Raw genomic sequence first — 144,179 nt, 5'->3', positions numbered from 1 at the left:
TGGAAAATATTAGAGGGTTGAGACTTAGAAATCTCTGTATTGTCATGTTGCACCACCACAACCATTTCATAGTCACCATTAGGAGAAGTAACATGGCTATCTTGAAAGGAATTAAAATGGTCCCAAAAGGCATTAGTTAGAGTTAAAGTTTCTGAATCTGGAGTCTCTACATGAGTTGTTAGGCGTTCCAGAAGATGTAAATGACATCCAAAGGCTTGAAAGTCATGTAGCCCATCAAGAACTCTTCTTGAATTATCCAGCTCACGAGAGCTTGCTATTACAACCTCCCTTGGTAGAGAAGAAGTCGACTTGACAAGCCACTAGATGAGCCTAACTTTTGAATTTGGGCTTTTGATGGGCTTGTTTTTTGACCTCCTTTTTTCTTGGGCAAGGAAATACCAGATGTCATATCTTTCCCATGTGTCGATTGTAGACACTCAATTTCATCCAGGGGCAAACAAACAACAAGATAGGACATCAGAGGGCCTAAAAACCTAAATTAACTATTTTAGTGGCTCGGAACGGGCCGTTCCAAAATCGAAACAGGCCGTTCCCAAGTCTGGAACGGGTCGTTCTCGGATCAGAACGGGTCATTCTAAACCAATCAAAGGGCCTAAAATTTGTACCCCGGAACGGGCCGTTCTCACTTCAGAACGGGCCATTCTGGTTCCCTAGAATGGGCCGTTCTGATTTTAGAACGGGCCGTTCTAGGGTACGAAAATGCTACATAACGTTCGGATTCGAAACGGGCCGTTCCGAGTCCAAAACGGGTCGTTCCGGCCCACGTCTGATGCCTATAAATAAGAAATCTTGGGCACAGTTCAAGGGACCCCAAAAATTTCGTCCAGCACTCCTTAGAGCTCGAAATTTCTCTCTTTTTCTCTCTCTCTCTCCTATTGTATTTCTTGAATATTGTGAGGCAATTGTAATGCGAAAGGTTGCCACAAAGCACCTAAAATCTCAGGTTGCCACAAAGCACCTAAAATCTCCTTATTTTGAAGATCCAATAGAGCTCATTCAAGAGGTATTTCAGTTAATTTCTTTCTCTTTGTTTTTATTTCTTATCTATAATAATTATTGTTATAATAAAAATAATCATGTAGACATTTTAGAGTTAACTGTATTATTTAAATTTCAAGTATGTAAATAATTATTAATAAAGGGGATCTAATATTTAATTTATTTTTTCTTATCACGTTAACTTCATCATAGGGTACCGATTGAAGACGTTGTAGGGGTGCTTAATACCTTCCCTACACGTAACCGACCCCCGAACCCAATTCTGGTTATCAAGGTCATTATTGGATCTTTAAAAACCTTTTCTTTTTTCAATGTTTTGAGTAAAATATTGGTGGCGACTCCATGAACCTATTTTCAAAACCATTGATTAAGGATTAGTCTGGCGTCCGGGCATTCCTTAATTGATGAGATTTTCAAAAGGATGTCTAAACCATAGGTCGCAAGATCGGAAATTTTCGGGTTGCGATAGATGGCGACTCCACTGGGGACGTTTTAAGAGGGTCAGACCGATTTAATTGATGAAGTTAATAAAATAAAAATAATAATTTAAATATTTTTCCCCTTTACTTTATTTGCTTTATTTGTTTGGCTTTAATATCTATTTGCTTGTTTAAATTATGCACTTTTTGAGATAAAAATTGTACACAATCCTTTGCACATAACAGTTCCCCCTACACCTGGGGGCATGAGGGTAATAAACATAGGGAGTGATTGACGTACAACCGGCCCAAATTTGGCCTTGGAGCCTGCGAGCCTTGTCGGAAATCACACTCTAGGTGATAACCGGTTACTCTAGCCCGAAATACTGCGACAGACCTTAGAGTTTGCCAGGTGACGGCGACAGAGATACTGGGTTCCTATAATTGGGGCACCTTGGGGGCCTTAAGACCAGTGAGATTAGAACTGTCCTATACAATGCACTTTTCTTGCAGGGACCACAGACCAAGGATTTAAATGTGACTATTCGCAGGTGTACATTTGTTTGAGCATATGTGTGTTGCATTTGTGGTGTTCTCTTTTTGTTCATTTCAAATGGATAAGAATTATAAACGAATAGATATTAATAAAAAATATGATAAAAATTTAACTCCCTTCGATATACCTAAACCTCAAAGCATCATATAGGATAGTTTATTCATAAAAAATAACAAATAAAAATATAGCAAAAGAAATCATGCATCATAACCCTTAGCCAAAAACATGATAAAATTTAGACAGAAAATAAATATATCATGCATCTCCTAGGATAGTACATTAGCATACAATTATTAGAAATGGAAGGCACATATAATAATATGCAAAGAATGTTCTCTAAACAAAAATCAATGAGAATGATATCCGTTGAATTCTCATATGTCTTTGCAACCTATTTTACGTTTCATATAGATAACACGCCTTCCTTGTTGTCGCCACCGGCCCAAACGGGCCTCGGCGGTCGCGAAGACGGTCGAGCTCGCTTTTATTTTAGTTTTGAAAATGTATTGGATTATTAGAAAGACTTGTTCTCAAACTGAGACCTTGTCGATCTTATCCAATTTATTTATTAAATGTCTCACCAATCCATATTAATCCCAAGCGGGACCCTCTATGGATTAGTGGTTTTCGCAAAAGGAGGGTTCGTGGAGTCGCCACCAATGTTTTACTCAAAACATTGGAAAAAGGGATAAGGCAATTGAATTTATAAATCAACTTTGGCCATTACAACCAGAGTTGGGTAAGGGAGTCGGTTACGCGTGGGGAAGGTGTTAGCACCCCACAGCGCCCCTTTCGGGTTCCCTATGACAGATTATTTCTAAAATAATAGCGTAAAATTACTAAATTACCCCTATTTATTATAAGCGATTATAAATTAACTATCTACATGATGACAGTTTAAATATGCACACAGAAAGCAGTAAAAGGAAGGATTTAAGAAGAAACCTCTTGAAGCGTGCTTTTATATACTGAGTAAGACTGGGAAGCTTTTTGGCGTTCCCTCGCTCTACAAGCTCGCTCGCTCCTTCCTAAAAACTTTTGACTATGGAAATCCGGAGGATTTCCCTTCGACTAGGTTCGAATCTCCAAGCTAAGTGCTCGGAATTCCGGAACTTCGTCGGATCGACTCCCAGAGAGATTTCTAGGGCAGAACACTGCTCAAAAACCCCAGAATACTCAAGGAGGGAGTCAAAACTGAGTGAAAAAGTGTGGAATGACGTCCAATTGACGTCATATTTATAGGGAATAGGCGCAATACGGCCTACAGAAGCAATACGGCCGTATTGAAATTTTTGAACTTCAATACGGTCGTATTGAGTTCAATACGGCCGTATTGAAATTCAGAAATTTCAATGCGCCCGTATTGAGTTCACTGCGGCTGTATTGAAGCTTCAATACGGCCGTATTGATTTCAGTACGGCCGTATTGAAGTTTCAGAAACTTCAATACGCCGTATTGAGTTCACTGCGGCCGTATTGAAGCTTCAATACGGCCGTATTAAGTTCAGTACGGCCGTATTGGGCTTCATTCCCTCCACTTCCTTATTTTTGAGCTATTCTAAGACCTCTAGACCTACAGAGAACCCTCCTAGGGCCTTCCAGGAGTCCTTCTGGCTGATCTTCCTTCAGTCTTCGAGAGTCTTCAAGCTTTATTTCCGACCCGGACAATTTTAGGGGTCTACACTTGTAAATAATAAATAAGAATAAAAAGGGAAATCTAATTTGTGCGTGTTAGCCGGATAATGAAAATTACTGTAATCAAATGCGAACCTGACACATCAAATCGGGGAATACTTATCAGTAATTGGGGGCATCACACGCCCAAATCGACGATTCAAACAGCGAGACTTTCCCATGACGAAATGACAATTGTCGGGATAGGAGGAATGATCAAGAATGGACGAATCCTTGCTTCTAGGGAATTACAAGACAAAATCCAATTGAAGAATAAGGACATTGCGCGATAAAAACCCGCTAGAATGAAAACCCGTAAAGGGCGTCCTAGGCAAAAATTAGGGTAAAAAATAAAAGAATCAAAATCCCGATAGGATACGTCCTATGCAAAAGTTAGGGATATATAAAAATGTCTATCTGAGTTGAAATCGAAAGGTGTCTCGAGTATTCCCTTCGAAAGCAAGAATTCATAAAGATTTCACTCTTAGTTCGAAACACTAACGTCCAAGCAAGTGGAACAATTTTTTTGAAATTATCAAATCATCCATGACTTTCTAGGGGGCAACCTTCGTTATCTCTCTGTGTATGAATCACGAACTCGGGGCATGCCCGGACCTTCGAGCTTTGTTAAAAGGGCACGTGTAAATTGAAAGTACTGTTTTAAATGCCATAACACTCTTTCGTTTCTCTTCTCCCTCTAAATATCTACTCTAGGCCTCATCCATCAACCCTTAACAAACAAAATGTATTTGCAACAAAGATGTTACTCAATAATAGCATGGAAAGGATAACAAAGGAACTGTTCTTACCGAAAATCTACTGTAGAGATGATCCTCCGAGTAAGATTGGTTAGCCTCCTTCGCTGGTACGCTTGATGTTCCAAGATGAGGGTGGTACCTGCAGAAGAGACTCCGATGCCAAAATTAGGGTTTGTATGAGTATGAGTCTCATATAAGTAATGCACGTACCTTAGTGTGAGTTAGGGTTGCGTTGGGCCTTGGGCCTAAGATAAGATATGATGTGATTAGATAACGGATCTCATCTGGAGCGAGATCCCCTGAGATCGGCTATGATCTATTTAAGTGCCAAGCTGACGTCGTGCAATGTGTATCCGAGGTCATTCTCCGCTGCAATGTCGAGCTCGAGCTCGGCGTGGCGGTACGAATAGTACATTAGCCCCCCGAGCTCCGAAGACCGTAGGTCGAGGAGTTTAAGACCGAGCTCGTTAGGGAGTAGTGACCTTTCGCGCATGCCTGCTTGTTGAGGTGCCATGCGTCATAGCTAGTCATTTCCCGAAAACGTGCAAGTGGCGCGTTTATGAGGATGACGGTTATGCAATGATGGTTTCCAATTAATGTGTCGTCAGATGTGCCATTTGGCTGACACGTGCCGTGACCGTTTTCAATTTGGGGAGAAACCCTTTTCTTTCTCTCTCCCGCGTCTCTTCTTATTCATTTTACTTTCTTCCGCTCTTTGGCTTCTCGAGTACGATAATTCTTGATAGAAAAGGTTAGGAGGAGTGATTGATGACTTCTCCTTAGCTCTCCTTTTGCACGGATCTTCTTCAAGGAGAAAGGACCACGAAATGATGAACCAAAGAAGGAGGAAGTATCACGGATGGAAGAGGCTTAAGCCTTGGATGGAAGCATCCAAGCTTAAGGTGCAAGGGAAAGCTCACTTCAAAGAGGAGGAAAACCTAGTAGGATTCCTAAGGTGAAGCTTTCTCTCATGGTGACTCTTGAACGAAATTTGGCTGAATAAGCTCTCAAATTTCATTATTCCCAAAAGTGAATACAATAGGTGAAGGAATAACTTAAGTAGCAACCAATTTTGCACATTTTTGGGCGCCTAACTCAAAGGTGACATGTGGCGCCCAAAATTTGAATTCAAATTTGAAATTTGAATTCAACTTTTGGCTCCCATGTGTTACTCCGAAATTTTAGGTACCTAATGTGCATCTAGGTCTGATTTGAGAGTCATTTAGGGTTAATTTGAGTGTCACATGTTCAGCCACCAATGGTGCAAAACATGTGACTCAAATGTAACTTAAATGGCTTCCAAATTAAACCTAGTTTAACCTAATTAGCCTACTTTAGTATTCCTTGTATTTTCCTATTCTAATGACCTAAATACATTGGTCCAACAATTACAATGGAAAGGAAAAATTACAAGAATGAAAATGAGCCCAATATTGGGTACCAAAAGCCCAAAGGCCCATGAAGCCCAAAACTAGGCCCAACAAGCCTAAAACCTAAAATGCTACTCTATGTGGTCCAAAATACAAGACCAAAATATATGATACCTATACTAACATGATGTATACAAAACATATGAAAATAGCTATAACAAAATATGGCCCATGAAAAGTTCAACTTGGGCCTTCCCTGGCCCATTAGGCCCATTGGGCCCTGACTGGCCCAAACCTTCATGTCTAGCCAACTCCTCTTGGCTCCTTCAATGTGTCACCCCTTGCCTTCCTAGGCATGATTCCATCATCCCCTCCCTCTTGAAAAGGATTTATCCTCAAATCACGAGGATCCATGGGAGAAAAATCATCACCTACATGCACAACAAACCATGTATAAGAGGTGACATGTTCATGAAAAGAAAATGGAATGTGGATCCTAAGAGGAGTCCTTCTATCTAGCCTAAGAAAGAAAAATAAACTATCAAAATTAGACTCCCTAAAAGTAAAAATAGGATTCTCTTCTAAATATAACCTAGAATGAAATCCTAAAAATGTAATGACACTATGGTTAAGACAATGAAAAGAGTGATTCTTAAAAACTACAACATCTTGCCTAAAGTACCCTAAATGGTAACCTAGGCTTTTCCTAAAATATAAAGAAACAAATACTAGAAAACGTCCTAAACAATTTTGAATCATATTGTTTGGTAGATAAAATGTCTTGGAAAATCTTGAAAACTCATATAAACTATTTTTGTCTTGTAGGGACTGTAGACCCCTAAAATTGTCCGGGTCGGAAATAAGACTCGAAGACTCTCAAAGATCAAAGGAAAGTCAGCCAGAAGGACTCCCAGAAGACCATAGGATGACTATCTGTAGGTTTAGAGGTCTTAGAGTAGCCAAAAATAAGAAAGTGGGAGGTTTGGAGCTCAATACGGCCTCCTTGGAGTTCAGTACGGCCGTACTGCACATTTTGTACTACAATACGGCCGTACTGAAACCAATACGGCCGTATTGAAGTTTCTGTATTTCAATACGGCCGTACTGAATTCAATACGGCCGTATTGAAGTACAAAAACTCAATACGGGCCGTATTGAACCCAGGGGCCGTACTGCGCCTCATCCCTATAAAGAGGACGTCATTTGGACGTCATTCCACACTTTTCCACACAGTTTTGACTCTCTCCTTGAGTATTCTGGGGTTTTTGAGCAGTGTTCTGCCCTAGAAATCGCTCTGAGAGTCAATCCGACGAAGTTCTTGAGTCACGAGCCATTTGCTTGAGTCTCGAACTTAGTCGAAGGGAAATCTTTTGGATTTCCATAGTAAAAATTATTTTTTAGGAAGGAGCGAGCGAGCTTGTAGAGGGAGGGAGTGCCAAAAAGCCTCCTAGACTTCATTGATATATAAAAAGCACGCTTCAAGAGGTTTCTTTTCTAAAAATCCCTTCTTTTACCGCTTTCTGATTGTTGCATATTTAAATTCGTCATCATGTAGATATTTAATATATAATCGTTTATAATAAATAGGGGTAATTTAGTAATTTTACGCTATTATTTAATAAATAATCCGTCATAGGGAACCCTAATGGGGCGTTGTGGGGGTGCTAACACCTTCCCCGCACGTAACCGACTCCCTTACCCGACTCTGGTTGTAATGACCAAGGTTGATTTATGAAATCAATTGCCTTATCCCTTTTTCCAATGTTTTGAGTAAAACGTTGGTGGCGACTCCAAGAACCCTACCTTTTGCGAAAACCACTAATCCATAGAGGGTCCCGCTTGGGATTAATATGGATTGGTGAATCATTTAATAAAATTGGTAGCTCGACAAGGTCTCAGTTTGAGAATAAGTCGTTCTATCAATCCATCATTTTTCAAAATTTAAAACGAGTCCAACCATCGTCGCGATTGCCAAGGTCCGTTTCGGCGGGTGGCGACAGATGGCGACTCCACTGGGGAAGCCTCGAGAGTCAGTCCCATTTAGTGATGGATTATTTCTAAAATAATAGTTTAAAATTACTTCATTACCCCTCGCTTGTATGATAATATGTTTTATCTATTTGGCTTTAAATAACTGTTGTATGTTTAAATTCTCGCAATTGTTTGGAATACAAACTGTACACGAACCTTTGCACACAACAGTTCCCTCTATACCCGGGGGCATGAGTGGAAAGCCATAGGGAGTGGATGTTAGTACGGCCGGTTGTCGAATGGGTCTATAGGTGCCCGTAGACCGTTGTCGGAAAACATCACTCAAGGTGATAACCATGAACTCAAGTCCGATAGTGCGTTGGAACTTTCCATCGACTTACGACGAGAGGAATTGGGTCCCTATAATGGGGGCACCTTGGGGGCCTCAGACCAGTGAGAACAGTTAGAACCTCCTTGAATATGCACTTTTCTGCAGGATACCCCTACCTCGTGATTCGCTCGTGACTGTTCGTGGATGAGTGAATTGTTTGTGCATTGATTATGTGAAATTGTTTGAGCATACATTGCATTTCTTTAAACATACAACATCCCTTTTTAAAATAAGAATAAATAGAAATAAGAATCTTCCATTACATGGTGTTAACATCTACCTTCATCACATTCATATAGGTAGTTTCCCTTTTCACCCAAAAAAATACAAAAAAAATACCCAAAGAAAAATAAAGGAAATATATTATTTACCCAAGCCAAGCAATATCATGCATCATCTTAGGAATATCCCAAAAACATGATAATGCTTAGTTCAATAAACACTATGCATGCATATTCACCGCCATCATCTCATACCATGCATTTTATTGTAGATCATGGAGGGATCTAGGGGAATGCAAGGGCAATTGAAGAAAGTGGACTTCTTATTGTACCGTGCCGAGAGGTTGGATCACCTCTGTTCCTTGATGCCACGAGAGGCTTGTGTGGAGTTTGAAAAATCTTATGGACGAGTTCTCGATTTGATGAAGATTTGTGTGGATCCAGCTTTTCTGAGAGCCTTGGTCCATTTTTGGAGTCTCGATCTGCATTGTTTCGAGTTCCCCCAGTTTGACTTAGTTCCTACTCTCGAGGAGTATGAGCTCATGCTACGATGGCCCAAATCAGCAGGGGTCTATATCTTCCATGGAAATCATGTGGCCGTAGAGAGGGTCGCAACTCAAGTCAAACTGCCATCACGATCATCCGCTTTAGTGGGGAACGGCAGTATCAGGGGTTGGAAGCTTGCTATGATTGAAGACCACCTTTCTTCCTTGGCTGGTGAGGGAGATTTGTTAGCTTTCAACAAGACTCTAGCGTTAGCCGTGTTTGGGACGATCCTATTCCCCTTTCACGCTAACACAGTGGACCATGCTGCTATGGACGCCTTCTTCGCTTGGGACGTACATTTGAAGAGTCCCGTGCCTGCCATTCTTGCTGACACCTTGCTTTCTGTCAACCTATCTCAGCAGAAGCAAGGGAAAACTATCCGATGCTGCACCTCCTTGTTGTATGTGTGGGGCATCACACACTTCTATGCCTCTAGTCACATGGGGGCCTTGCCCGATCCATTGAGGAGTTTTTCAAAGATCCCCGTACGCCGCCGCTATGCTTCCGAATGGAAGGAGGAGATGGAACAGTGGAGTATTGAGCACTTCACGTGGGTTTGTCCTTGGTTCCGTCCAAGTAATGTATTGACGAAATGCGGTAGTTATCCAAGCATACCATTGATGGGTCTCAGAGGTTGCATAGCTTATTCACCAAGATTGGTTATGAGGCAACTCATGAGGACTCAAATTGTTCCTACTAAAGAGGAGCTTGGAGGGTTGTGTTTCTCCTTTGATTCCGAGCATCAGAGGGATATGCACGCTGTCATTAGAGTGTGGGAGAAGCCAATCTATGAGGGAGATCGAGAGCTTGGAAAACCTCGGGTATCCGCCTCTACCGACTACGAGATATGGAGGAGCGAGAGAGGGGTGTCCCAACCATCCACCTCTTGCGCAACCACAACTACAAGGAGGTTAATACAAGAACAAGTCGACGCCTTGACCAAGAAACTGGAAATCATGGGAGCTCAGATGAGAGTTCTTGAAGAGAAAAATGAAGAATCCAGTTTCATCATTGATGGTCTACAAAGGCAATGCAAGAAGAAAGATCACGAGATAGAGCGGCTCAAGGATGAGTGTGCTAACCTCAATGAGGAGGCTACTCGGGCATCCAAAATGCCAAAGGTTGAACCGAGTAGTCAACTCCTAGAAGTCAACACAAAGATAGCACACCTTGAAGTCGAGCATGCAAGGCAGGCACAGTTGATCAAGGACATGCAAGACGATCTGCTCTTGACTCGATCCGACGCACAACAATGGCGGGAAGTTGCTCAACAACAAACTGCAAGCCTTTCCGATTTCCGCAAAAAGGAAAGAGAGGGACTAGCACAGATGGCTAGACTCCGGGAGGAGAAGGATCGAGCCGAAGACGAACTTAATGAACTGCAGGCCATGATCAACTACCATAATCAAAAGGCGAAGGACGCTCAAAAGATCAGTGATGATATGAGCCAAGCAGTCTATACGCAAGTCGAAGCAATGGCCCGCCATATAGAGGAAGCCGAAGATGAATGGAGAAGAAAAATGAACCCGCCTGTGGGTTTTTATCGGCTTTTCTCATATTGTAAAAAATTGCTTCAAAGCATTGTATGATAAGTTGTACACTTTCTATGATCAATGAAATCAAGTTTTTGATTTATGAAATCTCTCAATTGCCTTTGCATTTCATAGTCATTCATTTGCATACATCTCTCCAAGTAATTTAATAATAAACATTAATAAAAAGAAAGAATTAATCGATGCGTATAATCAAAGAGTGGATCGCACGCCATTTGTTATCAAATGCAAACCAACAACTGCGCCAAGCGAGCACACGACAACTTCGTTGTTGGTAATCAAGACGAACAAAGGGGAAGGTCCGACACCATTAAGGATCACTACTCCAAGGCCTTTTCCCTATGAATCAAATAAGGCTGTGCCATGGATATATGACATCCATTTTTCTGCCAACAGCGATTTCTCTAACATCGCTGGACTTGGGGGCATGACTAGGAGTGGCAGGATCTACACTCCCAATGATCTTCATGATAAAAGCTCCCAAGAATAAAGGAAAGGAAAATAAAGAATCCGAGGAGGAAAATCTAGAGACCGCCTTCCAAGCATTGGAAAGTGCCAATGTTGAAACGTTTCCCCAAGAAATGAAGAAGGTAGCCTACATGCTTACCAAGAATGGATACTTGCCCGGACAAGGACTTGGCAAGGATTCCCAAGGGACTCCAGAGCTACCCATTATCAAAGATAATCCGGGGAAACAAGGGTTAGGATACAACCCTAATAAAGATCAAAGGACGAAGAGGAACCAAGATCCTTCTCGACGTTCTTTAAGCCAGATCTTTAGGAAGGCCGGTTCACAAGCGTCAAGGCCGGTCGTCGTCATCAAGTGCTCTTCTCCTTCCAATAGGGATGTATAGACCTGATGACTATTAGAGATTACTCCTCGGGGACAGCCCGACCCCCGAGCCTCGATAGGGCACATGTTTCCATTATGATTATAATAAAATCATCCTTATTTCATTTCTTATTGCTTCTTTTCTCGCTTACAATAAATTTCTAGGCCGCATTATTTAACCTTGTTTGAATAAGCATGAATGAGGTTAAAATTGTCTTAATAACAATAAACCCGCATCATTTTTATGTGGAAGTGTGTGTGACAACTTGGAGCACTTTCCCTTGGCCTCGACAAGTGCCATCACGGATAAAAAGAAATCTTTTAAAATAAAAGAAAGCTCGGCAGGAAACCCAAAAAGGGGGCTGCGCAAAAATAAGAGCAAAAGACCCGCTAGGAATCCCACGAAAAGGGTGACCTAGGAAAAAGTTAGGGTTGCAAAAATGAACAAAAACAAAAGTCCGCTAAAACGCCACAAAAGGGTGTTTTAGGCAAAAATAAGGACAATCAAAAAAACAAAAGAAATCCATGATGGTACCATGAGCCGAATTCAAAAAAGAAAGGTTCAAGGGGAGCTATCTAAGTTGTCAAAATCACATCGTCAATAAACAAGATTTTATTAACTTCATAAGTGTTTAATCAAACAAGCCTAAACACATAAGCCTACCTTGGCCAGCCATTCTTACAAAAACCATTTTTCAAAATAAAAATAAAACCCCTCTAAAACACAAACTTTCGAAAAATATCCTTCCCTTCTTTTCTCTCTTGTCCCAAACGATTTTAGGATAATCTAGTGGAAACATGGAGATATAGTGGTCAATAGGAGGGTTGACATGTCTTCTAAAGGAATGGAAGAATCACTGGGTTGATGACGCCCATCTTGATATAACACACATCATTCCTCGGTTATGTAAATCAGCAGCGCACAGCCCGTCTGGAGGAATGGCAAAACTCAAACAGAGAAACGCATCGGTTAATTCTTTTGAAAAATGAATCAAATAGAATTAGGTGCATCATACCGCATACATGCATACAGATGATAGGTGTAATGGAAGATCACTTATTCTCTGTTTATTTAAAAAAAAAAAAATCAAATCAAATCTCAGAAACAACAAATGCGCCCGTATCATGTTCAGTACACCCGTACTAAAAACGGGGTTATGAACAAATTTTCAACTCAATACGGGCGTACCGAAATGAATACGGCAGCATTGGCCATAACATCCACATCAATACGGGCGTATTAAATTCAATATGGCCCGTATTGGCCCATTCTCATTCATCACAACATCTTCATTCCTCTGCATACTTCATCTGTGAGTGTGTTTGAGATCCCTCCAACAGAAAAAGCCAAAAATGACAAAAAAGGCAAAAATACAGAAAAAGCCAAAAATCAACGAAAAAAGGCAAAATTCAGAAAATCCAACAAATATACAGAATAACTGAGCCTGGAGAGGCTTGCCGAAATAATACTCCCACAGAATAATTGAGCCTGGAGAGGCTTGCCGAAATAATACTCTCACAGAATAACTGAGCCTGGAGAGGCTTGCCGAAATAATACTCTCTCAGAATAATTGAGCCTGGAGAGGCTTGCCGAAACAATACTCCCTCTTAGAATAATTGAGCCTGGAGAGGCTCGCCGAAATAATACTCTCTCAGAATAACTGAGCCTGGAGAGGCTCGCAGAAATAATACTCCCCAGAGAAACCTCAGCTTAAGCTCATGGAACAAATCCCCAGCGAGAGCTATCAAAGCAAGATCGTCAAAATCCCCAATGGAAGCGCGATCATCCAAGCAAAATATTCAGTCAAAGGACTTGAAACTTCCTCAGTGGAAGATAGCTCTCTGACTCAAGCACTGAGTGAGGCTAAGCCTGCAGAGGCTTCCTAAATAATACTCTGGGATACATAAGATCCCCAAATCCCCAGTCGCCTACTCAAGAGGCACCCCTACAAAAGGAGAAAAATAAAAAATATCAATAAATATTCCCCAAGCGGAATTCGGCATCCAGCCAAACACCGAACATCAAGATGATTTGCCTAACAGAAGAGGCCAGTCAAGAATTGAACGACAGAATCCCCCAGCGGATAACAGCCTACACAGAGGCTACAAAAATCAGAAAATCAAAAGAGACACCCGAATAAGGACAACCGGGATACTCCACTTACGTCAAAAGAACGTCAGCCAAACATAAGGCATCGCTCAACTCAGAGAGAGAGCATCTGTGTCTACACCCCAAGGAGTCAGAAATTCCCCATGGGTACCAACTAAGCAATGCAAGTTGGGGCACAAAAACCTATGAATGACTGCACATCTCCTAGACGGATCCCTGCGTTATCCAGCCCTCAGCGGCACAAAATCAGAAAAACAAACCGTCGAAGCAGCATTGTGGACTGTGGAGACAAACTTATCTCAAAACCCTGGAGAGGGCAAACTCAACTGCCTCATGTTGAGAGGCAGGGCCTGGAGAGGCGATACTCAACTGCCTCATGTTGAGAGGCAGGGCCTGGAGAGGCGATACTCAACTGCCTCATGTTGAGAGGCAGGGCCTGGAGAAGCGATACTCAACTGCCTCATGTTGAGAGGCAGGGCCTGGAGAGGCGATACTCAACTGCCTCATGTTGAGAGGCAGGGCCTGGAGAGGCGATACTCAACTGCCGAATGTTGAGAGGCAGGGCCTGGAGAGGCGGTACTCAGCTACCGAGGTTGTCAGAAACACTGAGGTATGCATGAGCCTGGAGAGGCGACGACTAATACTCAACCTGGAGAGGCTACTCAACAATTTTCCACCGGAAGACGCTACAAGTCAGAAGGATGGCACATCACCCGGACAATTGGGTCAACTCCTTTACTTGTCAGCCGGTACACCAAAAGGCCGTCCGACTAAGTAAAGGGGGGGCAGCTGTAGACCCCTAAAATTGTCCGGGTCGGAAATAAGACTTGAAGACTCTCAAAGATCAAAGGAAAGTCAGCCAGAAGGACTCCCAGAAGACCATAGGATGACTATCTGTAGGTTTAGAGGTCTTAGAGTAGCCAAAAATAAGAAACTGGGAGGTTTGGAGCTCAATACGGCCTCCTTGGAGTTCAGTACGGCCGTACTGCACATTTTGTACTACAATACGGCCGTACTGAAACCAATACGGCCGTATTGAAGTTTCTATATTTCAATACGGCCGTACTGAATTCAATACGGCCGTATAGAAGTACAAAAACTCAATACGGGCCGTATTGAACCCAGGGGCCGTACTGCGCCTCATCCCTATAAATAGGACGTCATTTGGACGTCATTCCACACTTTTCCACACAGTTTTGACTCTCTCCTTGAGTATTCTGGGGTTTTTGAGCAGTGTTCTGCCCTAGAAATCGCTCTGAGAGTCAATCCGACGAAGTTCTTGAGTCACGAGCCATTTGCTTGAGTCTCGAACTTAGTCGAAGGGAAATCTTTTGGATTTCCATAGTAAAAATTATTTTTTAGGAAGGAGCGAGCGAGCTTGTAGAGGGAGGGAGTGCCAAAAAGCCTCCTAGACTTCATTGATATATAAAAAGCACGCTTCAAGAGGTTTCTTTTCTAAAAATCCCTTCTTTTACCGCTTTCTGATTGTTGCATATTTAAATTCGTCATCATGTAGATATTTAATATATAATCGTTTATAATAAATAGGGGTAATTTAGTAATTTTACGCTATTATTTAATAAATAATCCGTCATAGGGAACCCTAATGGGGCGTTGTGGGGGTGCTAACACCTTCCCCGCACGTAACCGACTCCCTTACCCGACTCTGGTTGTAATGACCAAGGTTGATTTATGAAATCAATTGCCTTATCCCTTTTTCCAATGTTTTGAGTAAAACGTTGGTGGCGACTCCAAGAACCCTACCTTTTGCGAAAACCACTAATCCATGGAGGGTCCCGCTTGGGATTAACATGGATTAGTGAACCATTTTAATAAAATTGTTAGTTCGACAAGGTCTCAGTTTGAGAATAAGTCGTTCTAACAATCCACCACTTTTCAAAACATTAAAACGAGTCCGACCATCGTCGCGAATGCCAAGGTCCGTTTCGGCGGGTGGCGACAGGGAAGGGTGCAAATTAAGTTTAAATAAAGATGAACTTCCCATAAGATCAAAAATAGAATATGAAATATGACAAGATGTATCTATCAAACAATATTTTCCAAAATTTGGGTGCATTATTAGAACAACTAAGGTAGAAGGAGTCCTAAAGAGAGGAAGGCTATCTTCCTTGGGCACCTCCAAGGAAGTAGCACAAGAAGTAGATCTAAGTGTAGTCCACTCCTTCTTCACTACATTTTGAAGTTGACATTCATTTTTCTTTAAAATATTTTGTTTTAGAATCTCCACTTCATGACTAGTGGTAGCATAAGGGTAAGAGTTAAGGTCTTGATGTATGAAGAGAGTATTTTGCAAATGGTTTATAGAACAACTCTCTTCACTCACAAGTCCTTTAGAGGAGATATTTTTCTCCTTACTCTTCCCTAAGAGAAATGCCTTTTTTCTTTCTTTTGCTCTTGTTTTTCTCAATTTTTCTTTCGCTAAAAGTTTTTCTTGCTTTTGTTTAAGAATTTGAATTTCTTCCTCTAAAATTGCAAGTCGTGCTTTTCTTTCAAGTTTTTCTTTTTCTCTTGTTAACACTTCTTGCTTTGTCCAAAGTGTTAGTGATTTAAGCTCTTGAGTAGGATGTGAAAAACTTTTTGGGGAGCTTAAGTCCCTACCACTTGAGGAATGTTTTCTCATAATTAAACAAAAAGAGTTTTCCAAAATAAGTTTTCAAAAATTCCTAAAGAAAAGTTGGCTAAAGATTACTAGCTAAATGTGGTTCTAAACAACACTAAGCCTTTGGAACTTAGAGATTGTTTCCCTTAAACATCCACAAGCAAGCATATAGAAAACTTGACAATTAAACACATTGAATTTAAAGGTTTAAAAACAAGACAAAATGTTAAGCAAACTAGTTAAGTTTCAAGAATTTTTAAAATGCAATGCAAAAAGAAAATATTTTTGGTCTTTTCTAGGAACAAAAATAACACTTGGAAGTCTAAGTGTACAAATTGCACTATCAAGGGAGGTGAGCTACTAAGAGCCACTTAATAACCAAGCCTTTTTCAAGTGGAAATCACTAAACTCCTTTGTGGTATTTTCAATTCCACAAAAATTTTCACAAAGATTTTTATGCTTTTCACAATTTGTTTGTTTTTGAGACTAAACTAAACGTGAACAAATAAAACTACACAATTCTAGACGAATTAGGGCAGCAAAGTAAATACAATTAAGAACAAGAAACTTAAAAGAAGCAAGGATAAGTAGCTAGTCGAAAAACCCTAAGTGGAAGCTTGAAACATATGAAATTTCCAAGCCACTTCCACTAGTACTATACGTGAGTAGGCTATCAAGGATTTAGATATACCTGACCAGCTTCTTAATACTCCCTCCAAGCTTTACAAATTGGTTTAAAATACAAGAGATTTTGCAAAAATTTAAACTATCCTAGAAAGCATTAAATGGCGGCTTTAGTGACCAATGCTAGTGACGGATTTGTTGACCAAATTTTCTAACACTTGTTTAAGTGTTTTAATCCGTCACTAACACTCCAATAAGGAAGCTCCTGGACCTGCAAAATAAACACAACAAAAGAGGTTAATGGAGGCTCCTCACAAGGTGAAAGGAATGGTCACTCAAGTGAAGGGAATTTAGGAAAAGCTAGGTCACTAAATTAGGTCAAAATTTTGTAGTCTTACTGTCCAAACTTTTCCTACTCTTTGTTGAGCAATGCTTGATCCTTAAGCAAGGATTTGAGGCCACTTCCAGCACAGGGAATTTAATTAAAGAAAACAAGACAAGCAATAAAAGCACAATTTGAAAAGCTTATACCAAAAATGAAGAGTAATATGTATATATGACAAGACTCAAAGAGGTTCAACAAGTAAAACTAAAAAATAAGACTCCAAAATAAGCTAGCACTCAGTTAGGAAGGTTCCTAGATAGGTACTAGAGTAGATGAACAAAACAAAAAAAAATTTGGAAGCAATTGGATAAGTATAGCACAAATAGTAGTCAAAACAATAACAAGGAATCAAGTGAATTTTCAGATTGTACACCTCTCGGCTTTTTCCTTTTAATTTGCTTTATATAATTTTTTTTTATTCTTTCTTTTTCTAACTTCAAATTAAGATTCCAGAGAAGGTATTTGCCTTTTTTTTCAAATTTTTCTATGATTCCAAGCTATAGAAACCGAGACTACAAGTTAGCCAAAAATTCAAGTGAAAATGATGAAACTAGTGCACTAGTCTTTAGGTTTTGTGTTTGGATTCTTTTGTACACTTTTTTTTAAATCTTTTGAAACACTTTAGGCTCTGTATTTCCTCTGTTTTCCAGCCTTTATACACCTTTTTTTTTTTTAAAGTTTGAATCCACAAGAAAAGTGCACTAGAAGTAGGTTAAACACTTGAAATTTTAGGTAACAAAATTTTTTCTTGATATTTTTCAATGGAAAGTGATTTGAAAACTTAAGTACACAATGGAAACCTAACTCTAAAGAAATTTGCTAGAACTAATAGCAAATTATGAACACAATAAGGTAAAAGAAAAAGCACATATAGGTAGGCAACAATGAGAGCAAACCGAGAGCAAAATGTAGACACACAAATCAAAATAAAACTAGGTTAAACATGCTATTCAAGGAATTTGCAACATATAAGGACTAAACATGAACTTCTAAGACAAAAAAAAGATTCAAAAACAAAATCTAATGCATATGCATGAGTTCCAATCACGGACACATACAAGGAATGGAGAGACTCAAAATAAAATCAAAAGAGCACAAGAAAATAGTTCCTAAACATGTTGATTGTGGAAGAAATTCAAAAACAATCAACAATGGATCTATGAGCACAAGAACATCAACAATATAGATCCGAAAATTGAAACTCAAATTAAGACAAATACAAGAACACAAACACGGACACAAAAAAGTTGAGACAACTTATCTCCTTGAAGAACCTTGCTCTTGATACCAAAATTGATAGAAAAGGTTAGGAGGAGTGATTGATGACTTCTCCTTAGCTCTCCTTTTGCACGGATCTTTTTCAAGGATAAAGGACCACGAAATGATGAACCAAAGAAGGAGGAAGTATCACGGATGGAAGAGGCTTAAGCCTTGGATGGAAGCATCCAAGCTTAAGGTGCAAGGGAAAGCTCACTTCAAAGAGGAGGAAAACCTAGTAGGATTCCTAAGGTGAAGCTTTCTCTCATGGTGACTCTTGAACGAAATTTGGCTGAATAAGCTCTCAAATTTCATTATTCTCAAAAGTGAATACAATAGGTGAAGGAATAGCTTAAGTAGCAACCGGTTTTGCACATTTTTGGGCGCCTAACTCAAAGGTGACATGTGGCGCCCAAAATTTGAATTCAAATTTGAAATTTGAATTCAAATTTTGGCTCCCATGTGTTACTCCGAAATTTTAGGTACCTAATGTGCATCTAGGTCTGATTTGAGAGTCATTTAGGGTTAATTTGAGTGTCACGTGTTCAGCCACCAATGGTGCAAAACATGTGACTCAAATGTAACTTAAATGGCTTCCAAATTAAACCTAGTTTAACCTAATTAGCCTACTTTAGTATTCCTTGTATTTTCCTATTCTAATGACCTAAATACATTGGTCCAACAATTACAATGGAAAGGAAAAATTACAACAATGAAAATGAGCCCAATATTGGGTACCAAAAGCCCAAAGGCCCATGAAGCCAAAAACTAGGCCCAACAAGCCTAAAACCTAAAATGCTACTCTATGTGGTCCAAAATACAAGACCAAAATATATGATACCTATACTAACATGATGTATACAAAACATATGAAAATAGCTATAACAAAATATGGCCCATGAAAAGTTCAACATGGGCCTTCCCAAGCCCATCAGGCCCATTGGGCCCTGACTAGCCTAAACCTTCATGTCTAGCCAACTCCTCTTGGCTCCTTCAATGTGTCACCCCTTGCCTTCCTAGGCATGATTCCATCAGTTCTCTTTGCTTCCTTGCTTCCGTTCGTTCTCCGTCTCCATTTTCACAGTCCCCGTCATCGTTTTCGGTAACCCAGTCATTGTTAGGGTTATTTTCTGAGGAAGAGTACCAGGTACTTTCTTTCTGCAGTTTTCTTTTTCTTTCTTCCCCACTCTTCTTTGGGTCTTTCTTGTCGTCTTTATGGCTGGAGGGAGTGGTGCTAGTTCCTCCGCGCCTGCCAAGGGCAAGGCACGGGGTAAGGCGGCGGCTGCCGGAGCGGCCACCGCCGCGAAAAAGAAGGAGGTGGCTCCGCCATCGGACCTCGTTCCAGGCATTCCTGGGTACGACTGGGTTCGGCGCGAGATGGCAGAGGCCCAAAGCGTTTTCCGGTCCTTTCGTGAAGTCAATGCGGTTTTGAGATCGCTTAGAATCTGTGACCCTTCTATGTCCCGAATGATCCGTCTTAAACTGTGTCAGGCCGGAGAGGGCGTGTATATGGGGAAGTCCACTGACTCTCCCCATTTCTATATGTATCATTGTTTTTTTAGGGATTTAGGTGTCTTCCTTCCCTTCACCCAATTTGAGTGTGATTTTTTGAATTTTGTCAACTCGGCCCCTTGCCAGTTGCACCCCAATAGTTGGGGTTTTTTGAGGGCTTTTCAAGTCCTCTGTTCAGTGCTAGGGGTAGAGGTGTCCCTTCCCGTCTTTCTTCATTTTTATAAGTTGAAGATAGGCGTTCCGCCTTATGGCATACTGTCCCTGAGCGGGAGTAGGGATGGGGGTTTGTTTACCCTCTACGCCCACTCATACAAGAATTTCAAGCAAGAATTTTTCCGGGTCGCTCTTGTGGGTGTCGACCCATTGGAGGATGGGGCGTTTTACTTCGGCGGGCTGCCGAAGTTCCCTTTCTATTGGTGCTCCAAACCGTCCAGGTTTCATGGGGTTGGCCAATTGAAACTGACGGCTTCGGAGGCGGCCGCCGTTGAGAATCTTACAGCGCTTCCTCGTCCACTAGATTGCAAGCTCGTTCTGTCGCTTACGAACTCAGCATACAGGGAGAGGGGCCTGGAGAGTGAGTATTTCGCCCTCTTTTTAGATTATTAGGGTTTGTGAAAATCCTTTTTCTGATGTGCTTCGGTATGTTGTGTTTGTAGGCATAATGGGCAAGAATAAGTGGCGCGAGCTGAAGCACCGCTACAACGTGACCGAGCTCGAGGTCCCTGAGCCTCCAGAGGAGGAGGTTTCCCCCCTGAAGGTTAACCGAAAAAGAAAGAGGGGCGATAAAGAGGTCGGGGGGACCTCTGCCCCTCGCGAAATGGAGGAGGTGACCTCCAAGGCTGCAGATGCCGATGCAGTCGATTTCACTGGGAGCCCTCCGCCTGGGGAGGTTCCCCAAGTGGCTGTTGCAGGGACTTCTGAGCAAGTTGTTCCCTCTGCCGAGGTAGGTGTTTTGTGCATTAATTTATTTTCTATGTTGATTTGGCTTGGTTTGCTGAGGTGTTGTCTCTCTTTGCAGGCTGGGGTAGCTGCCGAGGTGGAGGTCCTGGTTGCTGAGCAGGTCGCCCAGGCTGCCAAGGTGAGTACCTCGCTTTTCGTTTTTCCCTCTATCTTGTATGTTAGATTCTTGTTTCTTGACATGAGGTCAGTTTTTGCAGGAAGGGGGCGCTGTCGAGACCCCGGTGCCTCCGAGGTCGGAGGTGCCAGACGTGGACCCCCTTATTGCCGAGCGGGGGACGCCGGCTTCTTCTTCTGTTACCGCTCGCGACAAGGGGCCAAGTTCTGAGGTCCCTCCGGCTACGCCTGTGGCCTCTGCACCATCGTCAGAGCCGTCACAGGGGGCTTCCTGGAGCCGATATATTGCTCACTGGTTCGGGAAGGATCGCTCTGATGTGCGCCTGGACCATGTGAGCGCCTCGGCCGACATTGTGGAGCGCTGGGGTGACCGCCGAGAGGTTCTTCCCCGAGGGCACGCTGAGCTCGGAGGATCAAGGGATGATCGAGGAGGTCGGGCCTGTGGAAGGCTTTGACGCTGCTCAAGTCTTTCTTTAGAGGACTATGGCTATTGTGGACCACTGGAAGCACAAGTGGTCCAAGCAGCAGGAGGGCCTGGCCAGGTTGAAGGGCCGAGTTAAGCCCTTGAAGGAAGAAGCCAAGGCCCTAAGAGAGGGGAGCAATGCTTTGAAGGACGAGAACCGGGCCTTGGGAGGTGCTCTCGGGGAGGCTAAGTTGTGTAACGAAGCCAAGCTTCAAGCTACTTGGATGGAGGTGGAAAGGCTTCGGAAGTCTCTGGAGATTTCCCTACGGTCAAACGAGACCTATGCTACTCAGGTTCGCGACTTGCAGGAGCTCTCCAGTTCCTCCCGAGCTTGTATGCGTGCCTTAGAGGATGAGGTCACTGCGTAGAAGGCTGAGCTGGTGGCGGCGGCCGAGAAACGTCTATATGACGAGGTGGTTCTTAGCGGCCAAGTGGAGGAGAATGCCGCTTTGAGGGTGGACCTCGCGAAGCTGGAGGAGGCCAAAGCGGGGATGGAGAGGAAACTAGAGGAGACCGAGCACTCTGTTGTGGTAGAGCATAAGAGGGGTTTCTTCAAGGCCGCTCGCCAGGCCAGGCTTCTTGCACCGGGGTTTGACTTCTCCGCTATGCATGGGGAGAAGGTCGTCCGCTTTGGGAAGCTGGTAAGGGAGGATGATGTCGAGGACAGCTCCAGCGAGAATGCCTCTGCGTAGGCCAATTTTGTAATGGCTTAGCCAAATTTTTTTTATCTTTCTGTTTCGAATTCGAGTGTAGAACTCTGGAAATGTCACTTGTATATATGTATTTTTGTCTTGTTGTTGCGTTTGCTTTTGCGTTTAAGCCTAATTTTTCTTTTTTGCACGTTTTGAGAGGTATGCCCGGTGTCTGTTGTATCTTTGTGATGGTTCGAACTCGACCTCTGATTTTTTGTTAACTAATTCTTGTGAGGGTTCAAATTTGACCTTAAGTCGATCATGCCGAGGTCCTCAGAAATTGGGGTAAAATGATTTTATTAAGGTTCGAAGTCGACCTTGGATAAGAGTATTGAGGTTCGTATTCGACCTCAAACTATAGTTGGATGAACTTTAACGAGGTTCGGACTCGACCTCGGGTATGCGTGCTTAAAGTTCGTACTCAACCTTAAATTGGAGTAAAATGATTTTATTAAGGTTCGAACTCGACCTTGGATAAGAGTATTGAGGTTCGTATTCGACCTCAAACTATAGTTGGATGAACTTTAACAAGGTTCAGACTCGACCTCGAATAAGCGTGCTTAAGGTTCGTACTCGACCTTAAATTGGAGCAAAATGATTTTATTAAGGTTCGAACTCGACCTTGGATAAGAGTATTGAGGTTCGTATTCGACCTCAAACTATAGTTGGATGAACTTTAACGAGGTTCGGACTCGACCTCGGGTATGCGTGCTTAAAGTTCGTACTCGACCTTAAATTGGAGTAAAATGATTTTATTAAGGTTCGAACTCGACCTTGGATAAGAGTATTGAGGTTCGTATTCGACCTCAAACTATAGTTGGATGAACTTTAACGAGGTTCGGACTCGACCTCGGATAAGCGTGCTTAAGGTTCGTAATCGACCTTAAATTGGAGCAAAATGATTTTATTAAGGTTCGAACTCGACCTTGGATAAGAGTATTGAGGTTCGTATTCGACCTCAAACTATAGTTGGATGAACTTTAACGAGGTTCGGACTCGACCTCGGATAAGCGTGCTTAAGGTTCGTACTCGACCTTAAATTGGAGCAAAATGATTTTATTAAGGTTCGAACTCGACCTTGGATAAGAGTATTGAGGTTCGTATTCGACCTCAAACTATAGTTGGATGAACTTTAACGAGGTTCGGACTCGACCTTGGGTATGCGTGCTTAAAGTTCGTACTCGACCTTAAATTGGAGTAAAATGATTTTATTAAGGTTCGAACTCGACCTTGGATAAGAGTATTGAGGTTCGTATTCGACCTCAAACTATAGTTGGATGAACTTTAACGAGGTTCGGACTCGACCTCGGATAAGCGTGCTTAAGGTTCGTACTCGACCTTAAATTGGAGCAAAATGATTTTATTAAGGTTCGAACTCGACCTTGGATAAGAGTATTGAGGTTCGTATTCAACCTCAAACTATAGTTGGATGAACTTTAACGAGGTTCGGACTCGACCTCGGATAAGCGTGCTTAAGGTTCGTACTCGACCTTAAATTGGAGCAAAATGATTTTTATTAAGGTTCGAACTCGACCCTAGATAAGAGTATTGAGGTTCGTATTCGACCTCAAACTATAGTTGGACGAACTTTAACGAGGTTCAGACTCGACCTCGGAAAATCGTGCTTAAGGTTCGTACTCGACCTTAAATTGGAGCAAAATGATTTTATTAAGGTTCGAACTCGACCCTGGATAAGAGTATTGAGGTTCGTATTCGACCTCAAACTATAGTTAGATGAACTTTAACGAGGTTTGGACTCGACCTCGGATAAGCGTGCTTAAGGTTCGTACTCGACCTTAAATTGGAGCAAAATGATTTTATTAAGGTTCGAACTCGACCCTGGATAAGAGTATTGAGGTTCGTATTCGACCTCAAACTTTAACGAGGTTCGGACTCGACCTCGATAAAAACATAAAATAAGAATATAGATTGAACAGAATGAGTCATTTTATTGATTATGTCCGTGTGCCTCGTTAAAAACCCTCTTAGTCAAAACAAAGACTGAGGCGGGAAAAGAGTGCACAACTCGTTCATACAAAATTAGTTGAAATGGAACTTAAGGTGCGTAGCGTTCCGAGTTCGCGGCATTGGCTCTTCGCCGTGTTCTTGTAGTCGGGGAGCTCCGATTTCTTGATCTCTGTCTCCGGGCTTGCTAGCGGGGCTCGGTCTTTCACTACAGGGATCGGTCCTCGGGCCAAGGTCAGTGGCCTCCTTGCGGGTGATGTGAGCTACGGTGGGGGGATCTCCTTTGCTTTGCTTGCTGGACGAGGAGATCTTTAGACTTTCGGCGTAGCACTGCCGGGCCGTCTTTTGATTTGCTTTGACGGAGATGATTTTACCGTTGCTTCCTGGGAACTTCTTGGTGAGGTGCGGAGTGGACACCACTGCCCCAAGCTGGTTCAATGTCGGCCTCCCAATGATGATGTTATAGGAGGTGTTGGCCTCCACAAGGAGGTATCAAACCATGATTCTCCTTGTATCCAGGGAACTTCCGAAGGTGGTCAGTAGGTCCACGTATCCTCGAGTGTGCACTTGCTCTCCTGCGAAACCGACTAGGGGCTCTGTGTGAGGTTGGATGAAAGAATGAGGGACGTCTAACCTAAGGAACGTCGGCCAGTACAGGACGTCGGCTGAACTCCCTTGGTCAATGAGTGTCTTCTGCACCTCCCAGTTGGCTACTTCTATGATGATGACCATGGGATCATCTTGGTTAGGGCTGACGCCTGCGTAGTCCTCGTCAGAGAAAGAGATCGGCGGTGAGCTCTAGTGCAAAGCCGAGGTGGTAAAGTGGACGCAATTGATGTTCTGCAGGTGTCTCCTCCGGGCTGAGCTGCTGGCGCCTCCCCCAGCGAAACCACCTGCAATTGTGTTGATTACTCCCTGTAAGGGAGCTGACCCTGTTTCCTAGCTTATCTCGGCTTGTACTGCGCCGCTGGCATTTTGTTGGGAGCCCGAGGGTTGGTCCGTGCGAGCTCCCGAACCACGACCTCTACCCCGTCCTCGTCCACCATAGCCCCCTCGGTGACCCTGCTGTCGCTGGACGTACTGGCCGAGGTGACCTGCCTGGATGAGCTCTTCGATACGGTCTCGGAGCGTGCGGCACTCCTCCGTGGTGTGATCGTGGTTCCTGTGGTACCGACAGTGTTTGGACTTGTCGGCACTGTTGGGAGTGTGACCTGGTGGTGGAAGGGTGAGAAGGTTGCTGTTGCTGGCTTCCTCCAGGATGTGGACTCTGGGTGCGTTCAGGGGAGTGTAGAAGTCATATCTCCCCCCTCTGTTTGCCCTAGTCGACTTCTTGAACTGGCTGTCGTTATTGACTTTGATTTTATCCTTGTGCCCCTGTTCTAGCTTCGCTGGTCCTTTTTCGCGAACCTGGTCACGGAAAGCGGAGTGTTTCTCCATCTGGATGTAGCCCGCCGCGCGAGCGCGAAGCTCGTCCATGTCGCGAGGAGACTCACGACATAGGCTGTCAACGAATGGTCCGGGCTTGAGTGCCATAAGCATGGCATGCAAGGCGACCTTGGGGTTCAGATTTCTGATCTTAACCGAGGTGGCGGCAAATCACTCCATGAATGCCCAGAGTGGTTCATCGTCGTTTTGCCTAAGACTGGCCAGGGCGGCTGAAGTGACATGGTGAGATCGGCTCATCGCATACTGTGCTGTGAACCTTCTGACTAGGGTGCCGAAACTATCAATGGACTCGGCAGGCAGCTGGGTATACTAGTTGAGCGCGGCCCCCTTGAGCGAGGTTAGAAAAACCCTACACAAGATAGTGTCATTGTTAGTGTAGAGGTTTACCTGCGTCGTATACAGGTCGATGTGCTCATCTGGGTCTGTCGTGCCATCATAGCAATCGAGGTGGGGAGGCTTCCACCCATGAGGGAGTGGTGTCTCCATGATGCCATCCATAAAAGGGTGGCGGCGGAAGGTTGTCTGATCCCTTGGGACGTGAGTAGGGGCCTTGCTAACTTCATGGGTCGACTTGTGCGTCGGTGCATGAGACCGATGCGTGGCAGGTCGTTGAGTCGGTGCCCTAGTCGCGGTCCGGGGTTGAGAGACTGAGTGCTCCTCCTCCTCATTGTGGTTGCTCGTATGAGGAGGATGATCAGAGTGTCACCGAGGGAGTTGGGCGCGAATCAGCTTGTTTTCCGCGCGTAGCGCCGCTAGGTCAGCCTCATTAGCGGTCTGCATTGCGGCTAGGTCGGTTTCGTGCTTGGCGCGCATGTTCTGCAGATCGGCGTCATGTTGTTGCCGCATCTGTTCGACCTGATCGATCAGCCTCCTCAATGTTGCTTCGCTATCCATGGCAGATGGATGATCTAGGTCGTCTGTTGCACGTCTGCTATGGCTTCTGGTGCAAACCATAAGCGTGGCCGATAAGAGCTGTCTTGATCGGCCCCACGGTGGGCGCCAAATGTTCTTACCGAAAATCTGCTGTAGAGATGATCCTCCGAGTAAGATTGGTGAGCCTCATTCGCTGGTACGCTTGATGTTCCAAGATGGGGGTGGTACCTGCAAAAGAGACTCCGATGCCAAAATTAGGGTTTGTATGAGTATGAGTCTCGTATAAGTAATGCACGTACCTTAGTGTGAGTTAGGGTTGCGTTGGGCCTTGGGCCTAAGATAAGATATGATGTGATTAGATAACGGATCTCATCTGGAGCGAGATCCCTTGAGATCGGTTATGATCTATTTAAGTGCCGAGCTGACGTCGTGCAATGCGCATCCGAGGTCATTCTCCGCTGCAATGCCGAGCTCGAGCTCGGCGTGGTGGTACGGATAGTACAGGAACAATCAAGAATTCAAACATGACTAGGGTTTGATAAAATAAAGACATGACTAGGGTTTGATAAAATAAAGACATCCCATACCTCATGAGTGCTGCAAGAAAAATGAAGGCCCGGGTAGGAAACCCAATAAGGGGGCTGCGCAAAAGTTAGGGCAAGATCTGTTAGGCAACCCATAAGTAAAAATGGGTAACCTAGGCAAAAGAAAAGATCAAAAGAAAAATGTCCGCTAGGGAACACATCTCAAGTGACCTAGGCAAAAGTTAGGACGTTAAAGCAGCAACCTGAGTTGAAAACTAAAAGGCGGGTCAGAGGAATCATCCAATTAGAGTATGACCCCAAGTCATCACTTCACTTTCCAAAAAGGCTAAACACAATGATAGCTTCTTTGTAGCAAATATGCTTTGTTTAATAGCCATAAACACTAAAGCCCACCTTGGCCAGCCATTCTTCTAAAAACCCCTTTTGAAAAAAAAATCCCTTCTAACAACTGTTTGAAAAAATACAAACATCCATTTTCTTCTTTTCTCTTGACCCTTATGGCATTAAAAAGGTACCGAAAAGATATACGGAAAATGTACAGTGAATACTCACAGAGGGAAGACTAAGATGTCCTCAAACAGAGGTTAGAGACACTTGATTACACATTGACTAGATAATCAAGGAACTACTTAAACCTTAGGTGTAAAGGAGTATATCCCTACAATGATAAAAATGACATGGATAAAAAGGAATCGTCATCATTAACCTTAACGCGTACAGGTTAATTTCCCAACATAAAAATTTGCATTTTTTAGGAACAAACACATGAGCATAAATTGCATAGCATGCATATGAGGTAGGGGCATATGGAAGGGCGTTACACGAAAAATAATAATAATAATAAAATCACTTCTGTCTTGCATTTTCATTGCATCCATGCATCCATGCATTCTGCTTGCTATGGGTCAGAAGGGGTCATCAGAACGAAGCACAAGCTAAATAGCCAACCATGAACCGAGCAGTGGCAAACGACAACCCCAAGTGATTCTATGTGCCCACTAAGCAAAGACATATCAACAGTGGAATAAAATGGAATCAACCAAATAAGCAAACCCATAAGCATGAAGAGGCCGTCGAGCCCTACTCCTCAACCGAATGATGGAAGATTCATGAAAATGCCAAGACCAGGAATGTTTTCCTACCAAAGCCAGGATTGGCTTCCAAAATAATACTCATCAATAAAGATTCAGCAAATAACGTCATCATGGGATGGTATCCCTCCACCAATGATGACAATAAAAAAAAAAGCAAAAACAACATGAGAAAAAGGCAAGCTTCGTAAATGTTGAAAAAAGCCGAAGCATTTTAAAAAAAATAATAGCAAAACAAGGCAAGTTTCAAACATGAAAGAGCCGAAGCTAAACAAAAATAAAATTCAAAAAAATCTACCAAAAGTAGACGCCTGGAGAGGCATCACAATACTCACGTGGCAAGGGCAACACTGGAATCCCTGCCAGCCATCCACTTCTCTGCCCACCAACATAGGGGCACAACAAACATCTTATGCCCATCCACCTAGGGGCAGTCTTTCATTCCACAACCATCAATCAAAAATCAAACAATCAATCATCAATGAATCAAATACTCAACATTTACTCCTTTGCCCACCATCACAAGGGCACCACCTACCAGCAATCCTCGTCTTCATCAGACGTCCTCCCAAAGAAAAGGGGCAATCACATCATCATCATCAGCAGGCAGCCTGGAGAGGCCAGGCATAATAATACTCATCATTTACTCCTTTGCCCACCATCACAAGGGCACCACCTACCAGCAATCCTCGTCTTCGTCAAACGTCTTCACAAAGAAAAGGGGCAATCACATCATCATCATCAGCAAGCGGCCTGGAGAGGCTGGCACAACAATACTTACAATGTCAGCAGGCGGCCTGGAGAGGCCGACACAATAATACTCACAATGTCAGCAGGTGGCCTGGAGAGGCCGGCATAATAATACTCACAATATCAGCAGGTGGCCTGGAGAGGCCGGCACAACAATACTCACAACATCAGCAGGTGACTTGGGGAGGCCGGCACAACAATACTCACAACATCAGCAGGCAGCCTGGAGAGGCCGACACAACAATACTCACAATGTCAGCAGGCAACCTGGAGAAGCCGGCACAATAATACTCACAATATCAGCAGGTGGCCTGGAGAGGCCGACACAACAATATTCACAACATCAGCAAGCGGCCTGGGGAGGACGACACAACAATACTCAACATCAGCAGGTTGAAGAACCGAATCTCCACCTCACTATCATAAGAGAAACAATGGAGCTTCTACTCGAAGACTGGAGATCAAGTGTACAATTTTTCAACCTTGTTATCCAATAGAGTACGCAATCAATGCTCAACTGCTCTAAAGGGTGAGGATACAAGCAAATACACTTGTCCAAGGGAAGCAACATAGAAGCATCAACACAGAGATGAGAAGAAGACCCGGACGAAATGTCTACGTCTTTATTTTCCTTTGGAAAAGCAACACAGCTATTCCAAAGGACAAGTAAAGAGGGGCAGCTGTAGACACCCAATTTCGTCCGGGGGCAAACAAGCAACAAGATAGGACATCAGAGGGCCCAAAAGCCTAAATTAACTTTTTTAGTGGCTCGGAACGGGCCGTTCCAAAATCGAAACGGGCCGTTCTCAAGTTTGGAACGGGCCATTCTCAGATCAGAACGGGCTATTCTAAACCAATCAAAGGGCCTAAAATTTGTACCCCGGAACGAGCCGTTCTCACTTCAGAACGGGCCATTCTGGTTCCCCGGAACGGGCCGTTCTGATTTCAGAATGGGCCGCTCTAGGGTATGAAAATGCTACATAACGTTCAAATTCGGAACGGGCCGTTCCGAGTCCAGAACGGGTCGTTCCGGCCCACGTCTGATGCCTATAAATAAGAAATCTCAGGCACAGGACCCCAAAAATTTCGTTCAGCACTCCTTAGAGCTCGAAATTTCTCTCTTTTTCTCTCTCTCTCCTATTGTATTTCTTGAATATTGTGAGACAATTGTAGTGCGAAAGGTTGCCACAAAGCACCTAAAATCTCAGGTTGCCACAAAGCACCTAAAATCTCCCTATTTTGAAGATCCAATAGAGCGCATTCAAGAGGTATTTCAGTTAATTTATTTCTCTTTGTTTTTATTTTTTATCTATAATAATTATAGTTATAATAAAAATAATCATGTAGACATTTTAGAGTTAACTGTATTATTTAAATTTCAAGTATGTAAATAATTATTAATAAAGGGGATCTAATATTTAATTTATTATTTCTTATCACGTTAACTTCATCATAGGGTACCGATTGAGGGCGTTGTAGGAGTGCTTAATATCTTCCCTACACGTAACTGACCCCGAACCCAATTCTGGTTATCAAGGCCATTATTGGATCTTTAAAAACCTTTTCTTTTTTCCAATGTTTTGAGTAAAATATTGGTGGCGACTCCATGAACCTATTTTCAAAATCACTGATTAAGGATTAGTCTGGCGTCCGAGCATTCCTTAATTGATGAGATTTTCAAAAGGATGTCTAAACCATAGGTCGCAAGATCAGAAATTTTCGGGTTGCGACATCGATTAAGGATTTTTCCCTCCTAAGGTATTACGGATTTTATTTTGGGCCTTTGGAGATTTCATGTCATGAATAATATGCATGGGTTGCACGTGGGCCGTATCATGCAACGTCACTATCTAAGGCAAGAAGCCATTATTAGATTCTTGGTGACCCGAATTAGGGATCACATCAAAGTCGTTACTATGGGTAGTTATCCTGATATTTGATATTGAATCATTAGAATCATACCCATTTGGTCTTTTAGGGTGAATAGGATTACAATTGGATTTCCTTCCTTTTTTCACCAACATCCACAACCCATAATGCTCTGCCTATTCCAGAGCAGAAGTTGCTACAACTGGAGCTTTTGTTTTGGGCCCATCTGAATTAGGGTTGACTTTCGAATGCCTTGCCATTGGTGTACCTCCCAAAACGCTACCATCAACCTACATGCCTCCTCCAACAACGTTTGAAGTGGGGATTGAAGGATCACCACAAACATCTTGACAATGTCCATATTTTCCACACCTGAAAGTAGATGGAGTGAAGCCCTTCATACTCCAACTTAATGACATGCCCCATAACATTAATCATTGAAACCAGTTTCTGTCCAAGATTAACTTCAACATAAGTTCTAGCAATTTTTCCTCGAGAGTGTATCAAGGTTAAACGGTCAATCTTAAGCATGGAGCCTAGCTTGTTCCCAACCTACCATAGGAAGTGGTCGTTATATAACTCAATGGGTAATCCTGGTATGTGAATCCAGGTAGCAACCTTTCGAGCTTGAGAAGACGTAATTGTAAAAAAGGGACTCCAATGTTGCACCATAATGTAGTGGTTAGCAATCATCTAGGGCCCTTCATATAAAGCATGGCGATAGTCTTCTTCTGAAAATTGAACTAAAATATATTCGTTTGGCATATCAATAATGCGAATAGAACCAATCTTAACCTAGTCACGATTGATCTTAGCTTTTAAGGCCTTGAACAAAACCTTTTTTCCCTAGTACGTTGATAACTAAGGCATTTTTCCAAAGGTTGCACCATTCTTGAAATGTTTCCTGGATAACATTGATTGTAGGACAGGGGTCCAACTCTACATCCATACCATTCAAGGAAACATTATCCTCGTTGATAATCTCCTGAAACTTATCCATCTCTTTTAAGAGACTATTATAATCATTAAAGAATCGTCCACCTCCCATTGAAAAAATACTCTCAGCATAAGAGCGTTTAGCACCAGATAGCCCTGGATCAGTATCTGAATGATCAACCATAGTAGCATCGACCTCTCCATCAGCAGATTTTGTCTTTACTTTTTTGGTGTAGCATTGACTCGAAATTTCTTCCTCTAAGATAGAAACCTTAGTAGAGCTCTCCATTCTCAAATTTAACTTTAGAAAATATTTTTACTTAGACACTACTAAAAAAATTCTATTTCTCTCCAAAGGATATTAGATAACATGTCTTTCACTATTCTTATACTCCACAATTTTTATAAGAAAATTTAGAAAACATACTAGGATCCATTACACAATACAAAAGTTTTAATAAGTTGTTTACCCTTCTCTTACTTCCTTTAAAAGGTCTCTATAATGGTATGGAAACCTCCTATGGTTTGTTTCTTAGCAATTCTAAGTTTTCATAATTTCCTCCATGAAAACAAGTTTTATGAAGAAGTAAAAAGAACCTTTTGAGAGAGTAAGGAAGAAAGAAGTTACATTAGTTTGTAAAACTAACTTAACTTCCATAACTTTCTTTAACTTTCGTTTTTCAAATTCAAATTCTTTAATGCCAAAATTATCTTTTAATGAAGCGAGAAGGGGAAGGAGAATTAATTTTAATAATTTTAAAATAATCTCCAATGACTCTTAATATATTTTAAGTCTAACAACCATTACATTAAACATCTTTTTATTAGAATTCATTTTTAAATACATAAGTCAACATTATATTAAATAATCTAACACTTTTGAATTCAAACACTAATAAAATTTGATAGTTTTCATATTGGTGAATATCATGTTATTAATTTTATGTCTTAAATAAATAAATAAAATTATTTTAAAATCATGTCACAAAATTAAAAAAAAAAATCATTTTTAAGAGGAACAAATTTATCAAAATATAATAGATAAATGACTAAAATAAATATTTTGACAAATAAAAGATCAAAATAAATTTAAATAATAAAATAAAGAATCAAATATAATTTAGCTTAATTTAAACATATAAAACATATTTTAGATTTATAATAAATATTTTATATTATACCACAATATTATAATTAAATTAGATAAGAATTAAAAAGAATTCCTAAAACTACTCACGTTAAAAAAAATCTTAAGAAAAATTCTTGTACACATTCATTCATGTTTAACCAGTATTACTATTTTTCACATATTAAATATTTATTATATATATATATATATATATATATATATATATTAAATTTTATGATAAATAAAATATATAAATATATATTATATTTGAATATATAAATTATATCTAAAATTTATATAAATAAATAATTTTAAATATGTAAATTATATTTAAAAATAAATAATTTATATTATAGCATAATATTATTTATATTAATTGATAATTTATTTTAAAAATATTAAAAATTTAATTCATAAATAACTATTATAAATAAAAATCTAATTTTATACACGGTTTATATTTTATACACAAGGATGGCTATAAAGGGTGGATTAATAATTTATGAATTTATAAGTATTTAACAATAATTAATATTTTAAAAGTAAAATTAACTACATCTATAAATGCAATATTAACTATGCGAGAATTTCTCGAAAGATATATATATTATCAAAAAAATAAAATATTAAATTCTGTCGCATTAACTTCTTTATTTTCACCCTCGAGGTGTTTTTTTTTTTTTTTTTTTTTTATTTATAAAAACCCTGGAGGTTGATGCTTGATACACACGTACACAATAATTCCTTGTTATCACACAACCTCATATTACACTGCTGATTTCTTAGTTCATTCATTCACTCTCCAAAGAAACCGTCGATTCGAGAATGGGCAACGACGGCATGCCGGCGGCGGTGGCGGCGCTTGAGCTCACTGACGCCTTCAGCTGGTGGCACGACATCGACAACTCTCCGCTGTGGCAGGATCGTATCTTTTACACACTCGCCGTGCTCTACGGTGTCGTGGCCACAGTAGCTTTGGTATCGTCGCGTAGTTTCAAATTAGGGTTTTATTTTTGTTTATTCCTTTTTTTTTATAATTATTATTTTATTGGATTTTAGGTTCAACTGTTTCGGATACAATTGAGAGTACCGGAGTATGGTTGGACCACGCAGAAGGTCTTTCACTTTCTCAATTTTTTGGTGAACGGGGGTTTGTATTCTTCAAACTTCTTTTCCTGTTTTTTTGAAATGGTTTTTTAGTGTAACAATTTGTTAAGGGTGTATGCACACATTTTTTTTTTTTTTTTTTTGCAGTTCGGTGTTTAGTTTTCATCTTCTTTCGAAACGTACAGAGGTTGAAGCCAGAGGTATAGGGAATGGAATAAACATTTAATTTGAATTATTTTCTTAAATAGTATTAATTATTTATTATTTTTTAGTTACAGGATATGGTTACACTCGTATATATACTCATTCACACTGCATTTGTGTGTATAGATTGTTCAACACATCCTGATTGACGTGCCAAGTCTTGCTTTCTTTACAACATATGCCCTTTTGGTTCTGTTCTGGGCTGAGATTTATTACCAGGCAAGTTTGATTTGTGGTGCATTTGCTTCCCTGTGGTTGGTTTGCCTCTAGTGATTTTCTTCTTCCATGGCATTGTGTTTCGCTGTTTGGTCTTGATGGGCTGAATGCTGCCTCGGTTTTAAATGTTTTTGCAGGCACGTGCTGTATCGACTGATGGACTGAAACCAAGTTTCTATACAATTAATATTGTGGTTTATGTTGTTCAGGTGAAAATTCTTGCTCAATTTTCAACTTTTGGTAACCCACGACTGTAGGTTGGTGGAATATATTTTGTTGTTTTAAAGTCATGATGTTGCGCGAGTCTGTTTCCATATTTTCATTTGTATTTCCTTGCATAGAAGTGGGAGAAAAATCATGGGTATGATATGAGATATAAGAAAACTATGTCATACATATACAAAATAGTCAAAAGTATAGAAATTCTTAAATTAGAAATTTCTTTAGAAAAATATTCTGGCTGTAGAATGCTCGACAACCCTGGAAATAATGCTGGAGAAGGATGGGTGGGTGTTGTTCATCCAGACTCTGGATGCATGAGAGGGTCGCATGGTGGGAAGTGGGAACACTAGAAAAAGATAGGGATTTTCCTTCAGTTCTTAAAAGGGGACACAAATCAAAAATTTTCCTGGCAAACGCCCCCATGGATGATGCCATCACAGGGTTAAAAATGGTTTCTGAAATTCATCACAGTTCTAGTTCTAGTGCCAGTGTGTGTGCAGGATGCCACTATTTTGTTCACAATTATGGCTGTGATGGCTGCTACTGAAAACCACTCTACTATTCGAATCCTGTAGCAGCCTATGGCCACTTTTCTACACTGCACTGCTATAGTTCATTGTTGACTACGCTTCTTAGTATATGTAGAATCTATAATCAGAAGAGTTTTAACTACAATCAAACTGCCTGACAATTGCACTCTAGTAATATGTTAGATACTGTAAAGATATGAAGAACCTTTAACTATTGCATAAGTTTGTATGTGCAATTTTGAAATCTGGACATAATCAAACGGCAAGTGGAAATATTGGAGTGTTCTATGCAATTTGGATGCAATTGCATTGAATTAAATGCCTTGAGTCTTGACCCTAGAGTGATATGGAGTAGTTTGGTACTTTTGCTCTAAAGTGAAGGTGTTTCCATGATTGGATGGTTCAAGATAATATTATTTCATTAGACAGTCAGACACTGATCTTATTGTTATAACTTAATGGGAATTTTAGCTTGATAGTTAACTTAATGTTAAAAGTGATTAATACGAGATGTTTCCATTTTGAGGATTCAAACATCTTATATTTTAAGTTTATGGAGAACTTGAAATTACCTTCACAATTCATAATATGCATCTTACATTCTGTTTTCATGTTCTATCAAATTTAAAATAAATAACTTTTTTAAAGGACCTGATGACAGTTGACAACAAGTTCATGCCTTTGTTTCCTCATATTATTTTCATTTAAATATATTAACTAATAGCCTGATCCTAGTGATGCTACTGCTTTAAAAGCAGAACTGTAATTTCCATTTTTTACTCCCTATTTGTTAAAGCTAAATCACTCCTCAATTAACTTGTGATGCGTATGCCCCTGTGATCACATTGGGGGACTTAAATCTACTGAAAGTCACATTGTTTATAAAGTCTGTATATCTTGTGTCATTAGTTTTTTTATATGCATTGCAAGGTTCAGATGGCTGTTACTTTCATGTTGACTAGTTGAGTTTTTTGAATATGACCTATCTTGTTTTTTGGTTTAATATTTATCAGATTGCTTTATGGCTAATATTGTGGTGGAAACCCGTCAGTGCACTGCTCGTTCTGTCTAAGATGTTCTTTGCAGGTTTGTCAATGACTCTATGCTGGAGATTTGGTTTGTCTTTTTTAATTGATTGTGGCTTTTATTAGTTTTTGCTAATGCATATTATATATATGTTGCAATAGGTGTCTCTTTGTTTGCAGCCCTTGGCTTTCTTCTCTACGGTGGAAGGTAATTGTCTGTATTCATATCCAACTACTTTGATATAATTTTGCATGAAACTATTGCATTTAGTTACAAGATGGAACCCATTGTGTTGGGATTTTATTTCTGAAGAGAAATATGAAGTAGAATAACAACTCCTTGCATTAACAGAAATGGAAATTATTTCTGCACTAATGAAATTCAAATGGTGCTAGGACATGATGGGCTTCGGGGGACATACTTTGTAGATTGGTATCCATCTGTATTGAGATCAGGGCAATCTTGTAATGAAATTTCTGTTGTAATTCTCAGTAGAAGCTAAAATTGAACAATTGGTCCTGGTTTTGTGAGGTGGTAGGATATATGGTTGTAAGCAATATCTCCAAGGAGAAGGATAAAAGTGATACAATTGTGGCCTTTGATAGTCCTAATTGTGAGATGACATATTTGTAATATGATGTGTTATTTTGATTGATGTGGTGCTAAGAATATTAAATTTCATAATAAATACTTCTAGTTGTGGATTGTTTTTTGTTTTTGCTGTAGTCCTGCTATATTGACAGATATATTACTGGTATAACATGTTTGCCTTATTGACACATATATTTCTGAGTTCTGAGTTTCTTGTGCAATGCTTAATGTCTTATTAAACATGTCTATAAGACTTGTTATGTCCAGAAAACCAAAGCTACAACATTAACAAGTTAAACAACATCTAAAGTCTGTCTACTTTAGGTGTCAGTTACGTGGATCAAATGATGCCATTGTGGTCAATGAAAACCAAGTCTTTAGAAAGACTGTTTAGATCTGTCCTTTTTAATGGGATCATGTTAGGATTCTGGTAAACCAGTATCCTAACAGATCACCAAAAGTTTTACTCCATGTTAATCTATCTCTAATTAGTGGACTGTCCTCCATCGGACCAGCTTATATGATTCGGGCTACCAATGCTTTTCTCATATTGCTAACCATCTTAGTTGTGATTCTGTCATTTTCCTAAAGGGGTGTCATTCCTCCTTTTCCTTTCAGAGTTATCAAATATACTAAAGCAGAATCAAGTGAGAACAAATTTTGTTTGTTTTTCATCCCCTTGGGTGGCGCAGGAGGGGGGGGGGGGGGTATATTGGCCTTCAAATTGTTTTTATCCCTAATCCCAATGAAAAACTTTAGAATATATGTTAAGTTCAGTTGTATCTAAATAAGAAAACAGATATAATCTGAAAATGTGGCAAGCAGTATGGACAATTTTTAGCCAAACTTGAAATTTATTGAAACTGGGACAGGTAATTCTTTTGAAAATAAACACGAAACCAGCTTAATAGGTCCGGGGATGATTTTTGTCTTTAGTTAGTCATAGTCAGTCAGGTCCGGTGCTAGTGGTGATAATGGAAAGGGTTATTGTCAAATGTAGTGAAAAATTGTTTTTGATTTTTTAAACTAAACCAAAACTACAATTTTTTTTTCTTTCTTGGTTTTTCTTAGAATAGTGGATTAAGCCTAACTCAACTCTACAAAATCGGCTTGTAAGGTGAGGGTTGCTCTCCACTTATATACTATTTAATTGCCTAATCTCTAGTCGATGTGGGACTTGGGTTTTTCCCAATACACCCCCCTCACGTCCAACACTATTGGGCTTGGTACGTGGATAAATGGTGGGTGGCCCTTTTTAATGATCTAGGATTGGCGGGACTTGGGTTTTTCCCAATACACCCCCTCATGCCTATGAGACATGCATCAATGGTGGGTAGCCCATTTTTAAAGTGGATCTAAATGGCTCTGATACCATCTTAGAATAGTGGATTAAGCCTAACTCAACCCTACAAAATCGGCTTGTAAGGTGAGGGTTGCTCTCCACTTATATACTATTTAATTGCCTAATCTCTAGTCGATGTGGGACTTGGGTTTTTCCCAATACACCCCCCTCACGTCCAACACTATTGGGCTTGGTACGTGGATAAATGGTGGGTGGCCCTTTTTAATGATCTAAGATTTGCGGGACTTGGGTTTTTCCCAATAGTTTTGAAGATGACTGTAAAAGTTTTTTGAAATTGAGTTAAAAACCATTTTAGCTCCAGTTTTGCCAAACATGTTTTCTCTTCAAAATTAAATTTGAAAACCAAAAACTTGCAACCATCCCAATTGGGGCCTAAGATTTTGAAAATTTCAAACTACTTTATTTGGTTTTACATGTGATACAAGTAAAGTTTTCAAAATTTGAGCTATGTTGCTGCATTAGATTCACAAGACTACGGAGGGAATTTTGGTTTTCATGGAATTTTGGTCTTGAATGGTAAATAAATTATGGCATTTCCCTTTACTTGCTACTTACTGATCGGACCTGATTCTAATCGAAACCAATTCCCTGATCAATGCTATTTGCAAGTTCATTTTTAGAGGCATATTTCCTTTATACTATTGGTTTTTGATTCCATTTGTTTGCATTATGACTTATCAGGAAGTTAGTGTTTGGCCTAGCTGATTGATTCTATTTTATTTTCTTCATTTTTATAGAGACATTTTTTAGCTTTATATTTCTAGGCTTTTGGGGCTAGCTATATCAGTTTTCTTCTCTGTTTACTAGTTTAACTTATCTTGCTGTGTCTGTGTCTTGTTCTCAAACAAAATTTCCTTTTATAAATAGGAGAATTTTAAGGGGGTTGTGAGAGCGAGATGCTAAATCCAGCACTTTTAACTTATATTTTTAATTTGAAAATTTTAATGTTGTCAATGTACTTGTATTTTACATACCCATCTGTATTACCTTCTTACTTCTCTGGCTCTGTCTCCTTTCTGACTATGTTTTACAGACTGTTCTTAATGCTACAACGCTTTCCTGTTGAATCTAAAGGGCGACGTAAGAAGCTGCAAGAGGTATGCAATTTGATGATTTAATGTCTAAATTCCATCAATTATTTCTTTCCTCCCTCAATTTGAGGTTGTGTTTGGCCTAGCTTATCTTGGGCTTCTCTTTCTAAAATAAGCTAGGGCAAACATAATTTTTTAAAAAGGAGCTTTTAACTTTTAAAGCACTTTTTTTAAAAGGAAGAAAACTATAGAAAAAAGGATTCTTCAAAAAGACTAGTTTTAGGAGCTTTTAGCTTCTACTTCTCGTTCTTAATTCCAAACCCCAAGGTCCAAGGACACCCTCCCAAAAGAATTTAACTGAATAATGTTTAAGCTTAAAAAATTGTGGAATTACTAAAGAGCTTTAACTTTAAATTTAAACTTCTTATTTTTAACTTAAACTTCAAAGTAGCCTTTAAGTTTAAGAAACTCAATTAAATGCTATCTTAATCTATGTTAAAGTTATTAGGCTTAGCTAAGCTAAAAGGAATAGAGAGCAATGGAATACTCTATAAGATTATATTGGTATTGTCATTTGTGTAAAAATACCATACATGAATTAAAACAGTGATCCTATCTGTGCTAATAATCTGGTCAATTAACTAGTGTAGCATTACTAATATAAATTGAAGCCCACTAATATAATAAAAATAGTGGTCCTATTTTGGGAATGATTCTATTCGGTATCCCAATTGCTTATCTGCAGTCCCCATTAACAACTTACCCTCTTCTTTAACTTACCCTCTCCTAAAGAATTTACATTAAATTTATTCTTAAATAATTATATTATTGTTTATCTTTTCACATCCTAGTTGATATTAATTTTTCTTATACTCCAAAACACTTCACTCTGAAAAAAAATGAATCCAAATACAATGCAAAAGCTCATAGCCTATAGTATGAAATGTATTAATATAATTAAATAATTAAATAATTAAATTACCTAAATTTAGAAATACAATGCAAAAGCTCACCGCTGAGTGTTCCTTGGTATAAAAGTCACCACTGCAAAGATTGTTGGTGGTAAGAGATGTTGCCAAATCTGAGGCAACAAGAGGAAAGAGAATGGCAGAATTGAGGTGTGACTGAGAAAATTGAAAGTGACTTGGTATTATGGGGTGCCTAAGTACCACATTAAGCAGTATGGGATGCTCGGTGCAGTATTTAAATACTTGGTTCCCCCTCCACAACAACTAGCTTTCAAGGGAGGGTTCCCCTAGTGCCTGGGTTCTTATCAAAACCTTGCTCCCAGCTTGCTCTGCTGTTAGGGTTTGTCAAAGAGATACAGGACGGAGACACTATGGAAAAATAAGATTGGTTGCCAGGAAGAGGTGAAACAATAATGGGTAGAAGGATAAAAGTGAGTATGAGAATCATAGCGATAAAGACATTAGGAGTTCCAGATGTAAAGAAACTCAGCAGCAGCCAACTAGTGTCAGGACCAAATCATGCTGGACAATACTACTTGGATATCATGTTAAAGTTATATGGCTTATATAGTGAAAAAGGAGAGAGAAAAAGAGAGAATAGGGTTTCCAAATAATAATTTAACATGATACTAGATGGATATTTTTGTAGATAATCTGAAAATACTTAAATATATTCTAACAATCCACATGATGTTTCTATTGTAGGTTGGCTATGTGACAACCATATGTTTTTTATGTTTCCTTGTCAGATGCATTATGGTGAGCTCTTTTTATTTTTAACTCTAAGTGATTCCTGTTTGCTTTTAACTCTTAGTGATTCCTGTTTGCTTGGTTTCGAAATTGAGTTTGGTCATATTTTGTTGTATCAGATGTGCTTTAATGCGTTTGATAAAAATGCGAACCTCGATGTCTTGGATCATCCTATTTTAAACTTCGTATATTACCTGGTAAGATGTTTGTGTTCCTAACACCCTTTATTATGGTACTTACTACCATACTTCTTACTGTTTATTTTTTAGTTAGGAAAGGTAGAAGACCCTCCCTTGTATTTGGGGAAGGAAAAAATGCAAATATAGGGTGGGAAAATCAGGGAAATGGAGTGTGGGGTGATTGAATCTCCAACTTTGATCACCACAGTCACCCCAATTGACCAGGGGAGATGCCACTAGGCTACGAGGCCATTGGCTCCTCACTTTTTCATATTATCATGCTATTCTAGTTACAATTTATAGATTTCGGTCTGTTTTTTGCTTGTCTGGTCACTTTTGCTTTAAGCAGAGTGAAGAAATCTCTGACATGCATAGTAGTCAATAGCGGCCGGAGCGGCCGCTATCGCGGCGCTCCGGAGCGGAGCGGCCTCACCCCGCAATGTGGCTGCTGTCGCGTGGCGGTTTTCTGTAGCGGCTGGAGCGGCCGCGTCGGAGGCAGAGCGGAGCGGCCCTAAACGCGGAATCGCGGCGCGATTTCAGACTTACCCTTCATTAAGGGTAAGTCCGTCTTTTCAATGGGCTTGTTTTGCCCTAATCATCCCTTTCTCTCTCGCGATTTCAGACTTACCCCTCCTCTCGTCTCTCCCTCTCATTGTTTCTTCTTCTCTGGCGAACGCGTGCAGCTCCGACGAACTCCGGCTCCGAAGCACCTCCATCGCCGACGCGCCTCCAGCTCCGACGCACCTCCGACTCCGACGCGCCTCCAGGTCCGACGCAGGTCCGACGTGGCCGCAAGCTCCGACGCGCGTTTGTCTTCTATTCTCGTTCCTCCGACCTGCTTTTGTCTTCTATTCTCGTATTCTCCTATTCTCCTTGATTCTGTCTTTTATGCATGCAACATATTTTTTTTAATTATTTATTAAATTATTTCAACTGATTATTTTTTTATTTCTGATTAAATTTAATTAAACAAATTGTATTTTTAAATTCTGATTAAATTTAATTCAACAAATTTTATTTTTAAATTCTGATTAAATTTAATTCAGTAAATTTAATTTTTGATTTCTAATTAAATTTAATTCAGAAAAATTTATTTATGATTTCTGATTAAATTTAATTCAACAAATTTTATTTTTAATTTCTGATTAAATTTAATTCAGCAAATTTTATTTTTAATTTCTGATTAAATTTAATTCAGAAAATTTTATTTTTAATTTCAGAAAATTCTATTTCTATTTCAGCAGCATATTTTTTTTAATTTCTGATTCTATTATATTTTTATTAGGCTGTCTTTGTCTTTGATAATCAGTTTAATCATGAGCCAACCAATCTCTGCTGGAACTGAAACTAATCCCAATTCTGGTCCCACTCCTAGAACAGAAATGTTTAAGCCCACTGGTGACAATATTGATGTCTTTTGGAAGTGGAACAGCTTAAAAGACAAAAATAATAGGAAGAGTGTCACATGTGATTTTTGTCTGAAAACATCTACTGGTGGAATTACTAGAGCAAAAAGACATCAACTTGGAATAAAAGGCGATGTAGGTGCTTGTAGAAAAATTCCTGAGGATCTAAAATTGGAAATGAAGGCTGCCTATGAGAGTAAAAAAATTGCCTCAGAAGTATATATGGAGTGCGTAGATGAAAATGAAGAGGAGGATGACATCCAAGCCATTGCTAGAATTAAGAGACCTTCATCTACATCAAGTGAAGCCACTTCTGTTTCCAAGAAGAGGGGTATAAATGTCAAAGGTCCCCTTGATTTGCACTTTACTAGAAAGGCAGAAGAAAGTATCAAATTGAATAAGGGGTTGTGGCAAACAAGTTTAAATGATGCTTGTAACAAGGAAGCAAGAGCAAGGGTAATTCAATACATTGCTCGCTTTTTTTATCGGAATGGAATTGCATTTAATGTTGCTAGATCAAAGAGCTTCAAATTGATGGTTGAAGCTATTGGCACCTATGGTCCCCATTTAAAGCCACCAAGCTACCATGAATTAAGAGTGCCACTCCTTAAAAAAGAGTTGGAATACACCAAGGGCTTATTGAAGGGCCATGAAGAAGAGAGAGTAAAATATGGGTGCTCAATTATGTCTGATGGTTGGACAGATAGGAAAAGTAGAACTTTGATTAACTTTTTGGTTAATAGTTCAATGGGAACAATGTTTGTGAAGAGTGTGGATGCTTCTGAATATACCAAGACCGGTGAGAAGGTGTTTGAACTTTTAAATAGTTTTGTTGAGGAAATTGGAGAGAAAAATGTTGTTCAAGTAGTAACAGATAATGGAAGCAATTATGTTATGGCGGGTAAGAATCAATTATATTCTAATTTTATACTCATACGATTATAAGATATAAATTCTAATTTTAATTATTTTGTTATTGTGTTTTTAGGCAAAATTTTACAAACTGTGAGACCACATTTATTTTGGACTCCATGTGCTGCTCATTGTCTTGATTTGATGCTAGAAGATATTGGAAAGATCCCTAAAGTCAAAAGGGTAATACAAAGAGGCATCAAGCTCGTGGGTTACATTTATAATCATACCTTGACCCTAAACACCATGAGGAAGTATACAAATAAGGTTGAATTGGTGAGGCATGGAGTTACAAGATTTGCTACCACCTTCCTTACTTTGCAACGATTGCATAAGTTAAAGGCAAATCTTAGAAGGATGTTTACTTCCGACGAATGGTTGCAATCAAAAGGAGCCAAAGAACCTAAGGGGAAGAAAGCAACGGAGATTGTTCTTATGCCTACATTTTGGAGTGATGTTGTTTATGCTTTAAAGGCTATGGGGCCTATTGTACGTGTGTTGAGGTTGGTAGATAATGAAAAAAAACCGGCAATGGGTTACATTTATGAAGCAATGGAGAGGGCTAAGGAGGCAATTCAAAATTCTTTTAATCATAATGAAGAAAAATATAAGGATATATTTGCAATTGTTGATAGAAGATGGGATTGTCAACTCCATCATCCGTTGCATGCAGCAGGATATTATCTAAATCCTGAGTTTTATTACAAAAATTCAACAAGAATGGATGCTGATGATGAAGTGGTGGATGGCCTTTTCAAATGTATTGATAGGCTTTGTGAAAATAATGACATTGTAGACAATGTTCACAATCAATTGGCAATATATAAAAGGGCAGGAGGAAGATTTGGCATTCCTGCAGCAGTTAGAGCAAGGGTTAAAATGGCTCCTGGTAAGTGAGACTTTTCTTAAGCTTCAACTTCACTTACAAATTTTATAGTTATTTGATAATTTATTTATATAATAATATTTGCATTTATAGCTGAGTGGTGGAAGATGTATGGAGGACATACACCACATTTGCAAATTGTTGCCATTAAGGTACTAAGCTTGACATGTAGCTCATCTGGTTGTGAGCGTAATTGGAGTACCTTTGAGCATGTAAGTTAATGAATTAGTGGATTTAAATTTGAGTTTACTATTGAAAATGGAAAATTAACTAACATCATGTTGTTAAATTATTATAGATTCACTCAAAGAAGAGAAGTAAGCTTGAGCACCAAAAGCTTCAAGACTTGGTTTTTATTAAATATAATCAAGCTCTTCAAGAACGCTTTGAGTGTCAAGATCCAATTGATCCAATTGCTTTGAATGAAGTTGATGATAACAATGAATGGATGTTGGGAGAAGAAAATGATGAGGATGAATTTGAAGATGACTTGGTGTTTGATGATGATGTTTTGACTTGGAGAGATGTTGCCCAAGCAAGTGGTGCCGGTGAACCTTTGAAATACACTAGGAGACAAACACAAGTGAACAAGACATCAACAATTGCATCTACATCCAAGAAAGATAAAGGAAAAAAAGTGATGGAAGTACTAGAAGACGAGGATGATGATGTAGAGGAAGAAGAAGAATATAATTCTAATGCTAGTGGGAGTGATGAATTTGAGGGAGAGGAAGACTTTAATCTTGATGAGGAAGAAGATTAAACTATAATGTTTAATTTTTTACTTACTTAGAGCTTTAACACTTTGTTTTGGAGACATTTTATATTATGTATTGTTTGAGTACTATGAACTTTTAATTATTAAAAATGTTTAATGCATGAATTTAGAGTTATTTTTTTTGTTTTTTTTAGCTTTTATATATATATTATTAATTATTTAATATATATAAATTAATATTTAAATAGCGGTTATCCCGCTCCGCGTCATCCCGCTATCCCAGTTTTGGGGTCGGCCGCTCCGCGCCGCTATCCGGGATTGACTACTATGCTGACATGTCCTCTGCCTAATTTTTGCTTCTTTTTTTAATTTTTTTTTCTAGCCTTAACTGTTAGAAGAACTCTTTTCTACTTAACTTCAACTTTTCTTTCTGGAATTTGACATTACTGTTAGCCTTTGTTTTCGGTAAGATTGTTTTTCACCTGCATCCTAACTGGGAATTGAGCTAAATCGGATAACAAATAATCTCTTTCAAAATACACCAATTCATAATGAAGTTATCATCATTTAAACGAGTTTTCAACCAGATGGAAATTGTATTTTTTACCATGCTTTGTGAAACACTTATTCTATGAAATGATAAAACCACCATCGTGATGGCTAACAGTTTCAATTATCACAAGAATAAGCAATTAAAGAAATATGTTAATATATCTTCTACTTTGTCGAAAGTGTCTCCTACTATTCCTCTTACTGATTTCCCATTTTTGCTGCAGTTGGTGGAAATATTGCCTTCGTCTTTGGTTCTTTTCATTTTGAGGAAGCTGCCACCTAAGCGTGGTATCACGCAATATCACCCAATTCGCTGAAAAGGGGAGTTATCAGTGGTTCACTATTTTCTTGGATGGTTATCACGGTCCAAGGATAATTTTTTAGAGTAGAGAGACAAGTCAGTCTTCTATGTTCAGTGGCAAAGCTTGTATCACAAAACGTGATATTTCATGTATTCTCACATTGAGCTCTGTTATCACTTATCTTTGATATTTGCTTTGTTTCTAGGACAGTATGGTTAGTTTTGTGATCAAGCATTTGGACACAATGAACAACCATAATTGGAAGAAGGGGATAGTGATATCTTGTATAAATAGTGTTTTGAACTGCTACGAGTTCGTAAAATGTATTGTTCCTTTAATTTCTTAGTCGTACCAACCAGCTTACTACAATGATTTCTGCTAACATTCTACTTTTACTTCTTCAGAGAAGCTCTAGTTTTTTTTATTTTGCAGACTCGATCCTTGAGTTGTTTGATCTCTATAATTCCATTGGGAGTCAGAGTGGCGAAGTATAATGAACGATTTTCCTAGTTGAAATGTTTCCCCTTGAAATACCACGTTTGAATACTATATACCATGATGATTACTAACATAAAACCTAAAGAAGAAAAAACAAAAGGAAATATAAAACTGAAAAAATCGTAATTCAGTACGTGCTTTCTATATATGATGACATTTGAAAATCAAAGAATGCATACCTGGGCCAGATTTGATGAAGTGATTAATTAAAACCCTGCAACTTGGTTGCGGGATCTAGCGGCTCTCGCCCGATGAGGACTTGAGAGATATTGGGAATGTGCTAGTGCTACTTCAAAGCCAATAATTCTATTGTCAATTGGTGTTAGTGTGAACTATTAGCCACTTCGTATTTGAATGTTTGGTTTGACTTATCTTCCTTGAGGAATGGTAGTTTTGAATTGATACACACCACATTGAAACATCATTAAAAATTTGAGCCGAAAACAGCGAGACCAAATAATTATGTCTATCATATCATTCCCTTTTTTTAGTTCACGAGTCTTTTACGTCATAAATCTTGCTAATGCCAAATAAGAAATACGATGCATTACAGGATGCAAAATTGTCTGTACAAATAATTAGTTGAAAAATTAAATTCTTTTAAGAGACGAAAAAAGTGATTGAATTATAGAGCAAAAATCATAATTTCAGTCTGTCAGAGTAATTATTCATTACTCTATTGAATTTTCGATACCTTGGCAATTTGCACACTTGAGACATGTATTTCATTTCGAACTAGTTGAATATCAGATGGTTAAATTTTTTGATAAAAATAAATAAAAATTACAAAAAATGAAAAGGTTATCGAGTATTTTCAAGATTAGTTTAATATAATTACATCTAATTATTTTTTGATTCATTATTAAATTTTTTTAGTAAAAAATATTGAGAGATAATGATGAAATTTTAAAAAAATGATATTTTTTTTATAGAAAAAGAATAATAAATTAATTTTCTTCTTTAAAATGACCATTCCTTTAAAACAAAAATATCAAATGTTTAGAATATATAAAATATAAATAACAGAAGTCAATAGTATGTGTTCATTCATAACATAAATACACTGGTCACTCATGTAATGCACATAAAAAAATTTCATTTGACTTTGAAGTCTGAACAGATAAAAAAGGAATATAGGTATGGCTAAAAAAGATTAACGTGGCATTTACGAGAATCTGAAATAACATGTTCACGATTGACCCACACCACACGTCTTTTTTTGAGTGGCGAAGATGCTCCACATGTTTAAGATAATGCCATAACATATATGGTAACGAAACCACAATCCTCCCTCAACCAAACAACAGTGTTCTCTTCCAAACCACAACTGTGATGGCCATTTCCTGTTCTGCAGAATGGTCTCTTGCTTGCACTAAATGTTGCAGAACAACCCATCACGTGCATGCATTCACCCCCACGTGCCACTTCCCTTCCTTGTACACTGTCCCACCACGCTTCTTCCATGTCAATTTCTCAGCTTCTCCCACACCCATTTTGGAAGAAGAACCTTCCAACACCCCCATCATCCATGTAGATGTTAACTTCGCCGATGTTCAACAATATTCCACGCAAGGAACTGAGAACTTGAACGAGTTTCTATGTGGGCTATTCGAGGATCCGAAAACTAAGGAACTTGCATTTGACTACTACCAAAGGTTGAAAGACAGGCCAGAGTTTAGGCCCGAGAAATCAATACTAAAGCATGTGATCAGGTACTTGATGAGATCGAAGAAATGGGATTTCATTTTATCAGTTTTAGAAGACTTTAAGGTTTACCATGTGTTGCCTGATAGAGCTACTTGCTCTAGGTTGATTAAGTTTTGCATTGAACATAGGAAATTCAGGCTTGCTGAGGTTCTGCTTGATGCTTTTAAATCTGATAGTAAAGTTGCTTGCTCAGCTTTTAGTTCTGCCATGAGAAGTTACAATAAGCTGCATATGTTTAGGAGCACTGTTTTGGTCTTTCAGAGAATGAAATCCTCTAGTGTTGTTCTGGATTCAAGAGGCTATTTACACATAATGGATGCTTACTCTAAACTTGACAAGTGTGAGAGAGTGGTTCAGTTGTTTCATGAATTTGAAAGTAGGAAGTTGAGAGGTTCAACAAGGTATTTAGCTCAGATATATGTGATTCTGTGTGAGTCATTAGCGAAGTGTGGAAGAGCTTTTGAAGCACTTGATTACTTTAGAGAGATGACTAAGAAAGGGATTTCAGAACACTCAATTTACTCTAGTTTGATATACTCTTTTGCGAGTTTGCGCGAGGTTGATGTGGCCGAGGAGCTTCTTAGAGAAGCTAAAAGCAAAACAATGATAAAGGACCCTGAGGTCTATTTAAAGCTTGTGCTTATGTATGTTGAAGAAGGTCTGTTGGAGAAGACTTTGGAAGTTGTTGAGGCAATGGAGGATGCCGATGTCAAGGTTTCTGACTGTGTACTATGCACTGTTGTCAATGGCTTCAGCAAGAAAAGAGGGTTTTCAGAAGCTGTTAAGGTTTTCGAGGAGCTAATTTCCAAGGGCTATGAACCTGGTCAAGTCACCTATGCTTCAGTTATAAATGCATACTGGCGACTTGGGCAATACAACAATGCAGAGAAGGTGTTTTCAGAGATGGAGGAAAAGGGGTTTGATAAATGTGTGTATGCTTATTCAAGCATGATTGTGATGTATGGCAGAACTGGGAGGGTCAGAAGTGCAATGAGGTTGGTGGCTAAGATGAAAGAGAGAGGGTGCAAACCAAATGTGTGGATCTATAACTCCTTGATAGACATGCATGGGAGGGACAAGAATTTGAAGCAACTTGAGAAGGTGTGGAAAGAAATGAAGAGAAGAAAGGTAGCACCAGATAAGGTGACTTACACTAGTGTCATTGGTGCTTATAGTAAGGCAGGAGAGTTTGAAACCTGTGTGAAGCTTTTCAATGAGTATAGGATGAATGGGGGGCTAATTGATAGGGTCATGGCAGGAATAATGGTTGGTGTGTACTCCAAGGTTGGTCAGGTTGATGATCTGGTGAAACTCTTACAGGACATGAAGACAGAAGGAACAAGACTAGATCAGAGGCTGTACCAATCTGCTTGGAATGCTTTTAAAGATGCTGGATTGCAACTTCAGGCAAAATGGATGAAAGAGAGCTTCCAAGTGACATAAGCTCTATTTGGATAAACTTTTCTGAAAGAATTTTGAGGAGAACAAATTAGGAAGGAAAAATTAAATAAACTTCTCCATAAATTAAAATTAGTTTATACATGAATTATTTTGTAAAAACTCTTTTATTAGCTTCTTCAAAATCTTATTTTAAACTCATATATAAGTTAGTTTAGTTTATGGAGAAGTTTATTTTGATTTTCCTTTCTATTTTTCTCTTCTACAAGTATTTTTGAAAAAGTTTATCCATGCTCATATTGATGTTTCAATTGCAATCAGTGGCCACATCTGAAGTTGAAATATGTGAAACCGGTAATTTGATACTTGCTTCTTCTGGCACATGAGGGGAGAAAAAGATCTACTATAGACATATATCATGTACAGGTTTTGGGGATAGAAGGCTCTGGCTTGTACAATTTAGCTATATGCCCTTTTTATTGTATGCTTCCAAAATTGTACTCAAGTAACGTCTTTTAATTGTGACTTTCACAACCCAAGTAAAAGGCCATTAGAAGCAGCACAGGATGAAACTGCATAGGGTGTAAAGTATTTCTGAAACAAACATGATCATAACATTTAGTTCAAGAATATCTTATTGAGTGTAGCTAGCATACTAGCATAGCATCCATTGCAGAGTTATTCTATCTGTTGGACATTCATTGCAGTAATTTCTAATAAATTTTGATATTCACTTAAATTTTGGCAGAAAGGGATTCTAGTGACCGTCACAAGAGTAATATTATGTCCCATACTATAACGTTGCAGTATACAAAGCGTTGTTCAACTTCAAACCCATTAATATACAATGACCTAACAAAATAACATTTTCAGGAAGAGAAATGTAGTAAGACTGTTATGGTGTGTTTGGATGAGGAATTTTACAAATTTAAGAAATTTTAAATTCTTGGTATTTGAATTACTTTGATTTCAATTTCTATCATTATTAAAATATTTTGTTTGGATAAGTCAATTCAAATTTCTCAAATTTTAAATTATAGGGTTGGATATGATAATTTGATTCTACCATGGTAAAATTGATTTTAAAAATATATTTATATGTTGATATTTTTAAATTAAATTTTATAAAAATAAATATTAACTAATTTTTAAATATTTAATAATTTTAAAAATTAATATTAGATAATATTTAATAATTTTAAAAATATTTTTAAATATTCAATAATTAAAAATATTTTTAAATATTCAATAATTAAAAATATGAAGAGATAAGAGATGAGATAAAATATATAAGTGAAATAAGAAGAAGAAAAAAATGAGGAATTTCAAATTTTCACTTTTTTGGGAGAATTTGAAATTCTACTATTTCAAGGGATTTCACAAATGCTTGAATTTCAAATTCTTTATAAATTCTCCATCCAAACAAGATATTTCACCTCAAAGAATTTGAAATTCTTCAAATAAATGAATTACTTCATTTAAATTCTCTATCTAAACACACTATTAAGGACCGAGATGTTTTATAGGAATAATTCTTAGAATAATATGAATAAATGAGAAAAATAAAGTAGAAATGAATAACTGGATTTTTGATTTGTTGAAAATTCCTTCTTAATGATTCAATAATAATCTTCTATCTATTTATAATATAAAAGTTGAGTTACACTTTAATACTTCGACACATCACTTTAAAATGGATTTTATGTGCTGTCATGTCAGCGAAAAAGCTTACGTGTCATTTTGTAATTTTTTTCCTTATTTTAATCTCTATTTATAGAAACTAAAAGTCACAAAATTTAAAAGTCTCACTCTCTACAATTTCACTCCTCCTTTCCTCCTTTCTCTCTTTCTTTTTTTTTGTGTTTGAGTTTCTCACTCTCCACAATCGCGTCATTGCCTCTCTCTACCTCCTCCCTTCTCTCCTTTTTTTACTTATGAGTTTCTCACTCTCCACAATGACGTCAAATCCGTCATTGTTGTCACCTCTCTCCAATGTCTTCACTTTTATTGGCATCAACCTGTTCCTCTCGAGCTCACTTGTCCCGACACTATCTCTTGCACCAACATCCTTTTCGTTGTCATCCACGACTTTCTCACCACATTGAAATCATATTTGTAGCAACTAGAATCATATCTACATCAAAAAGAGGTAAATTTTGACCTTCATTATGATTTATCTGTTCTGTGGCTAGAACTATGACCTATGACTAGAAGAAACAATTTTCATATAGCTAGAATGTATCACTGTATTAAATGTATGAAATTTCATTTTGTAATCTAAAGAATTTCATTCTTTATCACTAATTTGTATTACGACCCTATGGAATCAAGGAATAAAGAGATTTCATGTTCGTATGGTATGCTAATTGGTTCTTATTTTTACCTGTTTTGATAACACATTTGTTACATTTTCTCTATAATTATTTATTTCTTTTTTCAATGTCTCTCCATTTGGTGTAGTTAGGTTATTTTACATTTTTACATTTGATACAATTTTTCTTTAATTTATACATGATAATTAACTATTTCATATTAGTACCAAAATTAATATGAAATTATTTAATAAATCAAAATTTATATATCTCAAGCAATTAGTTGATTTTTATTTACCAAATTACGTATAATATTTATTATTTTTAAACAATTTGTGAGTTTTTTTCTCAATAATCAAGTTATTAATCAAATTTGGTCTCTTAATTGTAAATTAATTATAAATAAATAACTGTTAATTAAAATTTTAAATAGCAGTTACTTAATATATATTGTAATATAATTATTTCATTTTATTATGACATAATTGTCTAATATAATTTTTATTAATTAAATAGTTATTACAAATAATTTTATTTTCATCTATTTTAAAGTATGATACCTACACATATAATTAGGTTAACATATATGTTTGAGTATGATTTTTTTTTTTTTTTGCATACAATGCTACGGAAATTAGCTTAATTATAAAGAAACTTAATTTGAATTATAGTGTTAAAATACAATATGTTCTCACCTAAGATCGGTCTAGGGAAGGCTTCTCTGATGAGATTGATGAGCCTCCTCTGGTACGTCGACTGCTCCGAGATGGGGGTGGTACCTGCAAAAGAGATTATGATGCTTAAGTTAATTCTTGTAGCTAGGTGTATGGGTCTCATGTATATAGTACACGTATCTTGGTGTAAATTAAGGTTTTCCTCTCGGGCGAGGATTATGCCATTTATGGCCCAATAAGGTTGTGGGCTTGCTCGCCTAGTCAGCTTTACTGGATGGGTGAGTACCGAGGTGGGCCTTGGTACTTGATGTGGATAGTACACAATCAAATAAGAATATTATAAAAAAAACATTTTAATGCTAATAAAAAATATTCTTTTTTTTAATATCAATTTGTTTTCTCTATAATTATTTTTTTCTTTTTGCAATGTCTCTCCATTTGGTGTAGGTTGGTTATTTGTTACATTTTTACATTTGTTACAATTTTCTTTAATCTATACATGATAATTAACTATTTAATATTAGTACCAAAATTAATATGAAATTATTTAGTAAATTAAAATTTATACATCTCAAGAAATTAGTTAATTTTTATTTACCAAATTAAGTATAATATTTATTATTTTTAAACATAATATTTATTATTTTTAAACATAATATTTATTGAGTTTTTTTTTCAATAATCGAGTTATTAATCAAATTAGGTCTCTTAATTGTAAATCAATTATAAATATATAACTATTAATTAAAATTTTAAATAGCAGTTAATTAATATATATTGTAATATAATTATTTCATTTTATGATGACATAATTGTCTAAATTAATTTTTATTAATTAAATAGTTATTACAAATAATTTTATTTTCATCTATTTTAAAGTATGATACCTACACATATAATTAGATTAACATATCTGTTTGAGTATGATTTTTTTTATACAATGCTACAGAAATTAGCTTAATTATAAAGAAACTTGATTTGAATTATAGATCTAAAATACAATCAAATAAAAATATTATTAAAAAAAACATTTTTAATGCTAATAAAAATTATTCTTTTTTTTTTTAAATATCAATTTGTATTATGAATAATTTTTTGATAACAGAAAATCAAATCAATATATGCCATTTGATTTATAATTTAAGTGTTTTTATGCATAATTAATTGTATTTATTATTTTGTATTAATTTTATTCATTTATTATCATTCATGTATAATCATTTAAATTTATATTGAATTAACTGTTACGTTGTCCTAAATTTAAAATATAATAATAACACTAAAGTATCATTTAAAATTAAAAGGAATTTCTATCATATTTATGCTTTTTCATATAGAATAAAATACTTGAAAAGTAGAAAAAAAATCATAATCTATTTATAATATAAAAGTTGAGCTACACTCTAATGTATCGATACATCACTTTTAAAATGAATCTTATGCATTGTCATGTCAGCGAAAATGCTTGTGTCATTTTGTAATTTTTTCCTTATTCCACTATATCTCTATCTACAGAAACTAAAAGTCAAAAAATATAAAACTCCCACTCTCCACAATGTTACTTAGGCATGACAATCTAACCTGTCCCGTGGGTACCTGCCCAAACCCGCCCCGATTTGGATGGGGAAAACCCGTGTTTATCGGGTTTGGATTTTCCCCGATTGATAAAATTAGGGGCAGGGGTAGGGGCGAGGATGTTAATACCCACCCCACCCCACCCCCATACCCGCCCCCGCCCCCGCCCCCACCTCGCTTAATAATATAATTAAAAAATTATTTTTAATATATATAAACCAAAATTATAAATATTTATATGTAAAAATTTATATTATTTTACTTATTTTTATTTTAATTTTTTTAAATTGTTCATATTTATTTAAAAGAAAAAAATAAAAAAAAAATAGGAGCGGGGGCGGGGAAACCCGAACCCCGCCGGGGGGGATGGGGACCCAAATTTTATCCTCGGCGGATATCGGGGGCGGGGGCGGGAAATGTAAAACCCGCCCCCGCCCTACCCCGTTGCCATGCCTAATGTCACTCCTCCTTTCTCTCTTTCTCTTTTTGTGTTTGAGTTTCTTACTCTCCATAATACCGTCATTGTTGTTGCCTCTCTCTACCTCCTCCTTCCTTCTCTCTTTTTTCACTTATGAGTTTCTCACTCTCCACAATGATGTCAATTCTGTCATTCTCGTCACCTTTCCTCCACCGTCTTCACCTCCATTAACATCATCCTTTTCCTCTCGAGCATGCTTGTCCCAACATTATCTCTTGCAGCAACATCTTTTTCATTGTCTTCCACGTCTTTCTCACCACATTGAAATCATATTTATAGCAACCAGAATCGTATCTATATCAAAAAGAGGTAAAGTTTTGACCTTCATTAGAGCTAAAATACAATCAAATAAGAATATTATAAAAAAAACATTTTTAATGCTAATAAAAACTATTTTTTTAATATCAATTTGTATTAGGAATAATTTTTTGATAACCGAAAATCAAATCAATTTATATGATTTGATTTATAATTTAAGTATTTTTCTGCACCAATTGTTGTAGTAGTTTTTAATTAGCCTCATCAGGCTGATAAAGGTAAAAAAGTTTGAGTGTTTATAAAATAACTCTCATAGAGATGATGTATATATTTGGTACACTCAGAGAAGGCAACTTACTAAGGGAAGGTTTGTTAAGTTAAGCATTTCTCAACTAATTGTCCATTGGATGATGATTATAAGACTTAGAGAAAATATCAATTTTGGCATACCTGAAGTATTTTTACAATATCCATAATGTCTAACTATTTCTCTTTAATTCTTCTCAAATTTATAGGCTTAAAAATTTAACCATTAGTGAGAGTGTTTAATACTTGGTCATTTGAAGTGTGCACTTTGATCTTCACAAATATGGTCGTTTTTCATACTTGTTCATAGCTTCAAGACTTCATGAAAAAGGAATTTGCAAAGAAAACAAGGTTTGAACTTGTTACTTTATGCACTAATAATTCTGTTTGTAACATGACTTTCCTTTTTTGAATGATGCATTGGTTTGACTCATTGTGCCATTCTACACAAATACACAAATAAGGAAATAAGGCATAATAACATTTATAACACGTAAAAAATATCAAAGAATTTATCATATATTCTTTTTTAGTGTTGGAAAGTATGTATTAAGGTGTAAAGTTGTTCAACAAGTGTTGGAATTATGAACACATGGAAGACATAGATGCTCATCATAATGTGTTGGATGTTTGACGCAAATGCTAACTATCCTAAGTTACTAAGCTTTATACTTGTTTATTTTTATGTGATTGTAGAAGATGCTCATTATAAAAACATTTTTGGTCTTCATTCCTTTTGTATGCTTGGATGGAAGTATCCTGTAATGACTTAAACAAATATTAGTCTTTTCAAAGTCATTGTTTGAGTATTATCAAAATTGGAGAAGTAGACGAATATTATTGCCTTTGGTTCAATAGAGACACAAGTATATGAGTTAACAATATTATTGATAATGTTATGACATTATAATTTGTAAAGAAGCATCCTTGTACAGGACATGCATCATAAGCAAAAAGAGTTTTAGGGTAGGAAAGTAAATCCTTGACTAAGGAGGTTATATTAAGGAATATGGACCTTGAGGGTATACTTGGTTTGTGATCTCTATTCTGGCCCATATTAAGGTCATAGTACCTAGCTCGACTCTAATCTTGATGAGGTGTTGGGGTATATCACCCTAATTGAAAGTGTTTAGTGTTAGATGCTTTTGGTCAAGTCGTCTTTCATGGATTGTTATATATTCCTAGGTTACTCATAATCATGAAATTTGAGATGACACCTCATGCATACTACCATTAGAGATTAGTTACACATTGCATAACATAGTTAATATCTTATTATGCTTGATTTTTTATCATACTATATTATTAATTCTATTTTGTATTATTTTTGGTGCTCAACTTTCATTTCACTCCAAGAGTATGTAGTGAGATGAATCTCACTACCTTTGTTTGCATTTGGATTTAATTCTATTTATAGGTTAGGCTAAGTTAGATGTTGATATAAGAGGAGAGGCTATTTTTGGAAGATCATGCTTTGATATGATTGTGACATTAGGGCATTGGACTTTATTTTGAACTTATAATTGTTTTAGTCTCCAATCAATTTTGGTTTTAAAACTTGTAATAATGTTCTTTACTACTTGGAGAAAAGTTTTGAAAATATCACATATTTTTCTTCTATTTTCAAAATTTGTTTAATTATGTGAATAAATAATTGAGAGGTAAAAGGTGTCACAACGTTAGTCCAATTGTTGAGTCACTTTTGTTATCTTTAACATAAGTATTGACATGGCACATTTTATGCTTATTTGGTACTTTGATAGACATGCATATGCTTAATTAGCACTTTCATTAATTTTTTCTTTACTTCATATCAATTTTCTACACTCAAGGGATTAATTTGGAAGTTTGGATTTAAGTTTTTTATTTTACCTTTTCCCATCCTCTTGGTAAAAAGAATCACCTTTACATGTATATTCACTTTCCTACATAGACACAAGAATAAGAATGAGCACCACCTTATGCAAGGAAGGTGAAGCTTTTGTAAATGTTTTAAGTATTTATTATGCATGGAATACATGTCATGTGTACATTTTCTCTTATTTTTGCATTATTTTATTTGAAAGCCTTGAACCTTATTTTAGAATATTGAGTTTCATTTTTGGTAGTTTGATTTGAGTTAAGAGGGTTTTTTTATGTTAATTTTAGTGTGTCACATTTGATTTTTCATTGTTCATTGATGTTAGCTTAAGGGCTATATGAAAATTTTCTTCTAAATTAACATAGTGGGTTGTTCTATTTCATTATATATATATATATATATATATATTTATTTATTTATTTATTTATTTATTTAAAAATTATTATGGAAAAACTAGTTGATTTTTTTTTTGTGTGTTTGCAAGATAATATTTCAAATTACCTTGTGTTGCACTGTGATGGGAGGTTCATAAGAAATGAAAAGGTTCAATGGTGTGTGATATGGTGAATTTTGTGTTTGAGAGAACACAAAGACTGATTACTTGAATGTCTTTCTTTTCCATGAATTGTGTAAAAGAGGTAGATGTTACTGGATGTTTCAAGACTTGTAATTCCTTTTTTCCCAAGGAATGATATCATTTGGAGAGTAACATTGACATATATTGTACATGTCCAACATAGTCTAATTATTAGTAAGGAGATGTGTCTATTATGAACATAATATATGTTGGTCTAAAGATAATTGACTCTAGTACTCAATGTATGACTAAAGATTATGTATATGAGGAAAATGATGATACACAAATGTTTAAGAAAAGGATGTGATTCATATTAATTTAGTCTTTATGATGTCATTGTGGAGTGATAATGGTACATTTTTTACAATCATAAATAAAATGTTAGATTCCTTTCTTTTTGTTCCTTATTATTTTATATGGCTAGTCGTTTCGTTTGCGTGTTGTTAAGTTCTTATTTAGACCTATCCCTTTGGACTCAAATTCTTTCTCTATTGAACTTGGTCAATTTTATTTCTTTTTTAATCTTTATTTTCATTAATTTCAATTCCCAACCAACCACACTCTTATATTTATTGATTTTTTTTTTTATAAAAACAACTATACTCTAATAGTCATTGTAGATTTTGACCCCTCATCATTGCATAAATTATATCCTTTTATACATGTATGGTAAGATGATTTATTTGATTATTATTATAGGGGTATACAATATAATTAAAAATATTTGTTCTTTGTTTTAAATGATTGTAATAGAATGAACCATCCTACAACACAATAAAACCAACCCATCATTATATGTTCAATATAAATAAATTCTCACTAATTTCAACTTTTTCTTTTATTAACAATAACAATTTTATACGAGTTATAATGAACAAACTCACTTTTAGATTTTAAATTCATTGGATATCCAAACTTGATCGAAGTCGCAAAGTTTTAGTCATTTATGTTACTGCCTTAAACCGTTGTAGGCCCAATCATCCAAGTCCATGGTTAATTTCAAATATACTACTCTATCAAATTGTAACCTAATCCTTACTTTTTCTGTAAAAACTTAGGCGTCGTTGTGGTTCTACCTCTTCTCCCATTTATGTAGTGTTGTTCCTGACTTTTTTCTCAACTTTGTTTTGTTAGCCACTCATTAACACAAAGACTCATTTTTATGGTTTTATAGTATTTTTATTTCTTTTCTCCTTGACTCCATTTATTTATTTCTCACTTTTTCTTTCTTGACTTCATTTTTGTTACAATGAGTTATGGGTGTTGTCTTCATCTTGCGAAACCAAGTGGTAAAAAGAAGTTCCTTTTGATTTTTGTTGTCTATGACTATGTTGATATATATGTTTTGAAAATTCTTCATCTACTTGCATTATTTGTTCATCTATGTACCAAATAATCATAAAAAAAGCTTAGTCGCAAATTGCTCACCGGTTCAAATCCATACCCACATCAAATTATATCGTTTTAAACTAAAACTAAAAGCAAAAATAGTATAAAAAAAAGGTTATATTTTTTTTTCTTCATAAATTAGTTTATAGCTAATTAGACTTTTCAACCTTGAACCCTTTCGCTGCTCACCCCTACGAGCTAGTGACTCATTTTTGGGTTCATAATGCAATTGAAATTTAATACAATTCATACAATATACACCTAACATAACTAGTATAATCAAAATAGTCTAGAACAAAATTTTTATTTTAAACCTTATTACATAGGGATAAATATCTTTATTAAATAACTAATTAAATATATTAAAAAAAAACTTGTTCCTATACATATAGACATGTATACAAATTCTTTCAAAGTATTGTAATGTTTACCAAAATAAAAAGTATTATAATGTATACTAATCAGATTCTACTTAACTGATGTATAGTTGAATCCTTAAAATATAATGATTGCAATTCATTTCTTCGGTGTTATTATGTCTAAGCATAGTCACATTTTAGCACAAAATCTATGAGAACCAAACATTGGAAAATTCAAATAAGAGAGACTTTTGAAACCTTACTAAGAAAAACAATTTTTTCAAGGGACATTTGGGCTAAAGCCAACCATTTGGAACATTGATATCTCCTAATGTTAACTTATGGCCATAAACTAAATGTGGTTTTGTATGGCATCATATGGGTCTCTAAACCATGGACATGATTCATAATTGCTTGTTTTCTTTGAGTCACGGTTAGTCCTCCATTTTCAACATTTGGGATCACTTCTTGGACTTGACTAATATTGTTTTTCCTTTCTATTTCTCCCAAGTTTTGATCAATCAAGCGTGAGATATTATTTAGATCATTCATGTTGGCATTGTTGAAAATGTGCCCAGTATTGAGTTATTGGAACATGAGAAGGGTCGTCTCTTTTTTCTTAATTCCATTACTCAGTTTCTTCAGTTGTGCCTGAGCTTTGACTATCTTTTCACTCAAAAAGCTCTCTTGACTCAATATTTTTTTGCTTTGTTCTAATTCAGACACTCGCCTAAACCTAGAAAGCACATTTTGGACTCCTTGGTCAGATGGACAAACCTTTGGTTGAGGATCATCTGAAGTGTAAATTATAGCGCATGCTTCAATCCCACAAAGAATACTGATTTCATCAATATTCTTGATCAAGCCTATCGAGAAACATAACAAAATCCATAAAGAGAATTAAGAGAAAATGAGAAATGACCAAATATTCAAATTTTATTAAGTAAAAATATGCATGTTACAAGGCTAATAAAACATAGTTGAAATGAATTAAAGAGAAACCATTCTCGAACCATTTTTCCTTTTCTTTAAAGTTGCTCTTCTCTTCGAGTCATTGGTTATGTATGTAAGGTCTACCTTCTTTCGAGCCATGATAGTAATAAAATAAGAGAGAAAGAAAAGAGCAGGAAGGAAATTTAGAAAATATTGTAATTTGATGTGTGTTTCTCATCCTTGATGCTTTTCTATATTATATATATATATATATATATATATATATATATATAATAATGCTAGGGACATTTATTGTAGAATCTCATATCTAGATTGGGCTCGCTTGCATTTTCTTATCACACATGTATAGGGGTGAAAAATGAATTTATCCAATCCATCTATTACAATAAAAAATGGATTGGATTCAATTCATCTATTTAATTTTACGGATGATTTTGATTTATCCACTATTTTTTCAAAATTTATTAGATTACAATATGAGATTTTTATTGAATTAAGATTTTAAAATATTATTTTGATGTAAAAAAGTCTTGTAAATTTTAATAGATTATAAAAGAATATAATGACTTATAAAGAAAAAAGAGAGAAATAAAATGTTTTAAAAATAAAAATTATTTAATTTTTAAATAATTATTTTATGGATGGATATTGGATATCCATCTATAAAAAATTTGTTAATGGATGAATTAATAAAAAAATATTGGTATAATTGCATTTTTTATCCTTCAAGTATTACAATTATGCAGTTTTGATCTCAAGATTTTAATTGGGTAATTTTAATCCTTAAAGAACTGTAATTGCGCGATTTTGATCCTTCAATTTTAAATTGAACAATTTTAGTCCCTCGAATATCATAATAGTATGATTTTAGTTTCTCCCATTAAAAATTAATAATTTTAATATATATATATATATATATAGTTTTAAAATTAAATAATTATTTATGTATTCAAATTAAATAATTATTTATCTATTCAAATTAACTAATAATTTGATAAATATAACTTGTTATATATTAATATACTTTTACAAAAATATAAGTATATAAATTACAAATATATATCTGATCTTATATATTTATATTTTTGTAAAAGTATATTAAGTTATATTTATCAAATTATTAGTTTATTTATAAATATAGTAAAATTATTATTGAAACCAATTATTAGTTAATTAATTTGGGACTAAATTGAAACCAATTAATTAGTTTAGGACCAAATTGAAACCATTAATTAGTTTGGGACTAAATTGAGACCAAAAATAAAAGTGGGACTACATTGAAACAAAAAAGGATTATAAGGGACCAAAATAGGTTTTTAGCCTAAAAAATTCTCATCTACGTGGCATTCACGTATGCATCTACGTGGCATCCACGTCCTCAAGAGTTAACACCGTTAAAAAAATTTGGACGGAAGTCCCACATTGAAACTAATTAATTAAATTAGGACTAAATTGAAACCAATTAATTAGTTTGGGACTAAATTGAGACCAAAAATAAAAATGTGACTACATTGAAACAAAAAAAGATTATAAGGGACCAAAATAGGTTTTTAGCCTTTAAAATATTATTTTGATGTAAAAAAGTCTTGTAAATTTTGATAGATTATAAAAGAATATAATGAATTATAAAGAAAAAAGAGAGAAATAAAATTTTTTAAAAATAAAAATTATTTAATTTTTAAATCATTATTTTTATGGATGGATATTGGATATCCATCTATAAAAAACTTGTTAATGGATGAATTTGATGATTTTTTTTTTTACTTTAAATGAATTTGATGAATTAATTTTTTATGTGAATTTTTAGTCACTCACAAACACACGTAAATCAATTGACATGAGATTTTATCTATAAAAGATACTAGTTATTTCCACCAAAGGAAATATGCAAGAGGATAATGTTGATATTCAAGTTAATTTTATCTTTAATTTTTAATATTTGTTCATTTAAGAGGATAAATAAAAATTTAAAATATAATGCATATCCTTATTTGTGCTAAAATTAATGTTTTGACTTTTTTACGACTTTCAAACTAATCTTTCTCATTTACATTAAATATATAAATTGTTTATGAATTAGGTAAATATAAGTACATAGTTGAAAAGATAATAATCAATTTTATGTTGAATTACTCCCTAAGTTCCTATATATAAGTACATAATTCAAAAAAAAAATTGTATTAATATTTATCAATTAGTTCGTGTATTGTAAAAAAAAAAAAAAAAACTGTTTATATTTTTTGGAAACACTTAAATTCGGTTCTTATAGAAGGGGAAAAAGTATTAGTCTTTTGAACTAAAATTAGGATATTTTTAAAAACTATCATTATTGACCCTATTGAGTATTGCATCGCACATAATCGGTATGGATCAAATTCTATCTCATAAGGTTGCAAATTTAAATTCTATTGTGGATGTGAGTAACTAAGCATGCTTTATCTAGATTGACCTGTGAGCTCTCAAAATCTAAATAACAAAAATTTCCCATAATAAAAAATTAAATATATTGAATATTGATTTCATTTTCTTGATTGATTTTTTTTTTCTTTGGTTGCACAAAGGTATACTCTTTCAAATGCAATCATATTCTAGGAATGGTTAAACACAAAACATGAGTACTTCTAACAAAGAATCAAATCTTAATTCAATCACAGGTTTGTATTTAATTAATTGTGTTATATTTTGGCAGATAATTTTAATTTGTTTATTTTACTAATATTAACTATCGAATAAATTAATTTTTAGGGCGTGCATTACCTTTTTTCTCTAATTTAGTACTTAATACAATTCTATTCAAACAATTAATAAATATAATTGTTATTAGATTATTATTTTAAACATCAGTTGACCGTGCTCCAAAAAATTTAATTATTACTTATTTAATACAAAATAATAATAATTTAATAATTTGGTAAATATAATTTGTGTTAATTACATTATTATTGAGAATTTTGAAATAGGAAATTCAACCATTGACCACTAATGAGATAGTTGAGTTGTGTTGTCGCTTGTTTCCATAAATGTCATGAAAAGGAGTGTTAATTAACAATTTTCTTCTAACACATTATTATTATTATCATGTTTTGTATGGAATTTTTTTTATTTTATAGAAATAATAAATTCTAACCTGTCTTCAAAAAAGGTACTAAATCCTCAATAAAGTAGTATTTTAAAAAATCGTATCAAAAGGATAAATATAAAAAAAGCTAAATGATCAATATACCAATCAAGAAAAAAATTGAAAATTCCATGTGGCCTTATACCATTGATAATCTAACATTTCTTCTAATACCGTTTTAAGTATAGAAAGAAACCCACTGAAAGACAAAATTTGTATCATCCTCGTTTTTAATCAAGCAATTGACTTTTCTATTCTATTTATTTGTAAACAACTCGAATGGAATATCAAATTTTAATTGTCAATATAGAATAATTTTAAAAACAATTAAAAATTCTGATAATTAGAAAATGATTAAAATTGATATTATTATACTTAAAAATGTATTTGGAATAATAAGTTATAATTTTAGAACTTTTCTAGAAATTTATCATATTTTTACATAAAATGACCAAAATACCTTGATTGAATGGTCATTTGGATCGGTATAAGTTCTATAAAAATTACCTAAATAATATTTTAAATAATTTTTTTACAACAAGATAAATTAGAATTCAAAAGTTCATATTAAATGGATTTACTTTGCCAAAATACATTAAAAATAATTGTTCAATAACTTTATCATCATCTAAAATAAAAGGCTATTTATTATGAGTCGATACAAAATAAAAGGCTATTTATTATGAGTTGAAATAAATCAGCCTAGTATTTAATAGTTGGATTGATATGGACAAATTCTTAAGTTTGAATCCTTTAGTATAATTTATATATATAAAAAATTATGAGTTGAAATTTTAACACATAATTAAGAAATAGGTCAGACTTTAAATCGAAAACTTATGGTTTGATCTGATTATAATTTGGCATGACCTGTTAAATTAAAAGTTAGGTTTAGATTTTTTTTAAAATTTATTTATTTAAAAAGGATAAATTTAGGTTGATAAAAAAAATTTGTTACACTTAATAGGTCAATTTATTTATTTATAAGATATAATAAAAAATAATATAAATATTGTCTTATTAATAATATCATTAATTAAATATATTTGTAATAAAAAAAATCAAATTATCAATATTTTTTTACATTTCAACTATATTTAAACGTTTTACATTTCATGTTCATACAAAATCAAAAAATAGTGTAATTAATATTATAGTATTTAATATTTTTTTGTCTTCTTTCATCACACCTATGCATGAGTGTAATTAATTAGTGTAAATGAGTATATACATGAATTGTCCCTCTTAGGCTAGTTTTTATGTTTGTTTTAAACTCTAAAATTTTAATAATAATGAAGTAAACTATTTTTCTCATGTAAATTAAAAGAAGACTTGTACGTATATTTAAAAATAAATTTATTGACATATTAAAATTAAATATATTGACTTATTTAACATTATTAATTTTAAAAAAAACTTTTAAATAAATTAATAAATTAGAACAAGTCTATTTAAAAAGGTCTATAATAAATAATAAATCATACTTAAATTTTAATTTTATAAAACCCCCTATTTCTATCTCTGCACAAACCTAACGTTTTCTGCCATGATTTTAGTTAATTTAGATACATGACAACGACACAACAAAAAAAATTATAAAACTGTAAACTACTAAATATTTTTTTTATTTTCCCAAATAGACAAAGTAGCATAGTAACATATTTGATTTAAAAGGTGTTTTATAGATTAATAAGCTACTAAATTGAAATTTAGGATAAAATTGTTAACTATTTATAATGTTTAAAAATAATTTATTTTGAGTGACATGTTATATATATGAGCAAAAAGTATTTGATGTGATTATCAAAATTATACTAAATAAAAGTTTTCACTAAAATAATAAGATAATGATTGGTGTTATGATCGAAATTTTTCAATATTCACACACTTCTAATGTTATTTTTGACTCATGACTCTTAAACAAATAACATAATATTGTATTTTTAATTGATTTTTAAATAACAAATTTTTAAGATCACAAAAATTGATTTAAAACAAGTCGCAAAAGATTAATTTTACTTAATTTAGACGACTTTTAAATCAAAAATCAAAATCAAATCGCGCTAGTAACACCCCTAATTTAAGGGTCCACAAATATAAAGTTAACAAAAAAAAAAACTTGATTTTAGGTAAATGAATCCCCATTCAGATAATATAACTAACTTTTGTGTGAATTTAGAATAACTCTAGTAGTTCAAATTTTAGTTATATCTTAAAAACAAACAATATCAATATAATTACAATATCATATTATACAATACATTAATATTTATTGAATATAAAATGGTCAAAATTAACTTTGGGTGAAGCAAGTTATTAGACCATAACGAACTATGAATTGCCCCACCAAACAATTTATGCTCAAAAAGTTCCTGTCAGATATGAAGGTAAGGCAAGCAGATACAAGATTTAAGACAATTGCGTTCACAACCGGAATCACATTTTTGACGTGTTATTTTCTGTTTGAAAAAAAAAATATTTTTAAATAAAACAATTATTTTTCAAAAGCACTAAAAAAATTGTCAACTAAATTATTTCTCCCAAGTAAGCTGATTCAAACATAAATTTCATTCTCGTGTTTCATGAACACCACCTAAACTTGTACTTAGATCAACGTTAACTGCATTCAAAATTGGTTCACTTCAAAATTTTAATAGCCTCTTACCACATTAATAATTACATTCATACTTTCATACAATAACGCTATAGTAAGTCCAAGAACATGCTTGTTTTTCTCTTTCATTACACATTGAAATCCTTGCCTCCTGCTCTAAGTTCACAAGATCTCTCCAAATGACAAGCTGTCTTCAATCCTAAACACTGCAAAATTTGACAACCAGAAAGCACACGGGAACTATGAATGTTGTATTCAAATGATGACTGAAACCTATCTATTCCTATATCTATTCCACCTAAGATGCCATATGGTCGTTGCCACCACTTCAATAATCATATTAAGCATTTGAATATTTCATGCAACAGGAATTTTTGGTTCTCCTAAGTTCACAAAAGCCTCTGCCCAAGTCAATCGTTCCGCTGCAGCATTCCAAGACACAAGGTGGTTCATGAATACATCCACATACTTTGCTCTATCATTCTGTCCAAGAGTAGCACAATGATTATGAAGTTGATGGCTTTGTAGAAAGGAGAAAAATTAGGTACAATATTATAAATATTATTGATACTGTTTTTCAATTAGAATTAGAGTTTCACCTAGGTAACATGTACAAATGTATATTATCAAGATCTGTATTAAATATGAATGCATATTACCATAAAACTCCAATTCTGATTGAAGAACAATACTCATGGTATTGTATCTAAGTATTGGAAAATAACTAATGATCTATGATGGTTACATACCCTGTAATCCAGATAGTATGCATGCTGCAGTAAAGAAAGAGACCGTCAGTTAATGATGACCTTATAAAAAGAGGTTTTCACTATGTATTTTGCATGTGCATGCTTGTTGTTTTTGAGTTGTAGGCGAGACAAAGAGAGAAAGAGAGAGGCATACCTCCCACAAATCCAAATTGATAATTGGCTGCAAGAGAAAATATGATTAACTCCATTTCCAATATTAAATCAAATATTTTATGGAGGAAAGTGGAAATTAACTTACTATGTCATCCCACACAATTGGGCAAATGGCATTTGAAGTTTTGACTATGGCTAGCCGTTTCTCTTCTCTCTTCACTGAAACAGCCAATGAATACTAGCATCAATCACCCACATTATTAAAGCAAAATATCAAACAATAAGGTTACATTTAGTTCTACTCTATCCCACAAACCTTACAATGCAATTGTTCTTGAACTAAACCAGCTAATGAGGAAAGAATAGTTACAACCACAATCACAGAATTATTGAATATTCTCAATTAGTATTTAACAGTCACTCCAGAAAAAAAAATAATAATAACTGAGGCTCTTATTTTTAAATTTTACATTTAATAAATTTAATTTAGACATGTATATCATAAGGGAAACCCAAGGATTTTATGGCATATTAAGAAAATAATATGTAATTTGAATAATTTGAACATTATTTTCGAAGGATTGGGAGAACACAGAACGGAGGATCAATTAGGAAATAGGAATGGACTTACAAACTAGCCAAACCCAACCAGAACCAAATAATGTTAGGGAATCTCCTATAAATTTCTCTCTAAAATTTGTAAATGATCCGAAATCCTTTTCAATCTGTTGAAGGAGACCTAGTGTGGGCATATCACCCCCACCTGGCTGCATGGATTCCCAGAAGAAGTCATGATTCCAAACCTGAGTGGAAGGGGCAAAAAATAATTAGGGGACACGATTGGCATAAACAACATATAAATATAAAAGCACATAGAAACCACAATTGTAATTTCATCGTTATCAGCAATCAGATGACAAGACAAGATTAGTTTCATCACACAGATATGACAAGTCTAGAGAAGGGAAAATACAGAAAATGCAAACAACCAAATAAAACTTTGATAAATATTTAAAGAACAAAAAGAATACAATCTAGATAAGGGAAAATGGTGCAGGAACCACAAGAATAAAGAAAATGGCTACACATGATCAACCCCTAAGTATCCTCAAATTAACTCTAAATGCTATCTAAATGAAATTGGAGCTGCAGATGGAGTAGCATGTGGCTACCAAAAATTTGAAATTCAAATTCTATTTGAATTTCAAATGCCTAGCTTGTTCCTTTGGATGTTGGCGGCAATTTCACCCATCACTTGCCTATAAATTAAGTTCTCCTCCTTCACTTGTATTCACTTTTGAGATTATATTCAGAGCATTGAGCTTTTAGCCAATTTCTCTCTTCTTAAAAGTCCATTTAGACGTGTAGAATTTAGGATTCCTAGAAAGCTTCTAGGAGAAGCACCTTGTGAACAATTCTTTGTTCCCTTGGCTTAGGTACTTCCAACTCCAGAATTCTCTGCGTCTTCAACTCTTCTCCTGGTCCATTCACGTCTAGAATTCACTCGAGGAAGATCTAAGGAGCTTAGAGAAAGTACTTTGGAGGAATTGTCTATCATTTCTCCTAGATTTTCCATCAAGTTGAAGGGGCTAGTGCAGAATCAACCCGCATGAGCAACAGGGTTCCCAAAGCGTGGTGGCATGTTAGGATCCAATTGCAAGGTAAGATACTTCAATTCCACATTGGAAGTATGGGAGTTCTAGTGTGGGGTTTATAAGCCCTTGGCTCTTCAACTACATGAACTAGCTTTGAGGGATGGTTCTCCTGAGGTTTCTTATCACTTAGACTCTCAGGCAGGTTTTCTCATATTGACCAAGGCAGATGCCAAACTTCCCATAGCATGTTCACCAATTGCACATCACCACAAACATAAGTTAATATATTTTTAGTTAGTAGACAACTTTTAGAGCCCTAAATTTTAATAGAGGAAAAATAAAAGTAACAAGAGAGAGAGATAATGGATAGACAAATAGCTGGAGAGAAATAAAGCATCAAAATTGACATTCTCAAAAAGTACTAGATAAATTATTTTTCTCTAGGTTGGAATTAAGAAAAATTGTGCATTGGGTACTGGGTTCCCACCCTCAAAGATATTGAAGTTTTATAAGCAATAATTGTCATGTTCAGTTCCTATTCTATAGCAATAGGCCAATAACATGTCAAAATATTGTCCCTATCTTGTGATAAAGCCAATATTATCCTAGTATTTCAGAATAATGAAACCCTCTTATAAGAGCATCTTTGGAACAACATCATAAAATCCCATCAACAATAAAAATCAAATCAAATAGGTTCAATTGATGGAGAAGCTACTCCTTGTTGCTTTTGTTAGATGAGGAGAGAGAGTAATGATCCACGTTATGGATTTGATTCCAAACACACTAACTTTTGAAGCTAAAAGATGAAATTTTACACTTTGAAAGTGTTAAATTAAATATTTCCCTTTATTTATGTATCACGAAGATTCACTCTCACATTGAATACATGTAATCAATTATTATACCATTGCTTGATAGATAGATATAATTTCATATTAGTTATATTCCCTAACAATAAAATTTCTGTTTATTTCTTTGAATAAAAATAACTTGGAGTACATTACATTTACTTGAGATTTATCTAAACTAATCTCACCAGACCTCTTCAATTTTTCTTTTTCAGCCACAATATACCATTATACAGCCTTGCATACAGACAAATATAAATAAAATAAATAGAGTGGGTGTAATTTCTGAAGAAAGATGATAGGTGAGTGTAATTCTGCAAATCTTAGAGGATGGTTAATATTATCCACATTGTGTATATCTAATTTTACTATATAATATACATCGGAGCATTTTGAATAGTTTTATGAATAAGGGAGCAATTTCATAATCAATTTAAAATGATCCAAGCCAGAGAGCAATCAATCTAATAAGTACCTCAGCTGCATTGTTGAATTCGGGGAACGGATTCCCATTGTTGTATGTCACTTTGACTAGTTCATCCAAGGTGTAACCATATAGTATATCATCCTTTTCTAGCTGTTTGTTCAAACCTTCTATAAAATTTCGATGATATTCACCCCAGTGCATGTCAATTGTCCTCTTACTCATATATGGCTCTAAGGCATTCTAAGAAATATTGAAGCAGCAAAACAAAGTCAGAATTATCAATTATGATAACAATGATTTAAAGGGCCAACTAGTGGCTGCTTTGTGTAATAATGAGTGTCCAGTTTATATGAGTCACAAAAGGGTTATAGGATTCCTGATTATCAATTTGTCACATAGGCTCTAAGTCTTATAAAAATCTAACGGCTTTTTGACCAAAGTGGGGTCCTTTTAAAACTTTATTACGTAAATGAGGCTGTTTTGTAAGTATTTACGCCTTTGGGGCTGTTTATAACGGTGTCGCTATGGCCCATAGCGAAACCAGTGACACGTGGCAATTTTGAACTCCAAAGAAGCCATGAAAGCCATATTAATAAACTCGCTACAGCCCATAGCGCCACTAAACGGCTTCAATAAAGTCGCTATAGCCAATAGCACCTCATTTTGAATATAAATTAAAAATTTTAAGAAAATAATTTTTTAAAAAAAAAATACGAATAAAATACAGAAAAGATAAATATATAAATATAAATTATAAAAAGAACTGAATAAAATAAATTAAAAATCTAAAAAACAAATTAAGTAAATAATTTAAAAAAAAAAAACGTTAAAAATAGTGGCGCTATGGCCTATAGCGACACAGTGTCGCTATAGGTCATAGCGCCACTGTCATAAATAATTAAATACATATTTAATTCGTGATAAAATAATTTAAAGGAAATAAATATATATAAAAAAAGAAAAGAAATTACAAAGAAAATAAACTTATAAATAGAAAATAATATTTAATTGCTAATATAAAAAAAAAATTTAAAACAAATTAAGTTAATAATTTAAAATAAAAAAAAATTAGTGGCGCTATGGCCTATAGCGACACTGTGTCGCTATAGGCCATAATGACACAGGTGGAAGACCCTCACGCAGCTCTCGTAACACCTTTGCCAAGGCCACTAACAACTCCTCCAGTCACCAACGGGTACTTCATTTTCTTCTCTATGCCTTCTTATTCTACACACTCTTCAAACAACAAAGCAGAGCAACAACCTTTGCACACAACACTGGAAAGTGGTTTTTCTTTATTTCTTTTATATATACTTTTATGTATTTTTGCTTTCAAACTGTGCAACAGAAGAAGGTGACTAAGAGAGCACAAACAGCACAGAATCTGTGTTTGCAACAGTGACAAGGAAGCAAATAATATAAAATAAAAAAAATTTAAAACAAATTAAGTTAATAATTTAAATAAAAAAAAATTAGTGGCGCTATGGCTTATAGCGACACTGTGTCGCTATAGGCCATAGCGACACAGGTGGAAGACCCCTTTCATTCACTCATTCACGCAGCTCTCGTTCACTCTGCTCACAAGGCATCCGAGAATCATCAAAAGGTAAGTTTTATTTTCTGTTAAATTTAAATTTAATTTAATTTTTTATTTTAATTTGTTTGTAACGTTTATTAATTTAAATTATTATTTCAGGTTATTTCAGTTTTATTTAGGATATCTGTAGAGGTTTTTTGTGTTGAGGTATTTTTTATTTTTTTTCTGTAAAATTAATAAAAAATTAAGTTTGTAAAAAATAATTTCAGTGAATAATTAAAAAAAAAAAAAAAGCTTGTGGCCCTATGGCCTATAGCGACACAGTGTCGCTATAGGCCATAGCGCCACTTAAAAAAATTTAATATAATTTATTTTATAATTAAATTTGTGCAGAAGTTAATTTTAGTTTTATAAATATATAATAACCAAGTCAGTTTATTATTTTTATTTTTACAGTTGTATTATTTTCGTTTTTTTTTTTTATACAGTGTCGCTATGGGCTACATCATTTTCGTTGAGCCATCAACTGTGGTGGCGCAGCCTATAACGACATCGATATGGCTCATTCGAAGATAAAAAAAAAAAAGCCACGTGTCGCTATGGCCCATAGCGACACCGTTGTAAACAGCCCCAAAGGCGTAAATACTTTCAAAAGAACCACATTTACATAAAAAACTTGTAAAAGGACCCCACTTGGGTCAAAAAGCCAAATCTAACAGCGTCAGTTTACATGATGAATGGAAATTTTCTTGTTTCTCCTACTCTGCCCTCCTTAAAAAGTCATAAATAGTTGTCATTTTCCTCTCTTGCTATCTCTGAATGTTGATATATGTTGCACATGCAGCAAAATGTAATACCTTGTTTCCATTTTATCCATGATAGAGACAAATTAATTGAAGGTGTTGAATAAACACAATGGCTGTAATAAAAAGAAATTATCCAAGAGAAATAAATTTTCACATAAATAGTTTTTGGAAAAGGGTAACTTACATTTTAGTGTTCATCGAAGGTTGGATGTAATTGTTTCATCATAAACACAACCTTCTATGTAATGTCATCCCTTGGTCAAATATAATATTCTTTTTCTCAATTCTTGGTTTCTTTCTTCATCATTATAATGGCTTAAGTGGCAATAGTCATTGTAACTACCTATGCAATTATTTCTCTGAAAAGCTTACTGCTCAATTAGATGCTTCAACTAATTCAAGCATATAGGCCAAAATAGTATAATTATCTTCAAACAAAAATATGATTCAGGAAAAGGAGTGAATAACTTACAAGTTCATAAGGAGGTGTCTTTAAGCCATAAAATGCAGTAATTTTTGAGGACCTAGGTGATCCATCAAACCTCCTTTTGTGCTTAAAATACAATGAGGGAAACATGTCAGCACAAATAAGAAAGGAAATTGTGTTAGGGAAGAAATCTCCTGTGAGAAATCAGGATTCAGCAATGATATAAAATCAATTCTAATCTATATACAAAAATATAAAAAAAAATCCATGGCTGATGGTGAAATTTATTTAGCTTGCTCAAATACTTTAGAAACAAACCTCTTTACAATTTTCTATGTTAAGATATGATGCTATCCCAATAGGAGCTCCACATTGCCATAAACTTTTTTATACCAAGAAACATAGAGAACTGACAGAACATATTTATCCTAAAACAAACCAACACTACAGAGCCTCTCCATTTCCAACTTTATACCTATTAGATATTTACATTCCTTGCAGAAGTGAAATTTATATTTTGCTTCTTTAAAGAAAATGTTTTGAACTTCAATACTGGAAATCCCCATAAGGCAATGGAAACTTTGCAATTCTAGGCCTTAACTTTGTAGCTTTATCTGTTTCCATTTCTATGAAATAGAGTAATAGCCCATGTATTTTAATGTAGAATATCAGGCTCGCTCAATTCAACGATTTATCATGTCTTCCAAAAAAATTAAATTGTTTATTTTATTGTCTATAAGTAACATCATTTATTAAAAATAATCAAAAGACAGGCATAACAATAAAAAACTACATGCAGACAATTAACCTTAAGTGCAACGCATGGTCATGTTATTAAGTATATCACCAGAAAAGCTACCAAAAGAAATTAAAATATTTTAAAGGGAAAACTTATCAGCAAGAGATTGACACCAAGACAACAAATATCAGCTCAAGAAAGTTACCCTGTGAAGAAGCTTTGGAATCTTGAATTTTCTAGATAAATCTGCACAAATGAGATGAGAGCTAGTAGGGATAGGATTGAAGTAACAGGACGCCATCACAACTTTGTTACCTAGCATTTTCATAAGCATATCAATGCATAATTTAGAAGTTGATTGCATTCCAGAAAACAACCAATATGACCCAGAATGTAGATTTAATGCGACAATGACACGGTTCTCACATCAGGATTGAATTTTCACATTTAAGACAAACAAAAATACTGTGGAGACTAGAATCCGACCCCATGCCATCGCCAATTCAAAACTGATGCCAGCCTCCACCCAAAACCCAAGCATATGTGTTTCCCTCATGGGGAAACCACATGTAGAAAAGAACACAATTCAATAGACTTTGATCCAAGAATTCACATGGAATCAACAATCAATTCCAGATATTATGTCTCAGTCAAACCTAAAAGTGCATCTTCCCCTATACACAGGATGACAGGAATGATACTCATAATTGCTACAGCAAAAGTTGTATCCAAACATCCTCAAACATATAACGTATGATCAAGTATCCTGTATCCCTAAAAGACAAACAATAACAACATCACAGACCTTTGAGATAAGGTTGTAAAGCACAGTTAGAAATGTTCACTTAGGCATTTAAGCAAGCACTTGTCGTGCTTATGAACTTGATATTTTAGTGAGACAAAAGACCATGTCCGTCATATTAACCCCCAATATGATGGTGAACCATAGGCCAAGGAAGTGAAGGGATCTGTGCAAAGACACCAAAGCTGCCACCTTTGTCCAATCCTAAACCACCCATCTTCTCTATAAATTTTTACTTAATATTAGATAAGATTTGAACATGTGTAAGCACGCTGTAGAGTAGAAGGTTGGGTTCAAAAATGAAATGGCAAAAAGGTAGAGACATCACTTGCAAACCCCATGAAAAGTTCGAAGAATAAAAGTGATTGGTAGCAGAAACAAAGAGAGAAAGAGAGCAGCACGAAAAACATGAGAAACGAAAAAGACAACAGAAAACCCAAGTTGTAGAGAAAAACACTAAACCGAAACACGGGAAATTCAGAAAGGGAGAAGGGAAGTTACAAGAATTGCTGAGGGTGTTCGTGGTACGGTGATGTCGGCAGAAAAACAAAAAGGAGCAATGTCTTGAAACTAAAGCTTCTCGGAATGTATAGCAATAGTTCAGTTGTTTGCTGTTCATGAGAATAGAGGATAATGCATACACACTACTGCACGGTTGTATATATTTCTTATCTCTATATAAAATATAAATAATAAATATTTCTTATCTATATAAATAATAAATATAAACAACAACAATAATATAACAATTAAAGTATCATTTACAATATTATTATATTTTTATATTTTGATATATTAGTATTATATTATAATTTTAAATAAATTCAATAATAAAACATTATAATATTTTTCTATTCGATTTAACATAGAAATCACCTATTATGTGGTGTTTAATTAGTTTGATTATGTGTCCACTACATACCAATCCATTTCTTTTTATCTTTATCTCTTTTCGTTCGTGTGAATAGGAAAAATTTTATTTTATTTTTCTCTAAAAAATAAACCAACGTTTTTAATATCTCATTTATGAAAATGTATCATAATTAGTCATTCTTTATAATCAATCTATTTCTTTTTGTCTCATTTATGAAAATTAAAACCACGTGTAAAATATTTTGGAAATAAAAAATTAAATGAAGAATTTATTTTTAACAAACTAAATATTAACATTATTCTGTTAAACGTGCACTAATTAAAATCATTTCTAGCCTTATAAATGAAGCAATAACAAGAAGAAGAATCATTTCTAGGTCCATGGAAGCTACCTATAATAGGAAACATGCTCCATCTTGTTACATCTAAACCACACAGAAAATTAAGAGACTTAGCCAAAATATATGGTCCCTTGATGCATTTGCAACTTGGGGAGGTCTTCACAATCATTGTTTCCTCACCAGAGTATGCTAAGGAGATAATGAAAACCCATAATATATATTGTAATATAATTATTTCATTTTATGATGACATAGTTGTCTAAATTAATTTTTATTAATTAAATAGTTATTATAAAGAATTTTATTTTCATCTTTTTTAGAGTATGATACCTACACATATAATTAGATTAACATATCTGTATGATTTTTTTTTATACAATGCTACAGAAATTAGCTTAATTATAAAGAAACTTAATTTGAATTATAGAGCTAAAATACAATCAAATAAGAATATTATAAAAAAAAAAACATTTTTAATGCTAATAAAAATTATTCTTTTTTAATATTAATTTGTATCATGAATAATTTTTTGATAACAGAAAATCAAATCAATTTATATGATTTGATTTATAATTTAATAATTTTTATGCATAATTAATTATAGTTATTATTTTGCATTAATTTTATTTATTTATTATAATTTATGTATAATCATTTAAATTTACATTGAACTAACTGCTACTTGCGCTACATTTAAAATATAATAATAACAGTAAAGTATCATTTAAAATTAAAAGGAATTTATATCATGTTTATGTGTTTTCATACAGAATAAAATACTTGGAAAGTAGAAAAAAAAATCATAATTCTTAAAGAGATCAATTTTGTGATATAACATGGCTTAATTTATAATTTAAGAATTTTATGTATTGTTTTATGCTCATTTTGCATACTTATGCTAACTTATTAATTTCATGTGCTTTGATATTTTATTTAAATTTTCATTAAAATAAAATAGTTTTCTCGCGAATTTTATTGAGTAAAGGAAATAGTTTTTTTTTTTTTTTTTTTTACATTTGTTTAAATTGAGTCTTTTAATTACAAATTAATTATTGAAATAAAATTTTATAAAATCAAAATATCTCCAAATTCTCCTTTAATTTGAACCTTAAATTATTGATATCAATTTTCTTTGATTTGACAATGATAATTAACTATTAAACTCTCATATTAGTACCAAAATTAATATGAAAGTAAATCAAGTTTTATATATCTTAAACAATTGATTAATTTTTATTTAGCAAATTAAGTATAATACTTATTATTTTTAAACAATTTTTATTGAGTAAATTTTTTAATAATCAACCTATTAATCAAATAGGGTCTCTTAATTGCAAATTAATTATAAATATGTAACGATTAACTGTTAAAAATTATAAAAACATTTCTATTAATTATTAAAATTTTAAATAGCATTTACTTAATATGTACTTTAATACAATTGTTTCATTTTCATTATGATATCATTGTCTAAATTAATTTTATTAATTAAATAATTATTAAAAACTTTAATTTTATTTTCATTTACTTCAACGTATGATACCTACACATATAATTAGATTGATATATGTTGAAGTATGGTTTTTTCATACAATACTATAAAAATTATTTTGGTTATAGAGAAACCTAATTTGAAATATAAGGTTAAAATACAATCAAATAAGCATATTATAAAAAATATATATATATATATATATATATATATAATTTTTTTAATTTTATATCAATTTGTATTATGCATGATTTTTTATAATAGAAAATCAAATCAATTTATATGATTTGATTTGTGATTTAAGCAATTTATTTATAATTTATTATTTTACATTAATTTTATGTATTTATTATAACTTATATATAATCATTTAAATTTATATTAAGTTAGTCGTTACATTATCCTACATTTAAAATATAATAATAACATCAAATTGTCCCTTAAAATTTAATTTTTTTTAATATTTAAATTTTTTCATATAGAATAAAGTATTTAAAAAATATAAAAATCATATTTCTCAAACTCTTTCTATTTATTATTTCAAACTCTTTACAAATTTATTAAATATGAAATGTAATATAAATTATATTATTTTCCGTGCAACTTACGGGTTAATGTCTAGTGCATATTTATGAATTTTTTACACAAATATTATTTTTTTTAAAAAAAATTACTCAATTAACCACTGTGCAACTTTATTTACAGGGATAGAACCATTTACTGTTTAAGCTCAGAATTCGGTTCCCGGGGAACCAAATTCTGAGCACTAACGTCTTTTTCAACTCAGAATCCGGTTCCTGGGGAACCGAATTCTGAGTTGCTTTTATATTTTTTTTTTTCGCGTTTGCAGGGGAAACATGGGCAGATGTTGGAAGCGGAACGGCCCGTTCCGAAATCAGAACGGGCCGTTCTGCTTAAAGGAACAGAGTGGCATTTGTTAAAGTGAAACGGGCCAAGAACGGGTCGTTCCAACGTTAAGAATTAACGTTGAAATAGATGTTGGAAGCGGCCCGTTTTAAACAAAGTTTTTGGTAATTTTTTTTTTAACGTGGAACGGGCTGTTCTTGTTTTAGAACAGCCCGTTCCAAAATAGAAATTTACATATTTTTTTACTCCTGGAACGGCCTCGGAACGGCCCGTTCCAGGAGCTGTTTTTACAAAGTTTTTGTGATTTGGAACGGGCCGTTCTAGTTTTGGAACGACCCGTTCTGGGTAAACAGTAAAAACTTGCGTTTTTCTATAAATAGACCCGCTCCCCTTCATTTTTTTCACACGATTTCAGATTAGCTTCTCTCCTTTATTCCTTCCGTGTACCCCTTTTGAATCAGTTTCTTAGAATCACGTTCATTTCCTTTAAACCTTTCATAAAATGGCTTCTTCAATCTACGTTATTGTTCATTCTGATGGTTCCATTAACCAATGTCCGAATGAAGGAATCACCTTCTCTTCTCCATCTGCAAAATTAGTTCGTATCAACAGAGGAATTACTCTAGAAAGGCTTCAAAGAGTCATCCACAGAAAGCTACATCGACAAGATTCTGAGAGGGTGGCTAGCATACATTTTCGGTACCCTATTAGACTTGGCCCAGGGGTTAGTAACTATACCTGTGTTGAGTTGACGGATGATGAAGACGTTGATGCACTTTTCAATGTTCACGATTCTAATCAACTTCAATCAGGTATTGAATTATATGCTACATTTACTACAGTTGAATCACATGCACCATAAGTTTCACCTTCACGTTCACCTTACGAAGTTTACCAAAGTTACCAGTACACTAACCCATCTAGCCCTTCTTATGATATCCCCTCCAACTACAACATTGAGTCATACACACAGCTTTTAAGTGGTCCAATCATGGACCTTAATCAAATACCTTCTCAGCCATTTGAGCAAGCTAGACCTTCTGCTTCTCAACCCAATGTTGAAACCAACATTGAAGATGATGTTGTTGTTGGTCTCCCAACAGAAAATGTCTTTGATCCTTTTAGCGAGGACGAAGACGAAATTCTCTCTGCACATGAACATGATGATGAAGAAACCCTCCCAATTCCAAATAATCCACCACTACAACCACAACCAGTAGCCATATACAACCCACCTCCACACTTTTTAGAGTTTCCCAATGAAATCCAACAAGACAGTGAGTATAGCCATTTGTTGGAGCGTGATATGGTTGTGTATCCACCTGGAACACTATTTGTTGGCCAACGCTTCCAAACAAAAGAACAAATGCAGGATGCCATAAATAGATTTCACATTGTCAACCATTGCACTTACAAGGTTAAAAACTCAAACAGTAGTAGGCTTGTTACGGAATGCGTTCACCACGACTGTGCCTGGAGATGTCGTGGTATATTGCGCACCAGGGAACAACATTGGGAAATCATGATCCTTGAGGGCCCCCACACATGTGTTTCCCCACTTATCTCCTAAGATCATAATAAATTGGGATCACAAATGATTGCTCAAAGCATTGGTGAAATTATTGAGGTTGATCCATCGGCATCCATTTCAACCATCATAGCCCACATCAAGTCCACCATGGGTTATACAATTAGTTACAGAAAGGGATGGTTGGCCAAGCAACATGCCATTGAGAATATCTTTGGAAACTGGGAGGAGTTGTACAACAAATTACCAGGTATGTTGCAAGCAATGCAAATGTATGTTCCAGGTTTTATTTGGAAATTAAATACGCAACCGGCTTACCAAGGTGAATTATTGGACGAGGGGAGTGTTATCTTCAAAAGGTTATTTTGGACCTTTAAACCATGCATTGATGGTTTTGCCTTCTGCAAACCAATTGTACAAGTGGATGGTACCTTTTTATACGGGAGATACAAAGGTACACTATTGGTCGCAGTTGCGCAAGATGGTCGCAACAACATAATTCCTATTGCATTTGCTGTTGTTGAAGGTGAAACTAGCGATGCATGGTTTTTTTTTCTGAAGAACTTGAGGCGGTATGTAACACCGCAAGATGGGTTGTGCCTTATTTCTGATCGTCATGAAGCTATTCGAAGTGCATACTCAAGAAATGGAAGTGGCTGGACGGAAAACAATTCTGTCCATGTCTATTGTATTCGACATATTGCACAAAATTTCATGCGACGATTCAAAAATGCAGCACTAAAGAAGGATGTCGTCAATATGGGTAAGTTTATATTACTTTTTTTAAAGCATTTGATTATTACTTTTAATTATTTAATTTTTTTTTTGCAGCCTACGGGATGACTGAACCTAGATTCTTTTACTATTACAACATAGTAAGAGATACTAATGTTGAAGCAGCTCAATGGTTAGACAACATTCCTAGGAAAAAATGGACACTAGCATGGGACAATGGACGACGTTGGGGACACATGACAACAAACCTAGCTGAGTCAATTAATTCCGTATTGAAGAAAATACGAAATTTGCCAATTTGTTCCATGGTAATGGCCACATACACTCGTTGTAACAAGTTTTTCGTTCAAAGAGGTACGGAAGTGGGCGCAATGATTAATGCAGGACATGTCTACTCGGAAATTGCAAATAAAACTATTCAAGATGCACAGTCTAAGGCAAATACTCATAGAGTTATCAGCTTTGACAGATCAAGCAGTAGATTTCTAGTGGAAGAAACGCAATATTCGAGAGAAGTTCAACCAGCTGGGAGATTTGCGGTAAGGCTTGATGAATTGTGGTGTGATTGTGGCAAGTTCCAAAAAGTTCATATCCCTTGCTCACATGTACTTGCTTCATGCTTACATGCACATCATGACTATGAAAGGTACATATCTCCCATATATACCTTACAACAAGTTGCAAAGGTATACGAAGGACAGTTTGGAGAGCTTCGACATGAAGATTATTGACCTACTTACATTGGTCCAACTTTGTGGCCAAATCCAGAACTGAAGAGAACTTCGAAGGGTTGACCAAAGTCCACCAGGATTAGAACAGAGATGGATATTAGAGAACAACATACTCATGTCAAAAATTGTTCTTATTGTCACACTCCTGGTCACATTAGGAAGACATGTCCGAATATTAGTCATGGATGTAGTTCCCACCACCAATGATCATTATTGTTGTAATCAGTTGTTATAAATTTATTTAGTTATGTAATATTAAAGTTAATTACTTTGTGTTAGTATCGGATAGTACGTTGTGTTTGTGTTGAAATTGTATATTGTGTTGAAATCGTATATTGTGTTCGCTACAATACTTATAATTATAATAGTTTATAACCTTCTTAGTGCAGTAAATGTAAAAATGCATAACATTAAAATTCATATTACATTGATAAAGACACATAGTACATTAGAATAAAAAAACAATAACATTAACATAGAGTGATTTATATACATTTTTCAATCTCCGTAATGGTGTCCAGTTCCACAACGAGGGCGACGTCTATTACGGCCTGGATTACGCCGTGGAGGTTGTTGCTCAGAAGGATTTGCTTCATCATCAACCACCGGATGTTGAAATGGTGCTGAAGAACTTCCAGGTTCATTACCGAATTGTGGACGGTAAAGAGATTGCATGTATGATTGTGCTGAAGAAGGAGTTCTAAAATCTACTCCAAATAAATTTTTAAAAAAATCCTCTGAAGTTGTTGCAAATGAATGTCGTCTGTCAATTATGTTTTGTTCAGGAGTGACGTACTGAGGATTTGATACATGCTGACCAGTCTCTTCATGCGATCGCATGGAAGTTCGACCAGTCTCAAATGTTGTGGAAGTCCTTCGTTGTTGATGGGTCCTTGGATCTTATAGTAGTCGTGGCATAGATAAAAAATAGATGGAATTGGCCATGTACCATTCCATGTATTCTCGTGTGTGAAACAATGGGCCTTGCATTGGATGACCCATCAATGTGTGCTCACGTCTATTGTTCCATATGTCGATCCACTAAGCATGTCTTGTAACCCAATTTTCATCTTGTCTTCCCCTCATGTCAATGTTGTGCAGGTTATCCAAATTATTCGGTGTAGAAGGGACATCCTGGAAGAGACGAAATTGCAATTTCACTCTATCAGATTGGTGCCATTCAACAATTGCAAAACAAATAATGGAGGTGCATGATGTCCATAGCAGAGCATCTCTATATGCTTGCATCGGTATTGCTGTTTGCAATACTCCATATGGCGCCCATAAAAACTACAAAAAAAATTAAACTTCTTTAGTTAACATATTATGCTAAACAAAAGAAAATAAAAAAAATAATAAAACTTTGATTTTAAAGAGTTACCTGATCATTCTGAATGTGATCAAACCTTGATCTATATCCAACAACATCATTATGAGGTACATTTTGAAAGTTTAAAACTCTGCCCCCGCTCCATTTACAGACTAGAGGGAATGATGCTGGTAACCTGGAAATAGGCGCAATATATGGCATGCGATGCCATGCCCAAGACTGTAACAGAGATGCACAACCACCCATTGTTTTGCTACTAACATTTGTAGCTCTACACATTTCCCTATATAACATAGCTAAACAAGCCGACCCCCAACTATATTGTCTTGTTCTTCTAAGATTTATTAATAAAGATAAATACATAAGATGTACCTTATTGCCTATTTTGTCAGGCATCAAAACACCTCCTATTAAACCTAATATATATGATCTACAATGTGCATCAAGTTGTTCTTGAGATGGCTCCTCTGGTAATTCTAACATATTATCTCTTAACCACTTTAACTTAATCATAGAGCCAATTAGTGACTCACCTTTAACTGGCATGATTCCGAGATAGGTGGAGCACATTTCCTCCCAGTCATATAATGTTGGGCCAATGACTGGTAAACCATCAACTCTTAAGCCAAGTTGAAGTGCAACATCCTCCAGTGTTATGGTGCACTCTCCAGTTGGAAAATGGAATGTATGAGTCTCAGGTCTCCATCTTTCAACCAAAGCTGTGATTAATGCGTGATCCACTTTTAGATGTCTGAGCTTTGCAACCCCAGAAAAACCCACTTCCTCTAGTATAGGAACAATTAGAGCGTGAGGTTCTGGCATTGAATGACAGTAAGAACAAATAATATTCTCAGTCTCCTGCAATAATTACCAAAATTAGTACTAATTTGTTACAAGCTAATTGAAATTTAAAGTAAATAACGAAAGTGCTAAACTTACCGTTCTACCAATGAAAGCAGACCTATGCTCATTTTGCTTCCACAACAACATTTTTTATATTTGGTTAATGAAAATTGAACAAAAAAAAATTTCTTACTATGAAGGTGAATTAGAAGCAGTACAGGAAAGGAGTAAAGGAGACAAACTTAGCTGAAATCGCATAAAAAAATGAAGGGGAGGGGGTCTATTTATAAAAAAACGCAAGTTTTACTGTTTACCCAGAACGGGCCGTTCCAAAACCAGAACGGCCCGTTCCAAAACCAGAACAGCCCGTTCCAAATCACAAACCCTTTTGTTAAAACAGCTCCTGGAACGGGATGTTCCGAGGCTGTTCCAGGAGTTAAAAAAACTGTGTAATTTCTATTTTGGAACGGGCTGTTCTAAAACAAGAACGGCCCGTTCCACGTTAAAAAAAATTACCAAAAACTTTGTTTAAAACGGGCCGCTTCCAACATCTATTTCAACGTTAATTCTTAACGTTGGAACGGCCCGTTTTTGGCCCGTTTCACTTTAACAAATGCCACTCTGTTCCTTTAAGCAAAATGGGCCATTCTGATTTCGGAACGGGCCGTTCCGCTTCCAACATCTGCCCATGTTTCCCCTGCAAACGCGAAAAAAAAAATATAAAAGCAACTCAGAATTCGGTTCCCCGGGAACCGAATTCTGAGTTGAAAAAACAAAAAAAAATACACGTTGGTGGTCAGAATTCGGTTCCCCGAGAACCGAATTCTGAGCTTAAACAGTAAATGGTTCTATCCCTGTAAATAAAGTTGCACAGTGGTTAATTGAGTAATTTAAAAAAAAAAAAATATTTGTGTAAAAAATTCGCATATTTATACTTGAGCACTAATACACGTTTCTATAACTGTCTAGAAAGTGCTTGAATGCTTCCTATATATGTCGAGAATAAACACCTTCAGCTAGCTTTAGTTCACTTCTTGTTGAACTCAGTTTTATGTTACGATTATAGTTTGTTAATTATAATGCCTAACCTTTCTCAATTAGAACTTATTTTATTTTTGAAATACTTAGAATAAGAAGATAACGTGATGTGAATTTTTTTACCTTTAAATACAAGTTTGTTGTTTATAAATTTATTTTGTTATTATGTTGTACTAAAAGTATTTGAGGTAGAAGAGTCACTACCATTGATAATGGTGGTGGTAGTTTTGAAAATAATATGATATTTCGTTATAGAATCAAATTAAAGTATAAAATATTTTTATAATTATTCATCAATTTAAATTTATAAAGTGAAGGATCATATGATTTTTAATTTTTTTTTTAAATTTACAAACTTCATCTATGCATTAAGAATCTTAAATTAAATGGTTGGATCGTTGAAATTTGATGTAAAACAAGATTTATTGAGTAGAATAAATTTACCAAAACTTACTGATCTTAAAGTAAGTGGATCCCTATATCTATCTATCTATCTATCTATCTATCTATCTATCTATCTATATCTATATATATATATATATATATATATATATATATATATATATATATATATATATATATAGGGAGCATATCAAGTGAGAGGAAATTTATTATGAGAGATGAGAGGGTTAAAATATAACCCTTAGATTAATTTTCTCTCACTTGATTAAACTCTAAATTTTCTCTCACTTGATTAATCTAAGAGTTATATTTTAACCCTCTCATCTCTCATAATAAATTTCCTCTCACTTGATATGCTCCCTATATATATATATATAGGACGGTTCAAACGACACCGGTGTAACTTTTACTAAATGTTACACTGCTCAATAACTTTATATTAAATGTGAATTTTGTAAATCTAACTGTTAAATTGAAAGTTCATATCACTTAGATCATATATCCAAAATTTTATATTAATCCAAGATGATTTGATACTTCATTCTTATAGAACAAAATTGACGTAATATATTCATTTTAAAATATGAACACTTTGATTACCTTCAAGTTGTTGTACAGTTTTAACAAAATTTGATTTACACATATAAAGTGATATAAATTTTCAATCTAAAGGTTGGATTTACAAAATTCACAATTAATATAAAGTTATTGAGTGATGTAACACTTAGTAAAAGTTATACCGGTATCGTTTGAACCCTCCTCATATATATATATATATATATATATATATATATATGAGTTAATAACGTATACACTGACAACCAATCAGATCTTTTAATAGTGCCTTTTTTATTTTAATTTGATTAAATAAGCAAATGACATGACACTATTAAAAGATCTGATAGATTTTCAGTGTAAAAAACTTTACACTGATAGTGTATAGGTGATTAACTCTATATATATATATATATATATATATATATATATATATATATATATATATATATATATATATATATATATATATATATATATATATATATATATATATAGGGGAAATGCTAATATACTCCCACCTATTTTTTAGTTGGAGTATGTTAGCAACCTACACTAAAATTTTAGGACAAAAAAACCACTCATTTCTTTTAATTTGGTTAATTTGTATAAAGGATATTATAGTAATTTAATTTAATTTTAAATAAAAATAAAATATTTTTTCTCTCTTATTAACTTTATTCTCTAAGTCATTTTTCTCTCCTATTAAATTCCTTCTCAAACTCATTTCTCTTTCCTATTAAATTATTTCTCTAACTTATTTATCTCTCTCCTATTAAATTTCTTCTTTTAACTCATTTCTCTCATGATGTCTCCCCTCTCTCTGAACAAATAAAAATTAATTAATAGAAAAAAAAGAAATAAATTGGATAATGATATTAATAAGAGATAGAAAATGTTTTATTTTATTTTAAAATTAAATTAAATTACTATAATATCCTTTGTACAAATTAACCAAATCAAAAGAAATGAATGATTTTCTTGTCCTAAAATTTTAGTGTAGGTTACTAACATACTCCAACTAAAAAATAGGTGGGAGTATATTAGCATTCCCCATATATATATATATATATATATATATATAGTTAATCACTTATACACTGTCAGTGTAAAGTCTTTTTACACTAGCAACCAATTATTATATCTTTTAATTGTGTCATGTCACTGTAAACACATTTACTTTTAACAGTGACATGGCACAATTAAAAAATATAATTGGTTGCCAGTGTAAAAAAACTTTACACTAGCAATGTATAGGTGATTAACTCATATATATATATATAAACAAGGAGAGATTTACTTATTCCAAGATTAAGTTTGAAATTTTAACATAAATTTATAATGTGACACAAGATCATTTTTAATTATTGATGTAACACCTTGTGCTTTTCTTATTAAAATATTTTTTTTATTATTAATTATTATATTTTATTATAATTAAATGTCTTGGTTTTTGTAACAGCTCAAGCTTCACTAGGCCAAGAGGCCAATTAAGGTGGTTTAGTAGCCCGGAATGGGCCGTTCCAAATTACTAAATAGACCTACTTTTGGTAACGGTCCGTTCCAAACCATTAAATTTACCTATGATTCTTAGTTGGGAACGGGCCGTTCCAGTTTTCAGAAATGGCCTTTTAACCTAATTGAGAACGGGCCGTTCCAGAGTTGAGAACGGGCCGTTCCAAAAAATGACCGTTGTCAATATTAAATGCACCCCAGAACGGGCTGTTCTGGTTTGAGAACGGGCCATTCTGGATGTGATTTTTACTCGTGATTTAAGGGTCTAGAATGGGACGTTCCGGATTTGGAACGGGCCGTTCCAGAGACATATGATCCTATAAATAGAACACTCAAGCACTCCTAAAAGCACACTTTTCACTTCTTTTTTTTTTTTTCTTTTTTGCTCTCTTATTTTCCTTCTACACTCTCTGAAGACCGAGAGGCACTTAGAGGAGGAGACCAAGGAGATCTCTATTTTAGTTTCGGCTACTGTTTATCCAGGTACGGGAGAAAAGGGAATTATTTGTATGTAGAGTTACATGAGGGAATTGGATAGAGGAAGAGTCCCTTAAGATTATGAGTAATTTTATAATTATTTATGTTTAAGGAATTTTTGATCCCATTAGATTTTACATGTATTAAGGATTATAAATATATGTTTAATTTGTAAGAATGATGATTTGGGAGAAAGAACGAAATTATAGAAAAGTGCCTGTAAGCTACGTTTTGGAAAAATTGGATTAATTCTGTTTGAGGAATAGATGATCCCATTTGATTCTGTATGTGTTGAGGATTAGAAATATATATTTAATTTGTAAGAATGATGATCTAGGAGAGAGTACGAAATGTCGCCACCGGCCCGAAACGGGCTTTCGGCATTCGCGAAGGATGGTTGGACTCTTTTATTTGTTTAAAAATATGGATTGCTAGAATGACTTATTCTCAAACTGAGACCTTGTCAAACGAGCAATTTTATTAAAAGGCTCACCAATCCATGTTAATCCCAAGCGGGACCCTCCATGGATTAGCGGTTTTCATAAAAGGAAGGGTTCATGGAGTCGCCACCAATGTTTTACTCAAAACATTGGAAAAAGAAGTTTAAGGCAATCGATTCAAAAATCGACTTCGGCCATGACAACCAGAGTCGGGTAAGGGAGTCGGTTACGCGTGGGGAAGGTGTTAGCACCCCACAGCGCCCCTTTCGGGTTCCCTATGACAGATTATTTCTAAAAATAATAGTGCGAAATTACTAAATTACCCCTATTTATTCTAAACAATTATAACTTAACTATCTACATGATGACAGTTAAATATACACACAGAAAGCAGTAAAAGGAAGGTCTTAAGAAGAAACCTTTGAAGCGTGCTTTTATATTCAAGTAAAACTAGGAAGCTTTTTGGCGTTCCCTCGCTCTACAAGCCCACTCGCTCCCTCCTAGAAAATTTTAACTATGGAAATCCGGAGGATTTCCCTTCGACTCAGTTCGAGACTCAAGCAAAAAGCTCAGAACTCGAGAACTTTGTCGGATCAACTCTCCGAGTGATTTCTAGGCAGAGCACTGCTCAAAAAAACCCAGAATACTCAAGAAGAGGGTTAAAACTCAGTGTAAAAGTGTGGAATGACGTCCAAATGACGTCTTATTTATAGGGAACAGGCGCAATACGGCCCCTGGAGTCAATACGGCCCGTATTGAAGTTTTGAACTACAATACGGCCGTATTGAGTTCAGTGCGGCTGTATTGAAGTTCAGAAACTTCAATACGGCCGTATTGAGTTCAGTGCGGCCGTATTGTAGTTCAAAATGTTCAATACGGCCGTACTAAACTTTTGGGAGGCCGTATTGGGCTTTATTCCCTCCACTTCCTTATTTTGAGCTATTATAAGACCTCTAGACCTACAGAGAATCCTCCTAGGGCCTTCCATGAGTCCTTCTGGCTGACTTTCCTTCAGTCTTCAAGAGTCTTCAAGCTTTATTTCCGACCCGGACAATTTTAGGGGTCTACAGCTGCCCCCCCTTTACTTAGTCAAACGACCTTTTGGTGTACCGTTTGATAAGTAAAGGAGTTGACCCAATTGTTCGGGGAATAAGCCATCCTTCCGACTTGTAGTGTCTTCAGGTGGGAAAATTGTTGAGTAGCCTCTCCAGGTTGAGTTTGCCCTCTCCAGGGTGAGTATTAGTCGTCGCCTCTCCAGGCTCATGCATACCTCCGTGTTCTTGACAACCTCGGGGTAGCTGAGTACCGCCTCTCCAGGCTATACCAACGTGTTCTTGACAACCTCGTGGTAGTTGCATACCTCCGTGTTCTTGACAACCTCGGGGTAGCCGAGTATCGCCTCTCCAGGCTATACCAACGTGTTCTTGACAACCTCGTGGTAGTTGCATACCTCCGTGTTCTTGACAACCTCGGGGTAGCCGAGTACCCGCCTCTCCAGGCTATACCAACGTGTTCTTGACAACCTCGTGGTAGTTGCATACCTCCGTGTTCTTGACAACCTCGGGGTAGCCGAGTACCGCCTCTCCAGGCTTTACCAACGTGTTCTTGACAACCTCGTGGTAGTTGCATACCTCCGTGTTCTTGACAACCTCGGGGTAGCGTGAGTTTTCCCTCTCCAGGGATTTGTGATGATTTTGTCTCCACAGTCCACGATGCTGTTTCGACGATTGTTTTTTGATTTTTGTGCCACTGAGGGCTGGATAACGCAGGGATCCGTCTAGGGGATGTGCAGTTACTCATAGGTTCTTGTGTCCCAACTTTCCATTGCGTAGTTGGTACCCATTGAGGAATTTCTGTTTCCTTGGGGTGTAGACACGAAGATGCTCTTTCTGATGTGAGCGATGCCTTATGATTGGCTGACGTCCTTTCGACGATGGTGGAGTATCCCGGTTATCCTTATTCGGGTGTCTCTTTTGATTTTTTGATTTTTGTAGCCTCTGTGTAGGTTGTTATCCGCTGGGGGATTCTGTCATTCAATTCTTGACTGGCCTCTTCTGTTAGGCAAATCATCTTGATGTTCGGTGTTTGGCTGGATGCCGAATTTCGCTTGGGGAATATTTATTGATATTTATTTTTTTTATTTTTCTCCTTTTGTAGGGGTGCCTCTTGAGTAGGCGACTGGGGATTTGGGGATCTTATGTATCCCAGAGTATTATTTAGGAAGCCTCTGCAGGCTTAGCCTCACTCAGCGCTTGAGTCAGAGAGCTATCTTCCACTGAGGAAGTTTCAAGTCCTTTGACTGAATATTTTGCTTGGATGATCGCGCTTCTGTTGGGGATTTTGACGATCTTGCTTTGATAGCTCTCGCTGGGGATTTGTTCCATGAGCTTAAGCTGAGGTTTCTCTGGGGAGTATTATTTCTGCGAGCCTCTCCAGGCTCATTTATTCTGTGCGATGAGTTGCTTTTCTTGTTCAGCCCAAGAATGCAAGCTGAGATGTCTTTTGGAGAGTATTATTTTGGCAAGCCTCTCCAGGCTCAGTTATTCTGTATAATTTGTTGGATTTTCTGTATTTTTGCCTTTTTGTTGATTTTGGCTTTTTCTGTGTTTTTGCCTTTTTTGTTGATTTTGGCTTTTTCTGTGTTTTTGCCTTTTTTGTTGATTTCGGCTTTTTCTGTATTTTTTGTTGATTTTGGCTTTTTCTGTATTTTTGCCTTTTTTGTTGGTTTTGGCTTTTTCTGTACAGAAATGTCTCTGAGGAGTATTATTTTGGCAAGCCTCTTCAGGCTCAGTTATTCTGAGAGAGTATTATTTCGGCGAGCCTCTCCAGGCTCAATTATTCTGAGAGAGTATTATTTCGGCGAGCCTCTCCAGGCTCAGTTATTCTGAGAGAGTATTATTTCGGCGAGCCTCTCCAGGCTCAGTTATTCTGAGAGAGTATTATTTCGGCAAGCCTCTCCAGGCTCAGTTATCTTGAGAGAGTATTATTTTGGCAAGCCTCTCCAGGCTCAGTTATTCTGAGAGAGTATTATTTCGGCAAGCCTCTCCAGGCTCAATTATTCTGTTATTGATTTTCTGAATTTCTGCATTTTGTTTGCTGCTATCATACACAAGCAATTTTTCTATTTTTTCTATTTTATGCGACTGCCTCATGATGAGGTCTTTGAATGTGCAATTAATGTGCGTGATGCACAAAATGCAAGTTTAATTATTTTATTAATTTGTTTTTTTTTAGAAAAAATGAATGGCTTCCCCTATCCTCTTCTTCTTGGAGGAATTTTGTCATCGACGTGAGGGAGGATTTCTGTTATTGCCAATACGGCCGTTATTCATTTCAGTATGCCCGTATTGAATTGAAAATTTGTTCATAACCCTAATTTTGGTACGGGCGTACTGAACATGATACGGGCGTATTGTTTTTCTGAAGTTTATATTTTTTTGTTTTTTTCAATAAACAGAGAATAAGTGATCTTCCATTACACCTATCATCTGTATGCATGTATGCAGTATGATGCACCTAATTCTATTTGATTCACTTTTCAAAAGAATTAACCGATGCGTTTCTCTGTTTGGATTTTTGCCATTCCTCTAGACGGGCTGTGCGCTGCCAATTTCTGTAACCGAGGAATGATGCGTGTTATATTGAGATTTGGTGTCATGAACCAAATGATCCTTCCCTTCCTTTAAAAGATATGTCAACCCTCCTATTGACCACTATATCTCCATGTTTCCACTAGATTATTCAAAAATCGTTTGGGACAAGAGAGAAAAGAAGGAAAATATATTTTTTCTTGAAAGTTTGTGTTTTAGAGGGGATTTATTTTTATTTTGAAAAATTGTTTTTGTAAGAATGGCTGGCCAAGGTAGGCTTATTGTGTTTAGGTTTGTTTGTTTAAACATTCATGAAGTTAATCAAATCTTGTTATTAACGTTGTGATTTGACAACTTAGATAACTTCCCTTGAACCTTTCTTTTTGAATTCGGTTCATGGTACCATCATGGATTTCTTTCGTTTTTTGATTGTCCTTATTTTTGCCTAAAACACCCTTTTGTGGCGTTTTAGCGGACCTTTGTTTTTATTCATTTTCGTAACCCTAACTTTTGCCTAGGTCACCCTTTTCGTGGGATTCCTAGCGGGTCTTTTGCTCTTATTTTTGCGCAGCCCCCTTTTTGGGTTTCCTGCCGAGCTTCTTTTATTTTAAAAGATTTCTTTTTACCCATGATGGCACTTGTCGAGGCCAAGGGAAGGTGCTCCAAGTTGTCACACACACTTCCACATAAAAATGATGCGGGTTTATTGTTATTAAGACAATCTTAACCTCATTCATGTTTATTCAAACAGGGTTAAAAATAATGTGGTTTAGAATTTTATTATAAGCAAGAAAAGAAGCAATGAGAAAGAATAAAGAATGATTTTATTATAATCATAATGGAAACATGTGCCCTATCGAGGCTCGGGGGTCGGGCTGTCCCCGAGGAGTAATCTCTAATAGTCATCGGGTCTATACATCCCTATCAGAAGGAGAAAAACACTTGATGACAACGATCGGCCTTGACGCTTGTGAACCGGCCTTCCTAAAGATCTGGCTTAAAGAACGTCGAGAAGGATCTTGGTTCCTCTTTGTTCTTTGATCTTTGTTAGGGTTGTATCCTAACCCTTGTTTCCCCGGATTATCTTTGATAACGGGTAGCTCGGGAATTCCTTGGGAATCCTTGCCAAGTCCTTGTCCTGGCAAGTATCCGTTCTTGGTGAGCATGGAGGCTACCTTCTTCATTTCTCGGGGAAACGTTTCAACATTGGCAATTTCCAATGCTTGGAAGGCGGTTTCTAGAGCTTCCTCTGCTGCATCCACGTAAGGTATGGCGGATGGCTTGCTGATGAGTATGTCATCTTCAGCTTGTACAGTCACCAGTTTGTCACCCACTATGAACTTGACTTTCTGGAGGAGCGTAGAGGGTACAACTTTCGCATCATGAATCCAAGGTCGGCCAAGGAGACAGCTGTATGCGGGAGTAATGTCCATCACTTGAAATTCGACGTTGAAGATGGTGGGCCCAATTTGGATTGGGAGATTGACTTCTCCCACCACTTCTCTTTTAGAACCGTCGAAGGCTCGAACGATCATGTTGCTCGGGCGCATTTGGACTCCCTTGATTGACACTTGATCAAGCGTTCTTTTGGGCATCACATTCAAGGAAGATCCGTTGTCTACCAAGACTTTTGCGATGTGATACTCCTTGCACTTTACGGAGATGTGCAAGGGCTTGTTGTGATTAGGTCCCTCGGCGGGGATCTCTTCATCGGTGAAAGTGAGGTGATCATTAGCCGTGATGTGACTAACAATCCCCTCAAACTTGTCTTGGGAGATGGTATGCGACACATATGCCTCGTTCAAAACTTTCAACAGAGCTTGCCGATGCGGTTCGGAGCTTAGGATCAACGACAACAGCGTAATCTTTGCTGGCGTCCTATGAAGTTGATCCACGATGGAGTACTCGCTCTGTCGGATAAACTTTAACAGCTCGTCTGTCTCCTCCTCGGATTCTTTTTCCTCGGTTTTCTTTTCTTCTTTTTCTTTATTCTTGGGGGCTTTATCATGAAGATCTTCGGGAGTGTAGATCCTGCCACTCCTAGTCATGCCCCCAAGTCCAGCGATGTTGGAAATATCGCTGTCGGCAGAAGAATGGATGTCGTATATCCATGGCACAGCCTTATTTGATTCGTAGGGAAAAGGCCTTGGAGCGATGATCCTTAACGGCGTTGGACCTTTCCCTTTGTTTGTCTTGATTACCAACAACGGAGTTGACGTATGCTCGCTTGGCGCGGTTGTTGGCTTGCATTTAATAACGAACGGCGTGCGATCCATTCTTTGAACATACGCATCGATTAATTCTTTCTTTTTATTAATGTTTATTAATGGATTACTAGGAGAGATGTATGAAATGAATGACTCCTAGATCCCTCCATGATCTATATGCATGATATGAGATGATGATGTTGAATATGCATGCATTGTGTTTATTGAACTAAGCTTTATCATGTTTTCGGGATGTCCCTAAGATGATGCATGATATTGCTTGGTTTTGGGTCAATATCATTTTTCTTTGTTTTTTGAATATATATTTTTTTGTATTTTTAGGGTGAAAGGGAAACTACCTATATGAATGTGATGAAGGTAGATGTTAACACCATGTAATGGAAGATTCTTATTTCTATTTATTCTTATTTAAAAAGGAATAGGAATGTTGTATGTTTAAAGAAATGCAATGTATGCTCAAACAATTTCACATAAACAATGCACAAACAATTCACTCATCCACGAACAGTGACGAGCGAATCACGAGGTAGGGGTATCCTGCAGAAAGGTGCATATTCAAGGTGGTTCTAACTGTTCTCACCAGTCCAAGGCCCCCAAGGTGCCCCCATTATAGGGACCCAATTCCTCTCGTCGTAAGTCGATGGAAAGCTCCAACGCACTGTCGGACTCGAGTTCATGGTTATCACCTTGAGTGATGCTTTCCGACAACGGTCTACGGGCACCTATAGACCCATTCGACAACCGGCCGTACTAACATCCACTCCCTATGGCTTACCACTCATGCCCCCGGGTATAGAGGGAACTGTTGTGTGCAAAGGTTTGTGTGCAATTTATATTTCAAACAATTGCAGAAACTAAACATACAACAGTTATTAAAGCCATATAAATAAAGCATGTTATCATACAAACAAGGGGTAATAAAGTAATTTTAACTATTATTTGTTAAAAATAATCTGTCACTAAATGGGACTGACTCTCGAGGCTTCCCCAGTGGAGTCGCCATCTGTCGCCACCGGCCCGAAACGGGCTTTCGGCATTCGCGAAGGATGGTTGGACTCTTTTATTTGTTTAAAAATATGGATTGCTAGAATGACTTATTCTCAAACTGAGACCTTGTCAAACGAGCAATTTTATTAAAAGGCTCACCAATCCATGTTAATCCCAAGCGGGACCCTCCATGGATTAGCGGTTTTCATAAAAGGAAGGGTTCATGGAGTCGCCACCAATGTTTTACTCAAAACATTGGAAAAAGAAGTTTAAGGCAATCGATTCAAAAATCGACTTCGGCCATGACAACCAGAGTCGGGTAAGGGAGTCGGTTACGCGTGGGGAAGGTGTTAGCACCCCACAGCGCCCCTTTCGGGTTCCCTATGACAGATTATTTCTAAAAATAATAGTGCGAAATTACTAAATTACCCCTATTTATTCTAAACAATTATAACTTAACTATCTACATGATGACAGTTAAATATACACACAGAAAGCAGTAAAAGGAAGGTCTTAAGAAGAAACCTTTGAAGCGTGCTTTTATATTCAAGTAAAACTAGGAAGCTTTTTGGCGTTCCCTCGCTCTACAAGCCCACTCGCTCCCTCCTAGAAAATTTTAACTATGGAAATCCGGAGGATTTCCCTTCGACTCAGTTCGAGACTCAAGCAAAAAGCTCAGAACTCGAGAACTTTGTCGGATCAACTCTCCGAGTGATTTCTAGGCAGAGCACTGCTCAAAAAAACCCAGAATACTCAAGAAGAGGGTTAAAACTCAGTGTAAAAGTGTGGAATGACGTCCAAATGACGTCTTATTTATAGGGAACAGGCACAATACGGCCCCTGGAGTCAATACGGCCCGTATTGAAGTTTTGAACTACAATACGGCCGTATTGAGTTCAGTGCGGCTGTATTGAAGTTCAGAAACTTCAATACGGCCGTATTGAGTTCAGTGCGGCTGTATTGAAGTTCAGAAACTTCAATACGGCCGTATTGAGTTCAGTGCGGCCGTATTGTAGTTCAAAATGTTCAATACGGCCGTACTGAACTTTTGGGAGGCCGTATTGGGCTTTATTCCCTCCACTTCCTTATTTTGAGCTATTATAAGACCTCTAGACCTACAGAGAATCCTCCTAGGGCCTTCCATGAGTCCTTCTGGCTGACTTTCCTTCAGTCTTCAAGAGTCTTCAAGCTTTATTTCCGACCCGGACAATTTTAGGGGTCTACACGAAATTGTAGAAAAGTGCCTGTGAGTTAGGTTTTGGAATAATTGGGGGGTTTTACCATTTATGCTAAGATTATATTAAATTGGTAATTCCATTGATTATTATATTAATTTATGAATGTTATTGTTATATTACTTGATAAGAATTGTTGATCTAGATATGAATTGCTCGAGGGGTGAGTAAACCCTTATTTTGTTGGATTTATCTATTGTGTATGTGATATGGAATTGTGTATGTGGTATGGAATTGAGCTATGAGATGAGATGTTGTATGGATATGATTATGATTGTGATTGTGGTTCCCCACACATATGACCATGGATGAGACGACCATGGGTAGGTGATGCTTCAGGGATGGCGTGCCCCTAGCATAGTGTGGGATGAGTGAGGCAATTAACACGCATCACTTATGTCAGATGTGGAAGCCTTGGCATAGGGTTAATTGTAAGAGATTGTGTGGATTGTAATGTGATTGTGGTTCCTCACACTAATGACCAGGGATGAGACGAAGCTTGAGTAAGTGATGCTACAAGGACGAGCGTGCCCCTGACATGGTGTGGGATGAGTGAGACAATTAACCCGTATCACTTGTGTCAAATGTGGAATGGCCTTGGCATAGTGTTAATTGTAAGATTTGTGTGGATTGCGATGCATTGATGTAATTGTGAATTGAGATGTGGAGATGATGAATGATTGATAAATTATGATATATATAAATGTTTGTGAATATTTCATTAAGTAATGAATAATGATGAGATTATGTTGTGTTTTCCTTATGTGCTTTACATATAGATGTTTTCTTTTCTCACCGTACAATTTGTGGATGTTTTAGGTGAGGAAGATCTGGTTTTGAGTGGCATCTAGAATGCCAACAGTTGATTTATGGGTGTGCTCTGATATTGTGACATTAGGGCAGAGGATTTCTAGAACATGAATTGTATTTGTATATGGAGTTGAACCTATTATTTTGAAAACATTTTGTAACCTCTTATGTTTTATTTTCCAAGTTTCATATTCAAAATATTTTGGATATTGAAGAATGTTTCTAAAGGTTTTTATGTGAACCCTTTTAACTATGTTGAAAATTTTATTTCCTTAGTTTATTTACATTATTACAATATATTAGTTGGGGTAGTAAGGGTGTCACATTTAGTGGTATTAGAGCAGGTCGATCCAATCGGCCGTGAGTTATGAGTCTACTATGCTTGTTTGGTAGATGAATGATGGAATGAATTGATTGTGGAATTTATTGATATGTTAGTATGATGATTGATTTTATTTATTGTTATTTAATTGTGTGTACTCTAACAATGTTTTGCATTATGATGAGGATAATGATGATGTTTCCCTTGTGTTGTTAGTGTTGTGCTTACTTGTGTATTGTTTTCTCAGAATTTGGCTGAAAGACATGATATAGCTTAGTTGATGCTATTCATGATTGCTTATTTGTTTTGATACTTCTTACTTATGTAAGAAGTAGTGGTTGAGTGGTATCGCTTGTATTGCGAGCATATGTGCCAGTAGTAGTGGACGAAGCCTTGCTAATCAACTAGAAATTATTGGGACCTTAGATTTGGGTGAGACATTGATTTGTCGAGAGTTTACGGTTAATGGAGTTTCTAGAATCTATAGTTTTAGAAATTGAATCCAAGGAGGTTGTATCTGAGAATTGGATTTTTGGTATCCTTGATGAGAGATTGAAATGTTGGTAATTCCCTTGAGTGTTGATGCTGACCTGCTAACCGTTTATGATTTAGGTAGCATGTGAGTTTTATTTTCTAAGTTTGTCATGCTAAATATGTGAGTTGTTTTGGTTTAGGATTGTAGTGGGAAGCTTGAATATGAAGTTGAGGTGTGAGTTTGGAAGAGTTGAGGTATTTTTGTGGCCTTAGATATATTGATACACTATTGTTGTTTGGTGTAGAGGATATTTTCGCTGCAGTTTTGTTGTGCCAGTATGAGTACCGTATTGACAGATTTAGATTTTGTGGTCTACATAAAAGTTGTCGCCTTGGACGTTATCTTTCCAATGGAACTGGAATCAGATAAAACAGAGGTCTAGAACTCCAATTATAGCTACTTTGGTGATCAAAGGTCTAGCTATAAGCGTCAAATATATCTGCTGCGATTTTTTAAATTTTTAGCTAAGAAAATGATCTTTTAGAATCTTATGTCTTCATAAGAGTTGTAGCTTATTCTCTTAGCTTTATTTTGAGATAGGTTTAAGATCATTTGGATGAGTAGAACTCTCTAGGTATCATTTTCTTTGATCGTTGTTGAAGGGATATGTATGGTGCCATGATATTTTTGAATCGTTAGGCAATGCAAGAATAAAAATTGATTTTTGTCATGATTCTGAGATGTCATGTGGATTAAGAGGTTGTTTAAGGTTGTATGATGTTATGTGGTAAAGTTGGTTCATGTACATGCTATATGGAGTAAATGGTGATTCATTCGTACATACTTAGGAATGATATATATCAATTGTTTGAAGTAGGTATTCTAATATGATTTGATATGCATGTATGATGATATGAGGATAGATGACCTTATGGATCAATTAGCGGGCGTTTAGTAAGGTTGACCTCAAGGTGTGATATCATCAAATTAGAGTTGAGAGTGAGGATTTATCCTAGACAGTTTTAGGCTAAATTATCTAAGTATGATTTTTGATTGTATAAGACGAGCTTTCTAGGTTCTGTAATTTCTAGCAGAGGTATAACGTAGATCTAACCAGGGTAGAAGTTGTGCTTAAGTGGGAGATACCAAAAGTCAGGTAGTGAGGTTGCATAGCAATTATAAAGCAAGATATGAGGAGTCTACCATTGCAAAAATTCCGGGGAAGAAATTTCATAAAGGAAGGTATAATTGTAACAGCCCAATTTTCATTGGGCCAAGAGCCCAATTAAGGTGGTTTAGTAGCCCGGAACTGGTCGTTCCAAATTACTAAATAGACCTACTTTTGGTAACCGGATTTGGAACGGGCCGTTTCGGATTTGGAACGGGCCGTTCCAAACCATTAAATTTGCCTATGATTCTTAGTTGAGAATGGGCCGTTCCGGTTTTCAGAAATGGCCTTTTCACCTAATTGAGAACGGGCCATTCCAGAGTTCAGAACGGGCTGTTCCAAAAAATAACCATTGTCAGTATTAAATGCACCCCAGAACAGGCCGTTCTGGTTTGAGAACGGGCCATTCTGGATGTGATTTTTACTCGTGATTTAAGGGTCTAGAACAGGCCGTTCCAGATTTGGAACGGGCCGTTCCGGAGACATCTAATCCTATAAATAGAGCACTCTAGCACTCCTAAAAGCACACTTTTCACTTCTCTCTTTTTTTTTTCTTCTTTGCTCTCTTCTTTTTCCTTCTACACTCTCTGAAGACCGAGAGGCACTCAGAGGAGGAGATCAAGGAGATCTCTATTTTAGTTTCGGCTACTGTTTATCCAAGTACGGGGGAAAAGGAAATTATTTGTATGTAGAGTTACATGAGGGAATTGGATAGAGGAAGAGTTCCTTAAGATTATGAGTAATTTTATAATTATTTCTGTTTAAGGAATTGTTGATCCCATTAGATTTTACATGTATTGAAGATTAGAAATATATGTTTAATTTGTAAGAATGATGACTTGGGAGAAAGAACGAAATTATAGAAAAGTGCCTGTAAGTTAGGTTTTTGGAAAAATTGGATTATTTCTGTTTGAGGAATTGATGATCCCATTAGATTCTGTATGTGTTGAGGATTAGAAATATCTATTTAATTTGTAAGAATGATGATCTAGGAGAGAGAACGAAATTGTAGAAAAGTTCCTGTGAGTTAGGTTTTGGAATAATTAGGGGGTTTTACCATTTATGTTAAAATTATATTAAATTGGTAATTCCATTGATTATTATATTAATTTATGAATGTTATTGTATATTACTTGATAAAAATTGATGATCTAGATGTGAATTGCTCGAGGGGTGAGTAAACCCTTATTTTGTTGGACTTATCTGTTGTGTATGTGATATGGAATTGTGTATGTGGTATGGAATTGAGCTATGAGATGAGATGTTGTATGGATATGATTATGATTGTGATTGTTGTTCCTCACACATCTGACCAGGGATGAGACAACCTTGGGTAGGTGATGCTTCAAGGATGGCGTGCCCTTGACATAGTGTGGGATGAGTGAGGCAATTAACACGCATCACTTATGTCAGATGTGGCAGCCTTGGCATAGGGTTAATTGTAAGAGATTGTGTGGATTGTAATGTGATTGTGGTTCCTCACACTAATGACTAGGGATGAGACGAAGCTTGAGTAAGTGATGCTACAAGGAGGAGTGTGCCCCTGACATGGTGTGGGATGAGTGAGACAATTAACCCGTATCACTTGTGTCAAATGTGGCGTGGCCTTGACATAGTGTTAATTGTAAGATTTGTGTGGATTGCGATGGATTGATGTAATTGTGAATTGAGATGTGGAGATGATGAATGATTGATAAATTATGATATATATAAATGTTTGTGAATATTTCATTAAGTAATGAATAATGATGAGATTATGTTGTGTTTTCCTTATGTGCTTTACATATAGATGTTTTCTTTTCTCACCGTACAATTTGTGGATGTTTTAGGTGAGGAAGATCTGGTTTTGAGTGGCATCTAGAATGCCAACAGTTGATTTATGGGTGTGCTATGATATTGTGACATTAGGGCAGAGGATTTCTAGAACATGAATTGTATTTGTATATGGAGTTGAACCTATTATTTTGAAAACATTTTGTAACCTCTTATGTTTTATTTTCCAAGTTTCATATTCAAAATATTTTGGATATTGAAGAATGTTTCTAAAGGTTTTTATGTGAACCCTTTTACCTATGTTGAAAATTTTATTTCCTTAGTTTATTTACATTATTACAATATATTAGTTGGGATAGTAAGGGTGTCACAGTTTTAATAATTATTTCTAACTATTTTTATATGAATATATTATGAAGTTTTATAATTAAAGGTTATATTATTTAATTTATTATTAATTGAAGGAAGGATTTTGGTAACTACATTTAATGGTTTTTAATTGTGAGGTTAGAAGGGAGTTGAGTTTCCTGATTCAGACTTTTCACTTTTTCTTTTATTGTGTGTTTACGCTCTAAAGGTTTCGAAGAACCAGAGTTTGAGAGCAATCACCCCAAAGATCCGCATCTGTTGTCTAGTGCTTATAAGGTAAGGAATGAGTGAGGAGCTTATCTTTGTGTGTGAGATTGTATGTTGGGTAGTGAGATTGATCCCCAATCCCTTCTCTATTGTATGTGTTGTATGAGGGGAAACTTAATTTGTATTTGTTCCTTGATTTCTATCTTCTATATGACTATTCAATTCTTTAATTAATTTTATTAATGTATATGTATGGGGAATTTTGTACATTGAATTGATCATGTGAATTTAGGATTTACCTGTGGTTTTTATGAGAACCTTAAAGGATGTAATGGTTATTGTGTGAATAGTTAATAAAAGCATGTAAGTATGTGTAATTGTTGCTTTTTGAAGTGTAATATGATAATTTTGAAGTGTTTCACCAATTGTGTAAATAGATTGATGATTTGGAGATGAAAATAGAAAAATTACAAGTTGTAGAGTTTCTAATCATGGAAACAACATTGTGTGAGTAGTTAGAATTGTTGTTTGTGACACCCACGCTGAGTGTGAGTTTCACGCTAAGCATGACTCAGTTAGAGAGTAAGGGTTATGTTGAGTGTCTTTTATGTATGATTTACACTCAACTTTTGGTACTCTTTTTGGTAATTGTAGATATTATATATGTTATTTTACCCCCCTTTATTTATAGAATTAAGTCATACTATAAGAGTAGAGGAGTAGTAGCAATCTTAATGAATTTTCTCATTTTGTGCAGGATCTTTTGGCTAGGCAGAGATCCACAGCCATAGCTGTGGATCTGGAGCTTGAGCTATGGAAGTCTGGGAAGGATTTAGAGGTCCAGAGACTTGCAGCTATAGCTGTGGTTCTGCAGCTATAGCTGTGGAAATCTGGAATGCTCATTTTTTGTTCCAGAGACTTGAAGCTATAGCTGTGGATCTGGAGCTCGAGCTGTGGAAATCTGAAATGCAAACTTGAAGCTCCAGAGAGTTGAAGCTAAAGCTGTGGACTCTCAGCTAAAGCCATGGAAGCACCCAGGACCCAACACCAACTCCAGAGATCCACAGCCATAGCTGTGGCTTCACCGCTTGAGCGTTGGAGGTTCCTTAAGTTTGAAGGAGTTGCCACAGCTATAGCTGTGAAACCACAGCTGCAGCCTTGGAGGTTTCTTCACCCTGAAGGACTCTCCACAGCTATAGCCGTGGATCTGCAGCTGCAGCCGTGGATATAAAAGTTACTTTTTGGCCTTGTTTTGAAGCCAATATAAAAGGGGAAAAACAGAGAATACGGAGGACGAATTTAACAGAGAAAAACAGGGGAAAAGCTTGGGAAGAAGGAAGAACGAAGGAAGAACAGAGACTTGGAAGCTGGATCCTTTGGGAACGAAGATCAACTCCATTTCTTCATCCTTTGCTTTGTAATTTCTTCTTTTCACTCTTTGATTCTGTAATGGCCATGGGTGGCTAAACTTCTTAAGGATTGGTTAGATGTAACTACTAACTCCTCTTCTTCTTAAATATATGCATTTTGATCTCATTATTTGTGTAATGATTCTTCGCTTAACGCTTATATCGGCTTGATCAACCGTTGTATGATTTTTGGCTTTTGAATCCAGTTGGAAAACGCTTTCGAAAACCCGAACTGAATCTTGCACCTAATCACCTCTTGTTCTAGGAATAGACTTGATTTGGTTAGTCACATTGTTCAAGTTATTGTTCTTAATGCGAAGTGTTAGACTCAAAACATTGAGGAATCATGTTTTGAGCTTAATGACTTTAGGATTCAACCTTGAGGAATCTTGTTGGATTATTTAATGAATGTGGAAATAATGAAATTAGAATTGCATTTATGCTAAGAAGATCTATGAGTTAGCAAGTGCATCTGAGCCAATCCTTGTTTCTTAATCATTGTCTTTACTACATTTGCCTTATTGTGTTGTTTGAATCTGTTTTCACTCAATTGAATTTTTAAACTCATTCTCTTTTAAATCATTTGAGCGAGAGTTACTAAACATGCAAATCCCTGAGGACGATCTTTAAATACTACTTCGAAACTTGGTTGACTTGCCAAGTGATAGGTTTGCAAAAATCTTCATCAAGTTTCTGGCGCCGTTGCCGGGGATTTGGTGCTATTTAGTAATTCTTAATCTTGTGATTTTGTAATTGTGTAGATAATTCATTTTGTGAATATTTATAATATATAGATATTTGTCTTGTTCTGTTTTGTGGACTTACCTTGCTGTGCAGACTTCTTTAAAAGTGTATGCGAGGAAAAACTCCAGCCGAAGAATTGCATTTTGATCCCAAAATTGAAAGAACGGCAAGGAGGAACAACAATAGAACAAGAAGACTGAGACAGTTAGAGAGAATCCAAAAACAACAGCAAGATCTTCTGAGTTCTTCTACTTCATCAAATCAACCACACTTCGAAACAGAAATGGCTGAAGAGGGAACAGGTGGACCAGGTAGGCAGCCAAGAAGAACCCTAGGTGATTATGCACAACAACATGGTCCTAGGCATTTTTCTAGTATTGCAGCTCCAAATACTTCTAGGGCAATGGAGATGAAGCCTGCCTTCCTTACCTTGGTTAGCTCACAACAATTTGCTGGCCTTGATCATGAAGACCCATACTCACACCTTTCAAATTTCTATGAGTTATGTGGAACTATAGGAATTCCTGAAGGCGATGAGGAAGCTGTATATTTGAGGTTGTTTCCCTTCTCTTTAACAGGAAAAGCTAAAGTTTGGTTACAATCTCACCCAAATCAGAGTTTGACAAGCTGGGGTGATGTGGAAAACAAGTTTGTGAACATATTCTATCCATCATCCAAGTATATTAAGGCCAAGTCAGAAATTACTACTTTCAGGCAAGGTGCGGATGAACCATTTTGTGAAGCCTAGGAAAGATTTAAGTCATTGCTTAGGAAATGTCCTAACCACGGGTTTGAAGATATAGCTCAACTCAATTTCTTTGTGAATGGAATCAAGCCTGAGGTGAAGATGTTATTGGATGCTGCAGCTGGTGGCACTATGATGACTGTGAGTCCAGAGGAAGCCACTCAAATCATAGAATCTCTGGCATCTTCTGATCACCAAGCAGAGCATGGGAGACACCAATCTCATAAAAGAGGAGTTCTTGATCTTAGCACTAATGATGCAATCCTTGCTCAGAATAAATTGCTATCCCAACAGATTGAAGTATTGACTAAGCAGATGGCCAAGATTCCACAACAGCTTCATGCTATTGCTTCTTCTTCAAATCAACCAAACCCTTCCCTAAAATGTGATTTTTGTGGAGGAGATCATCCCAATGGTCACTGTTCAGAAATTCCAAATGAAGAAGAGGTCAACTATGTGGGGGAACCAACAAAAAGGAGGTAATTTTAATTCCCGTAATTATAATACTAACAATTATATGCAGGGGTGTCGCCACCAGCCCGAAACGGGCTTTCGGCATTCGCGAAGGATGGTTGGACTCTTTTATTTGTTTAAAAATATGGATTGCTAGAATGACTTATTCTCAAACTGAGACCTTGTCAAACGAGCAATTTTATTAAAAGGCTCACCAATCCATGTTAATCCCAAGCGGGACCCTCCATGGATTAGCGGTTTTCATAAAAAGGAAGGGTTCATGGAGTCGCCACCAATGTTTTACTCAAAACATTGGAAAAAGAAGTTTAAGGCAATCGATTCAAAAATCGACTTCGGCCATGACAACCAGAGTCGGGTAAGGGAGTCGGTTACGCGTGGGGAAGGTGTTAGCACCCGACAGCGCCCCTTTCGGGTTCCCTATGACAGATTATTTCTAAAAATAATAGTGCGAAATTACTAAATTACCCCTATTTATTCTAAACAATTATAACTTAACTATCTACATGATGACAGTTAAATATACACACAGAAAGCAGTAAAAGGAAGGACTTAAGAAGAAACCTTTGAAGCGTGCTTTTATATTCAAGTAAAACTGGGAAGCTTTTTGGCGTTCCCTCGCTCTACAAGCCCGCTCACTCCCTCCTAGAAAATTTTAACTATGGAAATCCGGAGATTTCCCTTCGACTAAGTTCGAATCTCCAAGCTAAATGCTCGGAATTCCAGAACTTCGTCGGATCGACTCCCAGAGAGATTTCTAGGGCAGAACACTGCTCAAAAACCCCAGAATACTCAAGGAAGGAGTCAAAACTGTGTGGAAAAGTGTGGAATGACGTCCAAATGACGTCTTATTTATAGGGAACAGGCGCAATACGGGCCCTGGAGTCAATACGGTCCGTATTGAAGTTTTGAACTACAATACGGCCGTATTGAATTCAGTACGGCCGTATTGAAGTTCAAAAAACCTCAATACGGCCGTATTGAGTTCAGTGCAGCCGTATTGAAGTTCAGAAACTTCAATACGGCCGTATTGAGTTCAGTGCAGCCGTATTGAAGTTCAGAAACTTCAATACGGCCGTATTGAGTTCAGTGCGGCCGTATTGTAGTTTAAAATGTTCAATACGGCCGTACTGAACTTTTGGGAGGCCGTATTGGGCTTCATTCCCTCCACTTCCTTATTTTGAGCTATTACAAGACCTCTAGACCTATAGAGAATCCTCCTAGGGCCTTCCATGAGTCCTTCTGGCTGACTTTCCTTCAGTCCTCAAGAGTCTTCAAGCTTTATTTCCGACCCGGACAATTTTAGGGGTCTACAGCTGCCCCCCCTTTACTTAGTCGGACGGCCTTTTGGTGTACCGGCTGACAAGTAAAGGAGTTGACCCAATTGTCCGGGTGATGTGCCAACCTTCTGACTTGTAGCGTCTTCCGGTGGAAAATTGTTGAGTAGCCTCTCCAGGTTGTTGCATACCTCGGCGCTTCTGACAACCTCGGTAGCTAAGTTTACCCTCTCCAGGGTCAACTTCACTCGACGCCCGAGCCGGAAGTTGAACACCAACGTGCCTCTGACGACGCTGATGGTTGAGTACTGTCTCTCCAGACCTTGAGTACCGTCTCTCCAGACTTTGAGTACCGTCTCTCCAGACTTTGAGTACCGTCTCTCCAGACTTTGAGTACCGTCTCTCTAGACTTTGAGTACCGTCTCTCCAGACTTTGAGTACCGTCTCTCCAGACTTTGAGTACCGTCTCTCCAGACTTTGAGTACCGTCTCTCCAGACTCTGAGTACCGTCTCTCCAGACTCTGAGTACCGTCTCTCCAGACTTTGAGTACCGTCTCTCCAGACTCTGAGTACCGTCTCTCCAGACTCTGAGTACCGTCTCTCCAGACTCTGAGTACCGTCTCTCCAGACTCTGAGTACCGTCTCTCCAGACTCTGAGTACCGTCTCTCCAGACTCTGAGTACCGTCTCTCCAGACTCTGAGTACCGTCTCTCCAGACTCTGAGTACCGTCTCTCCAGACTCTGAGTACCGTCTCTCCAGACTCTGAGTACCGTCTCTCCAGACTCTGAGTACCGTCTCTCCAGACTCTGAGTACCGTCTCTCCAGACTTTGAGTACCGTCTCTCCAGACTTTGAGTACCGTCTCTCCAGACTTTGAGTACCGTCTCTCCAAACTTTGAGTACCGTCTCTCCAGACTCTGAGTACCGTCTCTCCAGACTCTGAGTACCGTCTCTCCAGACTTTGAGTACCGTCTCTCCAGACTTTGAGTACCGTCTCTCCAGACTTAGCTTCGGTTGTCTCTGACGACCTAGGCAACTGAGTTTGCCCTCTCCAGGCTCTGCGTCCATGTCTTCTGATCACTTCGGCAATGCGAGTTTACCCTCTCCAGGGATCTGAGATGATTTTTTTGTCTCCACAGTCCACTATGCTGCTTCGATTTTTTTTTTTTTTTTTTTTTTTTTTTTTTTTTTTTGATTTTGTGCCACTGAGGGTTGGATAACGCAGGGATCCGTCTAGGGGATGTGCAGTCATTCATAGGTTCTTGTGCCCCAACTTGCATTTGCATAGTTGGTACCCATGGGGAATTTCTGACTCCTTGGGGTGTAGACACAGATGCTCTTCTTGAATTGAGCGATGCCTTATGTTTGGCTGACGTCCTTTGACGTTGGTGGAGTATCCCGGTTATCCTTATTCGGGTATCTCTTTTGGATTTTCTGATTTTTGCTGCCTCTGTGTAGGCTGTTATCCGCTGGGGATTCTGGATGTTGATTTTGATTGACCTCTTCTGTTAGGCAAATCATCTTGATGTTTAGTGGTTGGCTGTACGCCCAAATTCCGCTTGGGGAATATTTTTTGATATATTTTTTATTTTGCTCCTTTTGTAGGGGTGCCTCTTGAGTAGGCGACTGGGGATTTGGGGATCTTATGTATCCCAGAGTATTATTTAGGAAGCCTCTGCAGGCTTAGCCTCACTCAGCGCTTGAGTCAGAGAGCTATCTTCCACTGAGGAAGTTTCAAGTCCTTTGACTGAATATTTTGCTTTGGATGATCGCGCTTCCATTGGGGATTTTGACGATCTTGCTTTGATAGCTCTCGCTGGGGATTTGTTCCATGAGCTTAAGCTGAGGTTTCTCTGGGGAGTATTATTTCTGCGAGCCTCTCCAGGCTCAATTATTCTGTGGGAGTATTATTTCGGCAAGCCTCTCCAGGCTCAATTATTCTGTATGATGAATTGGTTTTTTGTTCAGCCCGAGAATGCGAGCTGAGACGTCTTTTGGAGAGTATTATTTTGGCAAGCCTCTCCAGGCTCAGTTATTTTGTGGGAGTATTATTTCAGCAAGCCTCTCCAGGCTCAGTTATTCTGTGGGAGTATTATTTCGGCAAGCCTCTCCAGGCTCAATTATTCTGTGGGAGTATTATTTCGGCAAGCCTCTCCAGGCTCAGTTATTCTGTATGAGTATTATTTCGGCAAGCCTCTCCAGGCTCAGTTATTTTGTACGATGAGTTGCTTTTCTTGTTCAGCCCAAGAATGCAAGCTGAGATGTCTTTTGGAGAGTATTATTTTGGCAAGCCTCTCCAGGCTCAGTTATTCTGTATAATTTGTTGGATTTTCTGTATTTTGCCTTTTTGTTGATTTTGGCTTTTTCTGTGTTTTTGCCTTTTTTGTTGATTTTGGCTTTTTCTGTGTTTTTGCCTTTTTTGTTGATTTCGGCTTTTTCTGTATTTTTTGTTGATTTTGGCTTTTTCTGTATTTTTGCCTTTTTTGTTGGTTTTGGCTTTTTCTGTACAGAAATGTCTCTGAGGAGTATTATTTTGGCAAGCCTCTTCAGGCTCAGTTATTCTGAGAGAGTATTATTTCGGCGAGCCTCTCCAGGCTCAATTATTCTAAGAGAGTATTATTTCGGCGAGCCTCTCCAGGCTCAGTTATTCTGAGAGAGTATTATTTCGGCAAGCCTCTCCAGGCTCAGTTATTCTGAGAGAGTATTATTTCGGCAAGCCTCTCCAGGCTCAGTTATCTTGAGAGAGTATTATTTTGGCAAGCCTCTCCAGGCTCAGTTATTCTGAGAGAGTATTATTTCGGCAAGCCTCTCCAGGCTCAATTATTCTGTACGTTTTATTGATTTTCTGAATTTCTGCATTTTGTTTGCTGCTGTCATACACAAGCAATTTTTCTATTTTTTCTATTTTATGCGACTGCCTCATGATGAGGTCTTTGAATGTGCAATTAATGTGCGTGATGCACAAAATGCAAGTTTAATTATTTTATTAATTTGTTTTTTTTTAGAAAAAATGAATGGCTCCCCCTATCCTCTTCTTCTTGGAGGAATTTTGTCATCGACGTGAGGGAGGATTTCTGTTATTGCCAATACGGCCGTTATTCATTTCAGTATGCCCGTATTGAATTGAAAATTTGTTCATAACCCTAATTTTGGTACGGGCGTACTGAACATGATACGGGCGTATTGTTTTTCTGAAGTTTATTTTTTTTTATTTTTTTTTATTTTTTTTTTATTTTTTTGAATAAACAGAGAATAAGTGATTTTCCATTATACCTATCATCTGTATGCATGTATGATGTATGATGCACCTAATTCTATTTGATTCATTTTTCAAAAGAATTAACCGATGCGTTTTTTCTGTTTGGATTTTTGCCATTCCTCTAGACGGGCTGTGCGCTGCCGATTTCTGTAACCGAGGAATGATGCGTGTTATATTGAGATTTGGTGTCATCAACCAAATGATCCTTCCCTTCCTTTAAAAGATATGTCAACCCTCCTATTGACCACTATATCTCCATGTTTCCACTAGATTATCTTAAAATCGTTTGGGACAAGAGAGAAAAGAAAGGAAAGATATTTTTTGTTCTGAAGTTTGTGTTTTAGAGGGGTTTTATTTTTATTTTGAAAAATGGTTTTTGTAAGAATGGCTGGCCAAGGTAGGCTTATTGTGTTTAGGTTTGTTTGTTTAAACATTCATGAAGTTAATCAAATCTTGTTATTGACGTTGTGATTTGACAACTTAGATAACTTCCCTTGAACCTTTCTTTTTTGAATTCGGCTCATGGTACCATCATGGATTTCTTTCGTTTTTTGATTGTCCTTATTTTTGCCTAAAACACCCTTTTGTGGCGTTTTAGCGGACCTTTGTTTTTATTCATTTTCGTAACCCTAACTTTTGCCTAGGTCACCCTTTTCGTGGGATTCCTAGCGGGTCTTTTGCTCTTATTTTTGCGCAGCCCCCTTTTTGGGTTTCCTGCCGAGCTTCTTTTATTTTAAAAGATTTCTTTTTACCCATGATGGCACTTGTCGAGGCCAAGGGAAGGTGCTCCAAGTTGTCACACACACTTCCACATAAAAATGATGCGGGTTTATTGTTATCAAGATGATTTTAACCTCATTTATGCTTATTCAAACAGGGTTAAATAATATGGCCTAGAAATTTATTGTAAGCGAGAAAAGAAGCAATAAGAAATGGATAAAGAATGATTTTATTATAATCATAATGGAAACATGTGCCCTATCGAGGCTCGGGGGTCGGGCTGTCCCCGAGGAGTAATCTCTAATAGTCATCAGGTTTACACATCCCTATCGGAAGGAGGAGAGCACTTGATGATGACGACCGGCCTTGATGCTTGTGAACCGGCCTTCCTAAAGATCTGGCTTAAAGAACGTCGAGAAGGATCTTGATTCCTCTTCGTTCTTTGATCTTTAACAGGGTTGTATCCTAACCCTTGTTTCCCCGGATTATCCTTGATGATGGGTAGCTCCGGAATTCCTTGGGAGTCCTTGCCAAGTCCTTGTCCCGGCAAGTATCCATTCTTGGTGAGCATATGGGCTACCTTCTTCATTTCTCGGGGAAATGTCTCAACATTGGCGATCTCCAATGCTTGGAAGGCGGTTTCTAAAGCTTCCTCCGCTGCATCCACGTAAGGTATGGTGGATGGTTTGCTGATGAGTATGTCGTCTTCAGCTTGTACAGTCACCAGCTTGTCACCCACTATGAATTTGACTTTCTGGTGGAGCGTAGAAGGAACAGCTTTCGCATCATGAATCCAAGGTCGGCCGAGGAGACAGCTGTATGCGGGAGTAATGTCCATCACTTGGAATTCGACATTAAAGATAGTGGGTCCAATTTGGATTTGGAAGATTGATCTCTCCCACCACTTCTCTTTTAGAACCATCGAAGGCTCGAACGATCATGTTGCACGGGCGCATTTGGACTCCCTTGATTGCCACTTGATCAAGAGTTCTTTTTGGCATCACGTTCAAGGAAGATCCATTATCTACCAAGACTTTAGCGATGTGATACTCCTTGCACTTTACAGAGATGTGCAAGGGCTTGTTGTGATTTGGTCCCCCAGCGGGGATTTCCTCATCGGTGAAAGTGAGGTGATCATTAGCCGTGATGTGACTAACAATCCCCTCAAACTTGTCTTGGGAGATAGTGTGCGACACATATGCCTCGTTCAAGACTTTCAACAGAGCTTGCCGATGCGGTTCGGAGCATAGGATCAACGACAACAGAGTAATCTTTGCTGGCGTTTTATGAAGTTGATCCATGATGGAGTACTCGCTCTGTCGGATATATTTTAACAGCTCGTCTGTCTCCTCCTCGGATTCTTTTTCCTCGGTTTTCTCTTCTTTTTTCTTTCCCTTTATTCTTGGGAGCTTTGTCATGAAGATCTTCGGGAGTGTAGATCCTGCCACTCCTAGTCATGCCCCCAAGTCCAGCGCTGTTAGAGATATCGCTGTCGGTAGAAGAATGGATGTCGTATATCCATGGCACAGCCTTATTTGATTTGTAGGGAAAAGGTCTTGGAGCAGTGATCCTTAACGGTGTCGGACCTTCCCCTTTATTCGTCTTGATTACCAACAACGGAGTTGATGTGCGTTCACTTGGCGCGGTTGTTGGCTTACACTTAATAACAAACGGCGTGCGATCCATTCTTTGAACATACGCATCGATTAATTCTTTCTTTTTTATTAATGTTTATTAATGAATTACTAGGAGGGATGTATGAAATGCAAATCTAGATCCCTCCATGATCTTTGATAAGAATGCATGATATGAGATGATGACGTTGAATATGCATGCATTGTGTTTATTCAACTAAGCATTATCATGTTTTTAGGATGCCCCTAAGATGATGCATGATATTGCTTGGTTTGGATAAATAACCCTTTTTTTCTTTTTTTGGGTATTTTGTTTTTTGTATATTTTTTTGGGTGAAAAGGGAAACTACCTATATGAATGTGATGAAGGTAGATGTTAACACCATGTAATGGAAGATTCTTATTTCTATTTATTCTTATTTAAAAAGGAATAGGAATGTTGTATGTTTAAAGAAATGCAATGTATGCTCAAACAATTTCACATAAATAATGCACAAACAATTCACTCATCCACGAACAGTCACGAGCGAATCACGAGGTAGGGGTATCCTGCAGAAAGGTGCATATTCAAGGTGGTTCTAACTGTTCTCACCAGTCCAAGGCCCCCAAGGTGCCCCCATTATAGGGACCCAATTCCTCTCGTCGTAAGCCGATGGAAAGCTCCAACGCACTGTCGGACTCGAGTTCATGGTTATCACCTTGAGTGATGCTTTCCGACAACGGTCTACGGGCACCTATAGACCCATTCGACAACCGGCCGTACTAACATCCACTCCCTATGGCTTACCACTCATGCCCCCGGGTATAGAGGGAACTGTTGTGTGCAAAGGTTTGTGTGCAGTTTTTATTTCAAACAATTGCGAGAATTTAAACATACAACAATTATTAAAGCCAAATAGATAAACATGTTATCATACAAACAAGGGGTAATGAAGTAATTTTAACTATTATTTGTTAAAAATAATCTGTCACTAAATGGGACTGACTCTCGAGGCTTCCCCAGTGGAGTCGCCATCTGTCGCCACCGGCCCGAAACGGGCTTTCGGCATTCGCGAAGGATGGTTGGACTCTTTTATTTGTTTAAAAATATGGATTGCTAGAATGACTTATTCTCAAACTGAGACCTTGTCAAACGAGCAATTTTATTAAAAGGCTCACCAATCCATGTTAATCCCAAGCGGGACCCTCCATGGATTAGCGGTTTTCATAAAAAGGAAGGGTTCATGGAGTCGCCACCAATGTTTTACTCAAAACATTGGAAAAAGAAGTTTAAGGCAATCGATTCAAAAATCGACTTCGGCCATGACAACCAGAGTCGGGTAAGGGAGTCGGTTACGCGTGGGGAAGGTGTTAGCACCCGACAGCGCCCCTTTCGGGTTCCCTATGACAGATTATTTCTAAAAATAATAGTGCGAAATTACTAAATTACCCCTATTTATTCTAAACAATTATAACTTAACTATCTACATGATGACAGTTAAATATACACACAGAAAGCAGTAAAAGGAAGGACTTAAGAAGAAACCTTTGAAGCGTGCTTTTATATTCAAGTAAAACTGGGAAGCTTTTTGGCGTTCCCTCGCTCTACAAGCCCGCTCACTCCCTCCTAGAAAATTTTAACTATGGAAATCCGGAGATTTCCCTTCGACTAAGTTCGAATCTCCAAGCTAAATGCTCGGAATTCCAGAACTTCGTCGGATCGACTCCCAGAGAGATTTCTAGGGCAGAACACTGCTCAAAAACCCCAGAATACTCAAGGAAGGAGTCAAAACTGTGTGGAAAAGTGTGGAATGACGTCCAAATGACGTCTTATTTATAGGGAACAGGCGCAATACGGGCCCTGGAGTCAATACGGTCCGTATTGAAGTTTTGAACTACAATACGGCCGTATTGAATTCAGTACGGCCGTATTGAAGTTCAAAAAACCTCAATACGGCCGTATTGAGTTCAGTGCAGCCGTATTGAAGTTCAGAAACTTCAATACGGCCGTATTGAGTTCAGTGCAGCCGTATTGAAGTTCAGAAACTTCAATACGGCCGTATTGAGTTCAGTGCGGCCGTATTGTAGTTTAAAATGTTCAATACGGCCGTACTGAACTTTTGGGAGGCCGTATTGGGCTTCATTCCCTCCACTTCCTTATTTTGAGCTATTACAAGACCTCTAGACCTACAGAGAATCCTCCTAGGGCCTTCCATGAGTCCTTCTGGCTGACTTTCCTTCAGTCCTCAAGAGTCTTCAAGCTTTATTTCCGACCCGGACAATTTTAGGGGTCTACAAGGGGAATCAAGGTTGGAGAAACAACAATAACAACCAAGGTTATGGATGGAGGAATGAAGCTGGACCATCCAATAGGCCACCATGATCGAAGTCGTATCCGGTCAAATAAAAACAATTAAATGTAGTACTAGGAAGTTGTCCTAGGTCGTCTCTCAAGGACCATTTTTATCTGCCAAAGGCTTAAACACACCAAATGGGGGGGGAAATTTGGTTGTTCAGATTTAAGTTTATAACACAATAAAATGTAGATAACACAACAAGTAAAATAGATTGGCTTCTTGTTTGGATTGTAACTCTCTTATCCTTGGTTCACAATAAGATTGCTCTATTAACCACTTAATCCTTGTTCCATCCGAGTTAACCAACTAAGCGAAGATTAACTCAAGATTTCCCTACACGAATTAAGCAAACGTATACAACATCAACCTCTTCACAGATTAAGCAACTGTGTCATTAAGCATAGCCCATTAAGCATGGACATACTGATATAGAGGTTAAATGAAGAAGAACAAAGTAGAACAGAGACATACAAACATACACAACCTCAAACAGAGATTACAATCCATAACAAGAAACCAACCCAAAGGTTTTAGCCTTCCATTAAAATAGAAATGAAATGAAAATGCAAGGAAAATGAAAATGCATTAAATCAAGTTAAAGAGTATTACAACCTAGCCTTCCATGGAGGAGGCAAAGAACAGAACTAAAATGCATACAAAAGGAGAAGACAATAAAACATAAATTGCAACTACAAGAGAGAAAATAAACTTAAAGAAAACAAAGAGAAGGGAGGTAGAAGAACACCCAAGAGTAACTTATTTGAAGGTGTTTTTGGGATATCTTGCAATGGAGAAATGAAGGCCTATTTATAGCCTTCATACAACACATAAAAACTGTAAAATAATGGGAAAAAGTGTAGACAAAACGAAATGGGATGAGTTGTGTAGGTGGTGGGATGATTTGGTGTTGTTGGTGGGATGAGTTGGATTCCATATTCTTTTCCGCACCGATTATTGACCACCGAATTTGGCCTTCTAGATGATCGAAGTTGCCAACGGCGCCTTCTGCAAAGTTTTAGGTCTTTGTCTCAGCTTTCCAGGGCCACCAAGTTTGCTCCATTTGGATCACCACAGCCCAAGTTATGGCCTGAAAACCGAGACATGTTCATCAGCCCAAAAACAGCAAAATTTAGAATAATAATTCCCAACTATCCAATTAGGCCCAACAACACACATATCTATCTAAATCCTATAATTAGCCATGGATGGAATGTAAAATAGCTAAATTAAAGGAAAAGATACATATCAAATCATGATTTATCAAATACCCCCACACTTAGCTTTTTGCACTCCTGGGCAAAATCAAGAAAGCAAAGCAAAGAACAATTCCAAAGATATCAAAGAAAATGATGAAACAGGAAGAGACAGAGACAACAATACACACAAGAAAACAAACAGATTTACACAATCCTTAATGAATCCTGGGAAAAGAAAAGGAGTAGACAACATCTAACACACAAAGAGTCAGAGAAACCAGATACTTATGGAAATCATCCAAGCATTTCAAAACATGGCAAGACAATTAATCAGCTCAAGAGGTGATTCAAAAGCAACAGAACCTCACAAGATGCACTGTATCACTGTATATCTCTCAAGTGTCAAGGCAACTGTATACTCTCAAAGCACTCATGAAAAACAAGCAACAAATAGACTTGGCAAGCCTCTAAAATCAACACCCGACAAACATGCATATAAGGATCAAAAGGTCTTTTTAGGGTTGTAATGAGGCCAAGGACAGGGTAGAGGATAATATATGGGATAAGTAACTACAAACCAAAGGAACCAGAGGAGCAATGGGGAATAAGTCAAGACTACGCATAAGAAACAAACCCAAAAACCTCTAATGACCTTTATGATAATGAATCCTCTTTCTCTTGCCTCAAACAACTTTTTTTTTTTTTCTTTTTTCTTTTTTTTTTTTTGTTTTTGTTTTTGTTTTGTTTTGTTTTTTTTTTTTTTTTTTTTTTTTAGATTTTTTTTTTTTTGAATAAACAGTACATAGTGAATAGTACATACGAAAATTTTAAATGAGATAAGATAACATGTAAAGAAGTAAAATGTACAGCATAAGGAATCAACTAGCCAAAATACATCATCCAATGAAACATACACATACCCCCACACTTATTCAAGAACTTATTCCCAAAACAATTCCAAAGCTCCAAAACTCCCTAAGGTTAAGGTAATCAATTTTTTTTTTTTTTTTTCACTTAAGGATTGTAATGAGCTTGAAACAAAGAAGGGAAAATAGGCTCAGCAGGGATTATCATAGGATTTAATTCAAGGTAGGCTTATTTGGCTAGAGGCTTATGAGAATCAAAATGCCTTAATCAAATCCAAACATGCATGTGAATCAAGAAGTATCAAACAGAGTCAAGACAAGGCAACTGTGCAAGCAATCAAGAGGCATAACACACAAGAAAGAACAGAGAGTGGCTCAAATCCTCACACAGGGTATATCTGTCACAATTAAAACAACTTCTCAAACCTCAAAATCATCTTTCCAAGCATAGAAAAATAGGGATTTCAAACCATATAGTATCAAGAAACTCCTATCCAAGAATGAAGTAAGTGCCTACAAACAATCAAAACCCAGAATTCACAGAGAAACATGCAAAGCTGTACAGAACACTAAACATAAAACCTAGACCCAAAAATAACAATTAAACCTACAAACATATAACTAAAATAGTTCCTCCCCCATACTTAAATCACACATTGTCCCAATGTGGCCCAAACAGAAGATCAAAGCAATCAGAATAATCAATAAATCTTGACAAGTGCAATAAAAGTAAAGAAGGAGAAGGGAAAGAAAACTCCCTAGGTCATGGTGGATGCCAAGACACTGCAGAGATGGCATTGGAAATAGCATCAGGTGAAAGATGGCAATGGGAGTGGTGCGGCGGGTGTGAAATCTCCAACAGCCAATCATCAAAGGGTGGTGGATAATGATCCTTCCTCAATGGAGGTGGTGGCACAAAATAAGAACCTGCAAAAAGAAAGTGTGCTTGTGCAGAATGCACCTCACTAAAGGGGTTAGATGTATCAATTAAAATAGAACCGCCCTCAATATCCATGGATACAAGTGTATCTAAAGAATGTGGATGCAAAGCATTTTCAATTTCAACACAGATAGCGCATCTCATGGAATCAGAACAAACATGATGAGTGTCCATCAAAGATGGAAAATCAATATTAAGTGCAAAATCAGATATACACTCATCTTCAACAAAATCAAGGAATTCAAGGAAATCAATGTAATCAGGATGAGAAAGTAATTTGGCTCCGAAAACAGAATGATCCTCAAATGGACATTTCGAATCAAGAATATTGAACCGAACTACTATGTCACCAACTTCCATACTCCAAATTTTTTATGAGCCGTCACAACTCAACGGAAATTAAAATAAAGGGGGGTTTTGATTATTAGAAGTATTTCTAAAAAGTCTTCTTCTAGTTATCCTTAGTGTTCTTTCAATTTCAGGATCCAAATCAAGTAAAGGACTAGTAGAAGATCTTGTCATACACTATACAAAAATACAAAGAGAAAATGAAAATAAAATAAAATGAAAGATATCTAATATAACAAAATGACACCTTTAATCCCCGGCAACGGCGCCAAATTTGATCGAAGTCGTATCCGGTCAAATAAAAACAATTAAATGTAGTACTAGGAAGTTGTCCTAGGTCGTCTCTCAAGGACCATTTTTATCTGCCAAAGGCTTAAACACACCAAATGGGGGGGAAATTTGGTTGTTCAGATTTAAGTTTATAACACAATAAAATGTAGATAACACAACAAGTAAAATAGATTGGCTTCTTGTTTGGATTGTAACTCTCTTATCCTTGGTTCACAATAAGATTGCTCTATTAACCACTTAATCCTTGTTCCATCCGAGTTAACCAACTAAGCGAAGATTAACTCAAGATTTCCCTACACGAATTAAGCAAACGTATACAACATCAACCTCTTCACAGATTAAGCAACTGTGTCATTAAGCATAGCCCATTAAGCATGGACATACTGATATAGAGGTTAAATGAAGAAGAACAAAGTAGAACAGAGACATACAAACATACACAACCTCAAACAGAGATTACAATCCATAACAAGAAACCAACCCAAAGGTTTTAGCCTTCCATTAAAATAGAAATGAAATGAAAATGCAAGGAAAATGAAAATGCATTAAATCAAGTTAAAGAGTATTACAACCTAGCCTTCCATGGAGGAGGCAAAGAACAGAACTAAAATGCATACAAAAGGAGAAGACAATAAAACATAAATTGCAACTACAAGAGAGAAAATAAACTTAAAGAAAACAAAGAGAAGGGAGGTAGAAGAACACCCAAGAGTAACTTATTTGAAGGTGTTTTTGGGATATCTTGCAATGGAGAAATGAAGGCCTATTTATAGCCTTCATACAACACATAAAAACTGTAAAATAATGGGAAAAAGTGTAGACAAAACGAAATGGGATGAGTTGTGTAGGTGGTGGGATGATTTGGTGTTGTTGGTGGGATGAGTTGGATTCCATATTCTTTTCCGCACCGATTATTGACCACCGAATTTGGCCTTCTAGATGATCGAAGTTGCCAACGGCGCCTTCTGCAAAGTTTTAGGTCTTTGTCTCAGCTTTCCAGGGCCACCAAGTTTGCTCCATTTGGATCACCACAGCCCAAGTTATGGCCTGAAAACCGAGACATGTTCATCAGCCCAAAAACAGCAAAATTTAGAATAATAATTCCCAACTATCCAATTAGGCCCAACAACACACATATCTATCTAAATCCTATAATTAGCCATGGATGGAATGTAAAATAGCTAAATTAAAGGAAAAGATACATATCAAATCATGATTTATCACACCACCACAACAACAACAACAACACCAGCCTGCTTATCCTTTTATGCATGAAAGAACCAGCAAGTTGGAGGATACTCTGAACCAGTTCATGCAGGTGTCTATGAACAACCAGAAGAATACAGAGGCATCTATCAAGAACTTGGAGGTGCAGGTGGGTCAGCTAGCTAAACAATTAGCTAACATGTCTGGAGGACCATTCTTAGCCAATACCAAGACCAACCCTAAAGAGCATTGCAAGGCCATAACAACAAGAAGTGGGAAGGTAGTTGGTGCAGATGTTGGAGTGAGTGAGAATAATGAGGGTGCTGAGAATGAGGGAGAAAATAATGAATTGAAGGAGGTTGAGGAAGAAAGTGAGAAGAATGAGGAAGAAAACAATAAGAGTGAAAATGTAAATAATGAGAAAATAAGAGAGAAAAATGAAGTTGAGAAGGAGAAGAATAAAAAGAAGGGCAAGGAAGTTAATTTTGTTGTTCCTGTAAAGAACTTACCTTACCCTCATGCTCCTTCCAAGAAAGAAAAAGAAAGGCAGTTCTTGAGATTTCTGGATATCATAAAAAAGCTCCAGATTAATATTCCTTTCACTGAAGCCATGGAGCAAATGCCCACATATGCTAGGTTCATGAAGGAATTGTTAACTAAGAAAAGGAGAATTCTTGAAGAAGAGACTGTGGAGCTTGAAGCAGGATGCAGTGCCATTATACAGAAGTCTCTACCTCAAAAGTCCAGAGATCCAGGCAGTTTCACTCTCCCTGTATCAATTGGTAATCTGTCAGTGGGTAAGGCACTCTTAGATCTTGGAGCCAGTATTAATTTGATGCCTTTATCCATGTTGAAAAAGATAGGAGAAGTGGAAGTGAGACCTACAAGAATGACTTTACAGTTGGCAGACAGATCAATTAAGCTTCCACATGGCATAGTGGAAGATATGATCGTGAAGGTCGACAAGTTCATGTTCCCAGTTGATTTTGTAGTGATGGACATGGAAGAAGATTTGGAAGTTCCATTAATTCTGGGAAGACCTTTCATGAAGACAGCTAGAGTTATCATAGACATGGATGATGGAAAGCTGAAGGTGAGAGTCCAAGATGAGGAAGTGAGTTTCAATGTATTTGAAACAACGAAGTTTCCAAAAGGCAACAAAGAATGTTTTAGAATTGATGCATTAGCTGATGCGTACTTGGAAACTCAAAATGATTTCAAGAGCTCATCGCCACTAGAGAAGACTTTGCCTATCTCTAACAAAGAATTGGAAAAGGTCATGGGTAAAGCCTATCATCTGCCAGTGGAATTGGAACACAAAGCATTTTGGGCTTTGAAGGCCTTAAATTATGATTTGAAGGCAGCAGGGGAGAAAAGACAACTTCAATTGCATGAATGAGAAGAAAGGAGATTGAAAGCTTATGAGTCTTCTAAGTCCTACAAGCACAAAGCCAAGATATGCCATGACAAGAATATTCTAAATAGGAACTTCCAACCTGGCCAGCAGGTATTACTGTTCAATTCTAGGTTGAAACTTTTCCCTGGGAAGCTCAAATCTAAGTGGTCAGGTCCTTCCTTAATTAAATATGTCAAATCATATGGGGCAATTGAACTTGAAGATCCCGTCTCTGGACGGACTTGGCTAGTTAATGGTCAGAGGCTCAAGCACTATTTGGGTGGTGAAATTGAGAGATTCACTGCCAGTACACATTTGAAGTAGCCATGAGCAATCTGGAATTGTCAAGCTAAAGACATTAAATTAGCATGTTCTGTTTAATTTCTGGTTTTTTTTTATTAGTTTTGTGTGGAATGAGTGTGTAGTAAGAGTTTTGTTCATAGATATGCTTAATTTTATAATAGTAATGCATGTTGATTGGTGTTTTGAATGTTATGTAATGTGTTAAAACTGTTGATCATATTGGTTACGTGTCTTGTGCTTGTTGTGTTAGTAGGTAGGAAATTATTTTGATGCTTTATAATGTGCAGTAGAATGTGTTTTGTGATGTGTAATGGAATGTCTTGGTGGTTATAATACTTTGTAATGTTTTGAGTTTCATGGTCATGTTGGCGGCATACTTATTTCGTAAAGCTTTGGTCTGTGAGATGTTATCTTTGGGTGAATTATAGTTGCTTGGGTAGCTTTGAGTATTATGTTGTCATAAGAAATTTGATCATTGGTTGGTTTTCTATATATGTGTTTGGTAAGTGAATCCCTTGAGGATGTGTTCTTTTGAGTGGTATGTTCATGGTCAATGTTAATTATCTTTGAAAACTGATAGAAATTATTGTGAACTGGTTTCGAGTGTTGAAATTGAAACTCTAAGTCTCACCGCTTTAGCGTCACATTCACAGCTAAGGCGCCAACTCTCTGTTGGTGTTTAGGGTCATTATTTTTCTCAACGCTGTAGCGCCAAATCACGCCGCTCAAGCGCTAGCTCTCTGGAGATCACCCTTGATCTCAAAATTCCACAGCTACAGCGCCAGGCTCCACAGCCATGGCGCCAACTCTCTGTTTGAGCAAATTACATTTTGAACGTCCACAGCTGAAGCCCCAGGACCACGGCCATAGCGTTAAGTCTCTGGTCCAGTTTTGTGATTTTCCAGCACTCAACGCTCCAGCGCTGGATGCCACAGCTAAGGCGCCAAGTCTCTGCCAAGTTTTTTATGTGATTAGAATCCACAGCTGAAGCTCCAAAGCCCACCGCCTTAGCGCCAAACCACTGGAGCCTCCAATAAGCTCAACAATTCCACCGCTGCAGCGTCACATACACAGCTATGGCGCGAAATTTCTGCCTAAGCCTAATACATGTTTAATTTCCAGCACTATAGCGCCACCTCTCTGGATTCCTTGAGCTTAAAAACTTCACAGCTGGAGCGCCAAGCTCACAGCCATGGGGCTAACTCTCTGGTAGCATATGCAATCCCCAGCGCTCAAGTGCCAAAACCACAGCCTTAGCGCCAATTTTCTGGCGCCAATTTAAGACCAGGGAACTCCACCATTTGGGTCAATTTTAAAACTGAACCCCTCTATCCACTCCTTTGTTTCTCTTCCTCCCCTCACGAAACCTCCTCATCTCCTCACATTTCATCTCCTTTCTTCATAATCTACATAAAACCTTTGTTCTTCATCATCCATTGTGCACAAATGTGGAATTGCATGAATTTGGGGGTTTGAGTTTTCAACGTGAACATGCATGATTTCTGCCTGTTTTGTGTTCGAAGAAATGCCTAAATGAGAAAAGTTTTTGATTTGAACACAATGAAAGCTTTGAAAAAGGTGATCACTGAAATGTTTCATTTTTGTGAAGAAATGTAAACCTTGCATGGCAAGAATTCACTTGCATTTTGCTTTTCTTTCTCATGTACACCACGTGTTTGGTTAAATGCTCGAGTGAATTTGTGTTCTTTATTTAAAGTGTAAAATCATTATGGTTGGTTGATCATGGGAGCTAGTAGGAAATATTTGCTTGTTCATTGGTGGCTTTGAAATAACTTTAGTGTTTCACATGTTAGAATGTTTATTGATCATTCCTTATGCCCCATGAAGAATTGTGTTTTGTTTGATCAACTTGTAGACTAACTTGGTTGCAAGAATTGGTTGTAAAATTTTCAGATAGTTGTTCAAGAGGTGGCGGTTCAAGCGGAAGCTCTAACGCCACTCATAAAATCCCAGATGCACCAACCTCACCACCACCATCTGAAGTGGCCTGGGGACAGTCCTATATTTTCTGGAGGGGGTAGAGATCAAGGAGATCAAGGTGAACAACTTCATGGTGGAGAGCAGGAGCATGAGCAAGCAATGATGAAAAGGAGAGAATGGAGGGTCGCTGTCACCCTCATTTTGAGGAAGAGAAGTTCCACTTTAATTTTATGCCATTTTAAATTCCAGTCATTTTAAATTCCAGTTGTTTTAGGTTCTGTTTTGTTAATTGTTTGAACTATGTGGTAGTTTATATACTTATTATGAAAAAAAAAATTGGAAAAATTGAAAATCATTTTTGAAAGGTAGTAAATGAGATGGCTTTTAGATCAACAAGAGTGAAAACACATCTTTTGATTCACCTTAAAATGGTTGTTTTGAGACTTGCTTTGAGGTTGCACTCATCCAACTTTGTTTGATCATGAAATTGTGAGTTATTTGATTAGCATGGCATGAAAGATCAGTAATTGAACATTTAGCCAAGCTGGTGAGTGAGAGAGACTAAACAATGCATCTATCATATACACTTATACTTTGAGAGCCATCATCATAGCATATGTGTTTGCATTGGTTGAGTCTTGAATGATTGTTCTTGTGAGAAAGTTTTGGACAGGATCAAGGCATTCCATTGTAAATAACTGAAATCTTTTTAAGCCTAGAGCTAAACAGTTAGCCATAATTGAATCCATCGTTTAAAACCTGTTTGAGCCTTAACCTTCAAATCACCTTAAACCTTTCCCAAATACCAACTCATCACCCTGACCAAACTCTTGAGAGTAAATGAAAATGAATTGGGGATTAAGTTGGGGTAGTTGGTAAGAATTGCCAAGTGGAAAGAAAATGGGGAAAGTAAGCCAATGCAAGTTGAAGGGAAGAGTCACCCCTCCATCATTTTTCTCTGTTCACATTCAAGTGTGCTTGTTATTTTCATTCTGTCATTATTTTGATCTCAAAAAAAAAAAAAAAAAACAAAAACAAAAAACAAAAAAACGAAAAAAAATCAAAAAATCAAAAAATCAAAAAATCAAAAAAATCAAAAAATCAAATCAAATCAAGAGCAAAATAAGCAAGCACCTGTACAAAGAGTCTTAAAAGAGAGAGGGACCTCTTGAAATCTAGGCAAAGAACCTTAAGGAAAGAGGGTGTGTAATTAGAGGAAGATTTTGGGCTGAGAGATCTGGTTGGAGTTGAATATTTAGAGTGAGCAAAGTTGAGTGTTTGGTTCATGTTCATTTTACTCTCTTGAGTTTAAACCCTGTTAATCTGAAAAACCACATTCCTTTGTTAACCAAGCCTCAGTCAACCCTCAACTTTCCAAAAAAAGTCCTTGTGATCCTTAATTTCTCTCAAAGAGTAGTACTGAAGAGATGATATCAATGCTTATGTTCATAGAAATGATAAATGGACTTGAGAGAAACACTCACCCTGGAGAGCCATTGTTGAGAGAGTATGTTCAGATATTGGTTTGTAATGTTCATGCTATGATTTGCCTTGCAATTTTTGTGTTTGGGCATGGTTGTTGTTGTGGGCACCTCAGTAAGTAGAAATTGGTTTTTGATGGTGAATTGATTGAGTGTTTATCTATTGTTGATATAGAAGAAATCTCATGGTAGGAAGTAACCTTTTTGGTTTTTGATTGGTATCTTGTTGGGGACCAACAAGAGATTAAGTTGGGGTAGTTGTTGAGTGTCTTTTATGTATGATTTACACTCAACTTTTGGTACTCTTTTTGGTAATTGTAGATATTATATATGTTATTTTACCCCCCTTTATTTATAGAATTAAGTCATACTATAAGAGTAGAGGAGTAGTAGCAATCTTAATGAATTTTCTCATTTTGTGCAGGATCTTTTGGCTAGGCAGAGATCCACAGCCATAGCTGTGGATCTGGAGCTTGAGCTGTGGAAGTCTGGGAAGGATTTAGAGGTCCAGAGACTTGCAGCTATAGCTGTGGTTCTGCAGCTATAGCTGTGGAAATCTGGAATGCTCATTTTTTGTTCCAGAGACTTGAAGCTATAGTTGTGGATCTGGAGCTCGAGCTGTGGAAATCTGAAATGCAAACTTGAAGCTCCAGAGAGTTGAAGCTAAAGCTGTGGACTCTCAGCTAAAGACATGGAAGCACCCAGGACCCAACACCAACTCCAGAGATCCACAGCCATAGCTGTGGCTTCACCGCTTGAGCGTTGGAGGTTCCTTAAGTTTGAAGGAGTTGCCACAGCTATAGCTGTGAAACCACAGCTGCAGCCTTGGAGGTTTCTTCACCCTGAAGGACTCTCCACAGCTATAGCCGTGGATCTGCAGCTGCAGCCGTGGATATAAAAGTTACTTTTTGGCCTTGTTTTGAAGCCAATATAAAAGGGGAAAAACAGAGAATACGGAGGACGAATTTAACAGAGAAAAACAGGGGAAAAGCTTGGGAAGAAGGAAGAACGAAGGAAGAACAGAGACTTGGAAGCTGGATCCTTTGGGAACGAAGATCAACTCCATTTCTTCATCCTTTGCTTTGTAATTTCTTCTTTTCACTCTTTGATTCTGTAATGGCCATGGGTGGCTAAACTTCTTAAGGATTGGTTAGATGTAACTACTAACTCCTCTTCTTCTTAAATATATGCATTTTGATCTCATTATTTGTGTAATGATTCTTCGCTTAACGCTTATATCGGCTTGATCAACCGTTGTATGATTTTTGGCTTTTGAATCCAGTTGGAAAACGCTTTCGAAAACCCGAACTGAATCTTGCACCTAATCACCTCTTGTTCTAGGAATAGACTTGATTTGGTTAGTCACATTGTTCAAGTTATTGTTCTTAATGCGAAGTGTTAGACTCAAAACATTGAGGAATCATGTTTTGAGCTTAATGACTTTAGGATTCAACCTTGAGGAATCTTGTTGGATTATTTAATGAATGTGGAAATAATGAAATTAGAATTGCATTTATGCTAAGAAGATCTATGAGTTAGCAAGTGCATCTGAGCCAATCCTTGTTTCTTAATCATTGTCTTTACTACATTTGCCTTATTGTGTTGTTTGAATCTGTTTTCACTCAATTGAATTTTTAAACTCATTCTCTTTTAAATCATTTGAGCGAGAGTTACTAAACACGCAAATCCCTGAGGACGATCTTTAAATACTACTTCGAAACTTGGTTCACTTGCCAAGTGATAGGTTTGCGAAAATCTTCATCAGGTTACTTTCTAGAAGCCCTACGTTTAGTGCCCAATATTACGCTAAGCACCAGTTATCCAATTATGTTCGTTCCTTCTTTGTTTAATGAATCTTGCTAGTATGATGTGAATCTTATACTTTTTCTCTCATGTGATCCATGAATGGTTGTGATGTAATTCCTTTTCCTATTGATTGCTAACCTTTAATGAATATAGTTGTACTGTTGATTGCTATATTGAGAATATTTGATGATTATACAATATGAGCTAAGTTGATATAGTTGGAATGACATGATGAGATGATATGATAATTTATAGAGTCTTGGTTGACATGCATCATATGCATAAATGTTTTTAAGGGTACGATATGGAATATATCGCTAGGAAATACACCCTTGTGTGAAAGCTTAAGGATCAATCTTTGGGGATAACTTAGTTTAGAAGTTCCAATCTTACCCATTTTGTGTAATGGATGTATCTTGCGTACTCAGCTATCCCAACTAGACCTTGTTAGTATGTCCTCCTAGTGAAAGTTCATTAAGGGTATGACTCGACATATACTATTAGGCTACTTTATGTGTTGGTAACGACAATGCACCATGTTATGTTTTACTAGTGCCACATGCATGATAATATGTAGTTTATGTCCATTACTTATGCACCCTACTATTGTATGATGATTAATTATTGTTCTCACCTGAGATCGGTGTAGGGGGGATCTCCTAATGAGATTGGTGGGCCTCTCCTACTTGGTACATTGATCACTCCGAGATGGGGGAGGTACCTGCAAAGGAGACTTTGAAGCTTACACTAGTACACAAAGGGTCTTTTACGTCGTGTATTTTGACCCTTTTACGTCGGAAAAGGGTCCGACGTTAATACGGGAGTCGTAAATTTACGCCGCCTCTGAAAGACGACGTAAATTTATGTCGGGGATTTTTCCAGACCGACGTAAAAAGGGGCAAAATCATGCCACAATTTTACGTCGGACATGGCCTTGTCCGACGTAAATTGTGGGAGTTTTTTTTTTAAAAACATTTGTAAATTGATATACCCAACACCTGTATATAAATATAATCCAGAATACCAAATCTAAACCAGGCAGTCCAGAATAGAAATTCAAATTGTATTTCAAAATTGAATGACAAAAAGAAAATAATATATAAATCTTAAAAAACATAAATTATGACAATGTAAATCCTATTATCCTAAAAAAGCTATAAAACATGTTTGTCAATGCTATCTAACTAACTAAACTAACTAACTATCAAACTATTAACATAATATCTAACTAACTAAACTTAGAAAAAAAGTTGCCCATTGTTCTGTTATCTTGAGCATCTCATCTTCGGGCAATGGAGATGGATCTTGAAAGACCTGAAAGGGTAATTTAAGTGTCATTAATATGCAATGTTAATTATTCTAAAGGTAAATATAGTTAAATAAATTTTGATATGAATTACCTGCGCCCAAGAATCAATAATACCCGCAGAAACTATGGCTTTCATCCAATACATGATGTAATAGCCACATTCAAACGAGTCTTGTTGCTTATTACACTAAAATGAGAAACAAATAACTATTAATTCCAAAGTCAATAAATTTAAATATTATTGACTGTATGAATTAATTTGCTAACCTTAGGGTATATGAAATGTAATGACTTTGATGATCTGGCTCTTCCACTTAATATATTAGCTTCAGACACAATTCTAATTAATTGAAATAAAAACAAATGTTAGCCAATATATATAATTACAATTTTAAAACATAATGAAAAAATTTAGTTACCCATGTAATTGGCTTTTAATTTCGTGGCTTGGTTTTCGATGAAGTGAACAAAACCACACCACGGTATATTCCTTAGGAATGATTACCATTAACTGCCAATGGGACCTACATTGTATGACAAACAAATCAGTTAAAAAATTACCATGATTAAAAAACCAATTAAAAAACTAACCCGTCAATGTATGGAGCCATGTATATATGTCTTCTTGAGTCACTCATCCATGTTTGCATATATTGTTGGATCTGGACCTGAGTGTTTCCTGATTTTTGGATGGATTGAGGCTCAATAAATCCATATACTTCTGCTTGTGCTTGCTCCACACTCAATTTGTCCATGTACCTAACACAAATAATTATTATAAGTTAAATGTAATTATTGTAAATTTAGACTCATAAAAGAAAATATGACTTACATGGCCCACAACTGTATGACAGATATATTTAACATGCAGTTTCCCCCAACAATCTCTAATGCATCAGGCAGAGATATGTATAGTGGAACATCAGAGCTATCAACTCCAAAAACTCTAATGTCCCACTGCAATTGAATTGGATGCTTCTTTATTCGTGGTAATTTGATTAGAAGCTTAGATATGGGATCATCCTCAGCTTCTGCGATATTGGCATCATGAACATGAGGTTCTATCATGACCTCCTTACCACGATTGATAAAATCCTAAAAAAATAATCAAAATTAGTTAAACAATAATAGAATTATAAGAATCTAAAAGAGCAATAATATAATTACCTTTGCCCGTGCTGAAAGCGGCATGACCAAACGTTTTGGCCAAGCTAAGAATGTGCCGGTTGCTTGCCCCACTAGTTGAACCTATGTATTGGGCAAAGGCACTGGAGCAGCAACATCTTGAACTTGGTCAACCACAACCCGTGTCCAGTCTGGCTGTAGAGGGACACCATGGATGGTTGAGCCACCCTCAAATACTCGGCCAATAGCCACTAACCGTGGGGGGTCATCCTCAACATATAACTCACACTGGTTTGGTACATCAGTGTGAGTCTAATCCGGTGAGGGATCTGGAGCAGCACAACTCCCTTTAGTGCTGACTCGAACACCATCATGAGCAACTGCAGTCTGTTGCTGAGAACGAGCCAAAAGTTCAAACTTCTGTTTAAACTGTTTTTCAATATTCTTCAGTTTCTCTTCAAACTGCATCTCCAATCTCTGCTCCAATTCCTGTATAACCTCTTGACTGCAAGAGTTGACAGTGTTCCTCGATGATCGGCCACCAAAGAAATCTCGGTGGCTCCAAGAACCACCAACACCACGCACATGACCTCCGTGCTCTAGCTTTCCTATGGCCGTTGTGAGGATATCATTCCGACCATCGGAAACAAATGAGCCCTGGGTGCTCTGCTCAACTAAACCCTCCTGCAACAATAAGGAAGATTAAAAAATCTTATGAATTAAATGAGTTGAAATGAAGAGTCTTAGTTTGTATATTTTTACTTACCATTTTACTAGCAACGACTCTTGCAGACTCAGAAGTCATTTGCCCATCTGGTTTTGTCCGGGCTGCTATCCACATCTCATGGCGGGGAGGTGACTCCACACGGTCAACATCCTCAACCCCTGCTGCCTGTGCCTTAGCCTTCTTCATTTCTTTTTTTTTTTCTTTCATATCCCCCTTTTGACAATAGATGGGGTGCATCATTCTTGGCCTGTCGTTCTTGGGCAGCTATTCTTTTAGCCTGCAATAATACAAAAAAGAAAATGAGATAAATTAAAATATACCTTAAGTATTTGTGTCAATGTAAAAGTTATCAATAACTAACCTGCCACGAAGGGTCCAATCTAGTGGCACGAAATTGCATCCACTCCTCATCAGTGATCTGGTACTTTAGACAGGGAGTCTCATTTTGGCGCTCTCCAAATACATACTCCCGTGTCAAGAAAGTCTTGAAGTCTCTCCACCTGGTGGCAAGGGCAGATAACATCTTCCTCCTCATGCCCTCAGTGTTGGGAATGTCAAAATTTTGCTATGAAAATAACAACAAATAATAAATAATGTATTTAAGTTATATAATATTGAAAGGATGTGAAAGTATATACCTGAATATCCTGCCACATGAGGTTCTTGTCAACCTCCTGAACGTCATCGCGTGATGGAATGATAATAGAAACATGTCGTCGAGCTAGGACTCCCAAATAGCTCTTAAACTTGGCAGCATTTGGGCCTGATGCCTTGCCAGAACGAGGATCCACCTCAACCGGTGTCCTCTCCTTGGCAATGCGCCCAGCTGTCAACCCAGACAATCGGGTGACAGATCTACCTTCCCTCTTTCCACTGCCAGACCCAGAATCCTCCATAATCTTGAAAAAATTAAACTGTCATTATTAAAACAATGAATTAATTGAATAGACAAATAAAGTAAAAAAGATAATAACAATATAGCAACAAAATAACTAATAAAAAAACAAATAATACATAAACAGAAACCTATTAGGTTGGAATGTTTTCCCATATTCCTTCATCATGATCACTTTGAATAACATGTATTTCGTCCACTTCATTGTCCGCAATAGGACCAAATGATTTGCTTGAAAAAGACGGTGTCTCATGCATATCTAGAGACTCATCTTCGTGAGTTCCATGCATGGTTCTTCCTTCGAGGACCACTGACCATTTCTCATTACATGGATCCTTTACATAAAAAATTTGTCTTGCTTGATATGCCATAATAAAAGGTTCATCCTTATAGCCGACCTTATTCAAATCAACCAAAGTAAATCCTAAATCATCTGTCCGCACACCTGTATTGCCATCAACCCATTTACACTTGAACATAAGCACTCTAAACGTAACATAATCAATTTCCCATATGTCTTCTATGACTCCGAAATAACTCATGGATGCTGTAATGGGATTTTTATCTTTTGAACTAGCAAAGTGCACAGTCTCAGCCTGAATTGTAACCCCACTATTTTGTACTCTACTTTTGTCATCTTCTGTTTTTGTATAGAAACAATATTTGTTAATGTCATACCCACCAAATGTAATGACATCGTTGTTAGGCCCACGCGCGAGTCTCAAAAGTGTATCAGAAGCATTAACCTCATGATGGAATCATGCCTAGGAAGGCAAGAGGTGACATATTGAAGGAGCCAAGAGGAGTTGGCTAGACATGAAGGTTTGGGCCAGTCAGCGCCCAATAGGCCTGATGGGCCTGGGAAGGCCCAAGTTGAACTTTTCATGGGCCATATTTTGTTATAGCTATTTTCATATGTTTTGTATACATCATGTTAGTATAGGTATCATATATTTTGGTCTTGTATTTTGGACCACATAGAGTAGCATTTTAGGTTTTAGGCTTGTTGGGCCTAGTTTTGGGCTTCATGGGCCTTTGGGCTTTTGGTACCCAATATTGGGCTCATTTTCATTCTTGTAATTTTTCCTTTCCATTGTAATTGTTTGACCAATGTAATTAGGTCATTAGAATAGGAAAATACATGGAATACTAAAGTATGCTAATTAGGTTAAACTAGGTTTAATTTGGAAGCCATTTAAGTTACATTTGAGTCACATGTTTTGCACCATTGGTGGCTGAACATGTGACACTCAAATTAACCCTAAATGACTCTCAAATCAGACCTAAATGCACCTTGGTACCTAAATTTTCGGACTTACACATGTGCACCAAAGTTTGAATTCAAATTTCAAATTTGAATTCAAACTTTAGGCGCCAATTTGTGTAGCTTTGGTTTAGGTGCCTATGTGCTTCATTTCCGTGCATACTTAAGTCCTCCCTTCACATTTTTGTATTCACTTTTGAGAATAATGAAATTTGAGAGCTTATTCAGCCAAATTTCTTCAAGAGTCACCGAATTTAGAGAGCTACACTTTTAGGAACCCTTTTAGGTTTCCTCCTCTTTGAAGTGAGCTTTCCCTTGAACCTTAAGCTTGGATGCTTCCATCCAAGGCTTAAGCCTTCTTCCAATTCGTGAATCATCCTCCATATAGTGTTCATCATTGTGGTTTCTATCTCCTTGAAGAAGATCCGAGCAAAGGAGAAGCTAAGGAGAAATCATCTACCACTCCTCCTAACCTTTTCCATCATTTTTGGTATCAAGAGCAAGGTTCTTCAAGGAGATAAGTTGTTTCACTTTTGAGTCCGTTTCTTCTTGTGTTCTAGTGTGTTCTTCTTGTCTTGTTTGAGTTTATTTTTGGATCTATATGTTTTGAATCACATTTTGTTCCATAGATCCATTGGTTGATTGTTTTTGAATTTTCTTCCACAATCAACATGTTTAGGACCTATTAGCTTGTGCTTGTTTTGATTTAATTTGAGTCTCTCCATTCTTGTATGTGTCCGTGATTGGACTTCATGCATTTGCATTAGATTTTGGTTTTTAATCCATGTTTTGTCTTAGAGTTTGTGTTTAGTTCTTATATGTTCAAAAACTCCTTGAATAGCATGTTGACCTAATTGTTTTTTAGTACATTGTTCATCATTTTTTTGATTCGGTCATACTTCTAACGTGCCTACCTATATGTGCTTTTTCTTTTACCTTATTGTGTTCATGATTTGCTATTAGTCCTAGCAAGTTTCCTTAGAGTTAGGTTTCCTTTGTGTTCTTAAGTTTTCAAATCACATTCCATTGAAAATCTTATAAAAAAATTTTGACTCAAAATTTCAAGTGTAATCCTACTTCTAGTGCACTAATTTTGTGGATTCAAATTTTAAAAAAAAGTGAGTTAAGAGGCTGGAAAACAGAGTTTAAAACAGATCCTAAAGACCTAATGTTCAAAAGAAAAAGAGTTCAAAAGAAATCCAAACCAAAACCTAAAGACTAGTGCACTAGTTTCTCAAATTGACTTGAATTTTGATCTAATTTTTGGCTAACTTTTAGTCTCGGTTTCTATAGCTTGGAATCATACAAAAATTTGAAACAAAAGGCAAACACCTTCTATGGAGTCTTAATTTGAGACTAGAAAAAGAAATAATTAAAAAAAAATATATAAGACATTTTAAATTGAAAAAGCCGTGAGGTGTGTATTGATAGAAAATCATTTGATTCCTTGTTATTGTTTTGACTACTACTTTTGCTATACTTATCCAATTGCTTTCAATTTTTTTTTTTTGTTCATCTACTCTAGTACCTATTTAGGAACATTCCTAACTGAGTGCTAGCTTTATTTGGAGTCTTATTTTCCAGTTTTACTTGTTGAACCTCTTTGAGTCTTGTCATATATACATATTACTCTTAACTTTTGGTATAAGCCTTTCAAATTGTGCTTCTATTGCTTGTCTAGTTTTCTTTCAATAATTTCCCTGTGCTGGAAGTGGCCTCAAATCCTTGCTCAAGGATCAAGCATTGCTCAACAAAGAGTAGGAAAAGTTTGGACACTAAGACCTAAAAATTTGACCTAATTTAGTGACCAAAACTTCTCCTAAACTTCCTTCACTTGAGTGACCATTCCTTTCACCTTGTGAGGCAGCCACCATTAACCTTTTTTGTTGTGATTCTTTGCAGGTCCAGGAGCATCAAATTTGAAGGATTAGTGGCGGATTAAGACACTTAAACAAGTGTTAGAAAAGTTGAACACAAAAACCGTCACTAAATTGGTCACCAAAACCGCCATTTATTGCTTTCTAGGCTAGTTTAAATTTTGCAATCTCTCTTGTATTTTAAAATCAATTTGTAAAGCTTGGAGGGAGTATTAAGAAGCTGGTCAGGTATATCTAACTCCTTGTTAGCATCCTCACGTGTAGTGCTAGTGGAAGTGGCTTGGAAATTTCATATGTTTCAAGCTTCCACTTAGGATATCCGACTAGTTGCTTACATTGTTTCCTTTAAGTTCTTTGTCTTTTAATTGCTTTATTTTGTTGCCTTGAAACGTCTAGACTTGTGTAGATTTACTTGCTCACGTTTAGTTTAGTCTCAAAAAACAAACAAATTGTGAAAAAACATTCAAAAGTTTTGTGAAAAGTTTTGGGGAATTGGAGATACCACAAAGGAGTTTAGTGATTTCCACTTGAAAAGGCTTGGTTATTAAGTGGCTCTTTGTAGCTCACCTCCCTTGATAGTGCAACTTGTACACTTAGACTTCCAAGTGTTATTTTCATTCCTATAAAATACCAAAAACATTTTATAACTTTTTGCATAGCATATACAAAAAAATTCTTTTGTTTAATCATGAGAAAATATTTCTCAAGTGGTAGTGAATTAAGCTCTCCAAAAGGTTTTTCACATTCTACTCAAAGGCTTAAATCACTAACACCTTGGACAAGGCAAGAAGCTTTAAAAAAAGAAAAAGAAAAACTTGAAAAAAAAGCACAAATTGCAATTTTAGAGGAAGAAATTCACATTATTAAACAAAAGAGAGAAAAACTTTTAGCAAAAGAAAAATTGAGAAAAACAAGAGAAAAAGAAAGAAAAAAGGCATTGCTCTTAGGGAAGAGTAAGGAGGAAAATAATTCCTCTAAAGGACTTGTGAGTGAAGAGAGTTGTTCTACCACTAAAAATCATTTACAAAATACTCTCTTCATAAATAAAGACCTTAACTCTTACCCTAATCTTACCACTAGTCATGAAGTAGAGATTCAAGAACAAATCATTCTAAAGAAAAATGAATCTCAACTTCAAGATGTAGTGAAGAAGGAGTGGACTACATTTAGTTCCACTTCTTGTGCTACTTCCTTGGAGGTGCCCAAGGAAGATAGCCTTCCTCTCTTTAGGAATCCTTCTACCATAGTTGTTCTAATAAAGCACCCAAATTTTGGAATATATTGTTTGATAGATACATCTTGTCATATTTCATATTCTATTTTTGATCTTATGGGAAGTTCATCTTTATTTGAACTTAATTTGCACCCTTCCCTACAAGACAAAAATAGTTTATATGAGTTTTCAAGATTTTCCAAGACATTTTATCTACCAAACAATATGATTCAAAATTGTTTAGGACGTTTTCTAGTATTCTTTTCTTTATATTTTAGGAAAAGCCTAGGCTACCATTTAGGGTATTTTAGGCAAGATATTGTAGTGTTTAAAAATCATTCTTTTCATTGTCTTAGTCATAGTGTTATTACATTCTTAGGTTTTACTTCTAGGTTATGCTTAGGAGATGAGCCTATTTCTACTTTTAAATCAAAACAAGCACAAGCTAATAGGTCCTAATTCATGTTGATTGTGAAAGAAACTCAAAAACAATCAACCAATGGATCTATGGAACACAAGAGGATTCAAAACATATAGATCCACAACGAAACTTAAACAAGACAAGAAGGACATATTGAACACAAATTTGGACACAAAAAGATGAAGCACTTATCTCGTTGAAGAACCTTGCTCTTGATACCAAAAATGATGGAAATGGTTAGGAGGAGTGGTAGATGATTTCTCCTTAGCTTCTCCTTTGCTCGGATCTTCTTCAAGGAGATGGAAACCACAATGATGAACACTAGATGGAGGATGATTCACGGATTGGAAGAAGGCTTAAGCCTTGGATGGAAGCATCCAAGCTTAAGGTTCAAGGGAAAGCTCACTTCAAAGAGGAGGAAACCTAAAAGGGTTCCTAAAAGTGTAGCTCTCTAAATTCGGTGACTCTTGAAGAAATTTGGCTGAATAAGCTCTCAAATTTCATTATTCTCAAAAGTGAATACAAAAATGTGAAGGGAGGACTTAAGTATGCACGGAAATGAAGCACATAGGCACCTAAACCAAAGCTACACAAATTGACGCCTAAAGTTTGAATTCAAATTTGAAATTTGAATTCAAACTTTGGTGCACATGTGTAAGTCCGAAAATTTAGGTACCAAGGTGCATTTAGGTCTGATTTGAGAGTCATTTAGGGTTAATTTGAGTGTCACATGTTCAGCCACCAATGGTGCAAAACATGTGACTCAAATGTAACTTAAATGGCTTCCAAATTAAACCTAGTTTAACCTAATTAGCATACTTTAGTATTCCTTGTATTTTCCTATTCTAATGACCTAATTATATTGGTCAAACAATTACAATGGAAAGGAAAAATTACAAGAATGAAAATGAGCCCAATATTGGGTACCAAAAGCCCAAAGGCCCATGAAGCCCAAAACTAGGCCCAACAAGCCTAAAACCTAAAATGCTACTCTATGTGGTCCAAAATACAAGACCAAAATATATGATACCTATACTAACATGATGTATACAAAACATATGAAAATAGCTATAACAAAATATGGCCCATGAAAAGTTCAACTTGGGCCTTCCCAGGCCCATCAGGCCCATTGGGCCCTGACTGGCCCAAACCTTCATGTCTAGCCAACTCCTCTTGGCTCTTGCAATGTGTCACCCCTTGCTTTCCTAGGCATGATTCCATCATCCCCTCCCTCTTGAAAAGGATTTGTTCTCAAATCTCGAGGATCCATGGAATAAGAATCATTACCTACATGCACATTATACCAAGTATAAGAGGTGAAATGTGAAGAAAATGGACTATGGATCCTAAGAAGAATCCTTCCATCTATCCTTACAAAGAAAACTAAACTTTTGAAATTAACATCCCTACAAGTGGAAATAGGATCCTCTTCTAAGCATAACCTAGAAGGAAATCCTAAACAATTTTGAAACATGATGTATACAAAACATATGAAAATAGCTATAACAAAATATGGCCCATGAAAAGTTCAACTTGGGCCTTCCCAGGCCCATCAGGCCCATTGGGCCCTGACTGGCCCAAACCTTCATGTCTAGCCAACTCCTCTTGGCTCTTTCAATGTGTCACCCCTTGCTTTCCTAGGCATGATTCCATCATCCCCTCCCTCTTGAAAAGGATTTGTTCTCAAATCTCGAGGATCCATGGAATAAGAATCATTACCTACATGCACATTATACCAAGTATAAGAGGTGAAATGTGAAGAAAATGGACTATGGATCCTAAGAAGAATCCTTCCATCTATCCTAACAAAGAAAACTAAACTTTTGAAATTAACATCCCTACAAGTGGAAATAGGATCCTCTTCTAAGCATAACCTAGAAGGAAATCCTAAACAATTTTGAAACATGATGTATACAAAACATATGAAAATAGCTATAACAAAATATGGCCCATGAAAAGTTCAACTTGGGCCTTCCCAGGCCCATCAGGCCCATTGGGCCCTGACTGGCCCAAACCTTCATGTCTAGCCAACTCCTCTTGGCTCCTTCAATATGTCACCTCTTGCCTTCCTAGGCATGATTCCATCATCCCCTCCTTCTTGAAAAGGATTTGTCCTCAAATCACGAGGATGCATGGAATAAGAAACATCACCTACATACACAACAAACCATGTATAAGAGGTGACATGTTTATGATGAGAAAATGGATTATGGATCCTAAGAGGAGTCCTTATATCTAGCCTAAGAAAAAATAAACTATCAAATTAGACTCCCTAAAAGTAGAAATAGGCTCCTCTCCTAAGCATAACCTAGAAGTAAAACCTAAGAATGTAATAACACTATGACTAAGACAATGAAAAGAATGATTTTTAAACACTACAATATCTTGCCTAAAATACCCTAAATGGTAGCCTAGGCTTTTCCTAAAATATAAAGAAAAGAATACTCGAAAACGTCCTAAACAATTTTGAATCATATTGTTTGGTAGATAAAATGTCTTGGAAAATCTTGAAAACTCATATAAACTATTTTTGTCTTGTAGGGAAGGGTGCAAATTAAGTTCAAATAAAGATGAACTTCCCATAAGATCAAAAATTGAATATGAAATATGACAAGATGTATCTATCAAACAATATATTCCAAAATTTGGGTGCTTTATTAGAACAACTATGGTAGAAGGATTCCTAAAGAGAGGAAGGCTATCTTCCTTGGGCACCTCCAAGGAAGTAGCACAAGAAGTGGAACTAAATGTAGTCCACTCCTTCTTCACTACATCTTGAAGTTGAGATTCATTTTTCTTTAGAATGATTTGTTCTTGAATCTCTACTTCATGACTAGTGGTAAGATTAGGGTAAGAGTTAAGGTCTTTATTTATGAAGAGAGTATTTTGTAAATGATTTTTAGTGGTAGAACAACTCTCTTCACTCACAAGTCCTTTAGAGGAATTATTTTCCTCCTTACTCTTCCCTAAGAGCAATGCCTTTTTTCTTTCTTTTTCTCTTGTTTTTCTCAATTTTTCTTTTGCTAAAAGTTTTTCTCTCTTTTGTTTAATAATGTGAATTTCTTCCTCTAAAATTGCAATTTGTGCTTTTTTTTCAAGTTTTTCTTTTTCTTTTTTTAAAGCTTCTTGCTTTGTCCAAGGTGTTAGTGATTTAAGCCTTTGAGTAGAATGTGAAAAACCTTTTGGAGAGCTTAGTTCACTACCACTTGAGAAATATTTTCTCATGATTAAACAAAAGAATTTTTTTGTATATGCTATGCAAAAAGTTATAAAATGTTTTTGGTATTTTCTAGGAATGAAAATAACACTTGGAAGTCTAAGTGTACAAGTTGCACTATCAAGGGAGGTGAGCTACAAAGAGCCACTTAATAACCAAGCCTTTTCAAGTGGAAATCACTAAACTCCTTTGTGGTATCTCCAATTCCCCAAAACTTTTCACAAAAATTTTGAATGCTTTTTCACAATTTGTTTGTTTTTTTGAGACTAAACTAAACGTGAGCAAGTAAATCTACACAAGTCTAGAAGTTTCAAGGCAACAAAATAAAGCAATTAAAAGACAAAGAACTTAAAGGAAACAATGTAAGCAACTAGTCGGATATCCTAAGTGGAAGCTTGAAACATATGAAATTTCCAAGCCACTTCCACTAGCACTACACGTGAGGATGCTAACAAGGAGTTAGATATACCTGACCAGCTTCTTAATACTCCCTCCAAGCTTTACAAATTGATTTTAAAATACAAGAGAGATTGCAAAATTTAAACTAGCCTAGAAAGCAATAAATGGCGGTTTTGGTGACCAATTTAGTGACGGTTTTTGTGTTCAACTTTTCTAACACTTGTTTAAGTGTCTTAATCCGCCACTAATCCTTCAAATTTGATGCTCCTGGACCTGCAAAGAATCACAACAAAAAAGGTTAATGGTGGCTGCCTCACAAGGTGAAAGGAATTGTCACTCAAGTGAAGGAAGTTTAGGAGAAGTTTTGGTCACTAGATTAGGTCAAATTTTTAGGTCTTAGTGTCCAAACTTTTCCTACTCTTTGTTGAGCAATGCTTGATCCTTGAGCAAGGATTTGAGGCCACTTCCAGCACAGGGAAATTATTGAAAGAAAACTAGACAAGCAATAGAAGCACAATTTGGAAAGCTTATACCAAAAGTTAAGAGTAATATGTATATATGACAAGACTCAAAGAGGTTCAACAAGTAAAACTGGAAAATAAGACTCCAAATAAAGCTAGCACTCAGTTAGGAATGTTCCTAGATAGGTACTAGAGTATATGAACAAAACAAAACAAAATTGAAAGCAATTGGATAAGTATAGCACAAGTAGTAGTCAAAACAATAACAAGGAATCAAGTGATTTTTCACCAATGTACACCTCTCGGCTTTTTCTATTTAAAATGCTTTCTCTATATTTTTTTTAAATTCTTTCTTTTTTTCAGTATCAAGTTAAGAGTCCAGAGAGTATATTTTCCTTTTGTTTCAAATTTTTCTATGATTCCAAGCTATAGAAACCGAGACTACAAGTTAGCCAAAAATTAGGTCAAAATTCAAGTAAACTTGAGAAACTAGTGCACTAGTCTTTAGGTTTTGATTTGGATTCCTTATGAACTCTTTTCTTTTGATCTTTTGAACACTTTAGGCTCTGTTTTAACTCTATTTTTCCAGCCTTAATATATATATTTTTTTTAAAATTTGAATCCAAAGATAATGCACTAGAAGTACTTGAAATTTTGAATCATAAATGTTTTTATAAGATTTTTCAATGGAAAGTGATTTGAAAACTTTAAGAACACAATGGAAACCTAACTCTAAGGAAACTTGCTAGGACTAATAGCAAATCATGAACACAATAAGGTAAAAGAAAAAGCACATATAGGTAGGCACATATGAACAATGACCGAGAGCAAAATTAATGAACAATGAACTCAAAACAAAAATTAGATCAACATGCTATTCAAGGAATTTTATGACATATAAGGACTACACACAAACTCTAAGACAAAACAAGATTAAAAACCAAAAATCTAATGCAAATGCATGAAGTCCAATCACGGACACATACAAGAATGGAGAGACTCAAATTAAATCAAAACAAGCACAAGCTAATAGGTCCTAATTCATGTTGATTGTGAAAGAAACTCAAAAACAATCAACCAATGGATCTATGGAACACAAGAGGATTCAAAACATATAGATCCACAACGAAACTTAAACAAGACAAGAAGAACATATTGAACACAAATTCAGACACAAAAAGATGAAGCACTTATCTCCTTGAAGAACCTTGCTCTGATACCAAAAATGATGGAAGAAGTAGGGAGAAGTGATGAATGTTCTTCTCCTTAGCTCCTCCTAGCCATGGATCCTCTTCAAGGAGATATGACCGAATGAAATGGAACTTAATTGATGAAGGAACACGGATGGATGAAGGTTCAAGCCTTGGATGGAAGCATCCAAGCTCAAAGATCAATGGAAGACTCACTTCAAAGAGTAGGAAGAAGATGAACTCCCTAGGTTTTTGAGATGAATTCTCTAAAGGACTTTGAAAAGGAAATTCGGCTCTTGGCTCTCAAATTTCATATAAGGTTCAAACTGAATACAAAATGTGAAATAACACTTAAGTAAGCACGGTTTTGCACTCTTTGGGCGCCTAAATCAAAAGATGACATGTGGCGCCCAAAATTTGAATTCAAATTTGAAATTTGAATTCAAATTTTGGCTCCCATGTGCTACTCCGAAAATTCAGGTACCTAAGGTGCATCTAAGTGTAATTTGGAGTGTCATTTAGGGTTAATTTGAGGTCACATGTTCAGCCACCAAAGGTGCAAAACATGTGACTCAAATGTAACTTAAATGGCTTCCAAATGAAACCTAATTTAACCTAATTAGCTTACTTTAGTATTCCTTGTATTTTCCTATTCTAATGATCTAATTACATTGGTCCAACAATTACAATGGAAAGGAAAAATTACAAGAATGAAAATGAGCCCAATATTGGGTACCAAAAGCCCAAAGGCCCATGAAGCCCAAAACTAGGCCCAACTAGCCTAAAACCTAAAATGCTACTCTATGTGGTCCAAAATACAAGACCAAAATATATGATACCTATACTAACATGATGTATACAAAACATATGAAAATAGCTATAACAAAATATGGCCCATGAAAAGTTCAACTTGGGCCTTCCTAGGCCCATCAGGCCCATTGGGCCCTGACTGGGCCAAACCTTCATGTCTAGCCAACTCCTCTTGGCTCCTTCAATATGTCACCTCTTGCCTTCCTAGGCATGATTCCATCATCTAAAATGATGGAAAAGGTTAGGAGGAGTGGTAGATGATTTCTCCTTAGCTTCTCCTTTGCTCGGATCTTCTTCAAGAAGATAGAAACCACAATGATGAACACTATATGGAGGATGATTCACGAATTGGAAGAAGGCTTAAGCCTTGGATGGAAGCATCCAAGCTTAAGGTTCAAGGGAAAGCTCACTTCAAAGAGGAGGAAACCTAAAAGGGTTCCTAAAAGTGTAGCTCTCTAAATTCGGTGACTCTTGAAGAAATTTGGCTGAATAAGCTCTCAAATTTCATTATTCTCAAAAATGAATACAAAAATGTGAAGGGAGGACTTAAGTATGCACGGAAATGAAGCACATAGGCACCTAAACCAAAGCTACACAAATTGGCGCCTAAAGTTTGAATTCAAATTTGAAATTTGAATTCAAACTTTGGTGCACATGTGTAAGTCCGAAAATTTAGGTACCAAGGTGCATTTAGGTCTGATTTGAGAGTCATTTAGGGTTAATTTGAGTGTCACATGTTCAGCCACCAATGGTGCAAAACATGTGACTCAAATGTAACTTAAATGGCTTCCAAATTAAACCTAGTTTAACCTAATTAGCATACTTTAGTATTCCATGTATTTTCCTATTCTAGTGACCTAATTACATTGGTCAAACAATTACAATGGAAAGGAAAAATTACAAGAATGAAAATGAGCCCAATATTGGGTACCAAAAGCCCAAAGGCCCATGAAGCCCAAAACTAGGCCCAACAAGCCTAAAACCTAAAATGCTACTCTATGTGGTCCAAAATACAAGACCAAAATATATGATACCTATACTAACATGATGTATACAAAACATATGAAAATAGCTATAAAAAATATGGCCCATGAAAAGTTCAACTTGGGCCTTCCCAGGCCCATCAGGCCCATTGGGCCCTGACTGGCCCAAACCTTCATGTCTAGCCAACTCCTCTTGGCTCCTTCAATATGTCACCTCTTGCCTTCCTAGGCATGATTCCATCACCTCACCATAAACCTTTTTCTTAAACCAAGCTAAAAAACTCTTGTTATGTTCATTCAATACCCATTTCTCAGTCATCCGGGGGTGTGCTATCTTGATTTCATCTATGTGTTCTGATATGTAAGGAATTACTTCATCAGTGTTGTTCAATATGTACAAATGTGCTTGGTCAACTTCTGTTCGACTCACAGTTCTAATCTTTAAACTTCGAGTACCCTTACCAAATTGTTTCCCATCATGTCGAGTCTTGGGAATTCCTATTGGTTCTGATTTCGACATGTACCCTGAACAAAACTCAATGGCTTCTTCTGCAATGTACCTCTCCACAATAGAGGCTTCTGGGCGGTATTGATTCTTGACATATCCTTTTAAGATCTTCATATATCTCTCAACACGGTACATCCATCTAAGATAAACCGGGCCACACAATCGAATCTCCCTAACCAAATGAACTATCAAATGCACCATGATATCAAAAAATGAAGGTGGAAAATACATTTCCAATTGACACAAGATTGTGATTGCTTCATTTTCTAACTCATCTAACTTTACAGGGTCAATTACTTTGTTGCAAATGGCATTGAAGAATAAACACAATCGAGTAATAGCAACTCTAACAGAAGATGGTAAAATGTTACGAATAGCCACAGTCAAAAGTTGTTGCATTAACACATGACAATCGTGAGACTTTAAACCAATCATTTTCAAATCTTGCATAGACACCAGACTCTTAACATTTGAGGAGTACCCTTGTGGAACTTTCACACTGCTTAAGCACTCACAAAAGCTTTTTTCTTTCTTTCTTTGATAGAGTATGACAAGCTGGAGGCAAGTAAGTGCGTCTTCCAATAGACTAAGGATGCAACTCAGAACGTATACCTATGTCCACCAAATCTTGTCGTGCTTTCACTCCATCTTTAGTCTTTCCTTTGATGTTTAGCAATGTCCCAATTACACTATCACAAACATTTTTCTCCACATGCATCACATCTATGCAGTGTCTAACATCTAACTTGCACCAGTAAGGAAGACTAAAGAATATTGATCGTTTCTTCCAGATATTTCTCTCAGTTGACTTCTTTTGCGTCTTTCCGAACACAATGTTAATGTTCTTCACCCGTTGATATACTTCTTCACCATTGCGCGGTGTCGAGGCAATTTCATCCTCTTGACTTCCATTGAATGCTTTCTTCAATCTATGGTATGGATGACTACGAACAAGAAACTTACGATGCCTAGTGTACGCAGTCTTTTGCCCATGTTTCAATTGGGTATAACTTATGTTTTCTTCACATATAGGACATGCATAATGACCCTTCACACTATACCCACTCAAGTTACCATATGCTGGAAAATCATTTATTGTGCAAAATAACATTGCACGCATGGTAAATTTTTCTTCACGATATGCATCAAACACCTCCACTCCTGTGTCCCATAACATTTTCAAGTCATCAATCAATGGACTAAGATACACATCTATGTCATTTCCTGGTTGTCGGGGACCTGATATCATCATAGACAACATAATATATTTTCTCTTCATGCATAGCCAAGGAGGCAAATTATAAATGACCAACAAAACTGGCCATGAACTGTGTTTACTACTCAAGTTCCCATAAGGATTCATGCCATCTGTAGCTAAACCAATTCTCAAGTTTCTTGACTCTGCACCAAATTCTGGAAATGTTTCATCAATCCTCTTCCATAGGGAGAATCAGCTGGATGTCGAAGAAAGTTGTCACATTTTCTACCATTTTCATGCCATGTGAGGTTTTTTGCATCCTCTTTAATGGCAAACAATCTTTTAAACCTAGGTATTATTGGCAAATACCATAAGACCTTAGCAGGGGGACCCTCTATTTCTTCCTCACCATTACTTCCATCAGTTTTCTTTTTGAACCGCGACAATCCACATGTGGGACACACTTTTAGTGTAGCAAAATCATTTGTATACAATATGCAATCATTAGGGCACGCGTGTATCTTCTTATACTCCAAACCCATTGGACATAGTATCTTTTTTGCCTCATAGTTGCGATTAGGTAACGTGTTATCTTCTGGAAGCATCTCCTTCAATAACTCCAACAATTCTGTGAAACTTTTATTAGTCCAGCCATTTCTTGCTTTTAAACTAAACAATTTTAAAGTTGCTGATAATCTTGTAAACATACTGCATCCTGGGTACAATGGTTGCTCAAAATCAGACTTTAAGGTATCATACACATGTGCTCTTTCAAAATTTTCTTCACCAACATCACGTATCATCTCTTCTAAGTTATCGTCCATCCCTTCAAAATTTTCAGTTGTTGACACTGTTGGAATGTCTAATATTTCTCCGTGCCATGTCCATACTGTATAACTCTTCACAATACCATATATAAACAGGTGATCACGTATTTCTCCAACTTCTTGACGTATCTGATTCAAACATCGAACACATGGACAATAATATGCCCCTTTGATGGGTTTCCCATTTTCTCTTGCAAATTGTAAGAACTCTTCAACTCCATTTCTGTACTCTTGACTAATGCGACTTGCATTCATCCAACTTCGATTCATTATCTATATATTAACACAAATTTACTATTGACTCAGTTATTCATAAATTTTCTAACATAAACTACAACCCTAAAAAATCGATGGTAAACTAAAGGTCAATGCCTAAAAAAGTCTCTTCTTTAATGCATCTGGAACGGCCCGTACTGAAACTAGAACGGGCCGTTCCAGATCAACAAATTACAACAACAAAAATTCCAGCAGAACGGGTCGTTCTCTTTGCAGAACGGCCCGTACTGCTTGCAGAACAACCTGTTCTACAAGGAGAACGACCCGTTCTGCAAGGAGAACGGCCCGTTCTGCAAGGAGAACGGCCCGTTCTCCTTGTAGAACGGGCCGTTCCAGCGGAACAAATAGCAAAAAAAAAACAAAAAAATTACGGGGACAACAAACTAACCTCAAACGACCAACGTGCTGACACTTAGAGACTTGGATACGTTGAATGTAGCAGTAAACGCAGTGGGAGACTCAGAAATTCAGAGAAAATGAGAGGGGTTGCTTGTAAACTGTGAGCGCGGGAATGGAAAATGAAAAGGTGGGGAATATAGTGCCATTTTTTACGTCAGATTATGTTGCTCAGACATAAATTTACGTCGGACTGGAGGGGGCCCGACGTAAATTTACGTCGGACTAGTGGGGGCCCGACGTAAATTTACGTCGGACTAGTGGGGGCCCGACGTAAATTTACGTCGGACTATGAGACTCCGACGTTAATTCCCACATTTACGTCGGACTGGGGGGGGGGTCCGACGTAAATTAGTCTCCACTTATTTACGAAACTGCCACCGCATTTTTACAACGTCGGTGTTTAGTGTTTGCGACGTAAATTGGGTGACGTAAATACCCTTTTTTGCACTAGTGTTAAGTTAGTTCTTGTAGGTGTGTGAGTCTCGTATATGTATAGTGCACTTACCTTGGTGTGAATTAGGATTTTTCCTTTTAGGCGAGAGTAGGGTTGATCATGACCCAAAATTGGTTACGGCCCAACTGGTCATGGGCTTACGCACATGACTTATGTTATTGTATGATTGGGGTCGACCTGGAGGTCG

General features: G+C 36.5%; 9 protein-coding genes and 1 long non-coding RNA gene across 13 annotated transcripts; 5 read left to right on the top strand and 5 right to left on the bottom strand.

Annotated features, from left to right (window-relative positions):
- Positions 1-33,321: 33,321 nt before the first annotated feature.
- LOC114915347 (uncharacterized) lies at positions 33,322-46,485 on the bottom strand. Of its 2 annotated transcripts, none has more exons than XR_003803330.2 (2): positions 46,292-46,485; positions 33,322-34,339 (listed from the first exon to the last, which is right to left on the bottom strand). It is a non-coding gene; the product is annotated as an uncharacterized LOC114915347 (long non-coding RNA). The 2 variants fall into 2 exon arrangements; XR_014430786.1 differs by lacking the exon at positions 33,322-34,339 and adding an exon at positions 45,873-46,191.
- Positions 33,477-45,983, top strand: LOC109791888 (tobamovirus multiplication protein 3). The gene is made up of 11 exons (XM_020351246.3): positions 33,477-33,629; positions 33,711-33,801; positions 33,906-33,958; positions 34,089-34,181; positions 34,316-34,387; positions 35,944-36,016; positions 36,118-36,163; positions 38,944-39,007; positions 40,615-40,668; positions 40,779-40,856; positions 45,537-45,983. The coding sequence occupies exons 1-11, from the start codon at positions 33,477-33,479 to the stop codon at positions 45,627-45,629; spliced, it is 870 nt and encodes a 289-aa protein (XP_020206835.1). The 3' UTR covers positions 45,630-45,983.
- LOC109818574 (uncharacterized) lies at positions 40,864-44,921 on the top strand. Of its 2 annotated transcripts, XM_083067113.1 has the most exons (6): positions 41,221-41,396; positions 41,522-41,694; positions 42,148-43,145; positions 43,233-44,045; positions 44,136-44,254; positions 44,341-44,921. In XM_083067113.1, exons 3-6 carry the CDS (start codon positions 42,155-42,157, stop codon positions 44,803-44,805), a joined length of 2,388 nt encoding a protein of 795 aa, XP_082923239.1. In that variant the 5' UTR covers positions 41,221-41,396; positions 41,522-41,694; positions 42,148-42,154; the 3' UTR covers positions 44,806-44,921. The 2 variants fall into 2 exon arrangements, with proteins under 2 accessions (XP_082923238.1, XP_082923239.1); XM_083067112.1 differs by having other exon boundaries at positions 40,864-41,694.
- Positions 46,486-47,382: 897 nt separating the features above from the next.
- LOC109791889 (Pentatricopeptide repeat (PPR-like) superfamily protein) lies at positions 47,383-49,849 on the top strand. The gene has a single exon (XM_020351247.3). It carries the CDS (start codon positions 47,445-47,447, stop codon positions 49,260-49,262), a length of 1,818 nt encoding a protein of 605 aa, XP_020206836.1. The 5' UTR covers positions 47,383-47,444; the 3' UTR covers positions 49,263-49,849.
- A 15,865-nt stretch (positions 49,850-65,714) lies between these two features.
- LOC109791890 (superoxide dismutase [Fe] 3, chloroplastic) lies at positions 65,715-74,395 on the bottom strand. 2 transcript variants are annotated; one of them, XM_083066368.1, is made up of 9 exons: positions 74,241-74,395; positions 73,143-73,252; positions 72,244-72,324; positions 69,477-69,668; positions 67,187-67,358; positions 66,701-66,774; positions 66,596-66,622; positions 66,442-66,465; positions 65,715-66,175 (listed from the first exon to the last, which is right to left on the bottom strand). In XM_083066368.1, the coding sequence occupies exons 1-9, from the start codon at positions 74,356-74,358 to the stop codon at positions 66,050-66,052; spliced, it is 924 nt and encodes a 307-aa protein (XP_082922494.1). In that variant the 5' UTR covers positions 74,359-74,395; the 3' UTR covers positions 65,715-66,049. The 2 variants fall into 2 exon arrangements, with proteins under 2 accessions (XP_082922494.1, XP_082922495.1); XM_083066369.1 differs by having other exon boundaries at positions 73,143-73,183; positions 74,241-74,383.
- A 3,419-nt stretch (positions 74,396-77,814) lies between these two features.
- Positions 77,815-78,882, top strand: LOC145953298 (uncharacterized). Its single transcript, XM_083067240.1, has 2 exons — positions 77,815-78,124; positions 78,176-78,882. The coding sequence occupies exons 1-2, from the start codon at positions 77,815-77,817 to the stop codon at positions 78,880-78,882; spliced, it is 1,017 nt and encodes a 338-aa protein (XP_082923366.1).
- Positions 78,883-78,906: 24 nt separating this feature from the next.
- On the top strand, positions 78,907-81,010 carry LOC145953297 (uncharacterized). The gene is made up of 4 exons (XM_083067239.1): positions 78,907-79,090; positions 79,313-79,603; positions 79,672-80,261; positions 80,828-81,010. Exons 1-4 carry the CDS (start codon positions 78,907-78,909, stop codon positions 81,008-81,010), a joined length of 1,248 nt encoding a protein of 415 aa, XP_082923365.1.
- On the bottom strand, positions 80,508-82,459 carry LOC145953124 (serine/threonine-protein phosphatase 7 long form homolog). Its single transcript, XM_083066795.1, has 3 exons — positions 82,170-82,459; positions 81,688-81,855; positions 80,508-81,596 (listed from the first exon to the last, which is right to left on the bottom strand). Exons 1-3 carry the CDS (start codon positions 82,248-82,250, stop codon positions 81,348-81,350), a joined length of 498 nt encoding a protein of 165 aa, XP_082922921.1. The 5' UTR covers positions 82,251-82,459; the 3' UTR covers positions 80,508-81,347.
- A 43,689-nt stretch (positions 82,460-126,148) lies between these two features.
- LOC145953220 (uncharacterized) lies at positions 126,149-126,832 on the bottom strand. The gene is made up of 3 exons (XM_083067084.1): positions 126,581-126,832; positions 126,340-126,507; positions 126,149-126,272 (listed from the first exon to the last, which is right to left on the bottom strand). Exons 1-3 carry the CDS (start codon positions 126,814-126,816, stop codon positions 126,164-126,166), a joined length of 513 nt encoding a protein of 170 aa, XP_082923210.1. The 5' UTR covers positions 126,817-126,832; the 3' UTR covers positions 126,149-126,163.
- Positions 126,833-127,847: 1,015 nt separating this feature from the next.
- Positions 127,848-128,511, bottom strand: LOC145953137 (uncharacterized). Its single transcript, XM_083066814.1, has 2 exons — positions 128,239-128,511; positions 127,848-128,165 (listed from the first exon to the last, which is right to left on the bottom strand). The coding sequence occupies exons 1-2, from the start codon at positions 128,494-128,496 to the stop codon at positions 127,950-127,952; spliced, it is 474 nt and encodes a 157-aa protein (XP_082922940.1). The 5' UTR covers positions 128,497-128,511; the 3' UTR covers positions 127,848-127,949.
- Positions 128,512-144,179: the final 15,668 nt, after the last annotated feature.

This window comes from Cajanus cajan, chromosome 11 (assembly GCF_000230855.2).
Source record: "Cajanus cajan strain Asha chromosome 11, NIPB_CcT2T_4, whole genome shotgun sequence".
Taxonomy (NCBI): Eukaryota; Viridiplantae; Streptophyta; class Magnoliopsida; order Fabales; family Fabaceae; genus Cajanus; species Cajanus cajan.
This window is presented reverse-complemented; position numbering and strand designations above follow the sequence as displayed.

What these genes read in the sequence shown, in the direction of transcription:
- LOC109791888 (XM_020351246.3), top strand. Translation starts at nt 33,477, where the DNA reads ATGGGCAACGACGGCATGCCGGCGGCGGTGGCGGCGCTTGAGCTCACT. An exon ending in TACAGAGGTTGAAGCCAGAG is followed by an intron (nt 33,959 to 34,088) that starts GTATAGGGAATG and finishes TTGTGTGTATAG; the next exon opens with ATTGTTCAACACATCCTGAT. An exon ending in TTGTGGTTTATGTTGTTCAG is followed by an intron (nt 34,388 to 35,943) that starts GTGAAAATTCTT and finishes AATATTTATCAG; the next exon opens with ATTGCTTTATGGCTAATATT.
- LOC109818574 (XM_083067112.1), top strand. Translation starts at nt 41,414, where the DNA reads ATGGGCTTGTTTTGCCCTAATCATCCCTTTCTCTCTCGCGATTTCAGA. An exon ending in AAGGGTTAAAATGGCTCCTG is followed by an intron (nt 44,046 to 44,135) that starts GTAAGTGAGACT and finishes TTGCATTTATAG; the next exon opens with CTGAGTGGTGGAAGATGTAT. An exon ending in ATTGGAGTACCTTTGAGCAT is followed by an intron (nt 44,255 to 44,340) that starts GTAAGTTAATGA and finishes AAATTATTATAG; the next exon opens with ATTCACTCAAAGAAGAGAAG.
- LOC109791889 (XM_020351247.3), top strand. Translation starts at nt 47,445, where the DNA reads ATGGCCATTTCCTGTTCTGCAGAATGGTCTCTTGCTTGCACTAAATGT.
- LOC109791890 (XM_083066368.1), bottom strand. Translation starts at nt 74,358, where the DNA reads ATGAACAGCAAACAACTGAACTATTGCTATACATTCCGAGAAGCTTTA. An exon ending in TGGTTGGGTTTGGCTAGTTT is followed by an intron (nt 66,775 to 67,186) that starts GTAAGTCCATTC and finishes TGGCTGTTTCAG; the next exon opens with TGAAGAGAGAAGAGAAACGG. An exon ending in CATACTATCTGGATTACAGG is followed by an intron (nt 66,176 to 66,441) that starts GTATGTAACCAT and finishes ACTCTTGGACAG; the next exon opens with AATGATAGAGCAAAGTATGT.
- LOC145953298 (XM_083067240.1), top strand. Translation starts at nt 77,815, where the DNA reads ATGGCTTCTTCAATCTACGTTATTGTTCATTCTGATGGTTCCATTAAC. An exon ending in TTCTAATCAACTTCAATCAG is followed by an intron (nt 78,125 to 78,175) that starts GTATTGAATTAT and finishes ATGCACCATAAG; the next exon opens with TTTCACCTTCACGTTCACCT.
- LOC145953297 (XM_083067239.1), top strand. Translation starts at nt 78,907, where the DNA reads ATGATTGCTCAAAGCATTGGTGAAATTATTGAGGTTGATCCATCGGCA. An exon ending in GAAGGATGTCGTCAATATGG is followed by an intron (nt 79,604 to 79,671) that starts GTAAGTTTATAT and finishes TTTTTTTTGCAG; the next exon opens with CCTACGGGATGACTGAACCT. An exon ending in CCTTACAACAAGTTGCAAAG is followed by an intron (nt 80,262 to 80,827) that starts GTATACGAAGGA and finishes AATGGTGTCCAG; the next exon opens with TTCCACAACGAGGGCGACGT.
- LOC145953124 (XM_083066795.1), bottom strand. Translation starts at nt 82,250, where the DNA reads ATGGTTTACCAGTCATTGGCCCAACATTATATGACTGGGAGGAAATGT. An exon ending in CGGAATCATGCCAGTTAAAG is followed by an intron (nt 81,856 to 82,169) that starts GTGAGTCACTAA and finishes TCTCTGTTACAG; the next exon opens with TCTTGGGCATGGCATCGCAT. An exon ending in ATCACATTCAGAATGATCAG is followed by an intron (nt 81,597 to 81,687) that starts GTAACTCTTTAA and finishes TTTTTTTTGTAG; the next exon opens with TTTTTATGGGCGCCATATGG.
- LOC145953220 (XM_083067084.1), bottom strand. Translation starts at nt 126,816, where the DNA reads ATGATAGAACCTCATGTTCATGATGCCAATATCGCAGAAGCTGAGGAT. An exon ending in GTCATACAGTTGTGGGCCAT is followed by an intron (nt 126,508 to 126,580) that starts GTAAGTCATATT and finishes TATTTGTGTTAG; the next exon opens with GTACATGGACAAATTGAGTG. An exon ending in ATGGCTCCATACATTGACGG is followed by an intron (nt 126,273 to 126,339) that starts GTTAGTTTTTTA and finishes CATACAATGTAG; the next exon opens with GTCCCATTGGCAGTTAATGG.
- LOC145953137 (XM_083066814.1), bottom strand. Translation starts at nt 128,496, where the DNA reads ATGGAGGATTCTGGGTCTGGCAGTGGAAAGAGGGAAGGTAGATCTGTC. An exon ending in TCATGTGGCAGGATATTCAG is followed by an intron (nt 128,166 to 128,238) that starts GTATATACTTTC and finishes TTATTTTCATAG; the next exon opens with CAAAATTTTGACATTCCCAA.